Source organism: Sarcophilus harrisii, chromosome 3 (genome assembly GCF_902635505.1).
Source record: "Sarcophilus harrisii chromosome 3, mSarHar1.11, whole genome shotgun sequence".
Classification (NCBI taxonomy): domain Eukaryota; kingdom Metazoa; phylum Chordata; class Mammalia; order Dasyuromorphia; family Dasyuridae; genus Sarcophilus; species Sarcophilus harrisii.
This window is the reverse complement of record NC_045428.1, coordinates 74,092,979-74,237,157: the sequence shown is the minus strand read 5'-3', so window position 1 is coordinate 74,237,157 and position 144,179 is coordinate 74,092,979. Positions and strand designations below refer to the sequence as shown.

At 32.5% G+C, this 144,179-nt stretch overlaps 1 protein-coding gene across 1 annotated transcript; it reads right to left on the bottom strand.

The window, feature by feature from the left end:
• Positions 1 to 28,230: 28,230 nt before the first annotated feature.
• Positions 28,231 to 96,952, bottom strand: PTH2R (parathyroid hormone 2 receptor). Its single transcript, XM_031963692.1, has 10 exons — positions 96,831 to 96,952; positions 94,094 to 94,191; positions 91,923 to 92,109; positions 90,679 to 90,832; positions 78,611 to 78,670; positions 65,049 to 65,137; positions 42,603 to 42,697; positions 32,594 to 32,732; positions 31,353 to 31,394; positions 28,231 to 29,467 (listed from the first exon to the last, which is right to left on the bottom strand). Exons 1-10 carry the CDS (start codon positions 96,906 to 96,908, stop codon positions 29,072 to 29,074), a joined length of 1,338 nt encoding a protein of 445 aa, XP_031819552.1. The 5' UTR covers positions 96,909 to 96,952; the 3' UTR covers positions 28,231 to 29,071.
• Between the last annotated feature and the right edge of the window lie 47,227 nt (positions 96,953 to 144,179).

Here is a 144,179-nt window from a genome sequence, read left to right as displayed (position 1 = left end):
CAATCATATCTTGGTTCTGCTCATTTCATTTAGAAACAGTTCATGTAATCTCCCCAAGCCTCTCTAAAATCATCCTCCTGATCATTTCTTATAGAACAATGACATTCCATAACATTCATATACCATAATTTATTCAGCCATTCTCCAACTAATGGGCATCCACTCAGTTTCCAGTTTCTTCTTTTATTTCTCTTTTATTACAAAAAGAGCTGCCACAAACATTTTCTTCCTTTAAGATATCTTTGGGATATAGGCCCAATAGAAACACTGCTGGATCAAAGAGTATGCACAGTTTGATAACTTTTTGAACATAGTTCCAAATTGCTCTCCAGAATGGCTGGATCCATTCACAGTTCCACCAACAATGTATTAGTATCTCAGTTTTCTCACATCCCCTCCAACATTTGTCATCATCTTTTCCTGTCATTTTAGTCAATCTGAAAGGTGTGTTATAGTATCTCCGAGTTGTCTTAATATGCATTTCGCTGATCAATTGTGATTTAGAGCACCTTCTCATATGATTAGAAATGGTTTTAATTTCATTTGAAAATTATCTGTTCACACCCTTTGACCATTTATCAATTGGAGAGTGGCTTGAATTCTTATAAATTTAAGTCAATTCTCTATATATTTTAGAAATGAGGCCTTTACCAGAACTCTTAAATGCAAAAATGATTTCCCAATTTATTGTTTCCCTTCTGATCTAGAATGCATTAGTTTTGTTTGTACAAAAACTTTCTAACTTAATATAATCAAAATTATGTATCTGGTATTCAATTATGAGTTCCAGTTCTTCTTTGGACACAAATTCCTTTGTTCTTCATAGAACTATCCTATGTTCCTCTAATTTGCATATAATATCACTCTTTATGTATAAATCATGAACCCATTTCAATCTTATCTTGGTATTTGGTGTTAGGTGTGGGTTGAGCCATAATTTCTTCCATACTAGTTTTCAGTTTTCCCAGAGGTTTTTGTCAAATATTGACTTTTCTCAAAAAGCTGGGGTCTTTGGGTTTGTCAAATACTAGATTGCTATAATTATTGTCTTGTGATCCTAACATATTCCACAGATAGATTACTCTATTTCTTAGCAAGTACCAAATGGTTTTGATGACTACTGCTTTATAATATAGTTTAGATCAGGCACAGCTAGGCCACCTTCATTAGCGTTTTTTTCATTAGTTCCCTTGAAATTCTTGACCTTTTATTCTTCCAGATGAACTTTGTTGCTATTTTTTCTAGATCTGTAAAATAATTTCTTGGGAGTTTGATTTGTATGACACTAAATAAGTAGATTAATTTAGATAGTATTGTCATTTTCATTATATTCGCTTGATCTATCCATGAGCACTTGATATTTTTCCAACTGATTAGATCTGACTTTGTGTAGAAAGTGTTTTGTAGTTGTGTTTGTATAGTTACTGACTTTCCCTTGGCAGAGAGATTCCCAGATATTTTATACTATCAACAGTTATTCTGAATGGAATTTCTTTTTGTATCTCTTGTTGCTGGATTTTGTTGGTAATATATAAAAATGCTGATGATATATGTGGATTTATTATGTAAAGTCGTGAATTGTTTCTAGTAGTATTTTAGTTGATTCTCTAGGGTTCTCTAAGTATACTATCATAACTGCAAAGAGTGATAATTTGGTTTCCTCATGACCTACTCTATTTCCTTTAATCTCTTTTTCTCTCTTATTGCCAAAGCTGGCATTTCCAATACAATATTAAATAGTAATGGTGATAGTGGGCAACCTTGCTTCACCTCTATTCTTATTGAGAATGGTGCCAGTTTATCCCCATTAAATATATGCTGATGGTTTTATATAGATGCTATTGATCATTTTAAAGAAAGTTCATTTATTCCTATACTCTCTAGTGTTTTTAATAGGAATGGGTATTGGATTTTATCAATTTTTTTCTGCATCTATTGAGATAATCATATGATTTTTGTTAGTTTGGTTATTTATATAGTTGATTATACTGATAGTTTTCCTAATATTGAACCAGCCCTGCATTCCAGGTATAAATCCTACTTGGTCATAGTGTATTATCCTTGGGATGACTAATATTTTACTTAAGATTTTTACATCAATCTTCATTAGGGATATTGGTCTATAGATTTCTTTCTCTGTTTTCATCCTACCTGGTTTGGCTATCAGCACCCATATCTGTTGTCATAAAAGGAATTTGATAGGACTCCTTTCCCTATTTTTTCCAAATAGTTTATATAGTATTGGAATTAATTGTTCTTTGAATGTTTGGTAGAATTCACATGTAAATCTATCTGGGCCTGGAGATTTTTTTCTTAGGGAGCTGATTAATAGATTATTCTATTTTTTTCTAAAATGGGACTATTTAAATGATTTATTTCCTCTTCTGTTAACCTGGGAAATCTATATTTTTCTAGATAGTCTTCCATTTCATTTAGATTGTTAAATTTATTTCATATATAATTAAGTAAAATAACTCCTAATTATTGCTCTGATTTCTTTTCATTGGTGGAAAATTATCACTTTTCATTTTTGAGACTAACAATTTGATTGTATTCTTTCCTTTTTCTAATCAAATTAGCTAAAGGTTTATCTATTTTGTTTGTGTTTGTTTTTTCAGAAAAAAAGCAGCTCTTTTTATTTATTTTATTAATTCAATAGTTTTCTTATTTTTGATTTTGTTAATTTCCCTTTTGATTTTCAGAATTTCAAATTTTGTATTTAACTGAGGGTTTTTAATTTGTTCTTTTTTTTTAGCTTTTTTAGTTGTAAGCTCAATTCATTGATCTTCTCTTCTCTATTTTATGCAAGTAAGCATCTAGAGCTATACAATTTCTCCTTATAACCACTTTTGCTGTACCCCGCAAATTTTGGCATGTTGTCTCATTATTGTCATTCTCTTGGATGAAATTATTTATTGTGACTATGATTTGCTGTTTCATCCATTCATTCTTTGGGATTAAATTATTTAATTTCCAATTAACTTTTGGTCTGTTTTCTCCTGGCCTTATATTGCATGTGATTTTTATTACATCATGATCTGAAAAAAAAAAGTGCATTTACTATTTCTGCCTTTCTGAATTTGATTTTGAGGTTTTATGCCCTAATACATGGTCAATTTTTGGATAAGTTCCATGAATTGCTGAGAAAAAAGTAAACTATTTTTCTGTTTCCATTCAATTTTCTCCAAATATCTATCATACCTAACATTTCTAAAATTTTGTTTATCTCCTTAACTTGTTTCTTATTTATTTTGTGTTTTGATTTATCTAGTTATGAGAGAGCAAGATTGAGATCCTCCACTAGTACAGTTTTCTTGTCTATTTCTTCTTGAATCTCTTAGTTTCTTCTCTAGGAATTTGGATGCTATACCACTTGGTGCATTTCTCTTTAGTATTGATATTGCTTCTTTATCTATGGTATCCTTTAGTAAAATATAGTTTCCTTCCTTTTCTCTTTTAATTAAATCTATCTTTGCTTTTACATGATCTGAGTTCAGGATGGTTATCCTGGCTTTTTTACCTCACCTGAAGCATAATAGATTCTGTTCCAGCCCTTTACCTTCACTCTGTATGTATCACTACACTTTAAAACTGTTTCTTGTAAACAACATATTGTAGGATTCTGGTTTTTAATCTAGTCTGCTATCAGCTTCCATTTTATGGGAGAGTTCATCCCATTCACAATCAAAGTTAAAATAACTAATTCTATATTTCTTGCCATCTCATTTACCCTATATGCTTTTCTCTTTCTTATCCCTCTTTCCTCCTTCCCAGTATTTTGCTTTTGATGACCACCTCCCTCAAACAAAAAGCCCCTCCCCTTTTTCACACCTTTCCCCTAATATTTCTTTTTCTCTTCTATTAGTCTTTCCCTTTTCCTCCCTTTCTCTCTCACTTCCCTATAAGGCGAGATGAGTTTCTCTATGAAACCTAATATGTCTGATATTCTCTGTTAGAGTCAGATCTGATAAGAGTAAGATTCACACAATGCTCATTTCTCTCCCTTCTTTCCCTCAATTATAATAGGCTTTCTTTGCCTCTTTGTGAGATGTAATTTCCTTTATTTTACCTCCTTTTCCCTCTTTTTCCAGTACTATCCCCTTTCTACCTCTAGTTTCTTTTCCATATTATTATAATAAAATCAAATTATACCCACATTCTCTAAGTAATCTATAACAGAAATATAGTTTTCAAGAGTTCTTTTCTTTTTATCTTTTTTATGCTTCTCTTGAGTTCTGTGTTTGTTCAGTTCTGGTGTTTTCATGAGAATAGATGAAATTCACTTGTATCATTGAATGTCCTGCTTTTTCCCTGAAAGAGAATGCTCTTTTTAGCTGGATAGCTTATTCTTGGCTATAATCCAAGTTCCTTTGCCTTTTGGAATATCAGATTCCAGGCTCTTTGATCTTTTAAGGGAGAGGCTTCTAGGTCCTTGGTAATCCTAATTGTGTCTCCTCATTATTTAAATTGTTTCTTTCTGGCTGCTTGCAGTACCTTTTCCTTGGTGTGATAGTTCTGAAATTTAGCCATGATATTCCTTGGGGATTTAAATTTGGGGTCTCTTCAGGAGGTGATTGTGGAATTCTTTCAATGACTATTTTACCTTCTGATTCTATCAGGACAGTTTTCCTTTATTATTTCCTGTAAGATAATATCTAGGTTCTTTTTTAATCATGGCTTTCAGGAAGTTCAATAATCCTTAGATTGTTTCTTCTAGATCTATTTTCCAGGTCAGTTGCTTTTTCCAGGAGGTATTTTATATTTTCTTCTATTTTTTTCTTTTTTCTTTTTGTTTGACAGATTCTTGAAGTCTTATTGAATCATTCACTTCCATTTGTTCAATTCTAATTTTTACTGTATTATTTTCTTCAGTTACCTTTTTAAGCTCCTTTTGTATATGGCCAATTGAACTGTTTTGTTCACTGCATTTTTTTTCCATTTCACAAATTTTGTTTTTTAGTGAATTGGTATCTTTTTCACATTTATTTTGTAGAGTGTTATATGCTTTTTCCATTCCTTTTTGCAATGATCTCATTTCCTTTCCCCATTTTTCTTCTAACTCTTTTTAAGATCCTTTATGCAGTTTTCCAAGAAAGCCTTGTGAAATGGGCACCAGCTCATATCTCCCTTTGGGGCTTTATCTGGAGTTCCTTGCCTTCAGGAACCTCAGCATTTGGGATCTGTTCATCTCTCTCTACATAAAAGCTGTCTATGGTGAGAGTTATTTTTGGTTATTTGCTCATTTTTTTAAGGCTTGAGATCTGCTCGCTGTAAAGGAGCAACATCTGGTTTAGATTGCCCTGGGACAGTTCTGCTGATTGACTTCTGGTGCTGGCTAATTGCAGTTAGGTCTGATGTTCTTTCAGGGCTCAGTGGTTTACAATTTTCCTTTTGTAGCAAATCTGCCAAACCACCTGCATGCAACTAGGACAGAGTAGCCTAAGAGGCTCACAGAAGATTTCCAGGTGCACAGAAGCTTCAATGTTCTGACTCTCTGCCCAGCTCCTTCCCCTGGTCTCCCTGTGTTGTAGTTTGGGCTCGGAAGACTGTCCCCTGCCCGTTTGAAACAGACAGGTTCTGAAGTTCTTCCAAGGTACCTTCTTCTGGGAATGTGTTGTACTCCAAATATTTGTGGATTATTTGACTTCCAAACCAGTTTAGAGCCTTAATCTGCTTTTGGTTTGAGAGAAGGTCAGATGAGGTCACAGAAAGTCATGTCTGCTCTCTGCCATTTTGGCTCTGTCCTGTTATGTAGTTTTGGATGATACTAAGGATGTGCTTAATGTCAGAAACATTTGTGATCTTCCTAAGTCTAGAAACATGAAGAGTGAGATTTATGTGACCTCTAGCAAAAGTTCTTTCATCCTTCTAGACCTTATCTTTCTCATCTTTAGAGAAGGTTATATTGCATCTATTATGCAAGAGGTACTTTGCTAAGTACTTTACAGATATTATCTCATTTGATCCTCACAACAATTCTGTACTGTTATTGTCCCCTTTTTTTCCCTCAGTGTCACAAAACTAATACATGTCCAAAGCTATATTTGAACTTAGCTATTCCTAACTCCAAGTCCCATGCCCTATCCATCTGCCTCCTTATAAAATATGAGTCTTTGATCTACTAGATTAACTGTGAGTCAGTCTGTCAGCAAATATAGATATTTTAAAATTATGGCTTTTTATTTTCAAAACATATATATGGATAATTTTTCGACATTGACCCTTGCAAAACCTTGTGTTCTGAATTTTTCCCTCCCTTCTCCCCATCCCCTTCCTTAGATGGCAAGTAATCAAATATATGTTAAACATGTTAAAATATATTGTCAACAAGTATTTATAAGCATTTACTATTGTCAGGCACAGTGCTAAGTCCTCAGAATACAAAAAAATTCAAAATAAATTTTAAAAGGTCCTGCCTTCAAGAAACATACAATCCAAGGACAAAATAAAAATGAATAGTGAGGAGATATAGAGTAGATGTAAAGTAGTCTGAAGAGGGGAAGGCACTATTTTTTATGGTACCAGGGAAAGCCTCTGGCAACATGTGGATATGAGATGAATGATTCTTAAAGAAAGCCAGGGAAACTAAGAGATGGAGATGAGAAGTGGAGTGGGGATAAGGGGACAGCCAATTCAAAGGAACATGATAAGTAGAATCCTATATTAGAGGAACTGTAAGTATATACTATTATTCTATACTCTATTCTCTCTCTCTCTCTCTCTCTCTCTCTCTCTCTCTCTATATATATATATATATATATATATACTTATACTACTATATACTATATCTTGTTTATTCTAATTACATAGCATTCTGTTTAGAATATGGGGGGGTTAGTAAGGTATAAGATTAGAAATGTAGAGGTCAGGTTATGAAGAGCCTTAAATGTAAAATAAATGGTCTTTATATTTGGTGCAGGAAGTAAAAGAAACTCTTTGACATGGTTTCATGATATGGATTAGAAAAAAAAATTAGAAAAACATCCACTAAGTGCACTTAAGTGGGAAGAGACTTGAGGCAGATTTGTTAGTTAAGACTTTTTGCAAAAATCTAGGCTAGAGATAATGAGGGCCTGAAATAGATTTGTGGCTCTTATGAACTCAAAGGAGTGAACATGTACAAGAGATGTGAAAATAGGATGGATAAGATTTAGTAACCAATATTTATGTGGGGTGAGTCAAGGATGACAGCAAGGTTCCAGGCTTGGTTAAAGAATGGATGGTGGTATCCTTGACCACTAGTGGGGAAGTGTGAAAGAGGAGAAGGTTAGGGGAAAAGGTAATAAGTTCTGCTTTTTGGACATATTGTGTTTGAAATATGGGTTTGACATATCAGTGAGGAAGTTGGACACAAATGACTAAAGTTATGATCCTATGATTGCATAAGGTGATATCCTTTCACCTAATTATAAAGGTAGGCTTTTCATTCTTTCTCATTCTTGAGAATTAAATTACCTTTCTTCTGGTTTTCATCTTTTCCCACCTCTAACAAACTTCCATCTTTCCCTACCTCTAACAAACTTCAGTCTTTCCCTATCGCTAATAAACTTCCATCTTTCCCTACCTCTAACAAACTTCCATTAAGAGTCTAATATAGGCTTGTAAACGGTAGAAAGTAAATTCCAGTTTTCTTTGCTTTGATGTTAAAATTGATCTGAGAAAAACATTAGAAATATACTTTTTCCCCAATTTATCTACAAATGGACCTGGAAATGTAGTTTGATATTTTTCTTTACATAGAAAACATTAATATATTGTTACAAATCTAAGACCTATTTTAATGACCTTTGGGTGGGCTTCTATTCAAGCTTTGAAAAGACAGGTAAGAAAGCTAAATCTTAATAGCATGATCTCTGGATGTTTACTATAGAAATAGTCCCTTTGGAAGGAAAATAATTTCATTGACGTGCAAAAACATGGAAATACTGAATTGTTTAAATAATTATTTTAATGGTAAAGATGGGCTTGACCTCTGAAAATCTAGACTTTGTCTTCTAAGAGTATAACTGGAAGTAGAAAGGCTCATAAAAATTAAAATATGTGTCAGAAAAAGAGTTAACCAACTGTATCTCCATATTACTACCTGGTCAATAACTTAAAATAACATCTTTATTTACTTTAAAAAAAATTAAGCATGATCATCATGTATGAATATTTCTCTCCTCCCTCTCCAAATCAACAAGTACATCATCTTTTGCAATCAGAAAGAAAAAATAGCAGTACAGCAAAAGCCAACCAATATGTCAATAAGATATTCAATAGAACATATTCCTTGTTCTCCATCTCTGCAAAAAAAAGGGATCAGATGCATTCCTCTACTATATCTTGTTTATTCTCATTACATAGCATTCCGTTTAACTTTTTTCATTTTCTATATAATAGTCATATGTGATGTTTTAAAAGTTCAAGAGAAATAATTTCTGGGTAGTCATTTTACAAAAAAGCTAGCATTTTAATAAAAAGAGGCCAGTGGCATTCCCAAATGCCAATACCCAATATAGCAGCAGACTTGAGCCTTGAAAAAGTGACTGTTTCAGAGGATGGCAATCAACTCTGGTCAACAAGAAGTGAGAGAGAATGAATATTATAAAGGAGGGGCTGAACCTATTCAAATAAATTTTAATTACTTCTAAATTACTCCCAGTCTTGGGCAATTTAATCAAGTTATTTATCCCCACTCAAGTTATGTAGAATATAATGGACTTCTCCATCTTAAAGTCTGATTGAGAAGATTGAGAAGAAAGTTAACTCAGTCTTCTAGGACTGAGCTTAAAAATGAGAACTTTAGAAAAAAAGGGAACACTGGATCTACCCAAATCATTAGTTATTAATAATTTTTTCATATTGTATATATTTTTGCTTACTTTAATTTGCATCACTTAGCTCAGTCATTACATCTGCTACATTTAAAATTATTACCCCTTCATGCAATTTTCATATAATTTTAACCAAATGACCTTCAATCTTTTAAATTATGACATTGTACAAAAAGGAGCCCATCTATTTCCATTAAATCCTTTGCCATTTTGAAACATCATATTTTATCCCCATATTATCTTTTAAGATTAAATGAACCTATTTTCTATAGTTTATTAAAGAATAGGTACATATATTAGGCATATATGTTTATCTATGTGTGTATTATTCATATACTTCCATACTTCACATCTCTATTCATTTCACTCTTACTCTTTTTTGAATTTTATTAGTAAAATTCTTCTTTAGTCAGCACTGTACACAATATTCTAGCTGAGGCTGCCTTATTAGCCAGTATAATAGCATTACACCATATTCTCTTTAAGAAGTTCAGCTGTCCTTTTTAACCTATATCAAAATTGAGAAACTAATTTTATTTCTCAAAGAATTGACAGGTATAACTGAAAATGGTAGTTTTTGAATAAATGAATGGATTAATGGATGAATGAAAGAATAAATGCTAAGAAATCTCTTTCTGTGTTTCTGTGGTACCTTTATTTAATGTTTTAAATGATATGTAGTATTTCATAATTTTTATCTCTTGGATGAAGAATATAAGAGTCAGAATATACATTTATAACTCAGTTTTTCTTTCTGTCCTTACTTTTCCCTGTCTTCTACTAATGAAAAAAGAGAAAAAGGAAAAAAAACAGTGAAAAAGGAGGAAAAACTAGATACATTATAAAAATAAATTGATTTGTTTACTTAATTTATTTTTGGAATTGAGACCTTTATGGATTGAGAATCATACCTATCTTTTCCCACATTACCCCATTGTCCAATGCACCTTGCACAATTTTGATGAAGCAAATGGGTTCTACTATTGTGGTTGAATGAATGGCATTAATAATAGTTGCTTCTCCTGGAAATGGAGAACAGAAAATCCTCTCCTGTACTGTTTCTTTCTTTATCATAATATCCACCAGATTTCTATTTTTTATTAGAATCATTATCCTTCCATGGATGCATCTTGTAATTTCTAGTTTGAATTATGCATCCCTGATTAACTGCGGGGACCATCTAAGCCATTACAAATTGTTTTTCATTCTTGTTGGGGTCACTGAGTCTCTGACTTGCCACTAAATAATCCCTATTGAGACCAAAAAAGAAAAGAAGGTGAGAAAGGATAGATGCCTTGATTGTCATTCCCTCATTGAAGAGTGTATGTGTGACGAGAGACTGAAACTGAGACTAGAGCACAGAAGTACAGAATTCTCATTTATTTTCTATAGTTGCAGTTCTCTGCATCACTGACATTAGATTCCTCCTCTGTACTATTTTATCATTTGCTATTTAAACAGTTCTTTGATATGTATGTCAGCCATTCCTGGAAGCTAAGGATTTTAAATATGGCCTCATAGTTGCATTTTCCCATGTGAACGGTTATCTGCTTTTGCATAAAAGTTATATCATTAAATGTACCAGTAATATTACAGTGGAATTGAGATGCTCCAGATATGCAAGGACTGAATAAACATGTCATCCTTTCATATCTATCAGGACTTGCAGGTCATGACAATTGCTTCTCTAATATTTGTCCCTCACTAAATTATAGGATCATAAGATTATAAAGTTGGAACTTGGCAATATCCTTTTTACTTTACAGAGGAGAAAATTGAGACACAAAGAGGTACAGCAGGTGTTGACTGTCACCCAGATATTTAACATCAAATCCAGTTGCATTATATATCCAGTTTACACTATACACTCATACATCTAATTTCATTCCAATTTTACTTGTGTCAAACCCTGGTTCATGTATCTTCATTGATTCATCTTACTTGATTACTTTGACCTTTCCTCTCCACAAATCCTTATCTTTTCTGAAACCCCCATCCTGAAGGCCTATGGGCTTTGTATTATGCTGCATAATAATTGACATATATTATTTTGAATTGTTCTCCAGTTTTGTCATAAGTGAGTATCTCGTCTTTTCTACCATGCTGTAAGCTCCTTGAAGGAAGGCAATGTTTCTTACATCCCTTATAAGTTCACTCAGTACTTGGCATTGTTATTAGACACATGATAGGATATAAGGCACTTTTTTTGAATACTGAGATTTGCACTATTACATCCATTTTGGGACCCACATTGGTTGGTTGAGAATCAGTGAGGAATAGCAGGTATGACTCAGCCTCATTCAAAAAAAAAAAAAAAAAAAGGAAGCCTATTTCTGATAAATTTTAGTTGTATGATCCTGGACAAGTGACTTATCTTTTGTCATATCCATACTTCTCTAAGAACAGAAGATTGTACTCCAGTCAAATTGGTCTTTTCTCTACTCCTCACACATAATATCCACCTTCTATTTCTGTATTTGTATTGTAGCCATCCCCTATTCTTGAAATGCATTTTTTCCTTATAGAATCCTCTCTTCTCTAAGATTTAATTCAAATACCACTAGCTATATGGAGCTTTGCGTCATCTGCTCTAACTATATCACCCTATACCATCCCTTCCAAACTACTTTGTATTTAACTGCTTTGTGTTTATTTTCTTTTCATTTAGCAAGCATATTCTCATTCTGTACTTGTCTTCTTAGAGCCCCAGATTTGGAGTCAAAAGACCTGGATATTCTGTGTCAAAATGACTGGGTAGCAGTAGATACCTGCTGTATCTTTCTGTGTCCGTTTCCTTTTATGTAAAGTGAAAATATCTCCAAGATCTTATCTGGTGAGTAGGAATTATTTCATTCTTGATATGGGTATCATAAGCACATAGTACAGTGCCTAATACATAGTAGGAAATTAATAAAATTTTGTTGAATGATATGTTGAAGAATTTCTGAGTTGAATTCCCAGGGAATCCATATGTTAATGAAATCATTGTTTAATTATTTTATTCATGTTGTTTTCTTGGCAAAGATAACTGTGGTAATTTGTCATTTCTTTCTCCAGCTCATTTTATAAATGAGGAAACTGAGGCAAAGTGGGTAAAGTGATTTGTCTGTGGTCATACAGCTAGTGTTTGAGGTCAGTTGAGTCTTCCTGACTCCAGGATAGGTACTTACTGTCTGTACTGTATTGATAGTACAGACACTGTACCACCTAGTTTCCCCTAATGTAATCCTTAATTTGGTTTAAAAAAAGTTAATGAATTTAACTTGTGAAAAGAACCCCATGTTTGTTTGTTTGTTTGTTTGTTTGTTTTAACAATTTGAAGTTTAAACTTTAGAAATTTTTAACTTTTGAGATGGAGAAGAGAATTATTTTTCTGCTTTTTGATTATTCTCCATCCCTTATAGTTAATGACTTGAAAAAAATGGTTCCTGTCCCTTAATTCTTCCTTAAATTTTAGGGTTGTCTTACTAAGTATAGATAGTAGTTCCAGTTGCTCACCATAATGGAGAAAGAACTCTCAAAAAAAAAAAAAAAGCACTTAAGTGTGGAGGTTTTCTGGAGGCAGCCTTAGTCTCAGTTGAAATAAATAATTACTCCAAAATCGCAGCCAGCTGGTAAAAATGCAAACGTTTATTTCTCTTTCCAAATTAGCCCGGTTAGTTGAGGCCTAACTCTCTGCTTGGCTCCAAGAGATCTTGCAGCTTTGTCCTTGGCTTCTGCCTCTGCTTTCTTCAGCCTCCAGTCAGCACCAAGTTGGAAGATGCAATGAATCTCTCTGTACCTCCAGTAAGTCCCCGAGAACCAAGAGCTCCCTCTATATATGTGATCTCCTAAAGGTTAACTCCGCCTTCTGGAGAGAGAGAGGGATTCTGGGTTATCTCCCAGAGTGCAAAACCCTAACCCTGAACTCTCCCAAATGTGTGAACTCCATTGAGTACTTAGATACTTATGAGCTCTCTAAAGGTGTGAACACAAGCATTGTTCTATCAGTTCCACCTAATACCTTGTTTCAAGTTCTGGCTCAAAATATCTCTTTCTAAGATCAAATCAACTCCAATGGCTTAACACTTTGTAAAGATTCCAACACTTAAGAGTCAAGTTCTTACTAGAAATCATGTGGGAGTTTTGTACAGATTAAAGACATTTACATCATTTGTTAAAAATTCTTCCACAATTATTTCTTTTATTCTTTTCTTTCCTAAAAATAGTAATGATAATTGAAAGCATAGCATATTTATTTGGGTTAGTAAGAACTTAGCAAAGCCAAATCAGAGGATTTGGAGTTGAGATTATCTATTGAAAATCTCTCATTTTATAGATAAGAAAACTGAGGCACAGAGAAGTCAGATGATGTGCCCATAGTTCCTAATATAATTCTTTTGACCCCCCCCTCAAAAGTTTCTACAAACTAGAGTAAATCATTCTAAAAATAGTTCGGTCTTTAATGACCATACTTGCCCTCTAATATATGTTGTCTGACATATTTTGTCTTTCCTAGATTGGATCTTTCAAATGAAGAACAAAATAGTCCTCTCCCCTTTACTATATCTTCTTAATATGTTTTCCATCTTCCTTGCCCTATTCCTAATATTAAAAAGACCACTGAGCTCACTCACCTCACTTTGTATTCCTTATTTGATAAATGATAATAACCACTATTTTCTGGCATACATCTCAAAAAGATTTTTTATATTAGTACATTAGAGGATAATGTAAAAAGACCTTCCACTGTCTAGAGTATGACTTTCTTATTTTTTTTTCTTTACAGAATCTGTTTATAGTTTTCTGATATCAGCAAGTCATCTCAGCAGGCCTTATTTTCTTATGCCAGTGAATGTCATTGTTGTTCTGATCCAATAAATCTTGAAATACTCAGATTATTATTCATAGTAAGAATAGAATAATATGCTGTTACTCATCCAAGAATTATTGAGAGCTTTCTGGGCTTGCTGATAACAAGATATAGGTGCAGATACAAACTAAAGTGCTGAAATGATTGGTTATATTGCAAGACTTATAGTCATTATGGTGCTCCTTGGAATAAATACTTCAAACAACAGCATTCAGATCCCTACTTCAACTACCCAATAATGCTTTCTCTCCCTGGATCAGAGACAGCCAGATGACTTGATGGATAGAACACTAGACCTGGAGTCAGGAAAACATGAATGTCTGTCTGTGTGGCCACAGACATTTACTAGCTGTGTAAGCCAGGTCAAGTCACTTTTATTTGCCTTATCTACTAGAGAAGGAAATAGCAAGCCACTCCAATATCTTTGCCAAGAAAACCATATGAACATCATGTATGCTAAAGTCTATGGGGTCACAGAGTCGAACATGACTGAATGGCTAAATATCAATAACAAAAAGCCAGGAATCAATCTAAATTTGTTATTATGTGGATTAGATTTTGAGATACAGGAGCTAGGAGTCATAATATTTTGGCTTTAGGAATTTACTTCAAATTTAGGGAACTAGAAAAAGATTGATTGACTAGTTTTCTGCTTTTTCTTCTCCTCTAACACATATCTGGGCAGTCATTTTTAACAGAACAGTTTCAAATCAACTGGATAAAAGACTACTAGGCATATATATGCTTTTGAAACATCGATAATATCAGACTACATTTTGATTTCATTTCCTCTTCTCAACTACCAATTTAATAATTGCCAAATGTTGCCCCTTGATTCACTAGATTTTCATATTTCTCATTCCAGGCACTTATATATGGTTATCCTTCTATCAATATTTGATGGCTTTATAGCTTTTTTCTAAATCATCTTAATGTTATCAGTATTTTCTAACACCATCTTAAGAATGCAGTGTAACTCTTTGAGGGCAAGAGCACTATTCTGGTTTTTCTTCAAGTGCCTAGGACTTAGCAGAGTGCATGACATATGGTAAATACTTAATAAATGCTTGATGATATTCAAAATCATGATGATGATGAACATGAATATTGTCCTTTAATGGTCAACTGTTTCCTGCTTTAGGCCTATGATATTCTGTCTTGATTAATTTCCACTAGAGTCCTCCTCTGATACCTCATGGTAGTATAGAAGGGTGGTTAGTTCCTCAAAAAGAAGGAATGAGGAACTAAGATCTGATCATTCCCAACAAGATATAAACAGGCCTTAATAGAAACAGTTACCTCCATAATTTGAGGACCAGCTGAGCCTAGTGCAAAAAAGCATATCATTAAGCTAAATTAATGAAATGAATCTTTTCATCCATGGAAACTCATTTAATAATCTGCATGGATGCATATTGTGAAAATGCTAAAGAAATTACAAATCCTTCAAGTGTTAACAGTACTTTCCATCATCACATTTAGCAGTCATGTTCTAAGTATTTTTATAGTTATTTTGGGAAAAAAACCTGGCTATTCAAGGTTTCATAAACTTATTTTTCTAATTGAAAAGGGTGCTTTGAACTTTATACACATATCCTCTTATTACAGTGCCTGATTACTTCATCTCAAATTTAAAAGATAGAAACAAGAAAGAGGGCCAGATTTGGAGTCTGATAATATGACTTTAGATTCTGAGATAGTTACTTAGGCAGTTAATAAAATATTTATTAAGTGTCTATTATGAGTCAGGAACTGTCAAGTATTTGGAATACACAAAAAGCAACTCCCCCCTTGCTTTTAAGTAGTTCACAAATCAGATGAGGAAGAAATGCCCATGTACAAACAAAATCTCTATGGGCTAAAGAGGAGATAAGTAACAGAGGAGAGGAGGTTAGGTTAAGTGGCACCTTAATGTAAACAGCACAAAAAGATTAGAGGTCTTGAATCTGGAAGGGAGAAAAGTCTGTTAGCTTAGTGGGATAGGGAAGCTAGAGGTCAACTGTATGGGCTGAAAGAGAATTGTTACCATTATTTTGGGAGGGGATGACATCAGGAAGCAAGAAATCTGATAACTCTATCAGAGTTATCAGAGAAATTGGGCAAAGAGAGAGAAATTGGGCAAAGTTCACATCTTTCTAGCTCCTGAAGTGGTTGGAGGTCACTGTGCCTTCATGTTCCCATCTGAACTTTTCTTTCCCAAGAGTATGTGTTTCTGATCCACTTTCTTCCTTCCATCCTTCCAACAACTCTTTTGGATTTATTTTCCACCTGTGTGGTCTTAGACAAGTCACTTAACCGGTAATGGCCTCCGTTTCCTCATTTTAAAAGATGAGGGGATTAAACTAGTCCAGGGATTCTTATTCTGGGGTCCATGAACTTTTTAATATTTTGATAACTCTATTTTAAAATAATTAGTTTCTTCGGTCATCTGATGTATTCCATTTAATGTATTTTAAAATGCTGAGAAGGGGTTAATAGATTTTTTAAGACTTCTACCAAAGGGATCCATTACATCAAAAAAAAGTGAAGAATCCTAGAACTAGTTAATTTCTAAGATTCTGTTAGTTCTAAATCTATGATTCCATAAAATACACATGTAACAGACATCCCACACTCTTGCTTCTCCCCACCCCCTCTGCTTTTATGGAGCCAAAAGCATGTATAATTTAAAAGGAGCTAAAACGATGAGCATGAGGAGCCAGATTAAGGACATTGTCTTCCTTTGAGAAAATGAACATTTCTTTTCTTCTCTTGCTTGGGTGGGACTGAGACTCAGACTCTTCTTGTAGGGGGAAAATCTCTCACAGTTGTTTAAGAAGATAGAGATAATTCTAAAGGAATGTAGCAGGAAAAATGTGCTAAATGGTCATTTTTTTGTAGTGGCAAGGAACTGGAACCTAAGTGGATACTCATCAGTTGGGGAATGGCTGAATAAGTTATGATAATATGAATATTATGTTCTATAAGAAATGTTCAGTGGGATGATTTCAGAAAGAATTGTAGAGACTTTCATGACTGATGCTAAGTGTAATGAATAGAACCAGGAGAATATTGTACACAGCAACAAGAAGATTATGCAATGATCAACTGTGATGGATTTAGCTTTTTCAACAATGAGGTGATTCAAGACAATTTCAAAGACTTGTAATGGAAAGAGCCATCTGTATCCAGAGTGATGGGGGGACTGAGTGTGGATCACATCACAACATAATATTTTCTCCTTTTTGTTGTTGTTTTCTTGATTGTTTTTCCCCTTTTTGATAGGATTTTTTTGAGCAACATGATAAATGTGGAAAGATATTTAGAAGAATTGCACATGTTTAACCTATATTAGATTGCTTGCTGTCTAGAGGAGTGGGGAGATGAGAGAAAGGGATAAAAATTTGCAACAAGACTTTGCAGGAGTGAATGTTGAAAACTATCCATGCATATATTTTAAAAATAAAAAAATAAAGTAATAAAAACATGTGCTACAGATTGCAGAAGATTGCTGGGGATATCTCCTGAGATGGAGCCTTTTTGCAGAGGGACCACCATAGACAAGCATCATTTCTGAGTTTATCTAAAACTCCATAGCTTGAAATTACCAGGATGTTTTGCTGGGACAGTTTCTTGGAGCAGATGCCTTGTTCCAGTTGGAGTGCTCAGAGAATCAATGATCTCTGAGGCTTGGAGGTTTGGGTTTCAGAAGATCTCTTAGCACGTAGGGAGATGTCCTTTAGTGCAATAATGTTACCTGCTTCATTCATTCCCAATATCCTTATTAAGTTTTAGACACTATGTAACTGACTCAATGAGATTTAAAACTGGTGACTTAAGAGTAGAATATGAACTGATTGGGTAACACACATCACTTACAATCTAACAGAAAGGATGTGGGCCAATATGCAAGGATCAGGAATCAAAGGTGGAGTGAGGGCAATCTCTGAAGTTTTCTGAGATCCTGAGGGAAATCTGGGGGCTAGGCTGAGAGTTCTGATTATATTCTGATGTTTAATAACATAGGAAAGTTGGCATGGGTGCTTAATTAACAATCTTCATCTTGATCATCTTATTGCATGGTATATAGATCTAACTATGAAGTAAATATTTGTATGATACACAGCTGACACTAACGCTGTGAGCTCCTTGAAAACAGGAGATTGCTTTTTAAAAATAACAATAAATTTTTATTTTTCAAAATACATACAAAAATAGTTTTTAACATTCACCTGCAAAAACCTTGTGTTTAATTATTTCTTTCTTTCTCCCCATCTCCTCTAAACAGCGAGCAATTCAATATAAATTAAACATGTGCAATTCTTCTAAACATCTTTCAACATTTATCATTCTGCTCAAGAAAAATCACATTAAAAAGGGAAAAAAAAGTGAGAGGAAAAAAAATCAAGTAAGCAAATGACAACAACAAGGTGAAAATACTATGTTGTGATGTGATCCACATTTAGTCCCCATAGTCTTCCTCTGGATGTAGATGACTCTCTCTATTAAAAGTCTATTGAAATTAGCCTGAATACCTTATTGCTGAAAAAGTCAAATTCATCACAATTGGTCATTGCATAATTTTGTGTTGTGTACAATGTTATCTTGGTTCTACTCGCTTCATTTAGCATCAATTCATGTAAGTCTCTCATGGCCTTTCTAAAATCTTCCTGCTTATTATTTCTTATAGAACAATAATATTCCATTATATTCATATACCATAACTTATTCAGCTAATTGATGGACATCGATTCAATTTCAAATTTTTTTGCCACCAAAAAAAGAGCTGCTACAGACATTTTACTCATGTGGGTTCTTTTTTCTTTTTTACTCTATTGGATCCCAGTAGAGACATTACTAGATCAAAGAGTATTCACAGTTTGATAGCCTTTTGGGCACATTTCCAAATTGCTCTCCAGAATGTTTGATCAGTTTACAACTCCACCAACAATGTAGCAGTGTCTCAGTTTTCCCACATCTCCTCCAACATCTGTCATTATTTTTTCCTGTCATCTCAGTCAATCTGAGAGGTGTTAAGTATAACCTCAGAGTTGTCTTAATTTGCATTTCTCTAATCAATAGTAATTTAGAACATTTTTTCATATTATTAGAAATGGCTTTAATGTTTTTATCTGAAAATTAAGGAGACTGCTTTCTTTTCCTTCCTTCCTTTCTCCCTCCTTCCTTGTCTCACTTCTTTGTGAGAATTTCCTGAGGATAACTGAAAATAACAATATTAATAGAAAAGAAGGCTAATTGGCTTATTCCATTAACTAAAATGAAAGACAGTGATATAAAGAAACATCTGTGGTTTCAAAGAGTACACATCTTAGAGTCATATTTGTCTTATGGGGACTCCTAAGATTTTCAGGGTGCTAAACCTAATATATTTACTGCATTCAGATTTCTAAAACCTCCTTTTCCCTCCAGTCTTTCTTTGTCTCTCTTCATCTCTTCAGTTTCTGTTTTGTGTATGATGTATTGTGGAACTGAAAATGCCAATTGGGGCAAACTGATATTAATGAGGACAAAGATCTGACAATTCCATAGAAGATTTAAAAGTAAAAAGTTTGTTTTTAATATGTAACAGAAATTGGTCAATCCAGAACACTCAGAAGCCTAGGCATAGTCTAAGAAATGTAAATACATGATATATTTACAAGAACACTTTGGACACTGGACACAAAGATTAAATGATGAATTACCTGAACAAAAGATTGCTGGACCACGTACATAATGAGCACTTGATGTATTTGGTGTGATAATAGTTCTCATATGAATTCTTATTTAAGTACCCACTGAAATCCTATTTAAGCATCTAACTTGTAACATATAGTTCCTTTTAGATATCAGCATCTCCTAAGACTAAATTCAGCTTACATGAAACCAAAACTAGGGTTAATTTTTTGGAGATGGGGTCCCAGGCTTCCTAGGCCAACATGATCTTTACAGATGAGGAGGAATTTGCTTATGTGATACTTCCACAATCACTGGCTGGGTCTCAAATGTTTATTTCTTCATTTGCATAGATAAAGTATAAAAGAAAAAGATGTAACAAATTGATAGCATAATTTTATCTCTTCAGTCAGAGGAAATCTTTCCCTTCAATCAGAAGTGATTTTATTAATACAGAGAAATTTCTTCTCCAAAGCACCTTTCTTATAATTGATATTTAGAGAGAGTAGTCTGAATAATTAAGAGGTTAGATGAATCACATTGGGTCACAAATCAGTATTTGGCAGGGACAGGATATGATCCTAGATTTTTCTGACTCAGAGGAAGGCTGGTTATTCACCAGGTGTTACTGCTTGTTCCTTCACTATGAAAAATATGAATTAATACTCCTCTATCAAATGGGATTAGACTTAAACCATTTTTAATTAGACATCCTTTTGGTAACTCCCAGAAAGAAAGAAGGTCACCTATAATTATCATAATGCTGTATCTGACACAAACTTCATGGCCCTTATTCAGGGATTAGAATTGTCTTATCCATATTTAACAATATAGATTTCCCAAAAATGTGTATAAAAATTTATAATATATACATTCACAATGATAAAAGAAAAAAACAATGAACCCCCCCCAATTAGGTAAAGTTTTTTTGTTTTTATGATAGCAGTATATGCATATTATATATACATCATACCTATTTATTTATACATATACCTATATATTCTTATGTCTAAATACATATATGTATATGTTATATAAATTTATTCAAATACTATATGTGTATATATATTATATACACACTAATGATGCTATGCTTACATATATATGTGTACATATGCATAGTATAATATGCATTATAAGAATAAAGTTATAAAATACATATATGTACATATATAGTATGTAATATGCACATTTAATCTAAATACATATGGTAAACATATATAAAGAGAAAGAGATTCTACACATACATAGACATGTATATATGTGGATGAGCAATAGAATACGGAAATAAAAATTGAATATGCCAACAAACAAAAAAAAAAGTTTTCACAGTATTTTCTTAACTCATTCTCCATTTGATATTGATCAGAATATACTGTTTAAAAATGTCACAATAATATATCAGTTACTCTTTTTGTAATAGGAGAATAGGGAGAGAAAAAGAGAAAAAAAAGAGAGTATGCTCTCCAATTTCTGTTGGAATGCATTCTCTTTCTGGCTGTGTAGGTCTGTCTATTCCATTGATTAGCTTGCTTGCTTGCTAATCAATAGCTGAGCTGCTTTATTGCTAAACTGAATTATTCACAAAATGCTTTCATTGGTTGACTTATTGGTATGGACCTTTTAATATTAAAATTAACTTCAAATCAATTTCATCATACCATCTTGAAAGTAATGCAAGGAGATAGTATTCATTTGTTGATTCTTTCCATGGACTTCTAGTTGGTAATGGTGGGCTAAACTTAAGAAAATAATGAAGAAACTGTTCATATGAAGATGAATATCTGCTAATAATTAACTCTTAATGGTACAAATTAAAAGTGTTTTTTTCAGAGAACTGGTTGTTAAATATTTATCAGAACTTAGTTTCATTGATAGCAGGAGGAAGAAAATAACATCCATATAACACCTACTATGTTGCAGGTGTTATGCTAAGCACTTTACAAATATTATCTCATTTGGTAGTATACATTAATTGTTCTGATCACCACAAAAATATATTAATGAAGTTAAGGAAATTATCATTTTCATTTTGGGGAGTTGGTTCATAAGAGGTTCAGAGATGTCCTAGAATTTGTCCTATACTATACAATTTATAAAGGATAAAAATGTGACTAAAATACAGAGCCCTCTTTTTGTCTATGAACACTTTTGCCGATGCTACTTCCATGATGAGTGCACTTATCAGAAGATATTTCTGGCAAGACATGACAAGAAACAGTCTAAGACTTTTGCCATAGGGTTTGTAATATTAGCTTCATAGTCTGTTGTTTAAACCAAGCAACCAATCAATAAGTAAGTAATTGTTTACCATATGCCAGATATTTTGTAAAGAGCTGGGGATATGAAGGAAAAATAAAATATATATATAAATCAATATATATAAGATAAATGTAGAGGAGATGAAAAATAATATTAGTAGAATTGGCACTTGGCTTGGGGAACTGGGAAAGAGTTCTTGGGAAAATAATGCTTAAGGGTTATATGCTGCTTGAAGAGATCTTTCCTGTATTAACAAAACTGCTTTATGATGTCTAATTCAGATAGAAAAGGGGCCACTAAACATTCTATAAAGATTCCTGTAGACCATATATTGCATTAGAAAATCACATTATATATTATCTATGTTCTATTGTATTTTTATTTATTTTATTAAATATTTTTCAATTAAATTTTCTTTGATTCACCAGTTCTTATAAAGTATTGCAGACTGTGTGGGGGATAGTAGATGACACTTTTTATCTAAAGAGTAAATCAGGTAAGAGATAACTCTGTTGTACATATACATACATACATACATATATATTACATAATTTCTGATATGTGAAATTCAGATGAAGTCTTACCTAATATACACATTAATTCCCACACTGACTCCCTGATGGTCAATTATTAAAATAGATCTTTGCTCTAAAAGACAAATAAGGCTTTCTAATGTTAGTATATCAGGTCTTTAAGGATCTATAATTTTGGTACAGTAGGTACTCGATAGATACAAATCATAACTCTCTTTTATATTAGATGATTTATCTCCCAGAATTGCTATACTAGGAACATTCAGTGTCCCTTGGCCAACCTGGTGATGAGTCTTTATGGAATTAGTAGGCTTATTCTTGATTAAAAAACATATAACCTAATGTTAGCACTGTAATTGAAACTCTCTCAGCTTAATAGGGCCTACCAATTCTTGTGCTTCATTAGTATAGATAATGATATAACAATAAGATTTTAGTGAAGGAAGGTAGATACATCCTAAAAGATAACTGAGTTGTCTGAAAATAAGTCCCTTGAAAATTTTGATGCCTGTATTAAGTCTGCAATAGTTATATTTCATTAAATCAGGTAGAAGTTTTTATCTTTGGTTGCTACTATTCTTTGGTAGTGATGGGAGTTACTGCAGTTGGTCAATTATTTATAGTGAGGTCAAAGCATGTTATTTTTTAGCACCCTATCATACTGTATGCCTCTAAAAAGATTTTGACCTAAATATTCACATTGGGAAAAACAAGGTGATTGGTTTCTTAAGAAAAAGTCACATATGTTTTTCACTTAAAAAATAGATGGTAAAAAGACCAGAAGGTCAGGTAGTTCATAGATTTAAACTATTAATGATAAATTAATAATGGGTCAGAGATCAAAAAATCTCACTGTGTTCTAAACTCTTAACCATCCTCAGAAACAGATGTTTGTGCATTTCAGCAATGGAGAAATGAAATAGTCTTTGATTATATGGAGATCTACATAAAGGTTGGCTTATGTCACAAATAGATGCCACAGTAGATAAGTAATCCAAAATTCATTAAAAGGTAGATTCTTTCAGAAACAATATTAACAAAATACTAGGGCAAATAGGAAAAAATCTGGCCAAGCTGTCTGGCAATAAAATTTGAAAATTTTTATTGGGGGTGGCAGGTAGGAAAAAAAAAACAAGGCAAAATTACAGCAAAAAGTTATCACGATAAAATGAGTTAATCCATTTAATGCATGGAAGGAATTCAAACTTCCTTTCTGCTCCAATCATCACTAATTTTCAGTTTTTCAATGTACTGATAATTTAATGATATAGTAAAGTGTATATGTGTGCAATTTTAATATCGCTTTATATAATCCATAATTTTACTAAGGTGTTAAGGAAGAATATAAAATAATTTATCACATCACATATGTTATATGAAAATGTTGGCTACCATTTAAAGATTTTAATTCAATTAAAAAATACTTAGATATGTCTTAACAAGAAAACATGCATAAAAGTTTAAGCTTTTTTATTATTCTTTTTAAAATGTTTAGCAATTCTAATCATAAAGGGATAAAAATGAGAATTTTTGAGAATTAAAAGATGATATGGGAAATGAATGAGAAAGCTATCACCTTTTTTTTTTACAATTTAAAAAAAATAACATATTGATATCTTTTAAATTATGATATTGTCTAAATTTCTCTCAATATCCCTCTCTTCCCTCTCCCAGAGAGAAAGAATTTTAAGAATGAATATTTAAGAAAGAATGTTTTAATGACAAAAAATAAAAAATTAAAAAGGAAAAAAAATACCCAACTCATTATTATATCAAAAAAAAGCTTGAAAATAAATGCAATTTCCTATACCTATTGAGCTCTTACCTTTGCAAAAATGGGCAAGATGAGGTGTCTCATATCTTTTCTTTAGGGTCAAGCTTTTTCTTTGGAACTATGCAACATTCATTTTCAATTATTTTGTAGTTCTTTCTATTTACATTGTTGTAGTCATATCTATCTAACTATTCTTTGTTCTGTTTACTTAACTCTTCAACAGTTCACATCTCTATGTATCTCTATGCTCATCATGATCATTGTTTCTTACTACATAATAAATGCCCCATTCCATTAAAATCACATATTACCATCTGCTTAGACATTTTCCTACCAAAGGGTAACTATGTTTTACTCTAAAAAAGTATCACTACATTAATTTTGTGTTCCATGAGAACTTTCTTCTTATCAATTATCTTCTTGTTATATATGTTTAGTGGCAGAATATATGGGTCAAAGGTTATGGATAATTTAATAACTATATATGTCCAATTCCAAATTGTGTATAAATATGTAAAAATTTTACAAATATGTAAAAATTGCACATTATAAAGAGGCACACTGGTCCATTGTTGTCGGGTAAAGATAAACCAACAACAATGGACCAGTGTGACTCTCTGTAATTCTTCCAACTTTACCTATTTTCATTTTTTCAAATATCTGCAATTTACTGTGGATGAGGTGAAAACCACAGAATAGTTTGAGTTGCAATTTATCTTATTATTAATGTTTTGAAGCAGTAATACAGATGATTATTAATAATTTGTAGATATTTTGAGAACCATTCATTATCTTTTGACCATTTATTTTGGGAATGACTATCAAATTCTTTCCCTCACTCTCCCTAACAATCTGTTAATTGTCTATATATCCTAGACAGCAGATTTTTGTGGTGAGAAAATTTAATTATAGATATTTTTCCTATTCTCTGTCTTATTTTTTCCTGTCAAAGACTAGAACTGAGCTTTGGCAAAATCTTTTTAGGGATGTTAATTTGTGTTACTCTTCCTTCTTTGACCTTTTGTGATTCTTCTCATTTTTCCTAGACTAGCTTACCTATTACTCAACCAATTTTTTTTTACCATAATGCTTTACTTGATCTAGCTCTCCTGACCTTTTCTTACTTTCTCCTCAATTGAAACATAGTTCCCTGCTCTGGCTGAACAATTTATTATGAAGACACTGGTTTTTGTTAAGTAATTTTTTAATTGTATCTGACTTTCTACAACCTTCTTCAGAATTTTATTGATAGAGATACTAGAATAGTTTGCCATTTCCTTGTCCAGTTCATTTTACAGATAAGGAACTGAGACTGACAGGGTGAAGTGGCTTCCTCAGGATCACACAGCTAATAAGTGTCTGAATACCATGCCTGGTACTCTATCCACTGTGCCGTTGAGCTGTCCCCAAAACCCTGATGGGTCATCATTATTATAATCATTAGAATTAGTGGTAGAAAGGACCTTACATATTGTACAGAACAGTAGTGTCAAACTCAAATAGAAATGATGCTTTTTAAGTATCATATTGTTTTGGAAAACCACAAATTGACTTCAGTGACCAGAAATTAGGAGTTACTCTTTTTGTCATAGATGTTCTCTATGCATTTCATTATTTAATGTCCCATCTCCCCACACTCTACTGGTATTTATGGTAGAATTTATGATAGTTTTTTGGGGGAATGTTTTGAAGTAATTGTTCTTGTTTTGCCACCTTCATAACTAGCTTTTGATAGAAGTTTATTAAAGTCATATTAACATGAATTGTGAAGCATATTAATGGAGGCTTGTGAGTGACTATTCTAGAAACCCAGCTCCTCAGAGTTACCCCTGCAACCTTATCACAGTGGCAGTTGCTTCTTGGGGACTCAGCTTGCCAATACTAATTGAAGTCAGAGATTATTAATTAGATAATTAATTATAAACAATAAGAGAAAAGTTAGAACTCCAGAGATAATTCTACAAAAGAAAGTAAGTGCCTGTTAGATCCTTGATTAAAATATTTTACCTGTTCCTAGAAGTGAGCATTCTTTTCTGAAATATATTACTAGAAAACAATACTTTCTGGGAAGAATAAGGAGAATTTGTATAATTCACTCCCACTTTGGATCACCTCTGCATTACACATATGCTTCAGAACAGCTAAGGGAAGCTTACTTACTGTCTGGGGAAGTAACTTAGCAAATCATTGATACAGAATTTAGCTACCTATGGCCATTAGAATTTTTCATATTGAAGAACTACATACAAATCTAGAAGGGAAATCCTAGATAAATAGAATTCTATTTGCGATATCACTCCTTAGATGAAATGATACATAGTTGCTTATCTGCATTATGGCTAATTTGTTTTGGAAAGGTATAGGAAATTCAATGCTCTTAGGGAAATAGTCATGTCACAACAAATCATGGAATCAGAACCTGTGGAATAAACATCACTGTTGCTTGCCAAGCTTTGTTGGTTCTATCTCACTCCAAAAGCAGAGCAAAATTAGAAAATAGAATATGTGAGTATAAGAGAAAGCAGTCTGACCCAGACAGACAATGGGAAATTGTATTATCAGCGATGCCAGTTTATCAGTGATAGAATGTTTTCTTTATAAGTCTTGCTTACATGAATATTCCATTCATAGCTGGGCAGCTTTGATTTACCTAAGGCAGCACATTAAGTCATTAGTATTTAGCATCTATTGCATATCCCAAAGGCAGAAAATCTGCTGCTTTAGAAAGAAACATTTCAGAACATTTAATTGGAGCTGAAATCTGAAAATCGGATATAAAAACCATACATAATGTCTTCTTATTTTCCTTCAGTGTCAATTAGTTCAAATCTGCTCATTAGAGGTTTGGAGAAAATTCCTAAGTATAGTTATTCCAGGTTCAAATGAAATATAACTACCTTCTCAAAAATACTTGTTATTAAGTGCTTTTAAAAGAAACTCAGGCAAAATGTGATGAGAATAGCACTTGAGAAGAATATTTGGAAAGATAAAAATAAACCAACACACCTGATATTTTTTTTGCTAAAACTGATAAAACAGTGAAACTTATTGACATTTCTATATAAAGTTAATTAGGTTAGTGAAAACATCACAAAAACTTCATTTTTCATTTCTTCTAAGAAAGTTAGGCAAAGTGGATCTAGGTATGGTGGAAGAACAGAAATGCTAGAGGAATTCTAAAATTAAATTAACCTTAGTATTTAGACCAGTTTTATAAACACAAATCAGATATATTAAATGTGTGAGGAGTCCTTAAATTTGGGTGTCAATTTAAGCATAATTTTAGGTTCTTGCTGTTTAACCAAGGCGTGTATATTCTATAAATATGTGACATCCTTATAATAAAAAACCATGAAATTTTTGTTTAAAACAAAATGGCAAAAAAAACCCCTCTATTTTATACTGTTTTCATTTTGTAAAATGTTTTCTCAAGTGTTTCATTTATCCTTAAATATTTATGACATAGGCAGATGCTACCCCCATTTTATAGATGGAAAATCTGAGATAGTGAGGACAGATGAATGACTTCATGAGACTAGAGATCTAGTTATTAATGAAGTTGAACTAGAATTCTGGTTATAATACTACAGTGCATTCCACCCAAATGAAATAATGAGTGTGACAGTGTGTGTATGTGTGTTAAGGGGTAAATAATATAGAAATGGTCAATGTTGCCTAGAACATAACCACATAGTCAAAGAAATCTGGAAATGGTACTATATATTAGGGCAATTTAGTCTTGTTTTTTTGTATTTATAGATTACTTATTATAGAGAAGTAAACATTTTATTTTACTTAAACTTCTTTATTTTATCTTTGATATGCTGATACTTGTTGAAAAAGACTTGCTGTAATGTCTGGAACATAGTGAAGTGCTTAGCAAATGCTTGTTGACTTTTAATTTCTGATAGATTTTAGGTCTCTTCAATATAAGTTCTTTACATTGGGGTGGGGAGAATGCTTTCTATTTAAAAAAAATTCTTTGTGAGCATCATTTAGTCTAACCCTAGAGCAGGCAGGTTGACTTTAGGATGCAAGTAGTAATTGTGGAGAAAAGAGGTCCTAAGGGTAAATTGAGGGGACCAGCTAGAGCCTACTTAAGTTCAAGTAGTACCAAATAGAACTTATCAACAAATACCACAGTGTAGTTATGTCTTGTGTTGACTGGAAAGAAAGGGAAAGCACTTTGAAATTTAATGATGAATAAAATCATCCATGGGAAAAGTCAATGCCTAACAATCTCAAGAAGGAAAAATGGAATAAGTGGGGAAGCTTCAATAAAGTTAAAGAAGACATCAGAAGGGAGAGAAATAAGCTTTTAATTTCTCCACATGCCATTTTACAATATTCAGTAACAGAGCAGGTTCAGGAAACATCATTGAAATAGTACAGCTTTATACAAAGATAAATGATCACTCCCAATATGAGCTTCCAAAGTTTCATTCATTACATGATCCATCATGTAATGGTTTTGAGTGGAGCATGAGAAACAAAGCACTAGGCTCTTGCTAGTTTGCAGAAGTGTCATGCAATAAGAGGTTATATCCTGCACCAGCTTTGTAGCAATTTCCTTATTCTTAGAAAGAAAAGAGCTCCAATTGTCCATTAGTTTTTTTTTTGTTGTTGTTGTTTCCCCAAATCTCAGCAAACTTATTTTCTTATTTGCTCTTCATAGTCTCAGATCTTTCAAATTATCTTTCCATCCTCTTAATAGTATTATTATATAGCTCAGATGAGGACAATGGTCAAAGTTCACCAAAGGGGTTAGCAGGGGAGATACGACAACACTTTACTTTTAAGGGGCAAAAATCAGGCAAATGCCATCTGATTTTTACCTTCTTGGGTTCAGCTTCAGTCTGTAAAAACATGAACTTTTGGTGATCTTTTCTGCTTAGGGACTGACCCAATTCAGTGAAATATTTTCACACTACAGTCATGTAAATTAATATATAGGCTAAATAGATACAACAACAACAAGGTACAAATCAAAGATCATTTCATGTGAAAATAAACATTTATAATTTTCATTTAATGACTTTAATGATTATTGAATTATCTTCTTAATAATGGATAACTCTTAGGATTAATAATTTACCATCAAACTGTCAACAAATTTGGCTCAGGAAAAAAAAGTTTTCCCTTCATAATAAAACCAAATGGCCTCATTAATTTCAGACACTCAGACAGCATCCTCAATTTCACCTTTGTTTTCTTCAGCATCCTTGATAGTTCCCACTGGCTTCAAACACTCCTTCAATGATATGGCGTCCACCTGCTTCTCTTCATTTTCATTGGGTTCTTCATGGTTCCACTGATGGAGACAGTCCTGTTCTGAGTTGCTCCTGACATAGCCTGGTAAATTCACATGGCTATCAGGCTGTCTTTTGACATTCCTAGGAGCTTTGCCAGAGATTAGCACCAGGCGGGCACTTGCCATCATCTGAGATTGGCTACTGGTACTATGAGTCATGTTGGTGAGACCAGTGCCATACCTATAGTTACCACATGGAGTTGTCCTTTTCCAGTCAACAGCTAGATTCCATCTGGTCCATGTCTTCTTGATTTCAGCTTGAACCTAAAGCAAAATGATTTTATTATTATATAATATATATTAATTAATTGATATATATATATTATGTGAATAAAAATGCAGTTTTTCTAAAAGTATTTGACCAGTTTCAAGTTCTTTGCTAAAAGTATATATGGTACCAAATAGAAATTGCTTATTGATAAGGAAAAGAAAGCATCTCCTAAAAGTAGACATAGTAAGAAGCTATCTAACAAGTAAGTAATATTTGTTCGATGCTCATTATGGATAGAAGTTATGGAAATGTGAAAAAAAAATTCTCCCCAGGATTACTGTAGAAGGGAAGAAAGGTGGAAAGGAGGAAAGTATTAAGAGTATCAATCAATGAGAAGTTGGTTTCATTGGGTTAGAACTTATCCTCAGATTTTTGTTTCATCATGCTCATTCTCCAAGGAAGGACTGATGTAGCATTCTAGAAGAAGGATACAGGGTGCACCCCATTCTTAAAATGCTCATGAAACTCAAAGATATTTGAAATAACATTTGCCATGACTTTTTCCTCCTAGGGAAAAAATGAAAAAAAAATGAAAAAAAAAACACACATATACAAACATGCATATCTCAAAGATATAAAATTTCTCCCTAAAATTCAATGAGAGTTTTTTTAATTTAATTTAATTTAAGACAGCATGAATTAGTTAATTTCAAAACCTTGTCCATGTCCAGAACAAATAGTTAGTCAGCATTAATAGGAGCCATAGTTATATTTATTTTTTTCCCATAGTTTTTTTTTTTCAGGGCTTACATCAAATTTGTAATGGTCTAGATCATCAGCAGAACTACCTTAAAATATTTAGGTCATAATTTGCCACCAGTTTTTATTACTTCTAGTCAACTAAAACTATCTAACTTTTGCCTATCACCAATTTGTAACAGGGGCAGTTAATGTAATGGGGTTTTTGCTCATCCAATTTCTTGAGAATGTGAACTAAATTTAGGCTTAAATGCATGGAATATCAAAAAGAAAAGCTCAGTATCCTTGAGGCTAAGTTATCTAATATTGTTCTGGGAGGTTTTAAATCAGTGTTTGGCAAATTTAGACACTACTCTGCACCTCTTCAGTGATTTTATCATACATTATCATTATTTTTATACTTAAAGCATACCTAAAAGACCCCATGAGCAATTAAGTGGCAGAGTAGTAGTGTCAGACCTGGAATTAGAAAGACATTTTTCTGAGTTCAAATCCAACCTCAGACATTTGCTAGCTGTGTTATCCTGAGCAAGTTACTTGACCCTGTTTGCCTCAGTTTCTGCATCTGTAAAATAGGCTAGAGAAGAAAATGATAAACCACTCTAGTATCTTTGCCAAAGAATGTCAAATGGATTCACAAAGAGTCAGATACAGTGAAATGACTGAACATAAAACACAACTCTAGTTCCCAAGAGGATAGGGATCAAATTTCATTTAGACAACTATGTAGTGGGCACTTAACAAATGCTTGTTGACTGGTTTTCTTCAGGGCCTAGTACTATGTGTTGTATGAAGCAGATGCTTAATAGTGCTTGCTGAATCAAATTATTATTGAATTATACTAGGAATTGAGAAGTTTTATGACCTCAGTAGAGTAGAATCATAGTTTCATGAATTGAAAGTTAGAAGGAATATTAGAGATTGTCTAGTCCAATCTCAACATATTATAAATGAAGAAAATAAAACCTAAGGAGGTAAAGAGACCTTTTTGGGGTTAAGCAGATAGTCAATGGCAGATCCAAGATTCGAATCCTGAATTTGATTTGAGTAGAATGTCATGAAGAAATCTTAACATCTAACAAGCTTTGCTAGTTTTCATTGGACTTTGGTTTACTGGTCAAGCAGAGGAAAATGACTTCTCTGGTATCACATCCTTAACAAATGCTATTTTCAAATTACCTCTCCATTGCAGTAACAATAGATGATAGAAACAAAGAAACCCTGTAGAATGAAAAATCAGGAAGTTAGTACACTTGAGTATTCAAAGAAGGGGACAAATCTCTTTGATATATAGATATAAAAATGATTCACAAATTTCCAAACCATAGGAGCATAGATTTAAAGCCTAAAGGGATCTTACAGGATATTTAGTACAATTATTTCAAAGACCTAAAGTGTTTATAGAGAGTAAATGTGAGAATTGGAATTTGAATTCAGATCATTTGACTCAAGATTTAATATTCTTTGCATTTTACCACTCTTATTTCATGGGATATTTATTTCTTCCTTAGTCATCTAAGACAAGTGGTAGAACTTATTTCATTTCTGAATTTGTTTCCACTAATTCCAGCTATGTTATCATTGAAAGTCTACATAATATCCTTTTGTGATTTTTAGCTACCTAAAAATTCAAATAATGGCATCAAGTATGATATAACAATAGAGTAATGAATCAGGATCATTGTTGAGAGTTTCAACATACTCAAAACTAACGTGGAATAATGAAAAAAAATTGAACTTGGAATAAGAAGACTTGAGAAGGAATCACAATTCTGTCACAAATTTTACTTTTCTAAGTCTGTTTCCTTATATGTAAAATGGGAATGATTATACTTGTTTGGATAAGCAGAGCAGTCTACTGTATAGAAATGGATAGAAGATCTTTGACACTAACATCTTAGTGCCTCAGGCAAATCTCTGTCTAAGGTAGAGCAACATTGTTCAGTTGCATTATAGGAGGGTTTTCCCACACTTATTAAATCACAGTTCTGAATCCCAACTCAGTGACAACAACAAAATCTTGATTTGCTTACCTACCTATTTCTCAGGATCACTATGGGAATCAAATCAGTTAATCTATATGAAAACTTTGTAAAACTTTATGCAAATATAAGGAGCTGTTAATTTCTGCTCCATCTGAAAATTACATCTGATAATCACATCCAATTAATTCTCCACCAAACAGATCATTATATATCCTTGGGTTTGTGTTTTCATTTATGTGAAAGGGCTCTTAGCAGTGATGCTCTTATGAACAAAGAATAAGCCAGCCCTGAAATGGTCAGCATAAAAAGAATAGGATTATGCTCTTACATGGTTGTGGGGGTATGTACACTAGTCAAACAGAAGCAAGAAACTAAAAAAAAATGGTCAAAATAAGGGCAAAACTGAGAAATTTGTCACCTTTCTGTCCTTTATACCTGAAAGGAGTTAAAGAAGAGTTCACAGTGCATTCGGATTTCCCATCCTAATCCAGTGAAAGTGTGGGGCAGACACACAAACACAATATAATGGACCCCAAAGACCAAGATCAGAACAAAAGTAGACTTTGCAAGTTTTCTGAAAGAGAAAGACAAGATTTTTCTTGGAATTAATTGTAGTATTTTAAAGTAAACACTGTTTGCAGAAGAAATAATGAATCTCTGTTTTTGTTTGTTTGTTTTTTGGTCTATCTTGACTTATCCCCTTTTCAACTCAGCTATCATTGTCTCTTATGCTCCTTTTTACTTCCAAATCATAAAGTGGACTACTGTTTCATTTCCTCTAATTATTATCATCGACTTTTCCTTAATCCTTAACCTTTTATTCCTTCAACTTAGTAGACTTTTTCCCCCAAGTATTAAGGACTTAGAATAAAAAGATTATAATTTGGGAATTTGGGCAAATCACTTCAACTCTCTAAATCAATTTCTTTTTCTGCAAAATGATTATAATGAGAGCTCTAATTCACTGAATTTTCTTGAGAAAAATTCTTTGAAAATTCACAATATGAATTTTTGTGGTAATAGTCAAAAAAATGAATTACTTTACATTGTCCTAAACATCCCTGATTTCTGAACTTAGGAACTTAGGGTTAAGTGTCAGACCAAGTATAGCCATTATAATAACCCAGCTTTCATGTAAAATATTTTTCCATTTCCATATCATTACGAAACACATATATGTGTGTTTCCTGTTTGTTTTACTTTGCATCAATTGCTAAATCTCCCCCATAATTCTATGAATTCCTCATAACTATTGTTTCTCTGGGCACAATAATATTCCATTATATTCATATTCAAATCTGGCTTCAAATATTTACTGGCTGTGTGACCATGGATGAGTCATTTAACTTCTGTTTGCATCAGTTTTATCATTTGTAAAATGAAATTAATAACATCTCCCAGAGTTCTCATTAGGTTAAAATGGGATAATATTTTTAAGTGCTTTGCAAAGGTGAAAGTGCTATATAAATGATAATTCTATTTCTCCAAAAAGTTTTTTTTCCTATATAGGGGACCCATATATCTTTTATTATTATAGCTTTTTATTTAGAAGACATATGCATGGGTAATTTTTCACATTGACCCTTGCAAAACCTTCTGTTCCAACTTTTTCCCCTCCTTTCCCCCACCTCCTCCCCTAGATGGCAGTTAGACCAATACATGTTAATTATGTTAAAGTATATATTAAATACAATATATGTATACATATTTATACATTTATCTTGCTGCATCAGAAAAATTGGATTTAGAAATAAGGTAAAAATAACCTGAGAAGGAAAACAAAAATGCAAGCAGACAAAAACAGAAGGAGTGGAAATACTATGTTATCGTCCACACTCATTTCCCATAATTCTTTCACTGGGTGTAGCTGGTTCTTTTCATTATTGAACAACTAGAGCTGATTTGGTTCATCTCATTGTTGAAGAGAGCCACATTCATCAGAATTGGTTATCATATAGTATTGTTGATGAGGATGAATGATCTCCTGGTTCTATTTGTCTCACTCGGCATCAGTTCATGTAAGTTTCTCCAGGCCTTTCTGAAATAATCTTGCTGGTCATTTCTTACAGAAGAACAATAATGTTCCATAATATTCATATACCGCAACTTATGCAACCATTCTCCAATTGATAGGCATCAATTCATTTTCCAGTTTCTAGCCACTACAAAAAGGGCTGTCACAAAATTTTTGCACATATGGGTCCCTTTCCCTTTTTTAAGATCTCTTTTGGGATATAAGCCCAGAAGTAACACTAAGGGTTAAAAGGGTATGGACAGTTTGATAACTTTTTGAGCATAGCTCCAAATTGCTCTCCAGAATGGTTGGATACATTCACAATTACACCAACAATGTATAAGTGGGACCCATATATTTTTATCCTTCTTGGAGTTTATGTCTAACTGGGAGAATACAAACTGTGAAAGTATAGTGACAGTATAATTCTAAATTACTTTCCATACTATCCTACTGCTTCACATTTTTACTGATTCTGTTGGAATTTGCACAGCTCCATCCAACATTGGTAGTTTTGTTATCTTTGCCAATGTGCTAGTTGTGAAGTGAATTTGAATTTGAATTACCCTGTCATACTTTTTAACTATTTAGACATGCCATATAATTGATAGCTTTCAATTCTTTGAGAACTATTTATTCATATTTTTTAATCATTTATCTTTCTGGGGGAATGAGCTCTTGGTTTTCTATATGTATTTGTGTCAGTTAACTGTATATCTTAGCCATTAGACCTTTAATAGAAACATTTGGCATGATTTCCTCCTAAAAACAATCGCGTTTCTGCGTTTCTTATCTTAGTTATGTTTATTGTACAAAAATTTTCAATTTCATGTAGTCAAATTTCCCTATTTTTACTCTTTTAATCTATTCCTTGTTTGTTAAAAATTCTACCTCAGCCACAAATGTAAAAGGAATCAATCTAATTTTTCTTCTATTAAAAATATTGTGATATTAACATCCAAGTTATATATTTAGTTGGAACTTACTGTGTAAGGTGTTCGTTTAAATCTAATTTATGCCAATAGCTCCTTAGAAATTCTTAGTAATTTTAATAATAATGTTGTCAAATATGGAATTTTTCACCAAGTCATTTATGTTTTGGAGTTTTTTGAGCATAGGGTTATTGCATGTTTCTGATAGTAGTGTATGTAATCTATTTCACTGATCTACTTTTCTATTTTTATAACCAGCAAAACTAATTTTTATGATCACTGATATAGAATATAATTTGACATTTGGGAGTGCTATTCCACTGAATTTCTACCTCCTCCATCCATTATATATTGTTCTTTCAAATTAATTTTATAATTTTTTTCATATCCGTTTAAGGTATCCACCTGATAGTTTGATATGTCTGACTTTATATATTTATTAGATTATATGGCACTGTTAGTTTTATTACATTATAGTAATGTCGATATTTATTTTCTTTTATACTTATCTTAGATAGACATTGGGAGATTGACTTCCAGATTTTTAAATATGTTTTGAAGTTATTTTCAAAGAAGTTTCCCTTTCTATTATTTCCTCCTGGATTTTATAATTGCTTCATAGAATTACTATGGTTTTTATAGGTTTATTTTATAACCTGCTACTTTATTGAATCTATTGATAGCTTCAATTAGTTTCTTTGCTGATTCTTCAGGGTTTTCTGAATACATCATAGCATCATCAGCAAATAAAGACAGTGTCATGTCTTTTTTGCTTTTGTTTGTGTCTTTTATTTCTTTTTCTAACTTTTTTTGTTCTCCTTAGCATTTATAACACCATGTAAAATTACGGTGAAGAAAGGTGAGCATCCTTTATTTACTATTGAATTTAGGGGTGGTTTTCTATTGCTGATATACTTTTTTTAGATTGTATTTTTATCATATTATAAATAACTAATTTTTGTGTTTTGATCCCAGTGAGAAAATTTTTAAAAATGAAAATTAGATTAGGGGAAAGGAATTTGTAATATTTGTCTTTATAAGCATTTAACAGGTATTGCTCTACATCCTACATAATATACTTATACCTCAAAGGATTTCTACATGAAAAAGTACTTCTGTGGTTGTACTTTAGAGAGCTTTTTAAAAAGTATAACTATTGTGTTTTGTCAAAGGCTTTTTGTGAATCTATTGATATCATGAATTTTGAAAAAATAAAAAAATTAATATGGCTGTATTCCATTTTTTTTCATTTTTTAATCATTTTTCTATTATTACTATAAATCCAATTTGTTCAGAGTGATTTTTTTATAATTGATGTTTTTTGATAGAATTTTGAAAAATTAATTGAATATATATTTACTAAAGATCCTCCTAATTTTTCTTATGTGTCCCTAGTTCTCTCATCTCATCCTCATCATCTTCTTATATTCTCTGCAAAGTATATTTCTTCTTTTATTCCAAGTTCATCTTTAGAACTCTTTTCTTCAAAAGGACTTTCTGGAATAAATGTGAATAGTATTTGATATTTCCTATGCTAACTATTTGAAACTTGTTATTTTATGTCTCATCTGTGAGAAGCTTTCAACCCTCTGAATCAGAGGCTTTACTTTCTCTGTGGGATATCATCTAATTGCTGCTTGTCTAGTGCCAACTATTTTGTGGGCACTCAGTACATTTTAATCGAATTGACTATAGTAGAGAGGAATCACATTAACTTTACCCTTAGTGCCTTAGAATGTTTTTATAATACCAGTTTGAAAGAAAAAAATTGCATTTTATTACTCTGGGGCAAGGATCCTTAATTTGGGGCTCTCATAATCCTAAAGGGTTTGTGAAACACTTTTGCATGCCTGAGAAGATGATGGGAAAAATTATAGCTTTATTTTCAACTATTGATAACAGAAATTTAACTTCCAGTTAAGGATTTAAAAATATTATTCTGATGTCTTCACTTTGCATTATTTCCTTTGTTTTCTCATACTTCTCTGAATTTTTCATATCTATTATTTATTATAGCACAATATAAATTTATTGTATTCATGCAGCTTAATTTGTTTAATAATATTTTCCGCTTTAGCCTCCAAATAAAAGTAAGGTGAAAATAATAATAATTTGTGTGCCTCACACTTATCACAATCAGTCATTCATCTTCATTCTTTCTTAATGAATTTCATTAAGATGGAGCTTAATGATTAAATTTTTCAGGATTAACTTTGGATCTTACTTGTTTCTACAACATCCTAGAAACAGTATGCTGACTTGCTTGGCAGGCCTATCTCTACACAAATATATAACATTTGCATAGCATATATTATTAATATAGCCAGGCTTTATAGACAGCTTTTAACAAGAAAAAAATTAACATCTATGAAATGATTATACAAAATAATCAGGGAAAGGCCTAAAAGAATCACAAAATGCATGAAGTTAAAATTATTGGGTTCCTTTTGACAATGTGGATAACCACATTGTCCAAGTAAAACTTAGAAAAGGACAGTTTTGCTTTCTAGTACTTGAATGATTTAATGCTTTAAAATTATTGAAAAAATTTAAGATTATTTTTGCATGGCAGTTTATAAATATAAAGATGAGGATTCCAATTTTCCATTGTCTTACCAAAGGACTGACAAGATAATTAAAATAAAAACTTTCAAATTTTACAAATTCTTCTGATCTTAGCATAGCAACTCTAGAATAGCTGTTAATTAATTCCATTTTAGAGTCAATTTTAAAATAACATAGTATTGTTTAAAAGAAGGAAATATTTATTTTTAGGAGTGATAATTTGTGCATTGTGTATATGCTTCTACTTAATTTTGATGCTTTCCCAGGAGACCAGATCAATGCTTATAAAATGAAAACAGTATTTAAGTGGGAAGTATTTATTAAAATAGATTTTATCTCATGATTTGATCTCATAATTTCATAGTCTCATTATTAATAGATTTAATGTCATGCATTATTATTTTTAATATAACTAAGTTATATGAGAATGTGAAAACATATTTTGAAATAAATATAATTTTTGATTGAAATTTAAATTTAACTCATGCTAATACAAAACTATCTTTTTATGCATTTATTTTCAAAGCAAGAATTGGATCAGAATTTCAGCCTTCTTATTTATAGCATGAAACCTCCCTGAATACATGGTGATAAGATCGCAGAAAGCAATTAATAGATTTTCATAGTCAATATAGAGAAAAGGGTAGGAAAAAATTAATCTCTTCTTCATAATTACTATTCATAAGTTCACTCATACCATCCAACCATAACTATAGCAAATTCCTTATTAGAAAAAAGAGAATCCCATTTTTCAGTGCCTTAGAATTCTCAATTCATTTTTAGCTGACAGTATATGCTTTGTGACTGGCTTGTGGAGGGAGGATCAGTCATTAAACTACCAGTCACAAGAGAATAATGACTATATCAATGACCCAAGACATAACAATTTTTTAAAAGGGTCAGCTCGAGGAAACCTTGGAAATAGGAGAACAGAAGAAAAGGAAGAGAAAGAACAAATAATTGCATGAATATTTCTTAGTAATTCACAGAGTCAAGAATACTTGCTAATTAGAAAAATTCAATTAGAAGTTAAATGAAAACATAATCACATTATATATTTATATCAAATTGGCTGCCCCCACCATGCCTTTAATGATGTCCCTCCTTCTTTTCACTTCCAAGGACCTTTTTCTATAAGAATTAACTCAAGGATCACCTTTTGTATGAAGCTTTTACTGATTCCCTCTAAGTGCTAGTACCCTCCCTCCCAAACTATATCATATTTAACTATATTGCATGTATTTGTACTTATTCTCATTATAGTTTTTCTGCATACATTTATACATGTACTTCTTGCCTGCTAAATAAATTTTTTTAGAGTCCAGATTATTTTATTTTTTGTATTTGGATCCTATTAAATTATGAGCACAGACTATCTTTTCCCTCTTTCTGTATCCCCAGTGATTATCACAATATCTGGCTCATGATTACTTGAATAATATTTATTTATTAGTGTTTATTAAATGACAAGGAATAATTTAACTTTGAAGGCTTAAATCAGGAGCTGTTAGGATGCTTCTCTCTTTGTAAAGAGATGATGGAATAGTTGTTGTAGGTTCAAACAATCAATTAACAATCATTTTAAGTGGTTATTTTTGTTTCAGATACTGAACCAAGTTCCAGTAAAAAATGAAAGTCATCCCTGAACTAAAAGAGTCTAAATTCTAATGCAAGAGAACACATACATAAATAGGCATACATAAAACATGTAGATTAGATGAAAATTAACTTTGAATGGAAGGCAGTAGTAACTGGAGAAAGGTAGAGGGGAGACTAGGAAAGACCATCTATCTAAGATAATATTTGAGTTGTATTTTGAAGAAAGCCAGAAATTTAGAGATAGAAGGAATCTTGTAGATAATGTGGTCCAAAGAGAAGAATCCTTGGATTTATAAAGATGAAGTGATTTGCTCAAGATCCTAGTAAATTGCAAAGGTGGAATTCAAACTAAGGGGCCCTGTAGAGTAGTAAATATCACTATTTTAAAAAGGGTATCCATATGGTAGCAAATAGTTTCTGGTTAGGAAAAGAAAGTCTTGTTCTAGTCCTAGGTTCATATGTGGGAAGGGGTAATCAAATTCTCTCCAAAAACCAGCATCCAAAACCAAATATTAGATGTAAAATTCTTTGTTTTAGCTAAAATTACATGACTGAAACTTCATTTTTTGTGGGTGTAAGAGAAAAAGTATTAGAGAAAGCAGAAAAGATTGGGCATAGGTGGGCATGAGGAAGAAGATGGCAGAGTAAGCACTGAAAAGGCAGATCTGATGCTGTATGTTTGCTGTCCTCTTTCTTTTATGAGGTTTGGGGTATGTTAATAATTTTTTAAAAATTGCCAGTGATGTTTTTTATTGCCCCTTGATGTTAGCATCATATCTAAGGGTTAATGCAGAACAGAAATCTATTACTCACCCTACATTAGCTACTATATGACTATCATGGGGAGCGATGATAGGTATGAAAATATTTCATTTTTTCTTTGTATTTCAGAGATGTCATGCTTTTACAACTGAACAAAACATTACCCTAAAGACTGATTACAGACACCGACCTATCTAGTGATGATTAAGGACATTTTTTTCTTTTGTTATTTGTCCATTTAAACATTTTTTGAAAAGCTTAATATGCTGATGTTACGAAAAGCTCTGCTCTAACCCCACCTATACCAATGGTCACTGCTTGACTCTTGATCTTGACTCTTTCCTCATTATTAAATGATGTGATTAGATAATATTGTCTTCAAGGTCTCTTCAAGTTTCATTTAGTCTATGGAAGGAGGATAGAATTTTCATGTTCTTCTAAAGGTTTTTCATTAAATTCTCCATTAATGTGAAAATGAATCTAAAGATTCTATTTGGCTTGAAAGCTCTGATTGTGGAAGTAAATATTCAAATCCACTTCATTATCTAAGAGAGAAGAGTACAATTAACACATTTGAAGATTTTTAAAAAACATTTTGTGGGACTAATTAAAATGAAACAATGAATGTAATACCCTCAGATTTGTTCTACTGGATTTCCTGACCACACTTTGTGGGAGAAGAGACAGGAGAAGGTATAAGTGGTCAGAGTATTTTGGAGGACTCTGAAATCATCAAAAAGAGCTGATATTGAATTTGACAATATTTGAGAAAGACCCTAGTCCAGAAAATCAGTTAGAGTTGAAGAAAAAGAAAGAGTGGATTAGTAGAAAGGAGAGAAGTAGGTGACTTAAGGAGATGGAGGGCTGTATTTCAATAATTGAGCCATGGACTAAAATTTATATACAAATACACAAAATTGATATAAAACAAGATGAATTATAGACTCTAATGATAATAGACAAATTTGAATTCATTGTTAGGTGTTATTAAGATTTAATGGAATGAAATCTCTAAGTAGCTATGACTTTAGAAGGGTGTATCTTAAAAATAGAAGATAAAAAGGGTGGACTTAGAATAATATTATATATTAAGAAGGCATATTTAGATGAGAAAATCCAGGAACTAGAAGGGGAATGCATAATGAAGGGCATTTATGTGAAAATCAAAGAAGTGTGACAATCCAAGAACTGATATTATGGTATGTGCCATAAAGTAATGATAAAGTAAAAGGATTTAAGAAAAATACTGCTTAACTAGGCAAAGTAGAAAGGGCTTCTTCTGTAAACAGTTGGAATCCTTGTCACCTAAATAAAGGGAAGATGACCTTTATATTATTGCAGGGATTCTCATTTAGTAATTATATAGGTTCTTCTGGTGACTAACAGTGACCCTTCTAACTAAGATTCTAAGTCTCTAAACAAAGCAAATCCATCATAATGATCTGGGGAATGCTCATTGTTTCTGTATTTAGAATAATGCACAATTTATCTCAGGTGGATCAGTTTAAAGCACATGAAGAGAAAGAAAACGCATAGTATTCTGTTATGATAAAGGAGCCACCTGCCAGTGGCTGCTGGAGGTCTAACTCAGATCTGTAGATTGGATCTCTTCATGTGAGAGGATGATGATGAGACAAGGAGGTTAAGAGGCAGTTGAGTTCTCTCACCTCTCTCCTGTTACCTCTTGCCTCCAATTTATTTCATTCCCAATCCACAAAGAATATCTGCAAAGGCTGCTTTACTCTTTCAAATATTATGATTCACAGCCGTGAGGCTCTTGGAGAATTGAACTGCCCCTTCACCTAGACATGGTCCTTAACAGTATTCTATGCTAGCACCAAAAATGACAATTATGTTTAGAAACATCACTTATATTTTCATAAAATATATCCAAGCTTTCCTATCAATGAAATAAGAACAGGATAATAAACTAGACTGTTGGAATCTTTACAAAGTGTTAAGACATTGGAGTTGATTTGATCTTAGAAGAAGATATTTTGGGCCAGAACTTGAACTAGGTACTAAGTGGAACTGATTGAACAATGCTTGTGTTCACACCTTTAGAGAGCTCATAAGTATCTAAGTACTCAGTGGAGTTCACATGAGAATTCAGGGCTGGCTTAGTCTGAATTCACACCTCTCTCAGGACCAGAGAGCACTCTGGGAGATAATCCAGAATCCCTCTCCCTCCAGAAAGCAGAGTTAACCTTTGGGAGATCACATAAATAGAGGGAGCTCTTGGAGCTTGGGACAGACTAGAGATTGAGAAGACACGAGTCGGAGCTGGCTGGAGGCTAAAGAAAGCAGAGGCAGAAGCCAAGGACAAAGCTGCAAGATCTCTTGGAGCCAGGTAGAGAGATAGGCCTCAACTAACAGGGCTATTTTGGAAGGAGAAATAAACGTTTGCATTTTTAGCAGCTGGCTGCGATTTCGGAGTAATTATTTATTTCAACTGAGACTAAGGCTGCTTCTAGGAAAACCACCACACTAGACATTTTTTACAAATGTTTATTTCTTTGATTTCTGATTTTTTTCTTACATAGAGATATCAAGAAAACCTTTGATGGATTACCTGTATTGTTTTCTTGTATCATATCCTACAGCATTGGTCTCCCATATTTTAGTGGCCAGGACCCTCACAGTGTTGAGGAATAAAATAAAGTTCAGCTGAAAGACAAAATATGAGAAAAAAAATCAGCTATGCTTCAATTTGTTTTGGATAAATAAACATGAACCACCCTTCTGGCTACATGTCCTGGGGCTCAGTCTTGAAAATCATTCATCCTAGTTGAATAAAATATCTTAGAGGTATCCATGCAATCTATTTTCAATTCCAATCTATATACTAGGACTTAGCACATGCTACATGTCACCTTAAACATTGCGTTAGGTGAGAGAGATATTTTAAAAAGAGTGAAGAACAGTATTAGAAAATGAAATTGGCTGATTAATTTAAATACTAGTATTAACTTTATTCTGACAGATCATAAATACCTATAGGAGACATTTTAAATGGAATGTATCAAGGAATTTTATAGGCAAGCTTTTTAACATTATCAATAATTTATTAAGACTGAATGGTATACTGGATAAAAAGATATTCTATGACTTGGGAAGGTGAGGCCTTCTTTTGATATATAGTTTTTGTCTTATTGTCAGTGAATCATTTAACTGTTTTTCTTTTTTTCTTTCTTTAATTATAGAACAAATTTATTTTATTTTCAGTGTATGAAACAAAGCAAGAACTTTCATAACACAGAAAAATAAAAGATACCTCTATAAATTGTAGATTAGTCACCAAGTTCTATTGGTAGGAGAAGTTTTTTCACTGGGAAGGCCCTATAGCTTAGTGAAACACTGTGTTTGATATTAGAGGGGAAATAATAAAACATTTTTTCCTCAAGCAGTTTTCTATCTATTGGAGAAAAAATATATATACAGATAAGTAAATGCAAATATAAAATATATGCAAAATATATGCAACAAGAAATATACATAGATTCTCTTTGAAATCATGTATACTTCATGGAAAGAGTTATAGTTATACATGGGGGGAAGGGAATCAATGCCTACTGTACAAAAAATATTGTCTAGCTGGTCCATCCAGAATTTCCCATGTTCCTTAAGTATCTTTAGTATTTTTGACATGAGAGAACAATATGGTATAGTGAAAAGAGTTAAATAAAACCAGCTTGCATTTGAATTCTGCTTATGGAAACTTTCATTCATGTAACCACAAACAAGTTGTTTCACCTCTGATTCTGGCTCCTATTGATAAACAGTTTACTTTAATACTGATGGGAGATAGGGTGGGAAGTGAAAGAGCTGTTTCAGTGGTAGGCCTGGGCACTGTATCTTGCCCTTTCTTCAAAACATAATTACAATTAACTATAATAAATACCTGAAAGAATAATAGAGTTCACATCTTGCAAATTTAAAAACCAGCTTATTAAAGTTCTTGTCTCATTCCACAGGCTTTGCACAAATACTCTTATGCGGAAAAAATCAGAACTTGCCTGAGCAATCCAAAACTGTCCATTTCTTGGTGAATTCTAAATGGCTGGCTGTCTCCTGGGAATTTGGCTGTGTGGTTAACTCAAATGAAATATGTTTCTTAGAATAATTTTCAGCATGATGTGATTTTCATGCCATTCAAACTTTATTTTCTTACTTACAGGATGAATTATCAATACAATAAATTATCTGTGGGACAAGGGGAACAAATTCTTAGCTCAGATGCTAGTAGATTAGCTCACCATGTCTCTGTATACTGCAGAGCTATATTTGCTCATTGTTGTTTATCTTTTAAAACAAAAACTTCATTGTCTTATCTCATTCTAAAATCCTTTATAGACATAGTATACATAAGCAAATTTTCTAATGGAGCTATCAGGATGGTCATGTCACACGACTAAATTAAAAAAATATGATTGATTGATAATCATAATTGATTCAGTACTAGAAAACTAGATCATTCCAAGAATTAGATTCACGAGAGTCAAAAGTTATTTTTAAAAATTACTCAAAGTTTGACAAAACTCAAAACATTAATTATTTTAGGAAAAGATTCCATATTTGACAAGAATTACTGGAAAAAGCAGTTATCATTTTGCCAGAAACTGGATGTTTAGATCAACATCTTATAGAATATATAATAATAATCCCAACCTGAATATAAAAGGTTATATAATTAAAAAGAACACTTTAAGAAGGTAACTCTTGTTAACTATAACAAGTAGATAATTTTTAGCCAAACATGCAATATGATCATAAAAAACAAGAAAATAAATTAATTACATAAAATTAAAAAAAATCTTTCACACGGCAGAAATTTCAGCTAAAATAAAAAAAATGTAGAAAAGAGTATTAACAATCATGATTTATACATTTGATATCTAAGATATATATGAAACCAATAGATAAGAGGTAAATAATGTAAAAAATTTAAAGTATAATGTCTTTTGTTGTTATATCACAGTCCTTTATAATTTTTACATATAAAATACAAATATACAATTATGAGTTTGTGTGCCTATATGCACACACATATATTACTCTTTTGAAATCATTTGAAATAATGTATGATTATGTTATTCATTAGAATAATATATATAATATATATATAATATAATCAGCAAAACCAACCAACATATTATTTTTTCCCATCTGTATAATAGTTTCCTATCTATGTAATAAAGAAGATAAGGACTCAACTTTTATCCATGGCCGATATAGATTATTTTAATTTCACAATAGTCAATTTCATGGCTGTTATTTTCCATTACATTGTTGGAATACTTAAGTGGAGGAAGCTAGATGAATGAGCCAACAGAGCAGTGGATCTGGAGTCAGGAAGAACATGAGTTCAAATCCTGCCTCAGACACTTCTAGCTGTATATCTTGGGCAAGCTACTTTCATATAACTGTCTGCCTTAATCCACTGGAGAAGGAAATGGCAAACCATTTCACTATCTTTGCCAAGAGAATCCCATGAACAGATTTGGTGTATAATGGTCAATGAAAAATCAGAAATAACTGAAGAACAAGTAATTATTTCCCTGGTTCTCACTTCACTTTACATTAATTCATATTAATTCCAATGCTTATCTAAATAGTTTATTTTTATCATTTATCATGGTAAAGTACTAATATTCAACTACATCCATCATTTGTTTGATCATTACCCTTTCCCCACCTTGCCCAAGTATTCTTAGGTGATGATATCTTGGGTCCATACCACCATTCAGTGAGGTGGGTAGGCCATGCTTACTTCAAGATTGACTAATTATTATCCAGACATTTCTCTTCATCCTCAGTAGCCTTGCCCTTGAGCTACTACCCTCCCTATCACTTTCTCCACTGTATTCTGATTTTTTCAATCTATTTTATGTGTTTTTTTTATCATTAAAATATAAATTCCTTTAGGTTAGGGCTTTTTTGTATTTTTTGCTTTTATTTTTGTACTTGGGTGTATAATAACAATATCTGGAACATAAAAACACTGAAACAATGTTTTCTATATCATGAATGAGTATTTTTATTGTTGTTTGAGTTCTTTGCTTTCACAAGAGTGTTGCTATAACTATTTTGGTGTATAAATGGGCCCTATTATCTGCCTTTGATTTACCCAGGGGAAAGTATACTTCTATCAGTGGAATATTTGGACCAAAGATTTTGAATATCGTATTCCAAGCTCTCTGCAACTTTGTAGTGGTGGCTGCTACATCTTGTGTAACTGTGACTTTAGCTTCTCAGATCTTTAATTCTTTTTTTAAACCTAGTTATTAATTTTAAAATTTAATTTTAAACTAGGATATTTATTGATTTTTGCCATAAGGTTCCTGGGAATTTTAATTGTGGAATTTCTTTTATGAAGTGATTGCTGAATTTCATTTCAATTTTTGTCTTTGATTCTATGAGATATAAGCATAATTTCATGGTATAATTATACCCAAATTTTCAGGGAGTCCAATAATTCTTATATTCTCTCTTTTATCTCTTTTGTAGATCAGCTGTTTCTATAAGAAATACCTTAAATGTCCTATTTTTTGGTACTTTGCCATTATTGAATGTTTTCTTGTTATTTCATGGAATTATTAACTTTCATTTATTTTATTCAAAGTTTCAGAGAGTCTTTCTTCAGTAAGATTATATACTTCTTGTGCTCTTTCTAAGTCTTAGGTCTATTTTTTCAGTTATTTCCCCTAGCATTCTTATTTCATCTATACAATTATCAAAAATCCCTTTTTGATAATCTGATAATTTGACATCATTTAATTCTGGTTGCACTTGTGAATCTGTGTTTTACTTTGAAGTTTATTTTTTAGATGCTTCAGAATTAATTTCTTCATTGATATTTGTGACTTGGATGTTCCTGTCATCATAATAGCTCTCACGGTGGGATATGGATTTTTTTTTTTGTCATTCTCCCAGAATTATTTTCAAAATAAAAACTTTAGATAGGGACAAGTACTCCCTGCTTTTGGAAGGAAATTCTGGGGCTTTCTTGGTTTTGTATTCTCTTGGATCCTCTTGCTGCTCTTTTCTCCAGACATTAAGTACTATATTCTTCAGGTCTGACAGAGAATACTCTGGGGACCTGAAAATTTTCAATGAATCTAAAATGATCAACCTAGCATGCAATCTAATTGCTCTTCTACTTGATTGAATTTTGCAAATTCCTGAACCTGGTTTAAGTCCAGGCCTCCAAGTATGGACTTGTCTTTCATAGAGCTCCATTAGATAACTGCTGGTTCTGACCAAAAACAGCTGGCAGGCTTATAGATTCAGAAGTACAGAAATATAGTTTTCCTCTTATTTGGGGCTCTCTGCCTTGGAAAATCTCCACATGCTTTAGCTTGAAATTGGCAGTATCTGAGGCTCTAATGCAGTCCCAGAGTCATATAGCTACTGCTTGCTTCTGTTCTTGCTCCTTGCTCACTCAATAGTTTTAGGCTCATGATTGGCTCTTACCCTATTCTTTCATATCTAGACACAGATCTTCTCATAAGTCCCCATTGGACTAAGTGAACATTGAGTAATTGAAGAATCAATAAAAATCTAAAGAATAAAAAATTAAATGGTTATCTCTTCACTTCACAAAAAATTATTGGATTACTTGGTCATAATGCTTCATTCTTTTTGTCATGGTTGGGATTAAAATAAAGAAACTGGTGTGTGTGGGGGAGAGTGTTTTCAGAAATATCTACAAAATTCAATTTTTATAACAAAAGGCATTGAGATAAATAATTATTCCTGTTAGAAATTTTTAAAAAAATGTTTTTTATCAGTAAATATTTTGATATGAATGTAGAGAAACTAAATGGAGTTCAGAGAAGTATAATAGCATAATTATCTGAATATAACACATCTTTAATCAAGGGTTGTTAAAATGAGACAATGGACCAAGCAAAACTGAAGAAATATGAGTTGTTTGGAAAAGCATAAAGAAAGATAGGGATATTTTTGATTATTGATTAATTTAAAGTTGGGGAAATTGTGCTAGATATATGGAAGAAAATCTTTTTTTTTTATTTTTAGAGCACCATTATAGTGAGGCTTATTGAATATGACAATAATATTCTGAGGATGATTGTGGATTAGCCACCTTTTGGTAGTTAAGGAAAGATAACTAAATATTTGTGATAGGCTTATGGGATAAGATGAATACTTTAATAGTTGTTGTTTGATCATTTTACTCATGTTCAACTCTTTGTGATTTGTGGTTTTCTTGGCAAAGATTTTAAATGAGTGTACCATTTTCTCCTTCAGCTTATTTTCTTTATGGGGAAACTGAGGCAAACAAGATAAAGTGATTTGCCTAAAGTCACACAGCTAGTAAGTGTCTGAGACCAGATTTGAACTTGCAAGCTGAGTCTTCCTGACTCAGGCCCAGCCCTCTATCCACTGCATTTCCTAGCTGTGTTGAGGTTCTTTTCAGAAAGAAAATTATGTGACTATCTGTTAAAAATGAGCTTTAATGATCATAAGTTAGGTGATGTTTTCCAAATCTATGTATTTATCTAATATCTCTCCAAATCCAGCCCTGTATCAACATGTACATTTAGATGTCCTGTAGATATCTCAAACTGAAAATGTCCAAAACAGAACCCCTCATCTTTTATTCTAATCTTCCTCTACCAATTATTCTATGTATTACCAATTTCTGTTAAGTACTATGATCTTTCTAATTCCCATTGTTATTTTCAATTCATAATAATTTTTATTTCTTTTACACAGTCAGTTATTAAATCCTTCTGTCAAAACTTCTCATGCATCTACTTTTTCTCTTCTCCCATGCCTACCATCTTAATTCAGACCTCCATTAGCATTAGCTTCCTAATTCATCTTGTTTCTTTGAGTTTCTCATTTTTTCCAGTATATCTTCTGTATAGCTATTAAAATAATCTCAAACCAAAGATCTGATCATGGCCCCTTAGTATTAAATTTTTTTTTCTAGTGACTTCTTTTTTTTAACATGTTGATATAGAGCTGGATTCAATGCCTTCTTATCTTGTATAGATGTTATTTTTTAAGACACAAAAGTTCCTCAGTAAGTCATTTAAAAACCTTCACATTCTAACTAAAACCATTGCTCCTAGACATTTCACATTACTTTCCTCCACACACTCTACAACCCATGGCAAAAATGACCTATCTGCTATTGCTTGAACTCTATTTTCTATGTTATTGCCTTTGCATTGTTCTCATATCTGAAAAGCACATCCTACTGACATCTAGCTCTTAGAATATTTTTTTCAGGTTCAAATTCAGGTTGTATGTAACTTTTAATATGACATCCTTTCTGATTTTGCCTCACCCCATCTGAGTTTTTAATACGCTTGAGTCAATAACAAGCATTTATAAAGCACTTACTGTGTGCTGGGCACTATGCTAAGTTTTCCTATTTTTATTTGCCTATTACTTAAATAGAACCCTCCCTTGAGTGATTAATTATGGTGTATCTGTAATCCTGGGTTCTTAAAAATTATACCTATGAAGCACAGGCTTTATCAGTTTTCACCATAATGAAAGTTTTCAAATGTGATACCATATTATGTCTGTCTTATAAAAGCCAGTCTAAATGCTGAGAAGTTTTAAACAGTCTGGAATTATATGGTGATAAATTCTTTAGCCATGGCAAACCAGGCAATAAAGAAAACAATAGCCTTTCACATGTGTGCTCTCCTGAATTTGCGGTGCCAGAATGATAGAAAAGAAACTTTCTGAATAACATCTGCACAAGATAAGAAAGCATGGATTGGTTGAGGGCTAAACCATTGGAAAGAATACCTCCATCCATAAGATCACAGAGAAGTTAAAGTATCAAAGCACTTGTATCCATTGGCATACATATCTAATGGAAAAGTATGAGGTACTAGAAGACAGTCTGCTTTTTTCCTTTTCTATTTGTATTCCAGGAGATAATAGGAAACCACTTGCATTTATGGAACATAGTTATTGAACATCATTAAACCTGAGCCTAAGAAATACTACTTTGACAGCTTAGTGGAGGAGAGAATGGTAAAGGGCAGAGACCAAAAGCAGAAAGAAAAATTTGGAGGTTATTGCAATAGTACAAGTTAAAGCCTATGAGGGCTTAGATTGGGTTGGGGGCCATGTGAATGAAAAGAAGTGAATATAAGAGACTTATAGAGACAGAATCGATAGGAATGTTTATTTATGCAAAGAACTTTTTAAACTTTAAAGTTCTATATAAATAGTCATTATGATCGAGACTAAAAAGTATTTATTTCTGATTAGAGGAAGTCTATAAAGTGGGTGGATTCTTCATTCCAGTAAGTGGCATCTAATTAAATAGTTGATTCATACACTGGGACAATTGACATGTGCTCATGCATGCCATATCCTATGATGAGTCCTTCCTTGACAGAACTAGCTCTTGCTCTCTTCCACTTTTCTAGAATTAGGTTTTTTATGTTGCTTCTCTTTTGGACTATTATTTTTTTTTATTAATGTCTCATTTTCCCAATTAGACTCTAGCTTTTTAAAAATAACATCCTGATTTATGACTAAATCTTCCTGCTATTTTACCAAATGGCCTGGCATAATATTTAATTTATAGTGTACATTTGAAAATAGTGTGCATATATTGCAGGTTTTTATTGAGCATTGATTTTATCTTTTATGTGATGGGTGCTAAAAAGCAGGAAAAACTATGATATGGTTTGTGCTTTTAAAGAAATGATAATCCTTCTCCCTCCCAAAGTTATTATTAAAAACCAATCTCAATTTGTACATATTTACATAATGAGTACATTGATATGTAGTTTCCTAACATGATTAATAAAGATGTAATGAAACATGCATTCATGATTTTGTGAATCTACAATTAACCGCTTGCTTGTGGATAATAGTAACTGGTCTCCATTACTACAACCCCCCGGCAGTCCCTGTCTTTCATCTGCCTGAAATATTGGCTATCAGGTCAGTTCTTAAGAGGAAAATGTTGGAAGGAAGAGTCAGACACAGAAAAAGATATTTGTAATTTCCTGAAGGAAGCTAGAATTAGCAAAAAACCAAAACAAACAAAAAAGAAAGCCAGCACACACATATGGGATTGTTTTTTCGTTCTGTCTCCTGCTCCTTGTCCTCCACCCACGAACACTGCAGGCATCTTACTAGAATATATGATTGTATCTTTGTTTATAAAATAATGCTATTTGATTTTTCCTCAAATGTTACTGTTTCTTTTCAGATGAAAAGCTGCCCCATTCTGCCAACAAATTAGTATGGTGACTTGTTTAAGTGGAATTGTTATTGAATTGAATTACTCTCTGCAAAATTGAGTACATGGAAAGAATCTCACAGCAACTAATATCTCTGCAAAACAGGCTTCTATGCCCTGGGCAATGTCAATGTTTATTTTGAGCAACAATGAACATAATCAAATTCAAAAAAAGAAAAGAATATAGACAGTCCCTTGAAGTCAAGTAGGATGGGATTTAATTAACCAAAGTCTAGTTAATACATGGTTAGTTTCTTACTTTCAAGAAAAATAAGTTACCAACATATCAAAAACAAGTCAAACCAAAATGTATTATTGGCTATTTTTGTGCCTCTAAATGTCATGACTTCCAACATTCAGATTCTGAATAGGAAAAGTTCAAAGAACAAATAAAACCCATTTCCTTCAATGTACTGCATAGGAAAGGCCCTTGGTGTATGGTTGTGAAATTAATTCTATTAATATTGTTTTTAAAAACCTTAATCTGGAAAAAAAAAGAAGGCTGGTTAAAATGTGATAGAAAAGTTCTGACTTCACATGCATGTACTGAAAGAATGTACCTAATGATGTATCCTCTGCATATTTGGAAAATAAGATAACTTCATTGCTTCATTAACATTCACAATACTGTACAATAAGTCTTATGTTTGAGGATGGCTATTTTTGTTCATTTTTTAAAAGTTATACCAAAATGTACACAGACACACACACCTTCATTCTGGACACATTTAGTTCATCCAAAAGACATTTCATTCAGTTGCATATTCAATATATTGAGCTTTGAATGAATAACCTTCTCAATTGACTAACAATGAAATCCTGATATCTGGATAATAGCAAATCAAAATGAATACATTAATATTTCTAACATTTAATAGACATTAGAAAATGAGATCTATCAGAAGTTTTCTATAGATGGGATTCTGAATATGGAGTCCATGCACTTCATTATTGTTGATATTATTTTTTTAATCATCAAAATTTTATTTTAACATAATTAGTAGCATAGTGGATAGAATGTTGGGACTAGAGCCAAGATGACTTGAGTTCAAATTCAGTCACAGATACTTCCTAGTTATAAGACTTTAATCATTTAAATTCTTCGCCTCAGGTTCCTCATCTTTAAAGTGAGGATAATATCATATATCTCCCATGATGATTGTGAGGAACAAATAAGATAATAATTGTTAAATTATTACCATAGTTACTGACACATAGTAAGTGCTACATAAATATTAGCTTTTGTTTTTGTTATTGCTAATGTTACTGCAATTGCTATTACTTTGTAATCCTATGTATTTTAGTTTATGCTTTTAAAAACATTTTTGTTGGAAGGGATCTACAGCTTCACTGGATTGATGTGAAAAGGGTCTAAGACAGGAAAGGCAAAGAACTGTTTTTCTATAGCTTTGTCACTCAAGAACCAGAACATCACCAAATTTCTTCAGTAAAATTCTTTGAGAGACATTAGAAAAACAAAGTAAATGAAAAATATGATATATCCTAAACATTGATTTAAAGCTGGTGGGTAGTTTATTGAATTAGTCTGTCAATATGCTTATTCTGGACATTCACAGAACAGCCATAACTAATGATTTCAACACCCTTGGCAAGCAATGCAGATTGGACTCTCAAAAACTTTTGAAATGAACAGTAATTGAGACAAATTTAATTGAGCAGGAAGAAGTAGTTACTTAAACATTTTAGAGATGGAAATTAACAAAGATCTAGTAGTTTCTCACTGTAATTTACACTTTATTAAATGTTTCCCTTTCTGAACTCTATTTCTTTCTCTTAAGACTTTTTCCCTCCATGCTACTGCAGCATGAAGCAATTATGTTGGAAGTCTCTGATATCCTTACCCTCGAAATATATTCCAAGTCTTCCTCTGATTGATTAGCAACTCTCAGCCTCTCTGTTAAAAATGTTCCCAGATCAACCATTTCCTTATTGCTCTCAGAATTCTACTCCTTAACTCTTCAGACTCTCTCTACCAGGTCCAGATACCTTTGTTTCTCCCTTTCTTCCTCCTTTCAACTCCCTTTTCTGTATAACAAGCTCCTTCATGGTAGGGTCTTTTTCCTTGTATTTACACCCCTAGCATTTAGAATAATATTTTGTGCATAATAAGTGTCTAATAAATGCTCGAGGAAGCTATGTGGCACAGTAGATAGAATGGTGAGACTAGAATAAAAAAAAGATTCATGTTCATGAATTTAAATCTGGTCTCCAATACTTCCTAACTGTGTGACCCTGGACAAGCCACTTAACTTTGTTCCAGTTCTTCATCTGTAAAAGGAGCTGGGGAATAAAATGGCAAACACTTTAGTATCTTTGCCAAGAAAACTCCAAAAGAGTTGCACAAAAAATGAATGGATACCCAATGCTTGTTGACTTAATTTGACTTGTCTTGACCATTAGATTCTTGGCCATTGATCTCAATTGATTTAAGCTGAATAAGTAGTTAAATTTTTGTGTCCTCCAAGTCCCAATGTTTTGGAGCAGAGGTTAGGTTGCCCTACTTTAGTAACATTTCTAATAATGAGTGGAACACAGAATGGATGAAGAAAAAGAGATAGGACTGAATTGTATATATGTAATCATGCATTAATTGAAATGATTATACACTGGTTACAATTGTCAAAACCCAGCTCTTTAAAATCAATATCCTTCTCATGATACTAAATGTTTATAGTTCATACCACATCATACCCCAAAGAAATTCAATTACAAAATCAAAAGCAAAGATTGAAGAGTAATGAAAACCATTCATAGTGGAGAAAATCAGGTTAAATATTACCATGTGTGGCGATTTTTATTTAAAGCATTACTTTATATATGTATGATTAGAAAAAAAAGATTGGGAATTCATATGGCAAAAATAAAGACAACAAATGGACATTCCAAATTCTATACTGGTATTCCCAAGAGAAGAAGGGTGAAAGGAAGGTCTTCTCTGAATCAGTCTTTTATGGAACATTTATGACAATGCATGTACGAAAACATATAGCAGGAAAAGCCTTGGAGATGGTATGATTGAAATTTATAGGAAGGAATACTCATATCAATGATATCATAGGTCTGTCAAAAAGTGTGTAATCTTCAAAGGCATACTGGTCTATAAACATCCTACTGTGTTTCCAATATAGCTTGAATAACTAGTAATTTCCAAATACATGTAGCTCCTTTTACTTAAAGATAACTGATGGAAAAAATGCTACTGTAGCATTTAGTCCTAGTGTCTAACTCTTAATCCTTTTATATTGGCATCCCCTCTAATAGTCACCACATTGAGATTTCTCTCTTCAAAAGAAAAGAAATTTGAATCAGAAAACTGACCAATATATTAATCAAGTATGACAGCATTTCCTCTCTTCCAGTTAGGCTCTACTCACTGCAATCAAGGGAAGAAAGCATATTCTCCTAATCTCTTCTTGTAGGCCTATATTGGTTATTATGACAGTGTGTACTTGTTTTCCCTCATTAGAATGCAATCTCTTTGAGGGCACAGAAATTCTTTTTGCTTGAATTTTATTCCCTGTGCTTAGCATATAGTAAATACTTAATAAATGCTTCTTTTTATGCTTAGCCTTTACTCCCAGAACTACATCTCCTCTTTGGCTACCTCTCACTCTGGATGCTAGATGAGCTCTTTTTCTCCTGGTATAGAAAATTATATGGATATATTACCTATCTCTTGGAAAAGAGAAACTCTTTCAAACACAACCTGCAATTTTTGCTATCACAAGGCCTTCATTTCCCATTACAAACTCAGATCTGTTGATTTGAGTAAGTGGTGTGTCCCATGAGCATCCCTTTAATACCAAATCAGGCTGGCCAGCTCCATTTCTTTTCCTTCCTGTCCTTGCTTAGGATTTGCCTTCCTATGTCTCTACATGGCTTGTCCATGTGAAATTTAGTCCATCCTGTGCTGACCCTCCAAACTCTGATTTTTCTCTGTCTGATACTGATATCTCTTTTAAAAGTCAAGGTCAAGATCTGAAGGTAAAGATTTGTAGCTCAAGTGTGGGAACTAATAAGCATTTATGTAATGCTTTAAGGTTTGCAAGTGCTTTACAAATATCACATCCTCTGATTCTGGCAACAGATTTAAGAAGTAATGCTATTATTATTCCCCTTTTTACAGATGGGGAAACTTGGGTAGATGGAGATGAAAAGACTTGCCTAGGGTCATCTAGGAAGTAAGTGTTCTCCTGATTCTGACTCTCTGACTAAGCAATATGCAGGAATTAGTTTCAGGACAAAAAGGTATCAGGATCAGAAGAATTTTTCATCCTTAGTCATTGCTAAAGCAGTGATAATCTTTCTAGCCCCATATAAGGATTAGTTAAAGGTCTTGGGGCTATTCAGCTAGGAATAGAGAATACCTCTAGTACATGCCATATGAAGAGACACAATGAAAAGAGAAAGTATACCTATTCTGCTTTGCTTTTTACATGAAGAATATGAATTATAGGAGTTAGGGAAATTGTAGGTGGTACAGATTTTAGTTCAGCCTAAGGATACACTATAATCAGAGCTGTGGAATGGGCTGACTGGGAAGGTTGCAAGCTTCCTATCACTGAAGCTCTTCAAAGCAATTTTAAATCTGAAGCTCCGAGTAAGAAAAAAGGCTAGTATGTAAGTAACCCTATGATTCTCTGGTATATGGTTATTTTTTTAAAAGAAATAAAGCAAAAGGAACCTACCTGTCAAATACCTAATTAGCTTTTTAAAAAAGTAGGCCTGTTGTTTTTTCAGTATATGGATCCTTCAGTAAAAAACTCCATCTGCTCTGCAACTTGAGTTCTGAAAGCTTTCTTTGGGGCACTGAGAGACTGAGTGACTTGTATAGGTCCTATAGACAGTATGTATTTGAGACAGGATTGGTCTCCAAAACTGGCTTCTCAATCAACTATACCATGCCACTTAAAATTCTCTATCAAATGTATTTCAATGAGCACACAATTTCCAGCTAACTTGGGATTCTAGAAAATGAGCTTCAGTTGTCTAGACTAGTTTTATAGCTACCTATACTCTTTGTGACCCTTCAGACAACTGGGCACATCTAGGTTGTAGACATTAATGACACATTTTCTTCTAGAGAAGTCCAAATAAAATTATCCTAAAGATAAAAAGACTGTAATAGAAGAGGAAGAATTTTGCTTTTTAAAGTGTTTTCACCGACATAAACAAATTAAATAAAAGAATAGTACATCTGATTTAATAAAGATCAACATGTTATTCTTCCATCTACAAAACTAATATAATTATTTTTAAAAGGGTTGTCAAAATTGGAGAATTGGAACATAAGATTCCTGCCAACTAGTAATGCTTAAATCCTCCTTAGTCACTGACTTGTTGGGGCTGGAGGGTTTGCAAGCTCAATGAAACTATAAGATATGCCATGTAGGGTAATCTAAAATGGACAGGTCTTGGTAGAGTCATGACAAAAGATGATCCACTGGAGAAAGAAAAGGCAAACCACTCCACTTTGCCAAGAAAGTCCTACAGACAGTATCAAAATGATCAAAGATATAACACTGGAAGATGGGCCGCTGAGGTTGGAAGATGTCCTGCACACTATTAGTAAACAACAGATGACCACAAGTAGCTCCAGTTCTAATCAAATGGTTGTGGCAAAGCCCAATTGAACTGTTAGAAGCTCAGTTCAGTGGATGTGCTTGATGACAACAAGAAAGTATGATGCTATAAAGATCAATATTACATAGGAACATGCATCTTTGAATCAAGGCAATCTGGATGTGGTCAAACAAGAGATTAAAAGATTAAACATTGACATCTTAGATATCAGTAAACTTAAATGGAATAAGAAGAGCTGAATTTAATTTTAAGTGATTACTACATGTACTAACATGGACAAGAATTCCTTAGAAGAAATGGAGTAGCCCTTATAGCTAATAAAAGGGTAAAAAAGCAGTGCTGGGGTATAATCTCAAAAAGAATAGAATGATAACTATTTGAATTCCAGCCAACAACCATCATCATCCTCCTCACACTCCTATCCCTAGGAGGCCTACCGCCTCTCACTGGCTTTATATCCCAATGCACTGTAATAGCCACAACAATAGCCCTTTCAGCTTTACTAAATCTATTTTTCTATATACGAATGCATCCAGCCTTACCATATTCCCATCTACTAATAACTCCAAAATACAATGATACAATAACTCAATACAACCTACTACACTAATTCCAACAACTGCAATTATCTCAGCCCTATTACTTCCCCTAACCCCCCTAGTCATTATACTCTCATAACTAAGAACTACAAGACTACCTTGTATCACTCTGAACACAAATCGAGCACTTTAATTAAGCTAAGCTCTCCAACAAGCCCTGGCAGCACTTAAGCTACTTTTTCGAATTTGCAATTTAATGTAATATATACTTCAGAGCCCATTTAAAGGCTTAGGTTCAAACTAGACCAAAGGCCTTCAAAGCCTTAAGCAGGTGTTAAATCACCTAGCCTTTGCATACATCCAGAGACTCCCTGCCTTGTAAGAAAAAAAAAAGGTGGGGAGTCCCGGGGGAAGTCTCAATAAACAATCTTCACCTCTAAACTGGAAGGTATCTATCCCCCTAATTCTTAGTTAACAGCTAAGCACCTCAACTTTTGGCTTCAATTTACTACACTGTAGTATAGATAGCAAACAATCTAATAAATACCAAACGTATGTAGTACTTCTATACATATTTCCACAATTATACAGCTCTTGAAAAATCAGATCAAAAAGAGGGGGAAAATAAGAGAAAAGAAAAAGCAAATAAAACATCAAAAAGGTAAAAATACTATTTGTGATCCACATTCAGTCCCAACAGTACTCTTTCTGAATGCAGATAACTCTCTTCATCACAGGCTTTTGGAATTGGCCTGAATCACCTCATTGTTGAAAAGAGACACGTCCATAAGAACTAATTATTGCATAATCTTGTTGTTCTTGTGCACAAAGTTCTCTTGGTTCTATTCACTTTACTTAGCATCATTTCATACAAGTCACTTCAGATTTTTCTGAGATCATCTTGCTGATTGTTTCTTATAGAAAAATAACATTCCAAAACATTCATATACCATAACTTATTCAGTCATTCTCCAAATGATGGACATCCATTTAATTTCCAATTCCTTGCCACTACAAAAAGGACTGCTACAAACATTTTTGCACATATTTTGCACAGGGGGTCTTTCCCCCTTTTAATGATCTCTTTGGGATATAGGCCTAGTAAAGATACTGCTGGCAAAAGAATTTTTGATAGCCCTTTGGGCATAGGAACTCAAAATTAAAAAAAAAATCTTAAAAATTGCTTTTCCAAGTAATTGGAAAAAAACAAAATATGAAAAGCCAAAATAAAAATGTATGCTATGAAGATGATGCATGCTAAAAGAAATCAAAATAAAATTCACCTTAAAAAAGAAAAAAAATAGCACTCTAAAAGATGTCACATTCTTCATAGAAAATTGGAATTCTAAAGTAGAAAATCAAAAGATAATTTAAATTGCATTCAAGTTTGGCCTTGTAATACAAAATGAAATAAAGAAGAGTTTAAAAGAGTTTTGTTTAAATAACTTATGGGTTATAACACACTTAATACTCTTTTTCAACAATCCAAAAGGCTACTCTACATGAAATCACTAGATTTTATTAACATGAAATCAGATTGATAATATACTTTGCAACCAAAGATGGAAAAACTCTTTGCAGTCAGTTAAAACAAGACTTGGAGCTTACTTGATTCAGATCATGAACTTGCCATTGCAAAATTTAGACTTAAATTGAAGAAAGTAGAATAGAGCATCAAACTGTATAGGTATCATATAAGTATGAACATGAAATGGAAGTGATGAATAGATTTAAGATCTGGTAGATAGAATGTCTGAATACCTATGGACAGAGGTTTGTGATATTGTACAGAAGACAGCAACAAAAAAATTCACAAAAAAAGAAGAGCAAGAAAACAGAGTCTGATGAGAGTTTACAAATATAGCTAAGGAAAGAAAGAAAGTGAAAGATAAAGGAAAATAGGAAAGATAAAGCTAACTGAATAGAGAATTCCAAAGAACAACAAGGAGGGATAAGATTTTCTTAAATGAACAATCTAAAGAAATAGAAGAAAATGTTGGAGTGGGAAAGTCAAAAGATCATTTCCAGAAAATTAAAGCTATAAAACAAAAATTTCATGCAAAATGGAAATGATAAAAGACAAAAATTCTAGGGACTTAACAGAAGCAAGAGTACACAGAAAAACTATACATGAAAGATCTTAACATCACTAATAATCATGATGGTGTGGTTACTGATCTAGAACCATACATCCTGGATACAAAGGTTAAGTGAGTCTTAGGGACTTGCTAAGAATAAGATCACTGGAGGTGATAGAATTCCAAATGAGATCATTGAAATTTCAAAAGAATGATGTCTAAATGGTGTACTCAACATACCACCAAAGTTGGAAAACTTCCACATTTGGAAGAGATCAATTTATATTCCAATCCTAAATAAGAACAATGCCAAAAATTGTTCAAATTGCTGACGGGATTTTTATTTATTCATCTAGGTAGTTTATACAAATTTTCCTTCGAAAATTTGTATAGACAAATGGCAGGGGCTATTTCATTTTTATCCTTGTATAAATGGAACCTAGTACAATGCCTGTTTATTTACAGATGATCACTTAAAAACTCTTGCTTTTAGTTTCCTAACTTGTGAATTGTGAATAATAATATTTGGTTCATCTATCTCACATAGTTGTTGTGAGAATTAAATGAAATTATTGCATTTCACTGTAATGTTCGGGCTAGCTTTCTGGAGGACCTGGGGACCAGCCTTGATCTTAGTGCAGGAGTGCAGAAGGCAGCAGAGCCACCAGGAAGAGGGTCAAAATGGAATGTTTCATTTATAGTCCTCTTGGCCCTTATATACCCTATTACAATTACATCATTACAGCATACTAAATATGTGTGAACTAGAGAACCATCATCTCATCAATTCCACTTGTTTCAAGTATACTTCTCTGAGTTCCAGCCCTCTACATTTCACAATGGTGCTTTATAAACAATAAGGCACTTATATAAATATAAACAAATGATATCTGTTTTATGACTTTTATAGAAAGAAGTTTTTCTTTGTATCAAATGAAAGTGCATTGCATCCATTCTTCCCACTTTGTGTGTGTGTTCGTTCTCTCTCTCTCTCTCTCTCTCTCTCTCTCCATTTTAATCTGTCCAAACTATCAGTCTTAGCACATTTCATTTTTGGATATTTTCTGTTTTTTATTTAAAACAGTCAATTACCAACTTGGCACAGAAGTGAGCAGAAATTCCTTCTTTGCTTAATTCTCATTTTTAAAATTTCCTTTTTTCTACTATTTTCCCTCTTCTTATATTATCTACCTTATTTCTGAAGTATTCATTTTTTTTCATAATCATCTCATGGTAAGTTCCTATCAATTTTAATACATAAAATCATTCTTTAGGGGCTTCTCAACATTTCAGCTTCTTCCTGGGGCATTTCTTTGTTCCATTTCCATATATTGCCCTCAAAATTTTTACCTTTCTCTTTAGTGTTCCCCCTCCCTTCTAAGAGAAGCATTAAAAAAATTACTAGCCCTTTCTAATTTCATTTCTTCTTCCATTTCTTTTCTTCCATGTCTTTTCAAACACTACTTTTCATAGGTTTTTAATTTGTTTTTTATTTCCTTCCTATTTTTTCAATCCTTTCAATTCTTTCCTTTTTACATCTTACCCTTTTCTAAATGACTGAGTAGATTAAAAAAAAGTCCCTGCCTCATCTTCTTTACTCAGTATTTCACATATATCCATTCCATGATAACTTTCTTTTTAAATTAATTAATAAAATAATTAAATATTTCTCCCAATTTACATTCAAAACATTTTTTCATTTATTTTGAAGATTTTTGACTTAAAGGTTCTTTCCCCTATTCTTGCCAACAATTAAGAAATCACATGTGAAGTTATGTGAAACATTTTCATGAAAGTCAAGTTGTGAAAGAAAACATAGATCTTCCACCCTAATGAAAAGAAAAACCCCTAAGAAAAATTAAATTAAAAAGAGAGAGAGAGAGAGAGAAATAGGGAATGCCTTTATCTGTATTCAGATATAATCAGATTCTTCTCTGGAGATGGATAGGATTTTTCATCATAAGTCTTCAGGGTAGTATTGTTCTACTGAGAATAGCAAAATCATTCACACCTGGACATCTTAGAATATTGCTGTTACTTTGCATATAATATATTTCACTTTGTTCATTCCCAGGCTTTTTTCCCCGAGAGCATTCTACTCATCATTTTCCAGGGAATGATAATATTCCATCACAAACACATTCCACAATTTAGTGAGACATTTCCGAATTGATAGGCATCTCCTCAATTTTTCTATGTTTCTTATCCTAAAAAAAGAATTCCAATGAATATTTTTGTACATATAAGTCATTTTCCTTTTTTGGCTCTTTTTTCCCCCCCAAATCTTTTTTGTATTCATGCTTAGTAGTGTTGCTGTTAAGTCCTTTAAAGGGTATGCGTGAATTTGCAGCCCTTTGGGCACCAATCATATCTTTTGATCATTTATCAATTGGGGAATGGCTCTTATTTTTTTTAAAATAAATTTGACTCAGTTCCATCTATGTATGAGAAATGAGGTCTTATCAGAGAAACTTGCTTCAAATTTTTTTTTACAATTACTATTGCTAATTGTATTGTCCCCCATTCATTCTCTCTTCTTTCACCCTGCCTCTCCTCAAAAGTGTTTTTGCTTCTGACCACTCCCTCCTCCAATATGTCCTTTCTTTCATCATTCTCCTCCTTCTCATATCACATTCCTCTCCTAATTTCCTGCAGATTAAGATAGATTTCTATACTGCTATTGAGTAGGTATGTTATTTCCTATTTGAGCCAATTCTGATGAGAGTAAGGTTTAATCATTCCCTGTATCCTCTTCCTCTTCCCTTCCATTGTAAAAACTTTTAACTTTGCCTTTTTTTTTTATGGCAGATAATTCACACTATTCTTACACTTCTTCCTTTTCTTTTCTCCCAGTACATTCTTCTCTCCCTCCTTAATTTCATCATTTTAAAAAGGATATTCCAGGATAACTTTCAAAGAAAGTGATTGCTTTTGAACAAACTTGATACATTAAAAGCTATCAAGATACAAATTAAGTCCTGTTTGTGAAACAAGATGGCAGCCAATAGACATTATCAAATAGGCATATCTTTTAAAATGAATTACTATTTGAAATATGAGAAGAGATAAAAAGGTTGTAAAAGTTTTAAGTTATACTCAGATTTTTGGGACATGCTAATAAATGTCCTAAGCGAGGTTTATGGCTGTTAAAAGAGCTAATTATCTTTTCCTTCTGAGGGATTCTTACTTCTCCAAACATGATTCAAAATATGAAATAACATCGAATGTATCTTTCTCTGTCCTGTCCTCTCAATTCTATGGCTATCCTTTATTTTCCTTTCCATTTCCTATATGAAGTCATTCAAAAGAAAATTTCTGAAATTGTCATTGTCTGCCCTCCTTAACTGGATAGTGAATAATACTCTAGATGCCCCCTTAATTGCATTAGTGTTAATATTCTGCGTAGTCATTTTTAAAACTCAGCAGATTTTTATGGACGTAAGCAAAAATTAAAGCTTTTTGGTGAGATTAACTTTTCCGGAAAGATGATTTCTTTTCATTTTTTTTCTTTTCATCATTCAACTTCTATTCCCAATTTTGCTTTATATCAGTTTTGCTTTACATCATATGTTGAATCTATACTTAATTCTAAACTGGGAACAAAATAAAAGAAATATCTTTAAAATAATCTTTTAAAAATACAATTAAACAGAGAAATCATAACAAGGGAGTGAACCACAGCAAAAAAAAAAAATAAAGGAATATAAAAGTATATAGGGAAAGCAAAGGGAAATTGATAGGTGAGGCATATATAAAAAGACAGAATACAAAAATTTACTTTAAAAATTCAATCTTTGTATTAAAAGTTTATCTTTAAGTTAAAATCAGTAACATTGTTTCAAGGAAGTGGCATGAAGTACAAGCCTAGTTTATCACTGTAATAATGTATCATGTCATTAAAATACCAAAAGTAATATATATTGAAGTTCATACCTTTTAGTTATCCATCCTCTTGACCAAAATCCATCCACTGAGATTTTCTTAGGAAGTCTGGTTTAGTCTGATAACACTCAGTATGCCTCAGCAAAAACACTGGCCTTATCACAAATGTGGTCCTTTTTGTGACTGTCTGTTAAACTAAAGAGCTTCAGAACCCTGGATTTACTTTTGGTCTCCTAGGATTTTATTTCTGATCTGAGTCTCTCCTGTGCATTTTTATCTTCCTTATAGAAAGGACCTTGCAGAACTTCGTCCTTAATAAATATATCTTAGTGAACACGAGAACAAAAATAACAACAATGAAGTACAGAAAAGCTGGGCAGTTTTGAAAACAATGTGTAGCATTTATTAGTATTTATATTTACTATAGTACATATATATAATTTATAGTATTTATATAATTTTATATATAAATAGCACATAAAGGTTTTCTTGAAATGGAAAGTTATTTTTATATTACATCCTCTCTTATGGGCTCCTGTGTATATGGCAATGTTTTTTCTTCTTTTTCTTATTTTATATTTAAGGTTAAAATAAAAAAAATACAAGAAAAATGAAATTATATATGTGTGTGTGTATACATATATATATAATGTATTTTTCTTTTCTTCCTCTTTATCCTTGACCCTATGAGCTTTTCTACTGATAAATAAAATTATATGACCCTAAGTCTCAAGGAAAACCAAGCTAGACTCTTAAAAAAAAAGAGGCCAAATGTGTAATGAAGGCACTCTGAAGTTACATTCAAATAAATAAATAAGTAGCTCCATTTAGTATGTGCTAGAATTGGGCTGTGTTGTGGAGGGGGTTCGGGGGGTTAACAAAAATATAAAAAAAACAATTCTTGCCCTTCAGCAACCTACAGAATAAGGACTGAATTTGAATCAAGAAGGAATTGGTTGAATCTAAATTCTACTGTTGGCTATTTCTAAGATCTTGGACAAATGATTCAACCTTTTTCTGTCTTAGTTTCCTTATTTATACAATGATTAAATTTGACTAAATGACATCTAAGATTGTTCCAAGCTCTATATCAATGATATTATCTCTCATTTTCCTTTGTATTCCCAAGTAGTACAGAGCTTGGCACCTAGTAAGTATTTAATAAATGCTTGTAGACTTACTTCTTAGTCTTTTAACATTGAAGGGGAATTGGTAACTTATCCAAGATATCATCTAGTGACTTGGATAGTAGTGCTTAGTATGCTAAATCTAGGTGATGAGGGGCAATGAAATGCAGGGAATCATGTTGGAGCAATTTCAAAACATACTAATCTTACCATTATATAGGTATTTAATACTATATAGGATCTAACATTAAGATAAACATTCTTAATCTCTTATTAAGTCTGAGAACTAGTCACAAGAACCAGCAAACAAAACAATGAAAACTTGTTTCAGTTTTTATTTGATGTTTCAGGATACTCAGGGTCCTTTTCTGTACATATCATGGAAAATAGTCCTTGAATTGGATTCTTCTCATGTAGCAATTTTTATGCTAATAATCTGCTCTAGAATGAAATGATTATATAACAATTTATTCTCCACCATTTGTTTTTTAAAAGTTAATTTAACTTTGTTATTAAACATTTAAAATTCATTAAACTCACCCCAATTGCTGCTAAGATAGGTGCTTGATAAATCCATTTGAAGTCCCCAGCACTAAGCTCCCAACACCTGTAAAGCCAAGAGAGATGTTCTGTGAATAAGATGGCAGAGGAATAGAAGCTATTAAGTAAACATTCAAGATCTTTTAACTTTTTTCAAGATATTTCATGAGATTAGTCCTTGATGACTGATCAAGGACCAGACAGATTAACATTTTAGCTAAAGGGAAAAGAAAGATATGGAGAAAGGAAAAGGTATTAATATAGTATCTATGACATACCAGACACTGTCCAAGGTATTATTCTTGTTCTACAAATAGTGTCTCATTTGATCCCTACAACAATCCTTTGAGGTGGGTGCTACTATTATCTTTATCTTATAGTTGAATAAATTGAGGCAAACAGAAAGTAAGTAATTTGCTCAAGGTCACACAGCTAGAAGTATGTGAGGTCAAATTTGAATTCATGTCTTTCAGACCTCAAAACAAGTATTCTATTCATTGTTCTACTGTCTTACATATTAGATTTTGTGATGGACAGGGACCACCTGTTGCCTTTTTTGTCTCTCTAGTGCTTAGCACAATGCTGGCACATAATAGGTGCTTAATAAATGTTTATTGACTGACTTGACTTAAAGTAATTTAGTCTAATTAAAAAAAATTATATTAGTCATTTTCTAATACGAAGGTCAAATGCCTTTTCCCTTCATATTTAATTAAAAATTGGCTTTTGTCTCAAAAATTAATCATAGGTTGAAAGGACACACATATTCTGAACATGAAGTAAATGAATTTTTTCTTCATTGTGTGACTATCAAAACTTGTTGACAGAATAAATGCCTTTTTGTTAAAATGTTAACAAAAAATTTCATGGAGTTTTTCTGTGTGAGATGTAAAAAGTACAACAAAAAATAAAAAGAGGTTTTCATCTTGGAACTTTTATAATAGAGAATTATGGAATTTCTTGTTTATATCTAAGAAAAATAAAACAAAAACATTTCACTTAATCCCCAAAAATGATACAGGGGGAGAGCAACAAACTCCCCATTGTGAAATGTAGTCTAAAAAAACCCTTTGGCAATATCTTCTTCCTATATTACTACAATCAATTTCTAATTGTACTAGCCTTCCTATGTATGAGTAAAAACCCTTAATTAGCACACCTTTAACAAGTCAAGCAAACAACTGACAAATGCTTCATTTGTACAATTAGATATCTTGCACACTTCCCCAGAAATCTATCTGTTTGAACTATCTTTCTTTTAAACATTAAGTGTATTATGTTTTGGAAGCAACTTCTGAAATCTGAGCTATTTTCCCTGTTAATCAGGGAATTTTTGAGTTGTCTGATCTCATTATTGGCTGTTGCACATACAAGCAAAAGCAGACCCATTTTAGCATTACCTTTAGGTAAGTTTATTGAAGGCAGGAATTGCCTCATTTTCCATCTTTATATCTCAGCACCTTCAACAGTTTCTATTATACAAAAAATATTTAATAAATGTTTATAGTTCACTGAAATAAAGCTATATCATATTCTCTAGGATCAGACCCTTGGCTTCATTCTTGACTTTTTCCTTCCCCTAATTGCCCACATATTACCAAAGATGGATTTCTCTGTCTATTCCCTGGCTGTTTCCAAATCACAGATGAATATGAACTCCTTAGGTTTATTTTGGCACATAATTCATACTGACATCTCAAAAAGTAAACTATTGCTTAATATAGTGGCTTCAGATAAGGAAGTCTCTAGTACCCTGCAAAAGTTTTGGAATGTATTAGCCTTGCCTAGAGAACAAAACAACTGAAGAGTCTGATCATCAAGCCATTCATCTCACTGTGTTTATCACTGTCACTGCTGACCTAACATATAAGCTGTCTTTGTTTGCTCTTACATACTCAGGCAGAACCAGAAGCTTATTCAAACCTATAATCAAGTCTATTATCTGTAACTGACTTTTTCAGGATTTTTCCATGCTCTTATTATATGAAGTTGATTTTGAACTTTTATGTTAATACATGAATTTGTTTTGCTTGATTCTGTATATTTGCTATATAGGTTTTTTTTTTTTTATTTTCTTCTCCCTCCCACCTCAGATGGAAATGGGACAGAACAAATACAATGTTTTTGTTTAGACATTTTATTAATTTAAAAATTAAATAAAAAGAATGCTTATATGCATAAATCATTGCTGCTTTTTCTTCCTTTCATTTTGATTATATTGTTCATACCTAACTTAACAAGGAAAAATCTGGCATTGATAAATCTGGAATAAGAAAAAAGAAAAGGATCATAGATAGAAGTGAGAAGGTCACTAGTACTTCAAAGGATTGTCAAATACTGGTCCTCAGATTTTTGTTTTTGAATATTTCTAATGATTAATAGGGAAAATTATAGAAATTTAGAAATGGAATTGTTCTAGATACTAATATTATGAACTTGAGATGGAAATGATCTTAGGATCATTTTATCGGAATATTTTTCCCGATAGAGAATTATGGAATTTCTTGTTTATATCTAAGAAAAATAAAACAAAAACATTTCACTTAATCCCCAAAAATGATACAGGGGGATACAGACCAAAGTTAAACTTTGGTCTGATCACATCATTCTCCTATAGAAAATGCCCATGTTTCCCTTTTACTTCTAAGGCTCACACAAAACTTCCTCTGCTTGGCATTTAATTATGTGGGAAACTTGACCGCAGCCTATTGTTCCAACTTTATTATACCTTAACCTTGCACATCAGAGTCCAGTCAAATTGGAAGTGTTTTCATATCTAGCACTCCATCTCCCTTTCTGCATTGGCTGTCCCCTATCTATGGAAACCTCCTTACTTGCACTTCTTAGAAAGCTCTAGTTTCTTTTAAGACTTCATTTAAGGGTCACTTTCTTTTGCCTGAATTGTTTTCTGATTTCTTGTGCTGCTTGTGTCTTTTTTCAACATGATCTTTAATCTATATATTATATATAACTATATATGTGCATGTTGTCTATTTCAACAGAATATAAACTTCTTGGGAAGAGATCATTACATTTTTATCTTTATAATCTATTACAGTACCTGATACATACTAGATGTTTTAAAAATGCTCAAGCTGACCTTTTTTTGTTTTGTTAAGACAATCAAGGTTATGGGACTTGCCCAGGGTCACACAGATAGTAAGTGTCAAGTGTCTGAGACTGAACTCAAAAGTTCTTCTGATTCTAGGGTCAGTACTCTAGCCACTGTGTTACCTAACTACTCCTTTAGTTTTCAATGAATTAAATTCATAGATGACATTTTTCTATATTATTGATTCTAAAAAGACAATCTACAAATTCAAATATGGATAAAAATCTCCATCTGTATACTGTCTCTTATTCAGAGAAACTGTTAAGGAAATGCCAATAACAAACGTCAAAATTCAAAATGAAATATTAACACTAATCAGTAAAAAATTAATATTTTGATTTAACACAATAATAATGTTTATTTATTCATTAAAATCCCCGACACATGAACTGATAGGATGAAAATTTAATCACTGAGAAAGGAATAGAAATTCTTGTTCAGCTCATAGAGGGTAGGGATCCATATCTCATACTCTTTTTACTATCTTATTTAGACATAAATCATTAGTCAATAAATAGTTTTAAATGAATAAAAGTGAGTTTATTTCTTTGGGCCATCCTTAGGATGACATGAGAAAAAGAACTCATTCTCTACCCTAGACTCAAGTTTAATCTTACTTGAGAGAGAGTACTTTAGCTGAACTAAAACTAGTCATATAGGTGGAGCCAAACAATTATTTAATCACAAATTCCCCACAAGAGACCCTCCTTCTTCAGACATTATGAACAGAGCCACATGATAAAGGCCAAAATTTATAGTGCTAATACAGGGATGAGAACACTGATCCCATGTTGAAAGAATATTGCAACTGCTGTAAGCTAGGAATTTTAATGGATCTGTTGAAGGAAATTGAGATATTTTTGCCTGGGCAAAGAGAATATTTGTATAGATTAGGTTGTAGGGAATGTAAAGGTAATAATATTCAAATATTTCAAGACCTTTCATGTGGTAGAGAGATTACATATGTTATTCCTGGTGCCAGAAACCACAGCTAGAAGCAATGAGTAGAAATTACAGAAGATCCAGGCCTAATGGGGGAGGGAGGTGTGTGTGTGTGTGTGTGTGTGTGTGTGTGTGTGTGTGTGTGTTAACTCCTGATTAAAGCTATTCAAAATTGGACTTTTCTTGGGTATGGTGGAACAGGAATTCATGTATAGATATCATTTAGTCCCAGAGCTCTTTTCTAACCTAACATTTCTGCAATATAGTAGTTTGCTAAATGTTGAAATTGATTCTCCAAAGTGTTAAAATTTTATAAATAAAACTTAAGCCAAATCAATTTTACTGCATCCTACCTTGTATGATCAAACTGTATAATCTTTTGAGGTTAAATAAAAACCAAAACAAAACAAATTTAAATTATAGGATAATCTCACTGAACTTGTAGCAGTACTTTGAAAGATCCTAAATTATAAGAGCTGATATAATAGAGAGATCCTGCACTCAAAGGCAAGAAAGACCCAAGTGCAAATCCTGTATCTGACACATACTGGCTTTGTGATCCTGTGTACATTACTTAAACTCTCAATACCCAAGATATTCTTAAACTGTATTTCAATATAATTGGGTTATTTTGAAATTCTATGGATTTTATGCATATTAAAATATTATTCTTAAGAGGCCATAGGTTTGCCTGATTACTACAGTAATCTATGATGCAAAAAAATGTTAAGGAGCCCCCTTTTCTAAGATACAATTATACATTGCCAGGAGAAATCACTCAGTGTGAGCTCCTTATTATGAAACAAAGCTCTAGTATAAAAAAGCAAAAAAAAAAACAAAAGAAAACCCTAAAACTACAATTAATTAAAAAAATGGCAAACAAGTCTTTGATCTGTCTGGCAACTGGAAGACTCTCTTGGAGAGTTCATAAAATTTGGCATTTTTAATTAGAAAAGTCAGTATCTGACCTGGAAAAGTTGAATATAATGGGTAGCATATAAGATAACTCTTTAGAGAACTCTGTGGGCATCCTTTAAATGATTTGTAGCTTAGATGATACATTGATGAAAATTTCTCTTAGAGTTGATGGACAGCCAAGTACAAAAGGATTCTTTAATTTGTTCTAATGTTGATATATTACCAACTGATTTATTATGATTACTACTTAAGAAATTCTCTCATTGTTGTTCTATTCAAGCTGTCTCTCATTACCAATTCAAAAGTAGCATGGTCTTATAATGATTGGGTCAGCAGATATACTAAAAGCAGTCAAAGTATGAGGGGAAAATAACTGCTTCTGATTCCATCTGAGGATCCACCCTCCATTCTTAAATGACATGTTATAAAATGTTAACCTTCCAATTTTCAATTCAGTCAGCATCATGGTATAATGGGAAAAAAGGGACAAAATTTCTCTGTTCAAATCTCTGCTTTATTTTAACCAGGGAAAAGTTACTTTTAATCTTGTTATACCAGTATAGTCATTACTAAAATAAGGGAATTAGAAAGTGATTTGTAAACTTAAGGCAGTATATGAATGCAGATTTTTTAAAAAAAATAATAGTTATGTTATCAGGCTAGGAAATAAAGAATATGATAAAAAGAAAGACAGCACATGCATCTGTGATACAACTTTGGACTGAAATGTGTTTAAACTTTTAGGAATTTGGGGAGACTTTAAATGATATTAGCATCCCATTACAGAGAGTAATGACTCAATATCTTATAATAAAAATAATTTAATATTTTGATGATATATTATAATTTATAACATCTTTCTACAGATATGTTCTTATCTCATCTTCACAAGAATATCGTGAGATTATTTACAGTTGAAGAAATAGAGACCCCTAGAGATTAGATGACTTTTCTAAGATCACAGTTGGTAAAATCAAGATTAGAACTCAGGATTTCCAGCATTCAAGAAAAGCGTTCTTTATGCTACTATAAAGACCACTGGTATTTAAAGCTCTTCATAACTTGATATTTTCCTATCTTACTAGTCTTTTTGCATTTTACTCTTTTCACATATCTTATGATCTAACAATAAGACTTGTTCTCTCTTGAAAACAAACGAATCTCCTGTCCCTGTCACTTTGTTCTGGTTTTGCACTAATATTTGGAATAGTCTGCACTTTTCCCTTTGCTTTTTAACTTCCCTGGCTTTTGTCAATACTCAGCTCAATGCCTGCTTTTTGTAAGAGATTTTTCCTTTCAAGTTACTTTAAATTTCTCTATATATTTTATTTATCAAGGCAGTAGCATTCTGGTGGAGCAAATTATCCTGTTGAATTCATGCTATTTATTATCTGCCCAGGTAACAAGTTGAAATTAGTCCCTGAATTTCCCCCCACCAATAATTCATTCATTGTGCAAATCATTCTATTAATGTGCTAAAATAATCATTTGAATTATCATTCTGAAAACATTTTCACACCTACTAGAAACATTCACAAGAATGAAACGGAAAAAAAGATTTTCAAGTCCTTCGAACAGTCTTTTAAAGTTGCTCAACAAATTTTGTTAAAATTGCAGGGGATAGAGAATAATTCTGCTGATATCTGAATTGACTTTCTAGTGTAATATGCATGTGGCTATTTTTCAAGTGATACAAGATTGATAAAGAAAAATAAAAGTATGTCTGTCTGAAATGAACATAATTTACTACTCTATAAAAGCTGCCTTCCCTGGGGCTTGTAGGACAGATTATATGAAGGATGTAGAAAATATAGTTCAGCAATTCATTAACCAAAAAAACTGCTTTGTTCCTTCTGTTTTATGTTTTTCTTCTTTATAGCAATATATCTGAATTTTACTTTTCCTTTCAAACATAATATGTATATTCCATTAGTAGTATTTTATCATGCTAATGTGTTTATTTTTTTTTAAAAGACTGACATTTTAAAACACTCTCTTAGTGGAATAGCAAAAAAAAAATTGTATTTGAAGAGAGTAAGTAACAGCCTGAAATTTAAAGTCATACAATTATAATTACCCATACAATTGTAATTGTCTTTTGGTTTCATTGCATAAGCTTCCAATTGTTTAAGAAAATTGTTTAATAACAATTTAGATCATTGACTCAGTCTGGGCTTATTGGATAGTTAAATTGAAAACCCTATATAAATCCATCTTTGACTTCTATTTCTGTGTGACCATAGACATTACTGAGCTTTTCTGTCCCCTAGTGTGCCTATGAGACTATAATTTCCAAATAAATTACTGGACTATATTAAATGGAAGGAGCTTTCATGTGGCAGGAGTTCTCCACAGCAATGAAATTATAGATTTGGACCAAGAGCACAAACACAATAATAAAAACACAAAAGGAACTAATTGTGAATGAGATGCAATATGCAATATAATGAGCCATTAATTAGTATGATTGAGAGGAGAATGATAGCTAAGGAGACTTCATATGAGATAGTTTTTGCAACTGCTTGTAGAGCAGCAATTAGGGCATACTTTGAGTTGGATGCTCATCCTGATCATAAGATTGAGTATACTGATAGCCCAGAGAGTGAAAGGATGAAGATAGAGTGTTGGGTATGGGTTGTGGTGTTCAAATTGTTAGGGCGATGAAGAGGGCTAGAATAGGGGTGATGATAAATACTGAAATGGAAGAGGTTACTGGGTGGAGGGGTTCTTTTGTAAATAGTTTTACTGCGTCAGCAAATGGTTGTAGGTGGCTGTAGGGTCCTACAATATTTGGTCCTTTTCAGAATTGTATATAACCTATCACATTAAGTTCAATAAGTGTTAGGAAGGCTACTGCTAGGAAGATAGGGATGATATAGTAGCGAAAAAAAAAACTACTTGGAAATGAACATTATTTGGGTTCTATTTTGTGTACCATTACTAAGTCTCTGGGTGACCTTGGGCAAGTAGCATAATTTTTATTGACTTAATTTTCTTCTAAAACAAGGAAGTTGGATTCACTGATTTTTAAGGTAACATCCAGTTTTAAATTTCTATCTCTCTATTTTGTGTCATCATTATTCACAATGATTTTTAGGGAGTGGAGTGTTGGTTTTACCAATACATCTGTCAGCAAATTGGCACTCCATATTTCTGACATGAGCCTAAAGTAAGAATAAAAGCCAAGAAAGAATGCATAACTGAAAAATTGCATCCTGCTACCTTTTTGTTTGTTATAAAGCGTTTTCCTTAAACATTTTCCACATATTTCCTCCTTATTCTCCCAAAAGATCAGTTCCTTATATTAAAGAGTAGATAAAAATTAGTTTGTTGTCAGCCATTCAGACATAGCTAACTGTTCATGTTCTTAATGAACATACTGTTCATGTGGTTTTCTTGATAGAGATACTGGAATGATTTGCCATTATCTTCTTTCTTCCTTATATTTAAATTAGAGTCAAATGATTTGCCAGGATCACATAGCTAATAAATGTCAGGTTGCATTTGAACTCAGGTCTTCCTGATTCCAGCCCCAGAGCTCTGTAGACTGAACCACCTACTGTAGAGGGTCACAAACAGTAGGGAAATTCTGGGTGAGGTATAAGACCCTTTACCCCAGAGGGAATCTGCTAACAATGTCTCCTTCGGCTCCCCATCTCCCCTAAGGGCTCTTGGCCTTCCTGGGAAGTCAGAGCGTGGTTACAACCTGTGTTGTGATTGAAACAGAATGATACCAGGTGGAAGAGTGATACCAGGTTGCAAACTACATACAATAGCAAGTTGTTTATCTGGTCCCATATGTGCAGTATATACTGGGTTCAGTATATGCCCAGTGTTTTTATTACATAAGAGTATGAGGGTTTAAAAAGGGGAAAGCCCTTGAAATAAACAAACTCCATTTTCCCCACAATCCTCAGGAGTCCTGCCCCATCACTTCTCCACTAGGAAGGTATATTTTAATCACCTCAGCATGGGGGAATCTAGAAAGCACAGTATGTTTTGTCACCCCAACTTGGGGGCTCTAGAAAGCAGGCTACAACAATCTACCTGTCTCCTTAAAAATTAATCATCTCACTCAGAGTGCTGTATCTTACTAATTTTTACTCGTTCATTGCTATATGGAATTGATCATTGTTTTTTTTTTTGGGGGGGGGGGAGTGTGAAAATTCTGCAAGGTTTGTGCAGTAATTTTAGTTATATCATAATATGTTTTATATCTTTGACATTTAGTTTGGATCCAATATATCTTTTTTATCCAATTTTATTCAATATTTTATTCTATATATTAAAATTGTACCCCCCCAATAACATATTTTTCTTCCTCCTCAATAGCTAAATTTAAAACTTCATTTTTAGTAAAGTTGCATTCCATCAATACATTTTAAGGGAGAAAAGAACACTAATTATTATTTTTTTTGCATTATATCTCCCTACATAAATTATAAGCTCTGTTAGGGCAGGCAGGGCTTTTGCTTCACTTATCTTCATATTTCCTTTAGCATTTACCACATAGTACTCACTTAATAAATGTTTTTGGAATTTAACTAATACATTGAAGTTTGTGATTTTATTTTATTCTTCTTTGCTCAGAGCATATTCTTAGCATATTTGATATATGCAGTTCCAGTCTACAAATGAAATTTTTTCCCAAGTGACACATTTTTGTCCATATTCAGGGTAATAATTCAGAATTCAAGAAAAAAAATGACTGAAATAGTTTATATTGAAATTGATCAAGGGCATTTGATAATCTCAAACATTAGACCAAGAAAGGAGTAAATTTTTCTTTAAGAACTGAAAGATACCTTTCTCCCTATTGGAGAGTTCTGGAGAAGAACTGGAGTTTTTAAAGAAAAATACCCACTGGATTTTTATTACATATCTGCAGAAAATGTATTATCTAAGAAAGCTCTCAGAATGGCTCTTTGCTACTGGGTGACTAAATTTCATTAGGAGAAGAGCAATTACTAGTGCCTCAATAAGAGCTACCTCTTCCTTTAGAGAATTTTTATGCTGAACAAAAATTTACTTTAATACAAGTAAAAGGTTGTATATCTTTTAAGCAATTGAAAGCATTAAGCTTTTGGGTACAAACATCACCATAATTCAATATTTGCTATAGCTGTCATTACCCTATGGAAAACATGGGAAAATCAACCCTAAGTGAGGAATTTTACTTACATTTCTTGTTTTGTTCCCCCCCCCCTCCCAGTGGAAGTGTATTTGAGATTTTTCAACCTGATCCTTTAAGGTAAGTGTCTTCCAAGGTTCTTTCCTCTTCTTCCTTCTATATTCTCTTATCAATCTTATATATTCCCAAGGCTTTCATCAAAATTTTTATAAATGATCTTTAAATCCTTATCTCATGTCTATATTTTCAGTTATCAGATTTTTTTTTTTATTTGTAGCTCCATTGGTATCTCAACTCCAAATTTCTAAAAGAAAACTAATCTTTTTGCCCCTCCCCCTGCTCCTCCTGACTTCCTTGCTTCTGTTAACAGTATCACCATTTATTCAGTCTCCCATATTGAAACCCCAGTTCTATCTTTAACCCCCCTCTTGCTTCTACCTCTATCCCCATACAGTTATCACTAAACCTTGCTGATTCTAACTCTGCAATTCCTCTCACACCTATGTTCTGTCTTCTATTGGGCCTGATATAGAAGAGAATGATGGATTTGGAGTTGAGATTCCTGACTTGAAATCCCACTTATGACAACAGCTGTGGAAATTTCGGCAAATAACTTAATCTCCCTGACCCTAGTTTTCTTCATCTAGAACTTGAGGATAATCTTAAATATTGTAGTTACCTCACAGAGTTGTTGTGAGCACCAAATGGGATGACATATTAAAAGAATATCACTTTGTGGTTCTGGTGTTTTAATTTAAAGAGAAAGGGATCTTCCTTGACATGAGCCAAGACATTTTAGAATATGCCTCCATTGAGCACTGACCCTTAATCTGGAGTATTACTACCATTTAATTAGTCTTTTCAATTCCATCCTTTACTACTTCCACATTATTTTCATTGTGTCTAGAACTTATGTCATTTCTCTATCAAAATATTTCATTTATTCAATAATAATAACAGTATGTATGTGTATATACACACCCATACAGTGCCCATTATGTGCCAGGCATTGTTCAAAGCACTTTACAAATATAATCTCATTTAATCCTCATGAAAACTCTTAGAGGTAACTGTTATTATTATTGCTATTATACAGCTGAAGAAACTGAGGCAGATAAAAGTTAATTGATTTAGTGCCCAAGATCATACAGTTAGTAAGTGTCTGAGATTGGAATTGAACTCAGAATGTCTATTTCTTAAGCCCAAACTCCTTAGTCTGGTTATTAGGTATCCCACAAGCAATGTTCTTATAGATTTTCATCCTCGTCTGTTATAACTTCCTAACCATTATCATCAACACTCTTTAATTAAGATGAACTATTTACAAATGTTTTATGACTTCTTATGACTTATGAGTGGCTGTATGCATTTATGAATACCCTTCCTTATAATTATAATGGATATTTAGGCTTTCCTTCAGATAATTTCCCCAACCTTTTCAAATCTTACCTATTTATTTATAATGATAGCTTATCTTATTTTTTATTATGTTTATAAATTAGGTGCAAGACAAAATGATACAGTGTAAAATTAATGATCTCATTAGTGACAAAATTAGTGACAATTTTATACAAAAAGAAAATGATAATATTTAGTAGCTCTAGAGTGAACTATGTCTTCATAATCTCCTTTGTAATCTTGACATTTTGAATGGAACTTAATGAGATCATTGATTCAAAGAATGGTCATTATGGCTACTATTGGAAATTTCAAACTTTTAACTTTACCTATGGTAAGTTAAACCTCAAATGTAAACTGTATGAAGCTTGCCCTAATCCCAACCAAAAGGCAATGGCTTTCTGCTTTCGCCTCACCTAATGCTTTGGTTGCACCACTTATATTGACTTACCATTCTCCCATTAGTTTAGTTACTTGAATATGTGTTATATCTTTCTATTCCTCCCTTAGTTTTTTTACTTCAGTATGTATTCTATCTTTCTATTGAAGAGTAAGGTCCATGAGGGTAGGAACCCTCTCTTATTTTAACTCTATTTCTCTATCAGCATCTTTCACAAATCTCTGTGTACAACTAATAACTAATAATTGAATTTAAGTTAATTAAGAAATTAGATTTTATTTCTGAATCTAAAAGTTAAATATAATATAAACATATTATATTTATATTTATTATATTGTTATCACTATAGTACATATATTATATAACATAGTTTATATTGTATATTACATATTTATATAAATACACTATATTTATATAATTAGATATAAAATATAGAAATGTACAGAATGTACAGATGATAATTATACCCTGCTTTTGACATGACCCTTAATGTTAAATACATTAATAACCCACCCATCTCATTTAAAACTACCATCATAGATTCTGATCTTTTCCCTAATGACTTAGACAAAAACAGCAAAGTGCATGTATCAGATAAAATTTTCTTTTCTTCTTTGACTCATAATTACTCAGCACAGAAATAAGGTGAAAAATGAACAATTGAATTTCATCCATCATTCATCCCCTAGAGGGAAATATGCACAAATAAGGATGTAGGGAGGCATGGAAGTGGGAAGAGAGGTTCTTCACAAAGTTCACCTGAAGCCAATTAAAAGCATTTCACCAAGTGAGTAGGTAAAGGATAGCTGATAACAGTCATAAGTACAATACATTTCTACTGCTTCATTGTTACCACTGTTTCCAATAGTATCCAATTTAGGAGGAAGATTCTCAAACTTTTTTTTTCACTTTAGCATGGAAAGATTTAGCTTCAACTATTGCAATTTCCCTGACTAATTATTGTTGCATCCTTATAGACCAATGCTATTAAAGTTACAAAAAGAAGCATGTAGACTGAATTATTTAGGGAAAAGTATATAGCAAGGGGATGTAGGAATTTCAAAATTGCATACTTTTTTATACTGGAACTTTATTATTGAAACTTTCAGAATATTGTTTATTTTGTTACATTTGTTATTTAAAACTTCATGATGGGCTTTTGTTTAAAAAAAAGGAAGTTTTAGAGTTGAAAAAAAAAAATCTCAAGCATTATCTTCTCCATGTATTATAAACCTGGGAACTTTGAACTTCAGAAAAAATTAACAATTAAAAACAATATAATTGGTTTCCTTCTGATGCTATTTCTATGTATATATGTGTGTATACATATGTATATACACACAGATGATCAGATATTATTTAAATGCTTCCAGTTTCCCTTTACTAGCTGAAAGAACTGAGGCTCAGCTATATATATATATATATATATATATATATATATATATATATATATATATATTTCTTGTAACAAGACTTATGGAAAGACCTCAAATAGATTGAGTGCATATTCTGTCAAATATTTAATAGACAAGGAACATTTATGTTCCTTGTATTCATGAAGTTAGTTCCCCCATTGACAAGATCCAGATGCCCTTAAGTGTTAAAAGATATATCTTTTGAAAAGATTACATTCCACCTCCCCCCTTCTTTTTACACTTAACTTTCATCTGCTACTATTGCTCGTATCACTGTCCAGGCCACAACAAACACTGCAGGAAATCCTATAAGTAAAAACAACAATAGCAACAAAGTTGTTTATGGTAATATTGATTTTTAAATTTTTTAACCATATACAATTACCATTCAAATATTTACTGGACTCAAATTTAAAGATGTCAGATATGCTTGTGCTTTAGAAGAGTTCCTTTGGTTCTCATTATATCACTCAGAAAATTATATTGAATCTACCCACTATATGCATATGAATTACCAGTTTCTCTAGAATTTATGATCAACATTTGCTTTTCTTGTAACTGCTGATCTAAGATTGGAGCTAGTTTAATTGAAGTATGAGAAGTTATAGGATCAAACTATATCTGAAAATAACTAAGAGAACCAAGGGTAAAAACATTGTAGGGTCTCAACATTTTGCTTCTAATTTTATATGAATGGGTGCCATTATTTCAAAGAAAAGCAGATGATTAAAAACATTACAGATTCACCTAATATAGCAATTCTTACTTTTTATCATTTGAGGATATTAATAACTTTTTTGTAGTCTGATTGTGTCCTATATTTAGGCCCCTTCAGTCTCTAAGGACTTAATTTGCATTCTCATATCTACCTATTGGCGTATTCCTTGTAAATACTTCCATTTTTCTTTTTCAATGTGTATCAACAGATATATATTAAATACTTACTATGTATCAGGTATTGTGTTAAGTTCTAGATAATAAATAAAAGAGCAAATAATTTACATGTAAATTGTCCCAAGACATTATTCTTTAAATTCATTAAATTGTTAGAAACTCTTCAAAAAAAAGTACCATCTTCAATTTATATTCCTTTCTGAGGTCATATAATATTCTGTAAAACCATAATGCTTACAAATTATTAAATCAGTATAGTTTCTTTAATGGAGAACATGGCCAGTATTCAGCATTAAAGAAAATCTAACCATTATATTGGGTGCCATGTTTTAATGAATTATTTTCCATACTTATAGACAAATCTTCTCTTCCCTCTTAGCAGCTACTATCTTTCTAAAACTTGCATATTTTAAAAAAGAAGCCAAAGTCATTGAAATTTTCAACAAGATAATTATTTAGAACATATCATCACATGTAAAAACATATACACACAGGTGAATAAAAACCAACACATACAAATATCCAACAAAACTTGCCCAAACTTGAAAATATGGTTTTAAGTTTAAATGCTATAAAATAATCTCTCCTTTGGGTTAGCAATGTTGTATAGAGCAAAGCTTCTTAAACTGTAGGTTGTGATGACAGATGGGGTCATGTAACTGAATGTGGGGGTCATGAAATTGTGATCTGTTATCAATAACTGTCTGATTTGTATACCTATTTTATATACCCAGGATTGTGTAAAAATTTATCAGAAGAAAAGAAGTCATGAGTGGAAAAAGTTTAAGAAGTCCTAGTATAGAGGGAAACAATGGCCAGGAAATAGGAGACTTGCTTTCTTGTCCTATCTTTGATACCAACTAGCAATGTGATCTTGAGGGATTTTTTTTCACTTGTTTCAATTTCTTCTCTCCTTAATAAAATGAGTCCAAACTAAGGTCACATGATTTTATGATTCTCATATATTAATTTGAAGGGGGAAGAGTTTTTCTTAAAATATATTTAATTTACTTTTTAATGTTTATTTCTGACTTTCTATATAAAACATTTTTTAATATTTTGTAATAGCTAACATTTATATATTGTCTTCTGTATCCCAGGCAATATATTAAATACTTTATAGTTATCTCACTTGATCTTCACAACAACTCTGGGAGATAGGAGCTATTATTATCCTCATTTTATAGTTGAGAAAATTGAGGTAGAGAGAGGTTAAATGATTTGCCCAGGATCACATGGAGGTTGGATTTGAACTTAGGCCTTCCTGATTCCAGGCCCAGTGTCACACCAAAACGTATTTACCATTCATTTTCATAAGATTTTGAGTTCCAATTTTTTTCTCCCTCTTTCCCTTCCTCCCCCTTGTCTGAAAATCATAAGCAATTTGATATAAGTTACACAAATATTTTCATGTAAATATTTTTGTATTAGTCATGGTTGTGAAAGAAGAAATGGATCAAAAGAGAAAAACACAAAAGAATAAAATAAGTGAAGAAAATGTGCTTTGTTCTGCATGCTGAGTTAATCAGTTATTTATCTGGATGTGAATAGCATTTTCCTTCATGAGTCCTCTGTACTTGTCTTGAATCATTGCGTTTCTGAGAAGAGCTGAGTTATTTATTGTTATCATGCAATCTTCCTGATACTGTGTATAATCAAACTCCTCCTTTTATAGATGACAGCTAAGATCTGGAGAAGTTATATAACTTCCCAAATATCATATAGAAGCAAGATTAAAAGGCAGATCTTCAGCTTCAGATTTAAAATCATGCATGTTGCTGCCATAATTGATACTTCAAAAGGAACCTCAGGAGCAACACTCTAAACTAAACTAAATGAAACAAACTGATGTAAGATCTAAAGATCATAGATTTAGAGCTGGAAGGAATCTCAGAGAATCTTCTGGTCTAAACTTCTCACTTCACATGAGGTTCAGAATGGAATAAGAACACTTAAGGTCCAGCAGATCTGGAATTCAATCAGGTTCCTTGACTCCATCTTTCTTTCCACTGTCCCATGCTGTCTTCTAGATTCTTTTCAAAATGTTTATGAAAGATGCTCTGATTTTGAGGCTTGGCAATAAGAAAATGGCATCATTATTCTTATCAGTATTAGTAATAATTGTCATAATGGTCACCCAGATGCCCTATAATCATATATTTCATACATTTATATGTATATATATAAACCATGTTATAAAAATGACACATTATATATATATAATATATACACACACATATTTTTATGTAGAGAGAGAAACAGTCATTATCAACTATTTGCTTTTATTTTATAATAACTTTATGTAAAGATAAAAATAAGCACAAGTTGAATGATGAGAAGAAGCTGATAATGAGTCTTATAACAACCATTTTCAGTATTTATCTTTAATTAGATCAAGACAGCCCAAGGCAAAGGTACTATCTATTCCTCTAAAAGAGCTGATTCTCTTTTTCTTCTACTTTTACCATTATGATTCAGCAAAATTGATGTAAGTAAAGTCACTTAACAAATCAACAGAAAGTGAACAATAAAATCCGAAATATTTCCCAGTCCAGTGAAATCTTAAAGAACTTTTAGGTCCTCTTGAATAATAAATGCACACAAGGAATCTAAGCAAGTCTTTTTTCCCCTCTAATAAGGCCAAAATCACACATTAAGAAAGTTTGGAATCAGCCTTTCTATGAATTATGGAAGCAAAGAATTCTGTAAAGTAGCTAAAATTCTATTGATTGTTAGATTTTTCTGATGGAAGTTTGGAAGGAAGAGTCAAAAACAAAAATGATATCTTTTCAACTTTCCAGCAAGACTGGGTATTATGCTTTATTTTAAGATTAAGGGAAAATAAGAATAAAGTATTATATTTATGTATATATATCAAGAAGTTAACTTGATTAAATGGTCAGTGAAGTTTCATTTCAGCAGTATATAATATTATATCCAATGATCACATGAAAATAATAGCTAGCATTTATGTAGTTCTGCACACATATATTGTTTCTAGGATATACTATAACATATTTAACATGTATAAGACTGCTTGCCATCTAGGGGAGGGGGTAGAGGGAGGAAGTGAAAAATCGGAACAGAAGTGAATGCAAGAGATAATGTAAAAATTACCCATGCATATGTACTGTCAAAAAAATTATAATTATTTTAAAAAATATCAAGGAGCAACAGAATTACCCACGATCTGACAGCTTCTACAATAAAGTACTGGAGGGCTTAGAATACCATATTCTGGAAGGGAAAGGACCTAGAATTACAAGCAAGAATTAACTACCCAGCATCATCTTTCAAGGAAGGCGATGGAGCTTCAATGAAGTAAGATGTTCAATTATTTCTATTGAAAATCCAGAACTAAACAGAAAACTTAATTTATAAACACAGGACTCAGGTAAAGGGTAGAAAGGTAAACAAGGGGAAATATATTATTTAAAGGTTAAACTGTTTTCTTTCCTAGATGGGAAAACAATATTTGTAACTCTTGAAAACTGTATCTTAGTAGCGTAGACAGAACAGGGCATCACATGAACTGATATTGGTTGTGAATGGACTCTGATGTGATAACATAAAAGAAAAAGACATTAGGGAGTGGAAAGAGGTCTGAACTGGAAAAAAGAGTGAAGGGGAGATATAATGATAGAATTAGTTCACATGAGGAGGTGCAAAAGACCTTTTGCAATCTAGGAAAAAAGGGAGGGGGATGAGCATTGTCTGAAGCTTGATTTCATAAATTTTGGATCTAAGAGGGAATAACTTAATCATTCAGTAGGATATAGAAATTTATCTAAACTTGTAAAGAAGTAGAAGGAGAAAGGAAAGAAAAGTGAGGGGCAGAAGGGAGGGCAGAAACACTAGGAGAAAAGGTAAAAGAAAGGGGGAAGGTATTATAGAAGATAAGGTAGTGGGTAGAGTGTGTTAAAAAAAAACACTACTAAGAGAAGGGGGTTGGGTGATAGGAAATAAGGTAGTAGGTGGGGTGGGTAAAAAAAAAACCTGACTAAAGACAGGGTGGAAAGACAGAACAAAAATATATACAGGGGAGAAAATAGGATGGAGGGAAATAATGGAGCTGATAGTCACAACTGTGAATGTGAATGGAATGAACTCTCTTGTAAAATAGAAGCAAATAGCAGAATAGATTAAAAAACAGAATCTTACATGTTATTTTCACAGAATACATTTCATACACACATGCATAAACACACACATATACATACACACCACACACATATATACATATATATATATAGAGAGAGAGAGAGAGAGAGAGAGAGAGAGAGAGAGAGAGAGAGAAAGAGAGAAAGAGAGAATATAAATATAAAAGGCTGGAACAGAATTTATTATGCTTCAGCTTAAGTAACAAAATCAGGGGTAGTAAATCTGATCTGAGATAAAGCAAAAGTAAAAATAGATCTTTAAAAAGATAAGAAAGGAAAGCATATTTTGATAAAGAGTACAATAAACAATGAAGTAGTAACTATAGCAATGTGTATGTACCAATTGGTAGAGCAACCAAATTTCTAGAGAATATTTTAAGCCAGTTACAGAAAGGAATAGACAACAAAACTATACTAGTGGGGGACTTCAACATTCTCCTCTCAGACTTAGACAAATCTAACCACATAATAAACAAGAAAGGAACAAGGGAGATTAATAGAATCCCCTCTGGAGAAAACTTAATAGGGACAGAAAGGTATACACCTTTTCTTAGTAGTGCATGGCACCTACACAAAAAAATGACCATATATTATGACATAAAAACCTCACACTCAAATGCAGAAAGCTAGAATTAATAAATGTTTCCTTTTCAGACTACAATGCAATAAAAATTATATTCAATAAAAGGCCAGAAAAAGATAGACTAAAAACCAATTGGAAATTAAACAACCTAATTCTAAAAAATGAGTGGATTAAACAACACATCACAGAAACAATTCATAATTTTATCCGGGAGAATGACGGTTCTGAGACAACATAAGAAAACCTATGGGATGCTGCCAAATCAGTTCTTAGGGGAAATTTTATATCTCTAAATAGCTACAACAATAAAATGGAGAAAGAGGAGATCAATAAAATGCAATTAAAATGCAACTAAAAAGGCTAGAAAGAGAACAAATTTAAAAACCCCAATTAATTACCAAATTAGAAATTATGAAAGTCAAAGGAGAGGTTAATAAAATTGAAACTAAGAAACCTACTGAACTAATAAATAAAACTGGGTTGGTTTTATGAAACAATCAACAAAATAGATAAACCTTTGGTTAATTTGTTCAGAAAAAGGAAAGAAAAAACCTAAATCATCAGTACCAAACATGAAAAGGGTGATTTTATCACCAATTAAAAAGAAATTAAAACAACAATTAGTAGCTATTTTGCCCAATTGTTTGGCAGCAAGGCTGGCAATCTAACTGAAATGGATGAATATTTACAAAAATATAAATTTCCTAGATTAACAAAAGAGGAAGTAAACTACTTAAATTGTCCCATTTTAGAAAAAGAAATTGAACAAGCCATTAACAAACTCCCTAAGAAAAAATCTCCAGGGTCCGATGGGATTCACAAATGGATTCTACCAAACATTTAAAGAACAATTAATTCCAATACTATGTAAATTATTTCAAAAAACAAGTAAAGAAGGAGTATTGCCAAATTTCTTCTATGACAAAAAGATGGTACTAATACATAGACCAGGAAGAACCATAACAGAGAAAGAAAATTACAGAATAAACTCTCTAATGAATATTGGTGCAAAAATATTAGATAAACTAATAGCATAGAAATTACAGCAACTTATCAGCAGTATAACACACTATGACCAATTGGGATTTATGCCAGGAATTCAGGGCTGATTAAATATCAGGAAAACTATTGTCATAATAATCAACCATATCAATAACAAAATCAACAGAAATCATATGATAATCTCAATAGATGCAGAAAGAGCTTTTAACAAAGAACAGCACCCATTCCTATTAAAAACACTAGAGAGCATAGGGTTAAAGGAAGCTTTCCTTAAAATAATAACTAGTATCTATCTAAAACCACAGCAAGCATTTATTTGTAATGGAGAGACACTGTACACATTCAAAATAAGTCAGGGGTGAAATAAGGATGCCCATTATCACCACTATTATTCATATTATAAATGTTGGCTTTAACAATAAAAAAAGAAAAAGAAATTAAAGGAATTACAATAGGCAATGATGAACTAAAACTATCACTCTTTGCAGATGATATACTTGGAGAATCCTAGACAATTATCCAAAAATCTACTAGAAACATTTAACAGCTTTTAGCAAAGTTGCAGGATGTAAAATAAATCCACTCAAATCAACAGCATTTGTATATCTTACTGACAAAGCCCATCAGCAAGAGATACAGAAATTACATTTCAAATTACTGTAGACAAAATAAAACACTTGGGGGTTTACCTGCCAAGATAAACCCAAGAACTTAATTAACATAATTACAAAACATTTCCACACAAATAAAGTCAGATCTAAGCAATTGGAAATATATCAATTGCTCATGGGTAGGCTGAGCTAATATAATAAAAATGACAGTTCTGTCTAAATTGGTCTACTTGTTCACTACCATACCAAACTGCTAAAAATTACTTTATAGAACTAGAAAAAAATAATAACAAAATTCATCTGGAACAACAAAATGTCAAGGAAATTAATGAAAAACCAAATACTTAGCTTAGCAGCACCAAACCTAAAACTATATTATAAAGCAGCAATCATTAGAACCATTTGGTACTGGATAAAAATGGAATGGTAGACCAGTGGAATAATTTGTACACACACAACACAATCATCAAGTTCTAAAGTAACAAAGTATTTCATAAACCCCCAGACACTGGTTTCTGGAATAAAAACTCATTATTTGACAAAAAGTTCTGGGAAAACTGAAAAATAATACGTCATAAACTTGGCATAGACCTACATCTGACACCCCATACCAAAATAAGATCAAAATAGGCACATGATTTGGGCACAAATGATGATACCATAAATAAATTAAGATGACAAGGGATTATTTACTATCATGAGAAGAGAGGAATTTATGACCCAAGATGAACTAGAGAACATTATAAAAAGTAAAATGGACACTTTGATTACATTAAATTGAAAAGGTTTTGCACAAACAAAACCAACAGAAACAAGATAAAGGGAAGGTCAAAGTTGGGAAAAATCTTTACAGCCAATGTTTCTGATAAAGGTATCATTTCTAAAATATGTAAAGGACTGTGCAAAATTTATAAGAATATAAATCATCCTCCAACTGGGTAAATGGTCAAAGGATATAAACAGACAATTTTCAGATGAAGAAATTAAAACCATCTATAGCTTTATGAGAAATGCTCTAAAATACTGTTGATTAGAGAAATGCAAATTTAAACAACTCTGAGATACCACCTTACATCTCTCAGATTGGCTAATATGACAGGAAAAAATGAATGATGAAGGGGATGTAGGAAACTGGGACATTAATGCATTGTTAGTGGCATTGGGAAGTGATCCAACCCTCCTGAAGAGCAATTTGGAACTATTCCCAAAGGTCTATAAATTTGTGCATACCCTTTGACCTGGCAGTGCCATTACTGTGTCTATATCTCAAGGAAATCATAGAGGGGGAAAAGAACCCACATGTGCAAAAATGTTTGTAGCAGCTCTTTGGTAGCAAAGAATTGGAAGATAAGTATATGCCCATCAGTTGGGGAATGGCTGAAGAAGTTATGATACATGAAGGCAATGGAATATTATTGTTCTATAGAAATCATGATGAAGTTGATTTTAGAAAGGCCTGGAAAGATTTATATGAACTGATGTGAGCAAAACAAGTAGAACCAGGAATACATCGTATACAATAACAGCAAGAATGTGTGATGACCAACTATGAAAGTCTTAGTTCTTCTCAGTGGTTTGGTGATCCATAGCAATTCCATTAGACTTTTAATGGAAAATGCCAGGTGCAACTGGAAAAAGAACTAAGGAGACTGAATGTACATCAATACAAGCTACGTTCACCTTTTTTTTTTTGCTCTGACTTTTCTCTCCCAACATGATTCATAAAACAATGTGTTTTAAAAACAAATAAATTTGTTAGAGAAAAAAAGAGAATACTAATCTTGATACAATTATGAAAGAATGAAATGCTTCCTTTAAAATCAGAGAGAAATTTCCATTCTCACAGTGAAAGGTTTGTAGCAGCTATTTTTGGTAGCAAAGAATTGGAAGATAAGTATATGCCCATCAGCTGGGGAATGACTGAAGAAGTTGTGATACATGAAGATAATGGAATATTATTGTTCTATAGAAATCATGATGAAGTTGATTTTAGAAAGGCCTGGAAAGATTTACATGAACTGCTGTGTATTTTGCATGAGTTTGTGCTTCATGAGTAAAAAGGAATCCAAAGGAATATGTTTATCATCCCCCCCACCTTTATTTCTAAGTATGGAGAAATTTAAATAGAAATCATTGATGTTGATAACAAAATTATAAAAGGAAAAACACATTATCATTATATTCTGTAGCAATAAGTGCTCTATGTCTTGAAGGATTGCTCAGAATGGTGTAATTCCTTAAATAAAAATGTGTTCATTTTTCCAAAAAAAAAAAAAAAGATAGAGTAAGCAAAACTGGGAAAGCAATATGAAATGTGACTTCAAAAATATAAATAAAAAGAACAAAACCTGAAATTGAAGTCAAAGTAATTTTAATGACTAAAGTTGGCCCTAGTGAAAAGTTGAGAAAAATTTACTTTCTGCTGTTTTTGAAGAAATGGAGGACTAGGGATACAACATATGTTACAATACTCAAATTATATTGTTTTGCTTTGTTTTGTTGAAAAACATTTTTCAGTTCTTTCTCTCTTTACTTTTTCTCACAAAGATAGAGTATGGATTGATTAAAAATTAATGGGACATAATAAGCAGAAGATTTAAATGGAAATAAACATTTTAAAAACCAAGTTTAATTTACACAAAAATATTCCACAAGTAGATCCTTTGTTGCATTTGTTTTTAATATTTCTATTGATGCCTTTAATTATCAAGCTTATACCTCATTTCCAAACAATATTATCATGGGACTTTTCCTAGGAGCAAGTGGTGAGGATAATCATATAATACAGCTAATAGCCTGAACAGAAGGGAAGTCTTTAGACTATAGTGTCCTTTTATGTATTCATTTGTCTTTATAATTTACAAATATCATTTATAGCTACTTTGGAATATATTTAATTTTTGAAATCTTTCTCAGAATGAAGACTTACTTTCTTAGAAAGTAACTTCAGGCATTCTAGAACAAATTGACCATCAACAGACACAATACATATAACAAGAACAAAAAACAACAACAACAGGAAATCTATCGAACCCTAAATTAATTAGAAATAAAATTGAGAGCACTTAAAAAAATCTATCTCAAGTTTTAATGAAAACCACATCATAGTAAAGCAGGTTGATTAGCACAGTTCTTTACAAAGTCTACAAACTGAATGCATATTAAGTAAGAGACTGTAAGAGTTTGGGGTAATTGTTTGAAAGAATTAAGGATATTACAAGAGGTTATATGGGTTTGGCTACAATAAAAATCAATATTCTTTGGTTTTATTATCTAGTAGCGAAACTCATGAGGGTTTCTCAGACAAAGGGAGGGTGCCTCTAGAACTATACTTTTATTTATATCATTATCATTTCTTCATGAATGAAGTTTCATAGCCAAATGAACCATGCAATTGATCTTATTTTATGGTAATGTTTTTTAATTAATTAGCAAGATTAGCAAGAAAATAGATGAGTTTATTTTGAGGATTCTTTGGAAGGTACTGACAGGCTCTAAGTCTTGAAGGATATTTTTAAGTTTTCTATTAAAATTAACATACCACTAATTTCATTGTGAAAATTAATCATGAAGAGGGTTTATGTTAATCCATTTAAAAACCTTATCAAAGTATAAATATATTTAACTATTTTTTAACTGCTCATGAGTTTTAGAAATAGTGAAATATGTGATTTGTCTTTTCAAATCACATCATGTTACAGTGTAGCTTAACCATCTACCTTTCTGTTACTTGACCACTTACCTTATAATTTAGGGGAGGTGACAATAAGTTGTTCAGTTGCTTTTTAGTCATATCTGACTCTTCATTACTCCAGCTGAGATTTTCTTGACAAAGATACTGCAGTGATTTATCATTTCCTTCTCCAGCTCATTTTACAGATGGGGAAACTGAGGCAAATAGGGTTAAGTAATTTATCTAGGGTCACATAACCACTAAGTGTATCAGGCCAGATTTGAACTCATGAAGATGAATTGTCCTAACTTTAGACCTAGTGCTCTATCCACTGTATCACTTAGCAATAATTTGGATAATTTATTTTTATCACTTTATCATTTTTTATTTCTTCTTTCCTTCTTTCTTTTTCCCTTTCCTTCATTTCTTTGTTTCTTTTCTCTCTGTCTCTCTCTGTTCCTACTCCTCTCTTCCTTCCACTAAATTTTATTCTGTTCTTTCTCTTCAATAATGGATAAGTTTATATACTGTCTTCCTTGAATCTCTTCATCTAATTTAAGGGATAAAATGAACTCATAATATAATTTCTGACTTTTGACTTATTAACCTAGGAATATGGAAATCTACTTGTTGGAGTCTACAAATGAAAGAGGGACTTCCTCAATAATCCCTCTAGATTTAACATACTACACTACTGAGATTCTGGAGTGAATGAATTTGATAACTTAATAAATACAGATTTACCACTTGCAAATTTAGAAGTTGCAGATCTTTTGGTCAAATATTTACTAAAAAAAAGAAATTCTTGTTCAATGGCCTTGGATAGAAAAAAAAATTCCTTCCTTTAGAAAGACTCAGTACTAATTAATCAGATTAGGGAGTAAAGGTATCAGCATATTCACTGATTTAAAAGTGAAACACAAAAAAAGTATTGTGTTATTTGTAAAGAAAGATTATGATTGACTCATTTCTCTTTGGTATTTATATGTCTTTAAATATGACAAAAAAGAGGGTTCAGAGGAGAAAGTTAGGGAAAGAAATAGATATAGAAATACATATTACATATATGTGGATATATATGGCTTTATATACACACACACACACACATATATATATTCACACCTACATGTAATATGTACATATAATATATACACATATACAAGATACATATAACATATACACATATACATACATACAATATACATACAATATACACATATGTTTATATATATTTTTATATACACACAGAAAGGGGGGGGCAGAGATCACAGAGAGAAAGATGATGCAAGAACATATAGGTGATAAAGGAAAGGAGAGACAGGGAGAGAAAATGTGTGAGCAAAATTATTCAATCTTAAAGATCAAATGAAAAAAGAAAGCTAAAACCTTACCCCAGCCTACCAAGGTGAAGCCCCAAAGATACTTGGTATCTGAAAAGAAAGCCACAAAGATAAGACTGTGTAGGTATAGGCCTTCCACTAGAATCCAATAGTAGTTTGTGGCCAAGAAGTAAATAAACATCACAACAGCAATCTTGCACCCCACCTGTTAAAAATAATGAAAAGCATTATTTTTTCATGCCAGAACTCCCAGATGAATTAAATGACATGACACTATTCAAAACTTCAAACTTCAGTGCTAGGTCTTCTTTTTATACTTTTTTTGTACCATTTTACATAATAATGTAAACCAAAATTTTAAGCATATTTCCTCTAAGAAATTCAAAGATAATAAGTCATCAAGCATTTATTTATTAAGTTATTTATTTTATTATTAAGCTCCTATTCTATTCCTGACACTGTGATAAACAAGGGATATAAAGAAACAATGTCTGCCCTGAAAGAGTTTACATTCTAATAGTTTAGTAATACAAATCCATCAGTAAAGAAAGAGAAAATCATTCCCCTAGGAAACTAACAAACTGGTGAATAAATTCAGATGTTGACTGAAAAAAGATCCCTTTTTGTCATTCTTGTTGCTAAGGACCAGTCCTCCTGGACACACTATTGCTACAGAAGTCCAATAGTATGAATTTATGGGTGAGTGCTACTGATTGAGAAAATTCAGGCTCATTATTTGAGCAATAAACCCAATTTATGTTAGCTAGAGAATGACTAGAGATTTTTTTCCCATTTAGAGAATAGATATAGAAACAATGGGATAGAAAGGGAAAGCACCTTTAGTAGAATAGGAACATGTTAATCAAGAGCAGTCACTATCAGCCCAGAAGTCCTATGATTTGATGACTAGCTCATAATAAAGAGCATAAAATGATATTGAATTTTCTATACATGTCATGAGAATCAAATTCAGGTAATTCAGTCTTTTTGTTTGTTTGTTTGTCTTGTTTTGTTATTGTCACCCCAAAGATTTTCTGAATGGAAAGTTCCATCCATTTTTTTTTACACAGGAAATGAGCAAGGAGTGAATAAAACAAAGTAGAAATCTAAAGAGAATAGGTGAAGCAATAAAATCAATGACAGAGAAAATGTGCTGGATGTTCTCTTTGTGTTCATGGAAGTATTTTCAAGCAGTCAAGATAAGCCAAGTAACAGCCCAATGGTGGCATTCTTGTGTCTTTTTATGTATATGTTTACAAAGTTGTTCTAATTAGTCAGGAACAGATGATACTTACATATTGTGACTTGTCCAATGGGGGTGCTATCATTGTATTTTGTGGGTCAGCCATCATAAACGATTCCAGTTCTTTCATGCCCACGTGATCATGGGCCACTTTATCCTTAATAAAGATGCTTGCAGCCCTCAGCATGAATGAAACAAATAAGTGCATGTGAATATAGTTCCTGGTACAATGCAGTCTCCTGCAAATAAAAAACAGAAAAGTGACAAATTTGGAAATAATTACTGAGGGAACAACAAAGGAGAAAAGAAAACAAGACATACTATGAATCTAAATAAAGATGGAATCTTTTTCAGATCTTTTAGCCTATGATGCCATATATGACTGCAGGATCATTACTAAAATGAAGGTTATTTGAAATTTAATTACATGTTTTAAATTATTTATATCATATCCTCAATTCAAATATAGCAAGTGAATAAATTTCATATCATGTCCAATGAAAAATTATGTGGACTAAATGTTCCTGAATCTCTCATATTTATGCCAACAAAATTTTGCTGTGAAGTCAATAAATTATGTACCTTGAAAAGAAGCCAATGTGAGTTGGTTTAATTATTCTGGAATTAAATTTGGAAACATGCTAAAACTTTAATAAAATGTCCATATCCTTTGACCCAGAGATCCCAATTAAAAAAATGTGTCTCAAGGAGGTCAAAGCTAGAAAGAAACATTCTATACATGCCAAGATATTTATAGTAGGTTTTCTTTTTGTAACAACAAAGAACTGGAAACAAAGTAAATGTCCATTATTTAGCATATAGACAAATGAATTGTAGTAGATGAATATGATGGAATATTAGTGAACAATAAGAAATGATGGAAATTAAGAATATGGAGGACCATGGTAAAAAATTTTATTGACTCATGCTAAGTGAACTTGACAGAAAATCAGGAAAAAGTCATATGTAATAATAATAATAATACAATATGTGTAAAGAACAAAACATAAAAAAGAATATAATAATTAAATTTGTCCCCAAAGAAGGTACATGAGAGAGTTCATCCCTCTCATCTTTGCAAAGATTTGAGAATATGAATGTGCACTTCAGATGCTGTTAGACAAGGTTGCTGTATTGTTTTTGCTTCACTCATAGTAGATAATTAATAAATACTAGTTGGTTTGAACAAATTACTTCGTGCTTGTGAAAACTTGTTATTTTATACATGAAGGAAAATTACCTGATAGAAATACACAAGGAATTTAGCATTTATATTATGTCAAGCATTATGCTACATGTAAGGGATCCAAATTTAAAAAGAGCCCTGTCTTCCAGACATCCTATGGACCATTTTGCATGCTATGGACTAGTTAAGGGAGTAATTAGGAGATTAATTAAGGAATAATTCTTATTTTTTTAACTTACATTATTTACATTATTTAAAAATTATGTTTTAGGGAAATAACATTTTGTCATTTCCATTACTCCAAAGTCCTTGAATTTAGTCTCATAAGAACTAAAGTCTTTCTCTGATGCTAATCAGAGGTGACACTGGGTTCTTGACATCTATACCAGTAGATCACGGTATTTGAGAAGTCCTAAACCACAGAATATTCATGTGTGGGCCTGGTGATGGACGAGGGATCTGTAAATCATTGACAGACAGCTAGGTAAATTCAGAGGCTCATCCATTCCAAAGTTGGCAACAGTGATGAACTTTTGACCTTGGCATTTCTTAAAGATTATGTACCAATTAGCAGAATAATTATAATCTTTTCACTAATGAAATCAAGTATCCTTCAAGTATTATGGTAACAGATATTGAATTCCATGTGTACTATTATCATGTGCTTTTACTTTATGTATGCCCAAGAAACAACTTTGTTCAGTGATATCAATAAGCCCCAGATACTCATTTTCTTGACTCACACAGCTATCTTTGGCAAACAAATATGTTGCAATATTGATATTTTGATTTGTAGGTTTTATTTGATTTGCTCCATTGTTAATTTTGAAAAATTCATCAACTTCCTTCTGTGATAAGAGCTTTACCAAAATTGAACAGAACCATGCGAGACTGAATACATAAAATAACAGGTGAGATAATGTATTTAAACATAGAATGTCCTGAGATGTTTCTGTCTTCTGTGGCTAGAAAATAGGACCTCTCTCAGTGTCTGAAGGAAAATGAGAAAAAAAGGGAATCATGACTGATCTGCTCACCGGAAATAGCCAATGATGAAAATAGCTACAGCTAGGGAACTGAAGGAGATGGAATATCCAATAGTGTACATGATGTAGAGACGTTCAAAGAACTCCTGCTGGAGGAGAAACAAACAAGCTTGGGTTATATAATTATTCCATATTTATTTTCTTTCTCTCCTTTATAAATCAAAATATATCCAGAAAATAAGACAATTTTCTTTGGATGTGAAAGCACAAAATATATGTTGTTAGTTACCTTCTGGTATGCTAAAAACAAGGTTGAACTTTATGCTTTAAACAATTTTAATCACCTTGTGCCCAATCTAAAGAATCCTTTTTCTTTTCCATTTTTAAAAATCATTACTCCATTATTTTGTTTGCCCATAATTTGTGAATACTTGGAAATCTTTCAAAGGACAAAGGAAGACGCCAAACAGTTTCTTACTAATTTTTCCCCAAATTTAAAAACAGATGTTTCCTAAACCTTCAAAATCTATATTGTTCTTTTTCTAAACTAATCACTTAAGGCAGTATCTTTTCTGCAACAACAAATAATAAATGATACTTATACCAGAATTTTCTTCAAAGCATTTCAAAGCTTAAAGTTTTGAGGAGAAATAATTTTCTAATCTTTTTTGAGATTGTATTTTCAATCTTGAGAATGTAGAAAACCTTAAAAATACAGGTGACCCAATAATTGCTTAGGACTCCAAATAATTTAATTATTTTAAAAAATAATAAATATCATTGTGTATTTACTACTTCTTGTTACTATGATATTTTTTGAGATTAATAAAAATGGTTTTTACAATGGATATATAATTTTTATAAAGATATTTGTATAACATAAAATTCAAAATCATGGATTTAGTAAGATAAAATTTCTTTTGAGGCACCTTATATTAATATGAATATTACATTATTGTAGTTGTGAAAAAAATTCTGAGACTGACTAACTTTAAAAAAAACATATTTGCTAATGAAATATAGGTTCAAATATTTAGCAACTTTCCAAAGAATTTATGGAATAGAATCCTTTGTTGTTGTGAAGGGGTGAGGTTAAAAAAAAACAGGTTCTGGGTATTTAAAAATTAAATATCAAAACAAATGTTTAAAATTGTCTTACATGTAAGTGGGAAAAATGAAACATATTAAAAATAAATGCCAATAATACAATAATTTATACTTATATAATGCTTTAAGGTTTTCTTTAAAATTTTTATTTTAATTTGTATTTTTTCAGTTACATGGTAAAAAACAAGATTTGTTTTTTGGTTATACATCTACGTGCTTTAAGGTTTTCAAAGAGCTTTACAAATATCGGCTCATTTGATCCTTCCATAATAGCATGAAGCAACCAAAATTGAGGAGAGTTAAATGAATTTGTTAAGGTCAAAATGCTTCTGAGTCATGATTTGTGAAAAGATTACCAAATTAAATTGATTTTTTTAATTGGCAAGAAATTTTAAACTTCTTCACTATTCTTAAAAATATCATTTATACCTTTTATTAATTCTATTCCATTTTTATGTATCTTCTATGTTATAGGTTTTTATGACACTGAAGTCCATCACATTTATATAAATAAATTAGGCACTATATGCATTTTTATTAAGTATGAGAAAACAATAAATTGCATTGCAATATGCAAACTACTCTATATTATTTGAAGTGAAACATTCTGGAGGTCTTGCTAATCAGTCCTTTTGTCATAACACTGGGCTAGGAATCAAAAAGTCAAGGTTCACTCCTAACTCTGCCAATGACTAGCTATTTAACCACGTCATTTCTATGGTCCTCAGTTTTCTCACCTGCAAGCTGAGGTGGGTGGTGAGTAGGAATAGATGATCTTAAAGATGCTGAAGAAAGTTTTAACATTCTGTTTTCACAATTGTAACTTTTCAAAATCTGGCAATCGGAACTGTGATTTCATTGATTTAGAGAACTTTCAGTGAAATAACTCTATAAAAGCAAATCTATTCCTGAACCATACAGCTAGTACTTTTTTGAATAAAAGCCTTGAATCCAGCTATTCTTGACTTTTAGGGGGGCTAATTCTCCATTATGCTAATATGCCTCCAATATTTCAAATATTCACAAAATTAATACCTAGTCATTCTTTCTAAGATTTCAAAATCTGCCATGTCTCTAAAATCAAAAGGTACTCCCACTGTCTTCTGTGGATAGAAAATAGAACCTCGCTCAGTGTTATGAAGGAAAATGAGAAAAAAGGAAATCATGACTTATCTCCCAGGGTAGGTAGAGGGGTAGCCAGAGATTAAAATATTGTGGGCTTCAAAGAATGTAGAAGAAGACAATTCATGAGGAGGTAAGAAGCAAGCATAGGATAATAGAGTTAAAATTTAGAAAGGGCCTTTAAAAAAAAGACTATATAGTTCAATCTCTTCATTTGTCATTGTTGTTTTTCCATTTGGTTGATATCTAGAAATGGCCCTGACCTCAGGAAGAAACAGAAATTTCCTGTTCTCTGAGATTGATACCTGAAAGAGAAAATAAGCTCATACAGTATGAACAATATCAGAAAAGACCAAGATGTAGAAAAACAGTGATTTTTATATTCAGTAGGCTTTAAATGTTTGCTTAATTGAATAAAATGAATCTAATAATTTATTCTTGCTCTTTGTTTTCCACATTTCAATGAAGGAATTAGAAAAATGACTTCCATATATAATTGGGTGATATCAAAAATAGTGAAAGGGTCAATACAATATGTATTTAAAAAACATCTAGATACCTTTCTTGTGTTGCTTTCTGGTTGGAAGTAGCTGAGACATTCTGAGTAATTGACCCATGTTTTATTTAAACTGTGCATAAAATCCCAGGTTCCATTGGGGTTACAGTGCCTGAATGCAACTCCTATAAAAATGCAAGGAAACATATTTAGTCTGATCATCTACCTTCAATTCTGTTACAAACATAAAACAGATAGCTTTTTTTGTTTTTGATCAACCATTTTTGGACAAGTTTAATACCTTTATGATTGAAGTCATAAATATAAGGAGGACATGGAACAGCCAGAATTTTCCCCACTGTGCCTCTGGGCCAGCAGATTAGTCCATCCCATTCTGGAAAACAATTTCCCTCTGGAAGGAAGGTGAAAGAATAAGACAATGAAAACATTAGGCAATATAGACATAGGTCTTCAGTTTTTGCAGCCATCTATAGGACCACCTAAAAATCCAGGGAACTGTGAGGATCTAAGATAGTGGATATTAGGATGAGGCAGAAATCATACTAAGTAGTCACTTGATGAATTAGCAAAGCAAATGCTATTTTCTCCATTTTATGACAAAAGAAATTGAGTTAGTGAAGTTACACAAAGAATTAGCCTAGGGGTATATATTATAATACTGAAGTGTAGTTCTCTTGTCCAAAAGGCTCTTGCTCTGAAATAGAGTTCTATCTCTTGCTTGTCCCTAAAACTACTTGACTTTTTGTTTAAAAGCATAACCACTGGTACCTTTGTATTGGCAGGAATGGAAAGCTGTGTGTATGAAATATCAAAGATGATATGATTATAGTTCCAGGTGTGAAAAATGCCTGAATAATTTGCCTGATATCTATCATTGAGTTTAAAACATGAGCAGCAGACCTTACTGTTTTCAAAATATCCTTTTGAGAAAGGCACTACAGCTACTGGAGAGTCCATAGAACTACTTTCTATTTAGTTCTAAAATCTTAATTCTTTATTTTCCAGTGTACAAACAAAATGTCAGGAAATGTGGAGGTGGGGACAGATTAACAATCCCATCTAAGGTTTAAGATCTATTCTTAACCTCTTCCTGGGCATTTCAACAATCCCATGAAATGCAACATTCTTGCTGATATTTTGGGCTAATTTACATCAGGCTTTAAACATCTGTTCACGTACAGCACCTTAGACATTCTCTACCCACAATTTGCCTGAAATGATAATTCAATAATCTACTTTAGTATAGTGTCTAATTTTCACTTTGTATCACAGATTCTATTCCACTAATACCTGAATTCTTTCCATTCATTTAAAATGAAGAAGCACACTATAATACTGTTTTGGGTAATTAACACACTGGAATTTTACTCTAACTTTGTTTACTGGAAAGGACAATTAAGAAGGCACAACAACTTGGGCCTCAAAGTGAAGGAATCATTATGTTTGCCTAGTAATTTAAGGAGGGAGTGGAATGAAGAGAAATTTTGAAATTATAACTTAAATCTCATGTAAGAAATTATCTTTTGATTTATCTTATTAGGAAATGTGTCCTTGATATCTGTCATATTACTGATATAATTCATTCATCAATATACCTTGATTTCTTGGATAATGCCTTAAGAACATGATTTGGTTTTATTTCTGGGAAATTATTCACAGTATTTTTTCCCAAAAAAATAAAATTTTATTGAAGAAAGCTTCATTTTAACCTAAGAAATAATGATTGTTTCATTACATGTCGCAAACTTAAATATGTTTCTTTAGCAAATTTCTACACCTTGGTTCCTGCCTCCTTCTTTGTGCCCAAACCCACCTACATCTATTTCCAGCTGTATGAAATGCTCTCATTGTTTCCACCCACTCTGGACTTACTGCCTTCTTTCAAAATGCTTCTTATGAAGTAACAACTTCCATCCTCAATTTCTTCCTACACAAAATATTATATCCTTTTGCCTTTATTATTAGTAACTGACATCTCATAACACCCATGATTTATCTAACATCTTTTCTACTACATCTGCATACATTCTACCTGTAATGAGAATAATAATAATAATAATAGAAGTTATATTGCCTTTTAAAGTTTGCATAGCACTTGACATTTTTTTTTTTTTGGCAAGATGAGTAAAGATTAAATGGTTGCCTGGGGTGACACAACTTATAAGTGTGAAGTATCTGAGGCCAAATTTGAACTCAGTTTCTCTTGACTCCAGGGCTGGTGCTCTGTCCACTGTGCAACCTACTTGCCTCAACATTTATTTCAGTAGATACCTCTTAATCACTTCTTAACCACCCTATGAGGGAAGTGCCATTATTTTCTCCTTTTCACAGATGAGAAACCTGATAGAAAGGTTAAATAACTTGACCAAAGTCATCCAGATAATAAGTGTCTGAGATTTGATATGAACTCAGGTCTTTTTTAATTTGAATTCTAGTCTTCCATCTACTGTACCACCTAATTTCTTTATGCTTATCTTTTGTCAGCTATTTTCCCTTCTAAAATTGTATGACTTGGTCATATAAAATTTTCTGGCAGGGGCACTTTTCACAAGGTTCATTGTACATGAATACTTAAAGCTACAAATATATATTAAATTATATTATTGGTTTATTTGTTAATTACATTGTTATTACAATCAGTAGTTAATTTTAATGATATTCAACGTAATCAAAAGGACTTCGCTATAATTCCCTTCTAGACATTTGTCTATTTCCAAAAAATTACTCTTCTTCAATCAAAACAATTTACAGACAAGCTTACTTAACAATACATTTTAAGGTTGACCCTTTAATAAAGATCAGATATTTCCATAATTGAGGATCCTGCTTCTCAGAGAGTTTATAGAAGATGCTCAACTAAGTGCAAATTTTAATTAGCATATTTTTCTGTCTTCATCATTTCACATACAATAAGAGTAAACTATATTTCATTACTTATCACAAGAAAAAATGAATTGGTTGTTTCTTATAATCAGTTGCATAATGACTCACCATTCTTACTTCCTAAATTACATCATTAATTATCATACCCAAACCTTTATATGTGCCAGCACAAAAGCTAATAGTTTGAATTTTTAAGCTGTGGTATCAAAAGAAATATTGTAATGTCTTGGGAGTAGAACATCCATTCTTTTATTCCTTTAAGAAAAATTAGAACTATGTTTGGAAGTTATATTAGTAGTAATATAATTGCTGATCATCATAATGTGTAGTATAAATAGCATAGAAGAAAGAGCTGTGACTTTGCAGTCAAAGATTCTGGATTCAAATCTTGGCTTTATCACTACTGATGTGATGGTGGGCAAGTCACTTAGCTTTTTCTGTAGAATGACAGGATTAGACACAAAAGCTATGATCAAAATTAAAGTTGTTTTTTAAAATCCTTGAAATGTCCATTCAGTTTCCTTGGCTTGAGATTTTTCTGTTTTTCTTTTTAATTCTTGAGAGAAATTAAAAATGAAATGTTTTTTAGTTCCCTTGTATTTTTATTTTACTAATTCAGATTTTTTTTCTCTCAATTTTCATCTGAAAGTAGTCAAATAGGGAAACCTTTATTATTTGCTATGAGATAACGTGACCATAAACTTAAGGCATATTATAGTTAAAAGGAAACTCAGAATTCATCTAGTCAAAGACTTTAAATTTATTTGTTTTTGTTTTTTTTTTTCATTGTGAATTTAATAAATAATGGCAGTGGAGCCAACATGGTGGAGAGCACACATGATTTTCTGTGACCTCCTCTGACCTTCTCTCAAACCAACAGCAGATTAAACCTCTAAAGTGGTTTTAGAGTCAAAGGATATTTGCAGAACAACACATTTCCACAAGATACCTTGGAGGAACTCTGTTTCAAATGGGTAGGACACAATCTGCCAAGTCTAGACTGCAGCACATGGAGACTGGGTCAAGGAGCTGGAGAGTTGAGTCAGAGCTCTGTGGCTGCCATTCACCTGAGAATCTTCTGTGAGCCTCTTAGGCTACTCTGTCCTAGTTGCAAGCAGGTAGTTTGGCAGATTTGCTACAAAAGGCAAATTGTAAACCACTGAGCCCCATGAAGAACTGTCCCAGGGCAAATTAAAGTAGCTATCACTCCTTTGCATTGACCAGACCTCAGGCCTTAAAAAATAATAATAAAAAAAAACCCAATAGAACTCTTATCATAAGCAGCTTTTATTGAGAGAAAAAAGAACAGATCTCAAATCCTGAGGTTCCTAAAGGTAAAGAAACTTCAGATGAAGCCCCAAAGGGAGATATGAGCTAATTCCCTTTTCACAAGGCTTTCTTAGAAGATTACATAAAGGATCTTAACAGAGAGCTAGGAAAAAAGTGGGGAAATGAAATAAGATCATTGTAAGAAGGAATGGCATATAATGCTCTACAAAATAGATACGAAAAAGACACCACAGGAAATACAAAATTTGTGAAATGGAAAAAGAATCAAATGAACAAAAAAATTCAATTGACCAATAAAAAAAAACTAAAAAAGGTAACTGAAGAAAATAATGGACTAAAAATTAGAGTTGAACAAATGGAAATGAATGACTCAATAAGACCTCAAGAATCAGCCAAACAAAAACAAAAACAAATGAAAAATGGAAGAAAATATGAAATACATATTAGGAAAAAGAACTGACCTGGAAAATAGATCTAGGAGAGACAATCTAAGGATTATTGGACTTCCTGAAACACATGATAAATAAAAGAACTTAGATATTATCTTATAGGAAATCATAAAAGAAAACTGCCATGAAATTTTAGAATCAGAAGGTAAAATAACCATTGAATGAATTCAACAATCACCTCCTGAAAGAGAGCCCAAAATTAAATCCCCAAGGAATATGGTGGCTAAATTTCAGAACTATCTCACCAAGGAAAAGATATTGCAAGCAGTCAGAAAAAAACAATTTAATTCCTGAGAGGTCACAATTAGGATTATCCAGGACTTAACAGGTTTCACCTTAAAGCATTGAAGGGCCTGGAATCTGATATTTTAAAAGACAAAGGAACTTGGATTACAGCCAAGAATAAGCTACCCAGATAAAATGAGCATTATTTTTCAAGGAAGAAAATGAACATTCAGTGATATAGATGAATTTCACCTATTTTTAATGAAAAGACCAGAACTGAACAAAAAATTTGATCTCTTAACACAGAACTCAAGAGAAGCATACAAAGGTAAAAACTTTTGAGAACTATATTTTTGTTATGGGTATACTTAGAGAATGTGGATATAATTTTATTTTATTATGATAATATGAGAAAGAAATCAGAGATGGAAAGGGGATTGTACTAGAAAAAGAGGGGAAATGAGGTAAAATAAGAGAAATTACATCTCATGAAGAGGCAAAGAAAGCCTACTATAACTGAGGGGAAAAAAGGAGGGGGATGAGCATTATGTTAATCTTACTCTCATTAGATTTGGCTCTAAGAAAGACTATCAGACATATTAGCTTTCACAGAGAACCATGTCTCACTTTATAGAGAAGTGTGAGGGAAAAGGGAAAAAGAAAGGTAAAGACTAATAGAAGGGAAAACAGAAGTAATAGGGGAAAGGTTTAAAAAAAGGAGGAGGGGCTCTAAAGGGGGAAGATTGTTTGAGGGAGATGGTCATCAAAAGCAAAATACTGGGGAGGAGAGAAGGAGGGTAGGAAAGAGAAAAGTATAACCTAGGGTAAATAAGATGGCAGGAAATACAGAATTAGTTATTTTAACTTTGAATTTTAATGGGATGAACTCTTCCATAAACAGAAGCTGATAGCAGACTGGATTAAAAGCCAGAATCCTACAATATGTTGTTTACAAGAAACACATTTAAAGCATAGTGATACATATAGAGTGAAAGTTAAGGGCTAGAGCAGAATCTATTATGCTTCAAGTGAAGTAAAAAAGCAGGGGTAGCAATCCTATTCTCAGATCATGTAAAAGCAAAGCTAGATCTAATTAAAAGAGAAAAGGAAGGAAACTACATTTTACTAAAGGGTACCATAGATAAAGAAGCAATATCAATACTAAACATATATGCACCAAGTGGTATAGCATCCAAATTCCTAGAGGAGAAATTAAGAGAGATGCAAGAATAAATAGTATAGCAAAACTATACTAGTGGGGGACCTCAACCTTGCTCTCTCAGAACCAGATAAATCAAAACACAAAATAAATAAGGACTTAAGAAAGTAAACAAAATATTAGAAAAGTTAGGTATGATAGATCTTTGGAGAAAATTGGATGGAAACAGGAAGGAGTTTACTTTTTTCTCAGCAGTTCATGGATCCAAAAATTGACCATGTATTAGGATATAAAAACCTCAAAATCAAATGCAGAAAGGCAGAAATAATAAATGCACTTTTTTCAGATCATGATGCAATAAAAATCACATGCAATATAAGGCCAGGAGAAAATAGACTAAAAAGTTCATTGGAAATTAAACAATCTAATCCAAAGGAATGAATGGTTGAAACAGCAAATCATAGTAACAATCAAGAATTTCATCCAAGAGAATGACAATAATGAGACAACATATCAAAATTTGTGGGGTACAGCAAAAGTTGTTATAAGAGGAAATTTTATAGCTCTAGATGCTTACTTGCATAAAATAGAGAAAGAGAAGATCAGTGAATTGGGCTTACAACTAAAAAAGCTAGAAAAAGAACAAATTAAAAAGCATCAGCTAAATACAAAATTTGAAATTCTGAAAATAAAAGGGGAAATTAACAAAATAAAAAATAAGAAAACTATTGAATTAATGAATAAAATTAATAATTAATTAATTAAATAAATAGAAGAGCTTTTTTTTTCTGAAAAAGCAAACAAAATAGATAAACCTTTAGTTAATTTGATTAGAAAAAGAAAAGAAGAAAATCAAATTGTTACTCTCAAAAATGAAAAGGGAGAATTTTCCACCAATGAAGAAGAAATTAGAGCAATAATTAGGAGGGTTTTTTTTGTTTTTTTTATTTAATAGCCTTTTATTTACAGGTTATATGTATGGGTAACTTTACAGCATTAACAATTGCTAAGCCTCTTGTTCCAATTTTTCACCTCTTACCCCCCCACCCCTTTCCCCAGATGGCAGGATGACCAGTAGATGTTAAATATATTAAAATATAAATTAGATACACAATAAATATACATGACCAAACCGTTATTTTGCTGTACAAAAAGAATCAGACTCTGAAATATTGTACAATTAGCTTGTGAAGAATAATTAGGAGTTTTTGCTCAACTACATATGAAAATAAATTTGATATTCTAAATGAAATGGAGGAATATCTACAAAAATATAGATTGCCCAGGTTAACAGAAGAGGAAATAAATCATTTAAATAGTCCTCTTTTAGAAAAAATAATAGAACAAGCTATTAATTAGCTCCCTAAGAAAAAATCTCCAGGGCCAGATGGATTTATATGTGAATTCTACCAAACATTCAAAGAACAATTAATTCAAATACTATATAAACTATTTGAAAAAAAAAAGGGGAAAGGAGTCCTACCAAATTCCATTTATGACACAAATATGGTGCTGATAGCCAAACCAGGTAGGGTGAAAACAGAGAAAGAAAACTATAGACCAATATTCCTAATGAATATTGATTTAACAATGTTAAGTAAAATATTAGCAACAGGATTATAGAAAGTCATCCCCAGAATAATGACCCTATGACCAAATAGGATTTATACTAGGAATACAGGGTTGGTTCAATATTAGGAAAATGGTCAGCATAATCAACTATATCAATAACCAAACTAACAAAAATCACATGGTTATCTCAATAGATACAGAAAAAAAATTGATAAAATTCAATACCCATTCCTATTAAAAACACTAGAGAATATAGGAATAAATGGACTTTTCCTTCAAATGATCAGTAGCATCTATTTAAAACCATCAGCAAGCATCATATTTAATGGGGATAAACAAGGTTGCCCACTATTAGAAATGTCAGCTTTGGCAATAGGAGAAGAAAAAGAGATTAAAGGAATTAGAGTAGGTCATATCATATGATGGTATACTTAGAGAACCCTAGAGAATCAATTAAAAAACTACTAGAAACAATTCATGACTTTAGCAAAGTTGCAGGATAAAAAATAAATCCACATATATCATCAGCATTTTTATATTTTACTAACAAAGTCCAGCAGTAAAAGATACAAAAAGAAATTCCATTCAGAATAAGTGTCTATAGTATAAAATATCTGGGAATCTTTCTGCCAAGGGAAAGTCAGTAACTATTTGAACACAACTACAAAATGCTTTCCACACAAATAAAGCCAGATCTAATCACTTGGAAAAATATCAAGTGCTCATGGATAGGCCAAGCAAATATAATGAAAATGACAAAGCTATCTAAATTAATCTACTTATTTAGTGCCATACCAATCAAATTCCCAAGAAATTATTTTACAGATCTAGAAAAAATAGTAACAAAGTTCATCTGGAAGAACAAAAGGTCAAGAATTTCAAGGGAATTAATGAAAAAAATAATGCTAATGAAAGTGGCCTAGCTGTGCCTGATCTAAACTATATTATAAAGCAGAGTAGTCTATCAGTGGAATATGTTAGGATCACAGGACAAAATAAGCAATAACTATAGCAGTCTAGTGTTTGAGAAACCCAAAGGCACCAGCTTTTGACAAAAACTGCTGGGAAAATTGAAAACTAATATGAACTAATATGAAAACTAATATGGAAGAAATTAGGATTCGACCCACACCTAACACCAAATACCAAGATAAGATTGAAATGGGTTCATGATTTAGACACAAAGAATGATATTATAAGCAAATTAGAGGAACATAGGATAGTTTACCTCTCAGATCTATGAAGAATGAAGGAATTAGTGTCCAAAGAAGAACTGGAATTCATAATTGAATACCACATAGATAATTTTGATTATATTAAGTTAAAAAGTTTTTGTGCAAACAAAACTAATGCAGACAAGATCAGAAGGGAAGCAATAAATTAGGAAATCATTTTTACATTTAAGGGTTCAGATAAAGGAGTCATTTCTAAAATATATGGAGGACTGACTCAAATTTATAAGCATCTAAGTCATTCTCCAATTTACATGTGGTCAAAGGATATGAACAGGCAATTTTCAGATGAATAAATTAAAACTATTTCTAATCATATGTTCCATATCACTGTTAATCAGAGAAATGCAAATTAAGACAACTTGAGATACCACTATACACCTCTCAGATTGGCTAAGATGAGAGGAAAAGGCAAGGATGAATGTTGGAGGGGATATGGGAAAACTAATACATTGTTGGTGGAATTGTAAATGGATCCAGCCATTCTGGAAAGCAATTTGGAACTAAGTTCAAAAAGTTATCAAACTGTGAATACCCTTTGACTTAGCAGTCAAAGCAGTGCTTCTATTGGGCCTATATTCCAAAGAGATCCTAAAGGAAGCAAAGGGACCCACACGTGCAAAAGTGTTTGTGGTAGCCCTTTTTGTAATAGGAAGAAACTGAAAACTAAGTGGATACCCATCAGTTGGACAATAGCTGAATAGGTTATGGTATATGAATGTTATAGAATATTATTGTTCTTTAAGGAATTATCAGGAGGATGAATTTAGAAAGGCTAGGAGAGACTTAGATGAACTGATGCTAAGTGAAATGAGAAGAACCAGGAGATCATTGTATATGACAACATCAATATTATAAAATGATCAATTCTGATGAACATGAGTCTTTTCAACAATGTGATGATTGATGCCAGTTCCAGCAATCTTGTGATGAAGAGAGCCATTTAGAGAGAGGATTATAGGAACCAAATGTAGATCACGACATAACATTCTCACTCTTTTTGTTGTTGTTCGCTTGCATTTTGTTTTCTTATTTATTTTCTTTTTTGATCCGATTTTGCTCATGCAGCAGGAAAATTGTATAAATATGTTTATAAAAATATATTCAACATATATTTTAATATGTTTAACATATATTGTTTTGCTTGTCATCTAGGTGAGGGAGTGGGGGGAAGGAAAAAATCTGAAACACAAGTCTATGCAAGGGTCAATGTTGTCAAATTATCCGTGCATATGTTTTGAAAATAAAAGCTTTATTGAAAAAAATTTTAAAATAGTCTTTTCAGAGTAAAAAAAGAATTTAATAAATAACAAATGAAATGAGCCTTTTTATATACAAATTAGACTGGAAAAAGATTTTTAATGAAACTGTATATGTAGCCTGTTTTTTTCTTATTAAATATATAGTAAATTCAACATGTAACTTTTAATGCTATCCTGCTTAATTGATGTTTATTCTGTTTAGTTCTGCACATTAATAATCCCTATCTTTCAATTCTCTAAAAACCTCAATGGCCCTCTTTTCTTTCTTGTTTTTTGAGGAAGAAGGAAACCCTATCACCATATCTTCTATTTTTTTCACTTTTCTCCCAAAATTGAAAAAAAAAAAAAAGAAAATTCTTTTTCTAACATCTAGTCAAGTAAAGCAAATTCCCATTTTTGTCTTGTCAGAAAATGTGTATCACATTCAGCATCTTAAATGCATCACTTTTCTGTCAGGAGGAAGAAAGAATACTTCTTTATCACATATCTAACTATCAAATGAAATATCTGGAAAGTTTTTAGCTTGGTGGTAGGCACTTGATAAAAGTTCCCTTTTGTTCTCTCCCCCACTGCACTGGCCCTTCCCTTCTCTTTCTTTTTCTCTCTTTTTCTTTACCTGATCTTAAGTCTTTTTCAAAATTAATTTCCCTTAAAAGTTTGTTGTGGAATAAATTGTTTGTTCTCCTCTTCACTCTGTATCACTTCATTGAGTATTATAAGACTTGTCTTAATTATTCTCTTTCATTATTTCTTATAGACTAATAAAGTTACATTACATTTAAATATCAAAACTGGTTTATTTATTCTTCACTTGGTATGGATTCCCTTAATTTTTATTTCTTTGCTACAATAATTATATATATATATCCATTTTATGGATGAAGAAACTGAGGCAAATCGATATAAAGTAATTTGCCCAGGCTCATACAGGTAGCCAGGTCTTCCTGATTTCAAACTGGTGCTCTATTCACTGTGTTGCCTAGCTAACCCTACCAAAATAGGACAGAGAATAAAGAATATCTCCTTATACCAAGAAGAATAGAAAAGGAGAATTATATAGCTCGATTTTTATTCACCAATTCTTTAAGATTATTTATTTAGTTTGCAATAAATTTTAATCCTTCCTTCAATAGTTTTTAATTTGTCATTTTTATTGAATTGTGATCAGCAAAATATAAAGTTACTTTTAAAATTTCTTTGTAAAGTTTTGAGGTCCTAATAAATTACAAGTTTTTTTTAAAGGTGCTATACACAACAAAGAAATCTATATTATCCTTTCTAATCCATTCAGTAATTATCAGAAGTCCATCATATATAACTTTTCTAAAATTTTGCTTATATCTTCTTTCCTGTCTGTCTTTTAGATTTTTCTGAACAGGGTACACAATGTGGTCCTCCACTATAATTATATTACTGCAGGTATCTTTCTATATTTTGATTAACTTTTATATATATATTTAGATGTTATTTTAGTGCACATAAACAAATTATTGATATTTATAATATTGATAATGCTTTAAGCACCAGTCTCACTGTTTATTGTTTTTAATCATGTTCATTTTTTATGACTCCCTCATCAAAAACTTTCACAGCTATAACTTCTTTTTTGATTTCTTCTGAAGTAAAATAGTTTCTCCTAGTTTCTCACTGTAATATCATATGCATATTTTTGTTCTCACATTCATAGGTTTTGCTTTGTATTCAACTTTATTATTTCTTTATATTCAGTGAGTGAATTCATCTCATTCACAGTCATGATTTTAAATGTTAAATTGGTATTTGCCTTCAATCTTTCCTCTTAAAGTTGTTCCTCTTTTGGTTTTCTATCCCATTATTTAAAAGGAAAAAGATGGGAAATTGGATTGTCTGCATACTGATTTGGTCCTGTTTTGAAGGCTCTACTCATCCTCTCGTTTTACAAAGGACTAAACTGAGGAAGGAATAGGGGAGATCTTAAGTAACTTACCAGCTAATAACAAGAAAAATATCTGTTTAAAATCAGTGTAAAATTTTCCCATGTTTAACTACATTCCTGTTTTTTTAATTTATAGGAAGATTTCTTTTTAAAAAGTATCTTTTCCAGAAATTTATATTTCACCATTAATAATTTTCTCTCATAAAGCACTGAATAATATAAAAAGTGTTTTCATATACAATGTCAGTTTCATTTGTCCTTCACAGCTCTTTGAGATAGACATTTTTATTTCATTACCTCAATTTTGCAGATATAAAAGGGCAGCTAAGTGGCACAGTGGATGAACTACTCAACCTGGAATCAGCAAGATCCAAATTCAAATCAGAACTCAGGCACTAGCTGTGAGATCCTGAGCAAGTCACTTAGCTCTGTTTGCTTCATTTTCATCACTGGCAAAATGAGCTAGAGAAAAAAATGGCAAACCACTACAGAATCTTTGCCCCCCCCCAAATTCTATAAGGGATCCCGATTAAAAAATGACAAAATAACTACATAGATGTCAAAACAAAACCCTAGAGAAAGTAATGATTTACCCCAAATCACATAGCAATTAAGAAGCAGAGCTTGGGCTTAATTCTAGATTTCTTGATCTCTAGTTTATATTGTGTCTATAATATATAGATGCTTATCATTTCATATTTTCCTTTCATTCCCCCATAAGCATGTGAAGTTATTTAGCTATTTTTAAGTTCCTTATTTAAAAATATAAATTTTCCCAATTCTTCCTATATCTGGTTTAATCATACCTACAATTTTCTCGAATAATTTTGTGCATTCTTGGTGGATTGAAATCTAAACTGTATATATTATATATGAATGAGAATTTAACTTTAGAATTTTCATCTCCCACTTTAAAGAGACTGAAAGGAAGGCAGCAACTTATATGTATTCTAAGATTATACAGAAGTATTTTGAACATCCTTACCTCCCTCTTGTTGCTGAGCAGTGATATTCAGTTCACACTGCATCTTGGCCTTCAGCAGGAGGATAATTTGCTCCTCCATTGTAATCATACCATCAGAATCAATCTGTAAAAAGTAAATGAATGAAAAAAAATGAAGGACACATTTTCCCAGAGAAAAAGCATTGTTTTTGTCTCAGTGTCAAAAAAGGGGAAGAGAGTTATTACTACTTTTTCAGTTTGGTGATCAATGTATTCATTATCTTATGCAAAGTCAGAAGATGCCATAATATATAAAGATTTTATGCTTTTTTGATTTTTAGCTTCAAGTGGAAAAAAAGTTCATACTGCAATTTGTGGATAATGATAACATTTAAATCTTTATTAAAAACTTTATTAAAAACTATTATTAAAACTTTATTAAAATTATTATTTTTTATTTATGAAGAGTAACATGACTTTCAGACTTATGCTAGTATCTGTCGATTAGAACAGAATGCCTGATCAGGGATGTGTTTGTGAGGGAGTGATTTCCATTGATTTCATCCATTTGTTAGCCAAGTAAATATTTATTCAGCTTATCCTATGTAGAGGCATTATCCCAGGTATTATGTATAATTCTTTTTTTATTTTATTTTATTTATTTATTTATTTAATAGCCTTTTATTTACAGGTTATATGCATGGGTAACTTTACAGCATTAACAATTGCCAAACCTCTTGTTCCAATTTTTCACCTCTTACCCTCCACCCCTTTCCCCAGATGGCAGGATGACCAGTAGATGTTAAATATATTAAAATATAAATTAGATACACAATAAATATACATGACCAAACCATTATTTTGCTGTACAAAAAGAATCAGACTCTGAAATATTGTACAATTAGCTTGTGAAGGAAATAAAAAATGCAGGTGGGCATAAATATAGGGATTGGGAGTTCAATGTAATGGTTTTTAGTCATCACCCAGAGTTCTTTCTCTGCTACAGCTGTAGCTGGTTCAGTTCATTACTGTTCCATTGGAAATGATTTGGTTGATCTCGTTGCTGAGGATGGCCAAGTCCATCAGAACTGCTCATCATATAGTATTGTTGTTGAAGTATATTATGTATAATTCAAAGAAACAAGATAATTATTTAATGTAATATCAAATTACAAAAACCTAAACTTATAATATGTCCTCTATCTCAGGCAGGCCATATTGGCCACTCTTTTGAGATTATCTGCATAAAGGAAAAGGAAGCCAGGGGAAATAACTGCTTCAACAGATTCAAAATCAAGACTTCCATTCCAGAAGAAAAAAAATTGTCAATGTTGAAATTGCTGTTGGAATACAGGCATACTAATGCATGCTTAGCACAGTGCCTGACACATAATGGGCACTTAAATACTTGTTCATTTGATTTGTGTGTTTTAATCCAACCACTCTTGAAATCAGTTTGATACTGAGAAAAGTTACTAACTTAATATTCTTTGATCATCTAAACCAGCACTAGACATATATTCTTCAAAGTTCAGTATCAGAAAGAAAATATACAACCATATCAAAATATTCCTAGCAGCATTTTTTGTTGCTGGAAAACCAAACTCTTATGCAAAGTAGATGACCATCAACTAGGAAATGACAAAATACATTGTAGGGAAGTTAGGTAGCATTGTAAATAGAGTACTGGACTTGGAATCAGTAACACTCATCTTCATGAGTTCAAATTCAGTCTCAGACACTTGTACGATCCTGAACAAGTCTTTGTTTCCTCATCCATAAAATCAGCCAGAGAAGGAAATGGAAAATAACTAGTATCTTTGCCAAGAAAACTTCAGAATGAGGTCACAAAGAGATGAATATGCCTGAAACAACCCAGCACAACAAATTCATAGTAGACTATGAAGGTAGTAGATTGACAGATATGGGGAATTCAGATAAATATGGAAATCAATTTGTTATTAAGAATTATGTATCCCTAAGAATTATAGTTCCTAGGAATATAAAAACAAAAATGAAGTAGTTGCTTTCTTCAAGAAATGTAAATTATATGACAGAGACAACATGGTATATGTGAAATAAATCTAAAGAAAATTTTGGAGAAAGGAAAACTGAAAATATTATCAGGAAAAGCTTCATGTAGAAAGTGTTGTTTCAACAGTTTTGAAGGAAATAGGAGGAAATGGACTAGGCAAAAGAGACAGCCCATGCAAAAACACAAGTGCAGCATGTGCTACATGAGGCAATATACAAAGGCCAACTTGGCCTAGCCATAAATTATGTTCAAGAGAATAAAGAAAAAAATAGTTTTAAAAGTTAGATTTCTATAGAATGAGGCAGAGTGAAGAAAACAGAAGTTATATGCACAATTGCTATAATAAGATATAAGAAGATAACACCAAAAAACCCCAGAATTTAATATTGATCCAGTGATGGATATCAGTTCCAAATTTCAGATATTAGAACAAACATCCCTCCTTTGATTAGAGAGGTAAAAGGTTATACGTATGAAATGTTACATGTTCTGTCAGTCATGGTTTTCACATTGTTAAGAAGGATGGTGATATATATATATATATATATATATATATATATATATAAACACATACACACATATATATATGAGAGAGATTTTGAGGAAGTAGTTGTGTATATTGTATAATAATAAAGCAAAGTTAATTAGTTTTGTTATATATTAAAGTTATACTTAAAGGATAAAATATAGTGAATAGATCTGAAATTGGAAATATGAGTAGAGAAAGAAGAAATTGCAAAATTTAGTTTTGGAAAAAGAAAATTTTGTGCCTTGCTAAATATTAAACTCATATAATTTTAAATCTGCAAGGACCTAGAAGTTCAGCTAATTCCAACCTTTTTTACAGCTGATGAAACCACTTTATTAGAATAAAAGTTCTTTACAGAATTTGTGTGAGACTAATTGACTCAGTGAATAGACAAACACCTACTTATTTAATAGATTTTATAAATTCTAACAGTAGTTCTGAACCAGACTCTACTTTTAATATTTCACAAAAATGTTTGATTAAAAAAGTCCAGAAAGTGAACTCAATTATGGATTCTAAGTATGTTTAAATACCTAACATGTTTAGCTTTCAAATAAGGACGCCAACCCACACTGTTACATAGAGATGGAGAAGTGAGAAGAATGCCCCAAATTTCACATGTCAAGTGGAAAGAAGAAAATGAGACATTATTGACATTTCAAGAGATAGGCAATTGTTCTTCCTATGCATTTTCCAGAACTAAATTCCCAAAAGTCTATTTAAAAAAAAACTATTTGCTTTAATAAACAATAATTCCTTTTTACTAGCATTTTGGAAAACACTGGGTTATCTTTGAGTGTATTGAAACTCAAGAATAATCAAAGACTACATGATAAAAATGTTATAATGGCAATAATGATAATGAATTCTCAGCAAGACATTTTACCAAAATTTAAGTGTTTGTGTAACTAACTCATAAACAGAATACATAGTCTGTATCACTAAAATTTCTAGGAGCATTTAAAATAGTACATTGCCTGAAGAGAAAATAAAAGGGCATGGTAAAAAAAAAATGAGGGTTTGAGTAGGAAAGGGAAAAGTAATTTAGTGATTTAGTAAATACTGAGCAAAATACCCCAAAAGTTGGTGTTACTTATATAAAGCCTTTCAATCAGTTCCATGCCCATGACTTATTTGTATGCTACAATAAATACAGCTATACTGATTATTAGAATTTTGGTATGTACAAAGAAAACTGTTCTTTATTTAGAACATGCTACCAATACAATAATGTTAAGAATATAACATGATTTAAGTGTGCCTAGTCTTTAAATTCATAATTACTTTTCCTAAAAAAGAATTGAATATGGCTTGCAAATTAAAGAGAGAATCAAAATATCATAGGAATCATTTTATTGATTATATGGTCATATCAAGCTATATGTGTCTACAGAAAAAATATGTTAATAGCTTCTTTAACACATGGAATCCTTTAATGAAATAAAAATAGAATTTCTGCTTAATAAGTGCAGAATCTTTAATAGCCAAGGAATACTAGAGATTGAAGGCACTGTGTGAGGCTATACTGAGCAGATAGATAAAGGTAATATCTATAAATACCCTGTTCTAATCCAGGAAAGACACCTAAAGCATAAAGGTATTAAAAAGAAGGTTGTGGTTGAATACAGGTAGAGAATTACTGGCATTCTGAAGTCAAAACTGAATAAGAACATATTTAAAGCAATTAAAAGCTATGCATTACCAGAATTTAATATAAACTTTGGTACTGTAAATTAGACTTTAACAGAATTAGAAATTCTCCTAGCAAACACTTGTACAATATTCACCAATCTCAGTATCCATCATAGTAAGATAGCTATTGAAAGAATATCATTCTTTCACTTAATAACAGGAAGATTGATGGACATTCTTAGAACAAATGAGAAATTGGAGAAAAATTACCCTATATAAATATTTTTGGAAAAAAAATCTGGCATCACTTTACTGAGCTATTGCTCAGCCAATGTTGATAAGGGGCACATGCCACTGGCTTCATCAAATATGATTGAAAATAGCTGACTACTGGATAGAGTTGATAAGAGAATTATGATCCAAGAAGGCAGTCAAATGAGCCTTCTCTATGGGTAGCATGAACTCAACCAATATGTTACCAATGTTACCAAACATCAAGGTTTAATCTACCCTTTTCCCCATCCTTTGCCTGTAAATAATAGCATTAGTTTTTTTCTCTTTGATTTGTTCAAAATTTCTGGTTTTCAAGACAAATTATTTTTAAAAATCAAACTAATGTCTTTCATGCAGTTTTGCTTGGGGAAATAGATGGATTTTGGATGTTGCATTAGTACCAGGACAGGGCCACCAAAATTAGAGAAATTATCCATAAGCTATCTAGATTTTATGATCGATGTAGATTATTCCAAGAAACAGCAAAATGTATAACACATTACTGCACACTATAAAAATTTAGTATTTACTAAATATCCAAGACATGACCTGATGATTAGATTTGTACATTAGAAAATCACTATCTTTCAGGTATTAACATACAATAAAACTACCACAAATATCAACCTCGAAATATCTTAGCATATTTTACTTGTGTTCTGTATTAGAATCAGACTCTCATCATGTATCAAAGTGTTTATCTTACCTAATTGAACACAACACATTCATCAAAGCTTATAAAAACATTTTAATGAATGTCACCTTATCAAATAGTCATAATATTCAACTTAATAGAATGAAAAGTTTTCAAAATAATGAATTCTAGCAGATTATGTACAATTATCTAGAGAAGGAGGGTGTGTGTCTTTGTTTTGTCAATTTGCCATTGAAGTGTACTGAAGAGGTTTAGCTAGCCTAATGAGTTTTTCCTAATGCATTTTTGAACTACAAAACCCAATAATTTTCTTTTCCTGTTCAATATTCCAAGAATGTTAAATATGTGTATGTGTAGTAGTGGTAGTAATGTGAGAATTGATCCAAGAATCATTTATCACTATACTATATAGAAAGAAATAGGAATGAATAAGCAATAACAGTAAGCATGATATTTTTATAGTGTTTTAAAGTTTGCAAAGAACATAACATCATGTTTAATGTCTCAGGCAGCTGGTATTACAATGTTTAGAGCACTGAGCCCGGGGTCAGAAAAACCTGAGTTCCAATTTGACCTTAATTACTTATAAATCTGGGTAACCTTTTTTGCTTCAGTTTCATCAACTGAAAAATGGGGATAATGTCAGGATTGATCTTGCAGGATTTTTGTGAGGATCAAATAAGATGACATTTGTAATGTGCTCAGAAGAATGCCAGACACAAAGCAGACACTATATAAATGCTTATTCTCTACCCCTTCATTTGATATTTGCAACAAACATGTAAAGTAGTTATTGTAATCTCCATTTTACATGTGAGGAAGATAAGGACCAGATAGAGTAAGTGACTAACACATAGGTAATGTCAGAAGCAAGATTTAGCCTTTTTTCTAGTCAATCCTCTATCTACTGTGTGAGCATGCTTCCCCTATTTCAAGTCAATTAATTGACCAGCATTTACTTTTAAATATTATTTTTCTTCAATTATATGTCAAAGCAATTTTTAACAGATTTTTAAAAACTTTTGAATTCCAAATTTTATTCCTCCTTCCCCTTCCCCATCTCTAAGACATTAAACAATCTGGTACAGATTATACATGTGCAATCATATAAAATATTTCCAAGTTAATCATTTTGTATAGGAATATTTGAAAGAAAAGAAGGAAAGTGTGAAGAAAGAGAGAGATGAGAAGAGAGAAAGTGAAAAAAAGTATACTTCAACCTGTATTCAGACAATATTAGTTCTTTCTCTGGGGACTGTTCGAATGTTTGATCATTAGTCCTTTGGGATTGTTTGGGATCAATACTGAGAAGAGTTAAGTCATTCAAAATTCTTATTGTACACTATTGCTATTACTGTATTCAGTGTTTTCCTGGTTTTGCTCACTTCACTTTGCATCAGGTCTTTTAAGTATTTCCAGATTTATCTGAAATCATCCTGCTTGTAATTTCTTATAATCCAATAATATTTCATTACAATCATATACCATAACTTGTTCAGCCATTCCCCAATTGATGGACTTTGGCTCAACTTCTCATTCTTAGCTATCACAAAAAAAGCTACTAAAATATTTTTGTACAAGGAGGTCCTTTTAAAATAAATCTCTTTTGGATAAAAATCTAGCATTAATTAACATTTATCAAACATGAATGGCATACCAGGAACTGTGGTAAGCACTTGAGACACAAAGAAAGACAAAAGACAATTCCTGCTTTAAAAAAAAAAAGGCACATTTTAATGAACTACAGGCTAGCATTTGAACTCATACCTGCACAAAGATCATTTCCGTAACATATCCAACTAGGAGGTTGTCAATATGTCCTCTGTTTGTAGAATCTTATGAAAGTAGGATTCATTACTACCAAAAAAACCTCACTCTTCACGTGGATATTTCTTACATTTCATTAACACCATATTTGGAGTACATAGATTTATAAGGTGGGTTAACTTATTATTTCATTTATTAGTCTATCTCTTAATTACATAGTAACCATAGATATGTCATTCATCTGAAAATAGAGTTCACTCTATGGGAAGAACAGGGAGATAAGAGTTTATTAAGTGACATTCAGGTACTTTGCTTAGGGATAATGATTATCCCATTTGATCTATGGAATTCCTGTTCTATTTGAATATCTATGGGATAGTCATCATGGCAAGCAAATAGCTTTGGTGAATTATAGGTGTCCATGTTTATGCTTCACTTGATAATCAGATTTATGCCACTTATCATTTGGATACCAGATTCCATACTAATGGAAATAGATATGATTTGAGGCTATTTTAGTCTCTCACTAAATCTTTCTGAATCATGACTCCATCTAAGAGTTTAGAAATTCAATATTTGAGTCTTTTGAAAATCTCTTTGTTTTATTCCCCAGAATTTAAGTTTAAAAAGAATCAAATTGCTCATATTTACTTAACATGGCAGAAAACATTAGTTAAAATTTGCATTAAGTGCAGTGAGCCCAAACAGGTTTTGTTTGTTTACTCTAAATAAAATACAGAAACATCAAAATTATCTTAATGATTTTGAATAAGTGAAATCAGATTAGTTTAGAAAATTTTAAATTAAAAAAGAAAATCAAAACATAAGGAATTACATAAAAATGTTGGTCTTATGTAAAGTAGCCTTCATATTCATCTTTATTCAATAGTGTGGTATGACCTCCCCACCCCTACCTCCATTCTCAGAGGCTTTTCCAATATAACACAAATCTTGACAGCTGGAAACATTTTGAGTATATCCACCAATATTTAGCAACAATGCAACAACCTCTTTTGTCCAAGTTCCACTTCTGTTTTGGAGTTGCTCGTAATCAGGTTGGCCACAGGGCAAAACTTAAAAGACAATCTGTTAAATTAGAAGTGATAATTAGCATTTGCTGTTTGGAGGCTCCACCTCACAAAATTTACAGATTTTTGAAATGTTGAAGTAGAAATGCTATTGAAAACTCTGCCAAATAAGAACACTTTTAAAAACTACACACATAAGAAATTTTTTGAGCTTTTAAAAGAAGTGACACCGCTGCAATGAATAGAAATATATTAATTTAGCTGTCTCTTTGGAAACACTTCAAAATGGAAGTGTTAGGACTAACTCTCTGATTATCCAGTAGGGCAGTAGAGAAAAAGAGATGACTTTTAATATTAGCATGGTTAGGAAATGGTGTTTGTTAAAGACTATCAAAAGTATATACTTGGATTTTCCTAAGGAAACCTACAAAATTTTTAACTAAAATCCAAAATGATTGCTTGTGTTTTGCCATATTATAAATATGGTGGTATATTTTTACAAGAATATCTCCTGACTTTACTTTCAATGTTTTGATTTTAGGCAAACAAATGAATTTTAAGGGAATTATAATGCTGTAAATATATATTTTAAAAAGCATTGATCTCCTAGGAATGTAAACATGATAATACTATATTTAAGGGAAATCAAGGAGAGTCTAATATACACACATCCATATGAACAGAGGGTAAATAATGGTTAAAAATAATTAACTTCATCATAAGCCACTTATTTTGGTGGGGAAGGAGGGAGCTTTCCTTCTTTTTATTTTATTTGTAATAATATTTTAATTTTCCCAAATACATGAAAAGATAGTTTTCAACGTTTATTTTTGTAAAATTTTGCATTCTAAATTTTTATTTCCCACTCTCTTTAATCTCCACCAACCAAGGCAGCAAGTAATCCATCATAGGTTAAATATGTACAATCCTTTTAAACATATTTTCATATTTGTCATGTTGTTCAAGAAAAAAATCATACCTAAAGAGAGAAAAAACACAAGAAAGGAAGAAAAAAAAAAAAACAAAAAGGTGAAAATGCTATGCTTCAATATACACCCAGTCTCCATAGTTCTCTCTTTGGTTGTGATTGACATTTTCCAATTCAAGTTTACTGGAATTGCCTTGTTGAGAATAGCCAAGACCATTACAGTTGATCACAATCTAGTTACCATGTATAATGTTCTTCTGTTTTAACTCACTTCATTAAGCACCACTTCATGTAGGTCTTTCCAGGCTTTTCTAGAAGTAGCCTGCTCATCATTTCTTATAAAATAGTAATATTCTATTGGATCCATTGAGTCCTTTTCCCTTTTTAAAATCTACTTGTTGTAAGATGTAACATTCTTAGTTTCTGAATAGGAGCTTGGGGGGGTGGTGTAGGTGGATTAAGATAGAAGTATATGGTAACACTATTGAATGTAAGTGAAAAAGTACATATTTTGATTGTTTTTAGGTATAATGATTCAACACTGAAAAGTTAATTCTAAAAGAATGATGATATAGAGCTATTAGCCTTTAAATAATAACTTTATTTTTTCAGAGTTATTGACTTCACTTCTAATACATTAGCACATTAATCTTCATAATATCTTTACTAAAATGATATAGAGTGAGGAGAAGGGGAGAAAGTATGTCATATTTAATGAGAAGTGAATCCTGAATCCATGTCTCGACACACAACCTAGTTTTACTTCAAGAAAAAAATGACAACTTAATAAATACCCAATTCCCTTTAAAATAAAATGGAGAAAATCTCCATGGATATTTACAAAAGCACAACTTCTTAATCATATAAGTAGAAGAGATGAGAACTATTAAACAACTCAAGAGTTCATCAGGTTCAAATTTCTCATTTTGAAGATTTAAAAAAATGAAAAAATTAAAGAGGAGTTAACTTTCCTATGGCTATGATGGAGAGCAAAAAGCAGAGATAATGCTAAAATTTCATAGTATGGTGTTGTATCTGTTATATATGTTGAAAATTATATTACATTACTAACTAGTAAAATCATATAAGAAAACTTGGAAATGCAAGTATTATACATTACTTACAAAAGTTAGTTCCAGCTAGAATCTTTCAGGAAAAAATTTATGGTTTAGCATAATACTTTGGTAGAATGGCAGGCAATTTTCCCTAAATATGTACTTTATTCAGTTCAGCCATCCTAATGCAATTAATCTCCTTTGTTAAATGACAAAAATTACATGATATTAGACTTCAGTCATTACCACAATGAGCTTCCTTCATGCATTTTAAGTTTCTTCCCCCTTTTCTCTACTTTTCCATCATATGTGTGTGTGTATAACATAGGTATATATATAACATATGTATATGTCATATATATATTATACATAACATATTTGTTATACAAATATGATTATATATATATAATTACTATAGTATTAGAGTAAATCCTGGGGGCGTTCCATCTTTTTTCTGATTAATAAATTGCCTAGAAATAGAATTCATCTCATGTGAATAATATTTGGAACAAATTAAAAGATATTGATCAAATTCCTTCTTTATCTTGCCTGGAATTGTGACTGATGCTATATAAAGAAGAAAATGAAGCTATTTTTGATGATCCTAATACCAGCTTACTCGTCCTCCATTCTATTTCTCCCTCTCTCCCTCTCTCCCTCCCTTCCTCTCCCTCTCCCTCATCCTCTCCCTCTTCCTCCTCTCCCACTCCCTCTTCCTCTCTCTGTCTCTGTCTCTCTCTCTCTGTCTCTCTCTCTCTCTCTCTCTTTCTCTCTCTCTCTCTCCCTCTCTCCCTATCAAATTTTGGAGTTTTACCAGTTTCAAATGCCCAAGTCTTACAATGATATATACATTTTTAAAAATGGAAATTTGAGGGAATTCACATTGGAATTCAGGAACCAAAAAAATTAGTACATTTCAAAATGCACCAAATAACAGGATAGTAAAATAATACTTCTCTGCTCTGGAAGCCTTTGCTTAGAAAATGAGAGCCATGACTAGAGGGGAATAAAAAAAAATGTTCATTTTAGAACATTTTATTAAACTACTACTGAGCTATAATTATCAAGCCATAATTACTAGAAAAATGTTCAGAATAAAGCAATGTGTACAGCTCCTACTGTAGAAACAGAATGTGCAAGATAATTGGACAGAGCACACCAATAACAATTTTGATCATTCACACTGTAGCATCATCATTTGGGAATAAAAAGAGGCTATGTCACACATCTAGGACTATTCAGCTATGTATCTAGCCCTTTAACCTTCTAACTTTGTTTTTTACGTTAGAACCATCTCTATTTCTTTTGGTGGTTTTTTTTGATATATTTTTATTGAACATTTATTTATTCTTCATAGTACAGCTTGTGCTTTCTAAAGCTAAGAATATAAAGCTTATAAATTTTAATTAATGATCTGGTTTAGTAATTCCCATTATGTGACATAGGGAGAATACTTGTAATCCTTCCAGATATTTCAAGGGATGCTAGGAAAAGGTTCTTGTTATACAAATATTTTCATTGTTCAGAAGCTATAGTTTTATTTTCAGCTTGAAAAGATACTTTGCTTATGACATCTGATATTTTAAAATATTACTGCAGTATCTCATCAAAGGACATACCACCCCCCCAGTGAATTTATTTAGACTTTTTGTCATTTTTTATGATGATGGTGAGAACATGAGAGTCAGTAAGCATGACATGTAGCTAACCTTTAGAGGTAGTCCATTGAACTACTGGAATTTTTTAATGAAGAATCAAACTCAGAGAAATGGACAACCTTGTTCAAAGTCCTCAGGAACTTCCGTTATCAATAATGTAGGGATCAAAGTACCATCCATTTGGTTCCTTGTCTAGTGGTCATTGAAGAAATCAAGGCACTATACCAGAATCCTCCATTAATTCACTGTGAATGAGGTTATATATTTGAATATTTTTGTGTTCTGAATCTTACAGGTCAGTACAGAAGTAGGAAGCTAATTCTTGCTCCACAGAGTAAAGTTAGGGTGAATATGAATAAGGTATATAGAGGGAAAAATAGGGAGATAGTTTATGAGATCTCACAAAACAATGCTTTTAGAATTCTTTAGATATATTGAAAGAAAGGCAGCATAAAAATACCATTTTTAAAGGTGGAGATATGACTCATAATATTCTCTAATTTAGATTTCTACAGACTCTAAGGTAGGTAGAAAAATGGCTTGAAAAAATATTAAAGAAATATATTTTTTGTACATTGCTGATTACTAAAATAACAAACATGTAAAGATACTTTTAGAAAGGAGAAAAGAAATTTTATAATGATGTTTTTTCCCATCATCTATATTTGTACAAAAAAAAAAAAAACGCCAGTTCAAAAATGTCATCCAAAAAGACCCATATGTGCAAAAATGTTTGTAGCAGCCTTTTATATAAAGGAACTAGAAACTGACTGGATACCCATCAGTTGGAGAATGGCTGAAGAAATTATGAAATATTATTGTTATATAAGAAACAATCATTAGATTAATTTCAGAAAGGCCTGGGATTATTTATATGAACTGATGCTAAGTGAAGTGAGTAGAACCAAGAGAACATTATACACAACAATAAGATTACATAATGACCAATTCTGATAGAAGTGACTCTTTTCAAGAGTGAGGTGATTCAGGCCAGTTCCAATGGAGAGAAACATCTGTAATCAAAAAGAGGACTGTTGGGATTGAATGTGGAACACAATATAGTATCTTCACTTTTTTTGTTATTTGCTTGCATTTTGTTTTCTTTCTCATTTCCTTTTATTTTTGATCTGATTTTTCTTGTGTAGCATGATAATTGAGAAAATATGTATAGGAGAATTGCACATGTTTGACATATATTGGATTGCTTGCCGTCTATGGGAGAGGTGAGGAGAAGGAAAGAAAAAAGACATTGAAACAAAAAGTTTTGCAAGGCTGAATGTTGAAAACTATCTGTGTATATGTTTTGAAAATAAAAAGCTTTAAAAATGTCGTCCAGTTTTCAAACAACAGGAAAAAATTCTTAAAGTCAAAGCTTAAATCATTTTAAATGAAAATTATACTCATTAATATTAATATTGTGATTAATTGTTATGGTTATAATCAATATAACAATTATAATTAATAATTACAATAATAACATGATAGGTAATATTAACATTATTAATAATTAATAATGTTAATATTAATATCAATTAGACCCAACAGGTATAATAGATTTCTACAGTCATAAGTCAAGAAATGGTTAATTAACATTTATTCTTAATACTTCAGTTCATTAAAAACTGATTCAAAATATGACACAATTCCTGAACTGAATGTCACATTAATACAATGACTCATGTGTAAAAAGAGTCATCTTACTATGTCAGTAACATGTACAAAACTTGTTTTACAGGCAGATTACTAGATTACATGGGCAAATCAGAAAAGGCTATGTTTCTATGCAGCAAAGAGGTGGAGGCAAATATAATTGTCATTAATGTTACCATTTTTGTCATTCTCATTTCATGTTGTCTGAAGCATAGAAACATGTAGGTATTATTTTTTTTTGCAAGTTCATGAAGATAGTCTGAACTCCTGCAAATATGTAGGGTATACCTCAACAGTACTTCATAGCTATAGATTTTTCATATCTAGTCCTATTCAGTAGTTATTTTTTTTCTCTTATAATTCTTAAGGCAAGCATTTGCAATTATAGTGCTCTCTTTAATGCATAGTTATTTATATGAGTTTGTTTTATTAGCTGTCATCTAAAATTTGAAATGGTATAGCTATTAACCCTACAGACAGAACAAATTATAGGAGGAATGATCAGTACACTTGTACTTTCAGCAAGTCGGAGACATAATATCATGACTCAAACTTGGTTAACTTGATTTTTTTCTCCATGTATAAATCAACCCTAAAAAGTTAAGATATGAACTTTCCGCTTGACAGAAAGAATAATACCTAAATGGAGGACATGAAAGAAGATTAAAATGAATCTGAAGTTATATGAGAGAAAATTGAAGACAAATGTATGAATCATTGATCATAAAGTGAATGTTCTAGGTGATTGCTTCTCATAATTCATGCAATTTATAATGTTGCTGAATAACAGAGGGAAGGGCCTTTAGCCTTTATGCAGATCAATCTAATCTAATCCAATAAACATTAATTAATTGCCTATGACATGCCAGGCACTGTGCTAAGTGCTGAAGATACAATAAATAAAAACAGTCCTTGTCCTCAATGAGCTTACAGTAAAAAGTGGTCAAATGAACCCACTCAATGTGGAGATAATGAAAGTAAATCTTCATTCTAAATGGATTATCTTAGCCATGACTGCATAGTTCCATGGCCAAGTTAGCATGGAAGTCTTTTAAAGACATATCAATATAAAAATAGGACTTTCAATATTTAGATTCCCAAGTCAAACCTTTCTATTATATCTATCCTGAATTTTAAAATTCACACACAATACATCCAGTTTCTGATAAGTGTGACTAATAAATCCTTTGAAGTAGTTGCGTGTATTTGAATTCTTACTATTCAAAATTATGATTATGCAAAATATGGCACTTAGTTCCAGCCCAATGGAAATGTCAGTATGATTTTGAAAAATTCAACCCCTATCAAAGCATTATTTTTTTCATATAAATTAGAATCCAGTTATACAATATGATTAGATTAACTAATATTGGGAGGGAGAATGATTTAATGATAGGTAAAAAAGTATAATTAGTGTAGTTTTGATATTCATGAGAAGCAATGTAGGTATAGTGAATAGAAAGCTTGAAGCTAGGAAGTCATGGTCTATATAGTATTGCTTTGGACACAGGCTGGCTGCATGACTCTACATAAAATACTTAACTTCTTTATGCTCTAGGAAACTCTTTAATACTGTCCGTTGCAGAGAAAATGTCAATTGCATTAGTATAAGCAACTGTGGTATAGTAATGAAATTTCAGGGTCATTTCCTATTCTACCATTTGTCCCCTAACCTCAAATTACTCTTCATTGGCAGAATTTTTTAGGAAAAGAATATAAAATAACATTAAAATGGACCCAAGACACCTAAGTCTTGTTATAGAATGAAGAAAATATTTATTGAGTACCTATTATGTGGCAGGCATGATGCTGAGTATTGTACTACATATTACCTCATTTGATCCTCACAACAACTCTAAGAGTTATGGTACTATCATCATTATTATTATTTCCATTTTAAGTTAAGGAAATCCAGGCAGACAAAAGTGAGTTGGGCATTTAATGCTCCATCCATTTTTGTTACCCTCTTTAAAAAATATTGACTGGAAACAAATATCTTCTGTCTTTTCCTGATGATTAAAAATAACAAATACTAATTACTATAATTGTAATAAATATTAAATTTAAGGGAGACAACTAGTGTAACTAACCTGGACCAAAAAAAATTTCTGGAGTCTTATCTATTATATTTCTTCTTCTAACGCATCATGTAAGGCATTTTGTAGAGTTATTTCTATCATAAAAATAAGCTAAAAAGCATATATTTTATCAGTTTAAATAATATAATTACTGGACTTTTAGTAGTAGTAGTTTAAATTTCTTAGATTGATTTCTCTATTGATATTTCCTAAGTTGCTCAATTTTTTTAAAAGCCTAAAATATATATATTATACATGCTATTTTTAATGGCCTGCCCTTTGGGTTTAATAGGACTGTGAGTTTCATATATGAAATAGAATCATATCCTTTAGAATTGGAAAGAATCATAGCAATCATTGAATGTGATCCCTATATTTTACAGAGCAGAAGCTAAGATTCAGAAAACTGAACAATTTCTTTTTGTGTGTGTGTGTATATATATATATATATATATATATATACATATATATATATAGATATCTACTATAAGACCTATAATTACCTATTCATTTGAGAACATGGTAGGAATATGTGCAGAAACAGTAGGAAGAAAGATAAGACATATTAGGCAAGAGAAAAATGTATTTAGGGAAGGAAATCCTGACATCAAAAATTAAGAAAAATCTTTAGAGGACACAATATAAATGGAAATATTTCCAAATATAAGTAGAACAATAGAAAATCAAAACTAATAGTTACTGAGTTTTATCACTTGGTAAGTATTTAGTGAGTGCAATGTATGAAATACTATGAAGAAGTTCAGGTCACTCTTATAGTCAACAAACAGCTTACTATAATCTAGTATATAATAGATAATAATGATAATAATGATGATAGCTATATTATTATTCGCTGATATAACAAAAGACTTTAAGGTTTGCTAAGCACTTGACAGATATTATCTAATTTTATCCTCAAAATAATGCTGGGAGTTAGATCTTATTATTATTATTATTCCTATTTTAGAATAAGGAAACTGAGGCAGGCAGAAATGAAATCACTTGTCCCAAAGTCGCACAGCCAATAGGTGTTTTAGGCTTTTAACTTAGGTCTTCTTGATTCCAGGAACAGAGCACTATCTACAATGCCATCCAGATGATGTGATAATAATAAAAAAAATCATCAAAGAGCTATAATACATGCCTTATGTGAGGGTGTATAACAATAAAAAGGAGATTTTTCCTCTGAAGTCAGAGACTATAGAGACAAATCCTACCTCTGTCTATTGTCAAAGTAGTACCTAACTTTGATTAATCACTTAAATTCCCTGAGCCTCAGTTTCCTCATGTATAAAAATTAAAGAATTATGCAAGATAGTCTCCAAGTTCCCTTCTAGTTCTATATTTATGATCCTTTAAGGCAGAGGTATCAAACACATGTTTGTATCCAATTAAAATGTAATTAGGAATATTTAAATATCTAAATGAAATGCAACAAAACCAGGATAACATTACATTTCAAAATATATGACTTGTAGAGATCATCAGGTATTTATATTTAAGTTTGACATCACTGACTTCAGGCACATAAATCCTATGCTCAGTGAAGCATTAGTTACATGCTTCTATTAGAGTATTCATGACCTAATTGGGGGAAATGAAATGAAAAATCATTGTTCCTCATTTATAGGATATAGTGTTTGAGACTTCATGAAAACCCCACTAAATCATCTCTGTATGCTATGCCTTGAAATTTCATTACTGACTGGTATTTTCAAACTATGTTAGCATGAAAGTATAACAGAAGATTTTGTTTATATGATTGCTACAAGCTGCTGGATTTTTGTTTGTCAGAGATTTTGCTCAGGAAATAAATTGACAATATATAAAGACAATGTCCACTCTGGAAGCCATTGTATGCATGTGTGCCTTTTTTGAAACCATAAAATTCTATATTCTCACTTGGTAGAAGCAGCAGTAGCATATAAAGGCATAAAATTACTCCTTAGCTAGATTCATTCAGAAATTGTTACTCATTAATTTTGTTTGGGCTTTTAAACGATTTACTGAAAAGTAAATGGAAAAAAAAATCAAAACCAGAACCCTGAGTTGTGGGTAATAGCAATAACCCAACCTTAGAAATAGGGCAGAGTGTCTTCTTAGGGCACTAGCATTCCAATAGTGTTCTTATTTAGGAAATGCCAATAAAGCTGTTTGAAATGTAATTTAAATTAGAATCTGAATGCTGTCTTAAACATGTAGCAAGCTCATCTTTAGTCAATAGACTAGAATGTGCTTGACAGGGCCTATTACTGGTTTTTTTTGGATTTCTTTCTTTTATTTTTAAGAATTCTGTAGTTTCTTGCAAAAACTTCTCATCCGTTCACTAGCTGCTTTTATTAGGAGATAAGGAAGAATAGACTAGCTAATGTAAATATAATTCACAAACTTAATGAGCAACACTACATACAATTTGTTCAAAATCAAATCTATTTGTACTTTTTAATAGTTGCTTAAATTTATATAGCTTACATAATAACTTATATTAAGGTTTTACAATATTCTTTCTCTTAAAGCTATTTGAGCTTAACATACATACATGGGGGAACAAGAGTAAAGGAGAATATAAAATTGAGATTGAAGAGGAGGGAAATTTAAATCAGATCAGGGCAATATTCTCAGAAAATACTGGCTGAGAAACTGACAATTTTAAAAGTATAGGTTCAGGAGAAATGAAGCATAAGAAAAGGAAGAATAATAGGTCATTATGGCTAAACAGTAGATCATTTGTTACTAATTAAAGAAATGGTAGCCAATGGGATATAAGGAGGCTAAAAAATTCAGAAAGTTAGAATATGAAGGAGTTTATAGTTGACATTAAAATCTCCTTGTGTAAGGGCAGGAAATGGGAAAGAGAGAAAGATGAAGATTCAGGTGATGATCTCCTTGAGAAAGAAGGGAGAATGAAGAGTACAGGTATATCATAGCCAGAATAATTTAGGCTGGGTGGAATATTTTTCCTTCAAGTTTAATTTATTTATTTCAAGATTTTCAAAAGTATTTCATTTGTTTCTAAATACATGTAAAGATAGTTTTCAACATTCATTTTTCTAAGACTTTGTGTTTCAAAATTTTTTCTCATCCTTCCTTACCTTTCTTTCCCCACCCCAAACAGCAAGTAATTTGATATAGGTTAAATATGTGCAATTCTTTTAAACATAATTCCACATTTTTCATGGTTGTGTGAGGAAAAAATAGACCAAAGGGGGAAAACTGAGGAAGAAAAAACCAAATAAATACATAACATAAAAGAAAATCTATGTTTCAATCCATATTAAGTCTCCACAGTTCTCTCTCTGGATGAGGATGGCATTTAGGTGGAAATATTTGATTGAGTAGATTTAAAAAGACAGATTGCCTTTTAAGGAAAATAAAAAACAAAAGAAGAACCCAGAACTGACAGTCTTCTGATTCTCTTCAGGATGAGAGCATCTAGGGGAAAGCTCTGCAGCCATGCAATATTGCCAGATGGAAGTCAGGTCTCAACGAAGGCTTATAGATGGAAGAATGAAATCAAGAGTTCCAAATTGAAGGGGAGTGTATTCCCTATGGGACATAAATATCAGAGAACAAAGTGGAAGCGGATTTCAAGGTTAGAATGAGATATGGATGAGGTGAGGTTGAGGAGGATAGAAATGATAGAATGGTAGGAAAGGATAAGGATGATTTTCTCCTAAATGATCAATATTGATTAGTACAGAGATAGGAAGAGAAATAGGAGAATCCAAAGAAACAAATAGTGAGTGGCAAATTGAAAGTGGAGCATCATGTTTCCTGGATATATTGCCGAGAGTGCTGGATTAGGTCTGCTGCTTTTCTTGGATTTAGAGCTGGGTTTAATTTAGGCCTGCCAGGATCAATTGTTTCTGATCTTTCTCTGGAATATTAAAGTTATCCCATTTCACAGATGTTCTGGGGCAGTGAGGTCAAACTCACATAGAAATAAGAACCCCTAAATTCTACATAAGGATCCATGAAGACTATGTACAACCTTAGAAAATTCACATATTAATATTAAATGTTTTACTGTGTCTTAATTTTGTTAAATATTTTCCCAATTAATTAAATTTTCATCAGTGTATTGTGGGCCACAGTGGGCTGTAGCTTTGACATTTCTGTTCCGGGATAAAGTAACTTAAGACCAATGAATACAGTAAGTGACGGACTAAATACTAGAATCATTTATCTTCTTATTTAAAATCCACTATAGAGTGCTGTTTATATAGTGATGATACAGGAATTCAACTCTCTACATGGGCATAGTAAACTTAAAAATTGGGGAAGGAAAGACAGGGACAAAGTGATTAGCTTTCTTTTAGGATCTTAAAAAGTCAACAATACATGACATACCATATCAGCCAATAGTTCAATAACTATACTAAATGATGGATCCATGAAGTATTACCTGATAGTGAGACAATAGGATTTTTTAAATATTGAGTTCTCTTATAGTGTTATTGGGCAAACAACGTATACCATCCTTTCCTTATTTTTCCATTATTATGAATTCCAGCTGAAAAGAGTGTTGGGTACACAAAATAGCTCTTCTCTTTCCCAGAAAAATAGATGATGCCCTGTTTAAGATACAAACTGGAGAACATGACATCTATGAACTTGTTTTGATAATATTTTAATGTAATGTATTTCCTTGCTAATCCTATATATTAGATTTTATACATTTTAAAAGGTATTACAAGATATTATTCATAGGCTTCAAACTGTCAAAAGAGACCATAAACCCCTCTCCCCTCCCCAAATTAATTAAGAGCCCTTGCTATAGAAAGTTATGTGTGATTTCTAATTGGAAACTAGGCCAAAATATAAAAAGGTAGACTAAAGAAGAATTTTCTTTACTTGAAATGGATACAAACTAAGATGATATCTCAAAGTTAAAATGAAAAAAGAGTAAATTGTGCTAGAAGTGAACATATTGTACCCAGACAAAAATAATGTAAAGCAGAAACTTGAGCAAAAAAAAAATTAGCAAAAATAAAAAAAGGAAAAGAATTGCATAGTATTTTGTAGCATAGGAAAGAGAAGGAAAGGACAGGGAAAGAGTCAATGATGGCAGAAATAGGATGCACTGGAGTATGCTAGTTTAAAGTGTGTGTTGGGAGAATAATTGATTAGGCCACAAGGCAGATACTCACTTAAGATGCTCAATTCTGTCTTTCTTTCTTACTTAGCATGAAAACTTACCAATTTAATTCTGTTGTCCCAGCAATTTCCTTGCAGAGATTGTGATAACTATCTCCAATAGAAAGAAAAATTGCAGTGTACCTTGTGTTCCACTAAAGGCTTCTTGAATGAGGGGATGATTTATGAATCAATTTACTATGAAACTAGAGAGTGAGTTGGGTAGATGGACCTTATCACCCCAGGTATGAAGACTAAGTTCTTAGATCAAGCAAAGCTAAATAGTCAGATCCTTCAACAAGAATAACCCTGAAGGACACTATCAATCAATCAATAAACATTTTTTAAAAGCAATGTTTAGCAAGCAATGGGCTAAATGCTCAGAATACAAAACGAGGCAAAGAACAGTTGCTGTCCTAAAATCATGACTGGTAAATCAAGTCAAACAAGCATTTATTAAGGCTCTATGAGACAAGTAATATGCTTTTTATTTGGGATAAAAAAGGTAAAGGGGGAGGGCAGCTAAATGGCACAGTGGATAGAGCACCAGTCCTGAAATCAGGAGGACCTGAGTTCAAATGTGACCTCAGACATTTAACACTTCCTGACTAAGTATCCTGGGCAAATTACTTACCCTAATTGCCTCAGCAAAAAAAAAAAAAAAAAAAAAAAATGGAAAAGGGAGCAGACCCATTCTCTGGGAATTCACAATCTACTTATAACTGCTAAGACAAAAGAAAAGAAAATCAATAGAGCTATATAGCTAGAACATTTGGTTGACTTTTCCTTAAAAACTACTTTTTCTTCAGAAATAAATCAGGTAAGAACAATTAGTAGTCAGAAGGAAAAAAATACAAATACAGGAAATTGTCATTATGATCCATTAAAAGGTTTAGAGAAGAAAAACAAGTCAATGACCTTTTGTTAGATATCCTAAACTAATTCAAACTCCACACTGTAAAGTAAGACCACACTCTTTTTCAATCCCTATTCCCCATAAATTCCCCATGAAGTTTTAAAAGGCTTATATTTTTTAAATCATTAATCAATTGAGAAAGTGCTAGGATGTTTGTCTACTTCTTATGCAGGGTTGGGAAGAGTAAAAGAGCCCAGCTTCTGCTGGCTCTTTTTCATCTTGATGCTGGAGGGAATGAAGGCTTAGCTAACAATTAGGTCTAGATATCATAGACCATCCCTTCCCTCTTCAACTCCCTTTCTCATGGATATAAATTTCTTACAAAAAAGATAAATGAATAAGTCCTAGATATCACCAGAAAAGAACAAAGACAAACAGACCTTCAGAATTCTAATTACATTTGTCTTTGTATAATAGATAGAAGTCAGGGTTGATCAATTGCATAAATGCATTTAAGTTCAATTTTGTAAATTCTGTAAACTCTTAGTTTAACAACCTCAGAAAGTCTCACTTCTCCAAAGAGGATGTTCTCAACTCTAGTATACTCAACATCTGCAGGGGATGCTTGATTGCTAATTATACTTCTTGCAACTTTTTTCATTTTTTATATTAGTATTATAAAATTTTATCAGTCACAGGTTAAGGCATTTTCAGTAAATCAGTAGAATAACGGAGGTTTTCTTATCTTACATATAAGTAAACCAAAGCCCAGAGATATGAGATTATTTGGCTAACTACACAGACAATGACAGAGATGAAATTAGAACTCCAACCTCCTGATTTCTAGTTTATTAATCTTTACATTTTCTAGACATATTTCTTTTTTCCACATAAGAATTCTATATGATCTTTTAGTTTACTATTTGTTGTTATTTTTCAGTTATGTTTTTTTGGCAATTATATTGGAATAGTTCACAATTTTTTTTTTAGCTCATTTTGCAGATGAGAAACTGAGTCCCACAAGGTTTAGTGACTTGTCCAGGATCACACAGCTAATATGGGTCTAAGATCAGGTTTGAACTTATGACTATAAGTCTCTTTGAGTCAAAGTTGATTATTCTGTCCACTGCACCACTTAACTGCCCCAGTTTAATATTAAGAATTTATTCTTTCTTCTAAAGGAAAAATCTTTGGTTCACCTTCTTGTATCATCATATATTATCATTTTAAAGATTATTTTAATTCCAGACGCAAATGGCTAACAGTTTGAAGCAGGTGTTTAGAAAACAGAAATAGCATTTAACTGATGCCTTACTTTAAAATTCAGTAGCCTACAAGTTATAAAAAAATTTAATCTAAAAACAAAATTCAGTTATTAATGAAGAACATTTTAATTGAGCACCCTATTGGGATTTTCTCCTTGTTTACTAAAGTAAAGAATATCTCCTTATCACTTTGGAAAAATAAAAAAGTGCACTTGACATTTTTAATAATCCTTGCTTTCAGTTAATTTGCCATATAAACAATCAAATGAGTCTTAGAGAGAAGGTAATATTTCAAAAGAAAAAATGAGAGTCTCATTAGGAAAAAATATGATTTTCAGCAGTTTTCAAAACCTCAGTTTATTGCCCATTTCACTTTCCAGGCAATCTGCTATCAGGCTCCACTTAGGAACTTTGGTGATATTATTGAGCCTCAATTAATTCTAAATTTTCTCTCCTTTCAAAAATTTTCACTATTTTTACATAAATAAGTATGTGAGAGAAAATTGATTTGACTTTCATTTAAAGAATTAGACTTAAAGCATAGCAAACAACTTCAAGATCTTCTCCCCATCCTTCAGTTCCTAACTTATTAGATTATAAATATGACAATTACTTTAACAGACCATAATAGCTCTTCTACAATTATTGGGCTTTTGAAAACTCATCAGAGATTAGAGAACATGTCATCAAGCATGCCTAGTTATCACTGGCAAAGATATATATCAAGAATTAAGAATTGTTTTTCTAAAATAGCAAAGGTGAGTGAAGACACTACATAGGAAAGTAAAGGAGCGCCCTCTACTGTTTTGGGGAGGGAAATGACAAAGAACAGAGGATTAATTTACAATTACTGTAGTTCCCACTTCATAGCACTTACTAGCACATAAATCACACTTATCCATAAAGCTCTGGGTTTAAAGCTGGTATTTTGTCCTGGGCAGGTAATCCAGTTGGCCTATAAATCTGTACGGTAATACCGGGAAATAACAAAGTAAATTCCCAAACTGACCTCTATGCTCTAGACGATAGCAAAAGTCCTCAATTTAACATAACACCACTAGAAATAAAATTCGTCTTTTCCTGACTAGTCTCACTAATTTTTAGAGAATGCCTATTTGAACTAGAGGAGAAAAAAATTAAGATTTTAAATAATACCATCACTCTTCTAAACTCCAAGTGATCTTCGCTCTATTTGAATCAGTCATATCAAGATCTTTGGAACCGCTATCTCTGGTACTGGAGATGCCTAAGAAGTGAAATGTTAACTCCCTCATATCCTGCCCTCTACCCTTCTTTTTCTCCAAGGACTGCTACTTAGGACAAGTACTTGGTCAGCACCTGGACAGATCCCAATTCATCAGTACTCTATTGCATGTTTCAATGTTTTCAAGTCTCGAGTTTCCAAAAGACCTTGGAGGTTCAAGGATAGGGAGGTAATCCCCTTCTAATAACCCATTCTTTCATCTCCTCTGTCTAGAGTTCTTGGAACTGAGGGAATTCCGTGGGAAGGCACTGCCCCCTTACCTGTGCTTTAGTCAGAAGACAGCTGCTGAGAGCTATCCAGCCCCAGAGAAAGGGCAACCCCCGGGACTTGACCATAGCAAATAGCTAGAAGAGAAGATCCGCTTCACCACACTGCCGGGTGTTGACAACTTTCTTGGCTGTCGTCAAACTTGTGGTTCTCCCCTGGGAGCGCCGACAGCCCCCCAGTCCTATTGCCAAGAGGGGCAGGGCAGCCAGTGCCCAAGTTTTCTCAGACTGTGGGTAGAGGCGCTGCTTCCCCAGTTGCCTGGGCTCCCTAGTAACTCGCTCTTTGGACCACGTTGCATGCAGCAGAGCCAGTAGCTACTAGCTTCATCTCTCATCTTCCGGGAAACGCATACTCAGGGTTTGTAAACAAGCAAACAGCCTAAAGCTCTGCTTTTGCTGAAGTCTAGAAAAGCCAGCAGAAGGGTGCCTAGGTGGGTGGAAACTGAGGGAGGGCGGGAAGGTGTGGCACCCAGCGGATCGCCCTGCAGATCGCCCGCGGGCATTTGGTGCCAGGTAGCTCCCCAAGCTCTCCTAAATGCCCTTGCCCTCCGGGAGTTCTCTTAGCACCTCAGGCAATAGACCAGACTGGATTAAGTTGGAGAACTGAACTGAGACCTCCTCTGGGTGTCCCTCTACTTCCTTTCTCTAATATCACCCTCTCTTCTCAGGGATTGGTCCAGAAAGTTCCCTGAATGACCACACAACCTGCTTAATCACTTGAGGTAGCAGTGCAGATGGAATTATAAACTGAAAGCTTCTAATGGATCTATATCCTAACTCTCCCAAGCTGTTTGGTTATAGTAGTCTTGAAGTCCTATGAATTTTCGCATTTCCCTATGCTTCTTAAATATCCCTGATTTCATTGATATGAGTACTCTTTATTATCAGGAAGTAGGTTACAATCTCTCCAAGCTTTAGCTGAAAATTCTCCATATGTAGGGGCATGCAATATAAATAAAAGATGCACTTTCTGGAAAATTAAAGCAATTCTATTGTCAAGATAGCAGATTTTCTTTTCTAAGGATCACAAATCAGGAGGTGAGCCAAGATAACAGTAGACATGTCAGATTGGTTGGTTTTTTTTTTTTTTTTTTTTTTTTTTTTTTTTTAATAAATTGGTTTCCCAGCAGCTAACATTATCTGTAAAACTATTTTTTTTCCCCGAAAATGCTTGGTTCTGATTGATCATCCTCTGTATCTGGAGCAAATAGATTTACCCAGGTACTAGTTGCTAGCTATAACACTAGATTTCTCATCAAATCACTAGTAATGTTAACCACCCTGCAAAGAATACTGACAGATTGTCAGACTGAAAATGTGTGAAAAAGGAGGATTGGTTTTAAAGTTTCATAGTTCATTAGATTTTTGACTGCTATGCTGCTGGAGTTCTGACCATAAAAAGGGGGGGGGGGAAGTACTGTTTTATTTTGAGTTTAAGCATCCTTTGTGCTTATGTATGGGTTATCTCTAGACAATGAAATTTAAATTCCTTAAATACAGACACTTTAAATTGTTTTCTTTATTTTCCTGGGGTCAATGAATCTCTTCAGTATTTCTATCCAAAAGTTTATTAGTAAGTGTTCTTTCAATTGAATTGTAGCCATCTAAATGCCTGCAAATATTAACTGTGTGGCCTTGATAACTATCATGAAAACAATCCATTTTTCCCTTCAAAATATGTTTGTTTTGTCATCCCTCCTATAAAGTGGAATTTGATTAAGACATATAAAAATGTTTGTTTTTAAAGTGGATAATTACCTACATTAAGTTAAATTAAATATATTGAAATTAATTTGCTGCTGTACTATCTAAGTTCTAAAATCTCTTAACAATGTAATACTGCCAATTATCTGGTCTTCCCTCCCCCCTTCTCCCCCCCCCCCATAACTTAGCAGTAACTTGGGAAATAGATTTCTTCATATTCCACAACAGTAGAAACTTTTATAGTCTTTCATTTCATTATCATGCGTGCTCTTTCTCCTATAGTCCTAAACTTGAGGACAATTATTTAATGTTTAATAGTCCTAATACTCGAGATATATTGGAGTAAATTTTAATTTCCTGGTTAGCCCACCAAGATGAGCAAAGGAAGAATTGAATGTGAAATGTCAGAGGAACATGGTAAAAATTGACAAAGGTGAGAAATGGCAAAGGTGATCCGAGATCAGCGACCTTACTCATGATAAGGCAATAACCATGTTAAAACTGTTGACTCTGTGTGGGATGGGTGCTAGACCCCCTTTCCCAAATTAACTAATCAGAGACATCTTCAGGTACAAAGAGAAGGCATTTATTTAATCTCTGCAGGGAGAGACCCACATACCCAGGAGGCATCCTAGCTCCCACCATGTACTTGACCTGACCAATAGGATGTAGAACACCCCTTAAATAGGAAAAGGCCCAAGCCTTTTCATTGAATAGACTAAAAGGACAAAACCATCCTTGACCAATGATCACCAATATTGTCTGCTTCCCACAAGCCATGTCACTTCTTATAACTTCATTAACTTCATGTGACTTCCTGCATCCCAGAGTTCAAGGCCTGAGAATAGGGATTCATGTGACTTAGTCTCAAACTGAGAAAACTTCACCCACATGTTCACTTATAGTTACTATTATCATAAATGATATCCTGCTGGATCTAGACAAGATTTACTAAATGCTCCTATTAACAGAAAGCATTATGTTGATTGCGTTGAGCCCCAGAGTACTACAAATCCTTCTCAATTATTAATATGGATGCAACAAAAACAAACATTCAAAGAATATAAAATTAGGTGGAGGAAAGCCAAGATGAAAGGAAAAAAAATTAGTCCTCTTTGGCCTTTAGTTTCCTCACTTGTAAAATGAGGCTTTAAATTAGATAATCCTTACGATTCCTTCCTATTCTAACATTCTGCTAGAATTAAAAGAAAAAGGGAAATGCCACATATTTTTGGTAAACTGATATTGATGGGGCTGTGAAACTGTGTTCCCTTTTGATCTGAAAAACGAACACTCTGAAATTCTGTTCCCTTTGATTCCTGGCCTCCCAGGAACCCTCCCTCTCTATGAGAGAATGTGTTTCTCAGGCTGGGCCATTTCTAAGACAAATCCATTGATAGCTGGATCTCCATTCAGATTCAGGTTAAAAAAGCCTTCAAAGTAATTTCAATTGGGAGATCCTGGTCTGGTCAGCTCAAACTGTCCCCAATCCCCCTCCAAGATCTGCTTATAAAATAGGTTTCTGCTCTCTTATTTCTTTGCAAAATGTCCAAAGTAGCATGCTTTGCCTCTTTGGCATAGCTGCCAGAACCTTGCCTGCTGTGAAGACATTCTCCTTTCAGTGCCAGCTTCCATTCCCCTAATAGGATTTTGCCACTGAAGAAATCAGTTTTTCTAGCAAAGCTGACTTCTCATCCAACAATAAATTTCCATTTTTGCCATCTAAAACTCTTTGGGTTAATGAATTCTTTCACAAAGGACCCGTGTTAATCAAAAGGGGATTCCTACAACTCTCTGACTGCCATTAGAACTCCATCAACCTGAGAGAAAGAGATTTAGAAGAAGAAATAAGAGGAGGGGAAAAGAGATGAGAAAAGAAGAGGATAAAAGGAAGTTTTTATTCAAAGTGAAGGGAACGAGGGGAAGATAAGGAATGGGAGAGTAGGGGATGGAAAGAGAAGAGGATGTATACATATGCAGGGTATTCCAATTGTTTTAGTGTAGTTTTTAAAAACAAATCTGTATTTCTATCTTCTGCTTTTTACACCATCATAGTTATCTTAATAATTTCCCCCTTGCCCTTCCAGATAAAAAAAAAAAATAGTATATTTGGGGCAGCTAGGTGATGCAGTGGATAGAACACCAGCCCTGAAGTCAGGCCACCTGAGTTCAAATCTGGCCTCAGACACTTAACACTTCCTAGCTGTGTGACTCTGAGCAAGTCATTTAACCCCAATTGCCTCAGCCAAAAAAAAATAGCATATTTAATAAAGTATATAATATTTAATAATAAAATATATAAACTTATCAATGTGTTGAAAAAAATCTGAATGTACAATGTGTAATACTTGTGCACCTTCCTCCTCCATGAAGAGGTGGGTTAGTGGTGTCATTTGAATTCTGTTTAATCTTAAGAATTTTTTTATATTCACTTCTGATTTTTTGTTGTGAGATTTTTACTTTCCATTTATATAGCTGAGGTCATTGTGTATGTGTGGGACAGTATCATCTACAAAAACAATCAGAGATTTTCAGAGTAAGAAAAAGCAAAAATAATTTATTATGATCTCCAATAAAGGACATCTCCCATTTGACAAGATGTTTGTCAGAGAAAAGCCGGCCTAGCATAAAGTGCAAAACACCAAATTAAATAATCTAAAAGCAGAAGCCCTCCTCCCTAAGCCCCACCCTCAAGCTGGCCTTTTCTCCCATGGTTTGAGGGAGTCTAGGTTTACATTCTAATCTTTGAATTCTAACCCATAAACAAAATAAGTCAATAATAAACTCTTAATGTAAATTTCCCTAGAGAATTGATATACAAGTAGATATAATTCAAAGCCATCATCGTCTTTAAAAGAAGTATATGCTGATTAAAGGGTAGTGGGAAATAGGAGGGAACAATCACCTGCAACTTTTAGCTATAGCTCTATTTGTGTCTCAAATCACAATTAAGACACAGTTTAAGGCTATATTCTTCAATCAATTAATTCCTTTCATGTATTTTTTTTTTTGCTCTGATTATTTCATTAACTAAGTGTCTAAGTGTTAGGATATATTGCTAATGGCTGAATTTCTTTAATCTAAGTATTAGGATATATTGCTAATGGCTGAATTTCTTTAGTCTTTCTTCAAGATTGCTTAAGAAACTTTCTTAATCAAAGCTCTATTGAAATGGTGGAACTTCAAATCTTAAAATTGCTGAAGGAAGGTGGAAAGTGAGGTTGTCACATTTACAAAGAGGAAAATGGAGGAACAATATGATGCCTGTTCATTTAAAGCATTTTAAGAATTGCAGAAAATATCCAAGTCTTATTTATTGGTAGGAAGCAAAATAGATATCTGAAGCTGTTGTGCTACAGTTCTCTTTTAATGTCCTGACCCAGTTTCCCTAATTGTCCTATTCAATTACTCTGCCTCAGGTTATAACCATTCCCTCTTAATGTTAGGATAAAGGTCTTATATCTTAGATCTTAGGCTATAATCATTCCCTCTTAATGTTTGATGGGATAAAGGTCTTTATCCATTTTCTACATCATTAGAATATCAGGAGCCTCTCCAGTACCTCCCATTATGTCATCCTAGGTACCTCCCTCCATTAGGTCAGCCCCATCCAGGTACCTCCACCATTATGTCATTGTTCTTGTTATCCTATAAAAGAATCTTGTATTTGACATTTACTCCTGGATTCTTGGAGACCATAGTCTCATTCAGCCCTGGAACCAAACATGGATCCATTTGGTCCCAGTAAATCTCTCCCATTTAATAAATTATTAAATGCTCTCTAATCTCCATCTTGCTCAGTTTCTCTGGCATTACAAAGCAAGTGTCTGGGTACATTTAGAATGAAAATTGAGGATCATTTAAGGGCAATGCAGGGGTGCATAGTGGACATAAGCAAGCTACAGTATATTACAAAGAAGAAACTGCTAAGGGAAAATTATGTAAAGAATATAATGAAACATATCAGGGAAAAAATATGGGCAGATTACATGACACAGCAAGTAGATGGTACTATAAACAAAATACTAAGCCTGGAGTCAGGAAGATTTGAATTCAAATGCAGGTTCAGATACCTAATAGCCATGTGATCCTTGGCAAATGACTTAATTTAAAGGAAAAAATGAATTTGTACTGAGGTTGTAAATGACTTTGATGGAATATAGCTTCTATAGGCGACAGTAGTAGGGAAGTCTCTCTGACCTCTATTCTAACAATCTGTCAGTGATTCTAAAGTTGTCTGACTTTGGAATCTGTGATTCCAAGCCTCCCCCTTACCTCCAGGCTTGGAGAGCTATTGTCCTGGAAATCTGATCATCAATGATTGTAAAAGTCCTTTGGCCTAGGAATATAATAATATTTCTTCTCTTAGATTTTAGGGAACATATATTAGTGATCCTGAGACCCTCTAACCTAAGAATGCTATTTTCTAAAAATCTATCCATCAATTATTTCAAAGTCTTCTGGACTTAGTATAGTCCTACAAACATTATTGACTGTTAGATAGATAATCTGTAGTCAGTGATAACCAAGTTCCTGGGACAATAGTGAATAGACTACCCACTCCTCAATCCTATTTGTAATCCATAAAATTACCAAATAAGTAACATGAAGCTCCAATTAACTTTTATTCTATAAATCTGTCTCCTTTCTTTTGGGTCTTTTGTTAAATTCTTTTGGACCATAGCCCTCTTCAATTAATGTTTAATTTTGCCTCTTGACTTGGATATGGGTTCAAGCTTGAAAATTGTTTTTAGATACCTCGTAACACTGGTCTGTGACCCCCAACCTTTTGAGGTCCCTTCCCAATCTCAACATTTGGTGGCTTGGTATAAGGAGAGTCTGGCCTCCCCTGGTTTGATTCCTTCCTTGTCAAGATAAGCCCCCATTTTTTTCCCTTCTCAATCTTATAGATGGGATATCCTAAATAAGGGGAGAAGGCCTGTTTGGGTTGTTGTGAGCTCCATGCTCAGGAAGTTTTCCTTGTCTAGAGATGTCCAGACTTGGAAATTCTTGCAATTTTTGGCAAAGCTCTTAGGAGACCTTTGCCACCTTTTCACCTTCAGAGGAGATGAAGTGTTATAGGATGGCTTTTGACAAAACTTTATGGTTTTTAGCAAAGATGGGATAGTCCTTTTGCATGTCATTTTTGTTTGTGTCTGCATCTCTGTGCACAATGTTTATGTGATGTTTGTTCTGTGAGCTAGATTTTGTTACCTGGAGAGATTTAAAATGCAACCAGCAAGAAAAAACTATGCTGTAGTTGAATGCTAAGAAAGTTTTCTTAACATCCTTGATTTACACTTTAAAAGGGGGGAAAAAAAACAACTGACTTTTTCCTGTGTACTTCAGCTCTGGCCAAGCTGGAAGCTATAGAAATAAAGTTAGCTAATTAAAATTAAAATGACATTTTAGCAGATTATTGAAATTTTGAAAACAATGATTAGGAAGCAATTCATCATTTTACAATTGCAAGAAAAATTCCTGAAACATTGAGGATGATTCCAGGAATTTACCCCATTCTGAAAGAAAGGAAAAAGAAAAAAAACAAAGGAGGTAAATAGTAACCTTTTGCTAATCCTTCCTTGACTGCTTTCTTGTCTGGAGTTTTTTCTGCTCCTTTGGGAAAGCACCCTAGAAGATATTAAGGGACTTCACTCCCCAGAGTCCTGAGTGTATTTCAGTTGTGTGTATTGTTAATGATAGTTATAGCCCAAACACCTCTGTTGGCTAATATCTCTCATTTCAGATCAGATTAAGAACAGAGAATGCAAAGGAACTGTCGGGAAACTCAAATTCTGCCTCACCTGTAAACACAGGAGAAATAGCAATAACCATGGAGACTCAAACCTTGCCCAAATGCTTCCCTAACCCAAATTGGGCAAATGGGGATGGAATGAGGGTCAGGCTCCATGGTCAGCATTCCCAGAACCCTGGCACCTGAAACTATCATCAAAGGGAGATCTTCACACCAGTCATCCTACTCTTCATCCGGTTATGTCCAGCAACTGCCTGGGAATGATCTGGGTACACTTGGCAGCACCCAGCATAGCAGTGTGAGGTGAGAAAGCCAATCAGCCTCTGCATTTGATAAGCTCGCTATTCTCTGCTTAAGTTGCTGAAATGTATTAGCTATGTAATTTATGGCAAATTATTTTATCTCTGCTCAATTTTCTGATTTTTAAAGAGAAATAATAATGATTGTTGTTATGTAGATTACATGACTGCAAAAAGTGCTTAGCATAAAACAAATGTCATATGAAAATGGCTTCATATTTGATAACTTTATGGGTTATTTGATGTGATCAATATACAATGCCAATGTTAAGATAAATGATTTCCAAATTTTCAATTTGAGATATGATAATAAAAACAATTTTAAGGGAATTTTAATTAAAGGCCACTAAAGTGATATGTAAATTGTAATCTATTTGCATTGATAATGTTAACAGAAGATTTAAGAGTTTGGGAACTTTAGGAAAACAGAAAAGCAATTTGTTACTATTTTTAAAGCTCTGGCAACAATCAGACTTCTGATGACCCTGTCTGTAAAAGCTGGCCACTTAACCATTTTCCTGGCTCACAAAAGAGAAATGATTTGCGTGAACTGGAAAATAAGCAAATGGCAATTCATTTGGTCTAGAAAATTTAATCAGAACTTAGGGAATCTTAATAACTAAAGTTAAGTTAATTTAAAGTTTATTCTATCTCAATTTTAAGAATTGTCTTGTTTTTTTTTCCTGCAAAACAAAAAGGAAACTTATTTAAAAGAAGACTATTTGGCTATTAAGAAAATTCTAAAATTGTTGACTGTTATTTGGAATTATTGTCATCATATTAAACCTAAAATTTGTTAACTACTGTGTGTGGAACAAGAGGTGTGAAAGCCTTATCAGTTCACCTCCAAGTATGAAGTATACAATGCCTTTTCCCCCCTTCACATAGTGGTGGAAGGAATCAAATAGCACAGCCCATGAAAACACTAAGAATAGTTGGGGTGGGCAACAACAAACTCAATCCCTTTTCTGGGGTCTCTGACAACCCCTCCTTATTTTGTAATCTTACCAGTTTTCTTGACCATCAGGATAAGCAAGGTCATCAGCCCTGAGAAATGAACCTTTTTTAGGATGTATAGTTTCTAAACAAGGGATATGTTTACTAAGAATATATAAACTTTTAAAATAATTAATCCTTTGCACTAGGATAAGTTTAAACATATAACACATGTTAAACAAAATCTCCTATGTCTGTAAGTCCTGGTAAACTTTTAAAATAATGTATCTAGTCCTAAGCAATGATTAATAGAATTTTCTATTGGGATAAAATCTCTTGGGACTGAAACTGATATTCTTTTGAATTTTGAATTTGATTGCTTGATCATTAAGTCAGTAACCCACCATTCCAGAGAAATGACATAAATTACTCAAAGGGATGACTTCCTGAACTGTCACAGATGAATGTCTTATCTGGGCAAGAGTTGGGAGGACAAACAGCCTCTGCTCAGGGTGGGATCCTTCTGACTTAGATTCCCAATTCTGTTTCTCTGTTTTCCGATTATTCCCGTGTCTGGCTATTAGGTGGAATTATTACTGCATGATCAGTTGTCAAACAGATCTAAGGATGCTTCATCCTGTCATGTATGTGTTCCCAGGCTAAAGCTCGAAGGACCTGTTTTGATGCCATTATAATCATGTCCCTGCTTTTTCCTCTTATAGCAAATTTCTATAATCAGAGCAAAAGCTATGAACCTAATATAGGTATTCCAGGGGACAAAATGGCTTTCTACTTAAAGATGCTTTCTTTTGCATACCATTGCATAAAGATTCACAATTTCTTTTTGCCCTTTTGAAGGGGCAAATCCATGGAAACATAACCCCCACCAATTAACATGGGTATTTGTAATGGGCTGAGGTTTGAGTTGATGTACTGAGGTCCCAAGTGTGAGGCTAAATAGTAATTGGATTATACTCTATTAATATACATGATTGGATAAAGAATGGTCCCTGCCCACTCTCCTTGCAAGTCCTGATGTGGTGTATAGGAAATGACGATTTTGGTGGGTGGAGACAGAGAGAGAGACAGGAAGAGAAGCTGGGAGAGATTGGGCCTGGGTTCGAGACTCCTAGCTGCTGGTTGTGTGGCTGCTACTCTAGCTAGCTTCTTGACTCAGCTGCACACATTGCTATCGTCAATTCTCTTCCACCTCCAATCCTCACTTCACTTCACAAATAAAGATAGACGATTTTCCCCTAACCTGAATTCCTGACTCCGACTGATTTTAAAATACGCAATCTTCACAGGTATTTATGTCCATAACATGGAGGTAGTTCACGACTTCCATGATAGCCTCCACATATTGAGACAGGCCACTGACTATCCAGTATGTAAATGATATCTTGATCTGCAGCCCCATCTGAGAGGCTGCCATAAAACCCCTTAAACTTCCAGGTCCCATGCAGGGTTATAAACTTTCTTTGTCTAAAGGCCCACACTGCCTATCAGTCCTCTTTAGTATTTGGGGCCAAGAATTACCTCTCACCTCCCTTTTGCTCCTAGCAAAAGGAGAGGAAGCAATCTTATCACCCCCTGAACTTTCCTCAAAGTAACAGCTGTGTACTTTCCTGGGAATGGCTGGATTTATACTTAACTTCAGTTATTGCCAAGCCCCTTTGTGATTCTATTCAA

What these genes read in the sequence shown, in the direction of transcription:
- PTH2R (XM_031963692.1), bottom strand. Translation starts at nt 96,908, where the DNA reads ATGCACAGTTTAAATAAAACATGGGTCAATTACTCAGAATGTCTCAGC. An exon ending in TTCATCATTGGCTATTTCCG is followed by an intron (nt 92,110 to 94,093) that starts GTGAGCAGATCA and finishes TTTTATTTGCAG; the next exon opens with GAGACTGCATTGTACCAGGA. An exon ending in CTTCACCTTGGTAGGCTGGG is followed by an intron (nt 78,671 to 90,678) that starts GTAAGGTTTTAG and finishes TTTTACTTATAG; the next exon opens with GATTTCCTGCAGTGTTTGTT.